The following is a 115,596-nucleotide window of genomic DNA, read 5'->3' on the forward strand; positions in this document are numbered from 1 at the left end:
TCAAGTATAAGGTTCAGGTGTCTCAAAGAGGCCACTATGTTCCATGCTGGTATGGGCGGGGAGCAGGTAAAAAGGCAGGGGAGGGCAGGCCCAGCAGGGATGCCAGGCTGCTGAGCTCCACCTCTTCTATCAAGAGACCCTTCCACATGCTGTCTGCCTGTCCCCCAGCCTGGCTCAGAAGACTTAGGGCCTCCTACTGCCCAACCCTCCTCCTAGTTGAACTTCCCATGCCTTTTTATGCCTCAAGAGGTTTTTAGGCTCCTAGAGGGCAGAGCTCTGGAATCACACAAAAAGATAATGCAGTCACTCTCCCCAGCCTAGTGCCCAGATCAAGTCTTTAGCCAACAACCGGTTTCCTGAAACCTCCAGGCTTTTGGGGCCTGGCTCCTGCATTCACTTCCTCAAGTCCTGCCCATCCACCCTCTGCAGGTCACCCTTCTCTTCTCAACTCTTTATTCCCACCCTCTTAAGGCCACGGAAGCAGTCACCAGATACCAGAGGCTTTTCCTGGGGATTACGTGGGATGACTTGTGCTGACTCGTGCATCTGTCGCGTTCTTGGGTGAGTGGCTGGGAAGCGAGACACAGGGCCCGGATTTTGGTTTTCCTGAACCCGTCAGCTGCTACAAGACTGATTTACATGGGGTTTTCATAAAACTAGTGGGTGCTTTTTCTTCAATAAGTTTTCTTTAAAAGTCCAGTTTCTGTTCTCAAGGACATAGCTTCTTTGTCCAGTCTCCTCCCCCTCCAGCCCTCACAACTCTTCAGATTTGGGGGTAATGTTATCAATCCAATTTATTAATTACGTCCACAGTGAGGTGCAGGAAGAAAGGCCATATCCTCCCACTGCAGACCCTCTGACCATCTTGACAGCTTCTGCCCTCTCTGGTCCCCTCGGCTCTGCCTTGGTTTCCCTACTGAGAGCGGGGATCTTCTGCTGTCCTATGTGCCCTGAAACTAACACCCAAGAGGAAGCTAGAAATTCTCAGAGTTTCTCAGCTCCTCCCAAGGCACGGTCAGGGACAGAGAGGTCATGAGGCTCAGGACAAGCAGGGTAAGCTGCAGCAGGGGTAAGACAGACCAAAGTCCTGTACCGCAGAGGAAGGAACCACACTGTGGAGGGAAAATAAATAGAGGAGCCCAGGGCAGTAGTCCAGGACCCCCAGGGGCACACTGGCTGTAGGAGTAGCAGGCAAGTGGGAGCCCCAGCACACTGGCTCCAGGCCCCTCGCCTGCCTCAGCCACTGAGGAAAAGACGCTTGTAGGCCTTGTTCATCTGCTCCAAGAAGATGAAGGTGAGGACGGTGTGGGGGCCCAAGCGGGCGTAGTACGGTGTAAAGCCCTTCCACAGGCTGAAGAAGCCTTCGTAGCGAACGACCTTCACCAGCACATCCTAGACAGGCAGGTGGGCAGGACATTGGGGCTAGGACCTGATCTCTGGAGCCCTGGGCCTCATACCCCACTACCCTCATTGTTTTCCCAGGACATCCAATCCTCCAGCCCAAGCACCCAGCCCTGCTTCCTCACCAGCCCGTTTTTGTATTCTGGCTTTCCGTCAATCATTCGCATGTTCTGGATCCTGAAGGAGAAGAGGGAGTGGTGTAAGAGACATAAAGGAGGCCCTCCCATCTTTCTCCAGGCCCAGGTATGAAAACTCACCGCGTCTTGACAATATCCACAGGCATGGAGGCAGCAGTAGTGACCAGGCCACTGATCATGCTGGCACAGAAGTGGCATAAGATGTTGTCAGAGAAATAGCCTGGGAGAAGCAGGACAGAGAGTGGCAGTCAGCTGGGAGCTGGCCGAGGCCATGCTGGGAGCTGAGGGTCCAGCTCTAGGTCTCACCTGAGTCCAGTAAGAACTGCTTGGATTGAGAGTAAGATGCGAGCTGGGCAGCATTGACGACAACCGCCCGAGCCATGGTAGGGATGCAGCCCTGGGTGGGAAGTAGGGGAGGAGTCAGAAATGCCTGAGACCTGGCCCTATGTCACCCAGGTCTCCAGCCCCTTCACTCACCCTCCATAGTGTGGGGACCCCTTCCTCCCGGGCAATTCGAATCAAAGCATTAAACACATTTTTGTAGCCGCGGCGCTGGTCAGCTGGAAGCCTGGTGAAAAGGCAGGGGGAGGCCAAGCTCAGGACAGACCATCCTGCCCCACAGAAACAAAGAAAGGGAGGCCAGAACAAATGAATGCTATGCTCTAGGTCTAAGATAAAAAACTTAGTCCTTAATTCTAGATTCCAAGGAATGGGGCTGGGAGCAGGCTCAGACCTGGAACTCACCGGCCATCAGCGGTCATGCGGATAAGAGCCACCTCAGCTGGTGTTCCCACAAAGGCACCAGTTGCACCTGCAGTCATGCCAATCAGGGCCTTCAACAGAAAGCCAGGGGGTGTACCATCAGCCCCAGTCAGGCGTTCAAATAGCACAGTATAGATGCCAAGACGAGTGGTGGTGTAAGTGGCCTGGCGTAGTAGGCCAGCTGACAGCCTGGAGAGTGAAGGGGTCAGTATCAGGCCAGCATCTGGAGCTGCCAACCCATACCCTAACCCCCATCCTGTGGCCCCAATACCCGGTATAAATGCCCCTCAGCCCTTCTGCCTTAAGGATGCTGGTGAGGGCATGGAAGCTGGTTTTGTACTCTCGTGTCTTGGCTCCTTCCCCGCTCAGCTGCATCCGGTTCTTCACCAGGTCCAGGGGTTGCACAAAAACTGTAGCTCCCATCCTGGGGGAAGACAGGAGTAGAGTCGAGGGCAAGGTGTTCCAGATCTACCAATGCCTAATGGAGCCTGGCAACAAGGGTCACAAGGGGCAAGGCCTGACATGCGATTGACTAAATACTCAGGAGGTTGGTAGGAATGTATGTAAGTCTCTCTGAGTATCAAGAACAATGGGTCTAAAAAGTCCCACAGTCCAGGAGCCATGAAATGAAAGTGCTCCATGCAGCTCCAAGGGGGTTGTCAAGCAGTGACCTGGGACTGCATGCAGCCCGACCCATTCATGACCAGCAGGAGCCATGCAATGACCTGGAACTCCATACAACCAGGCAGAGCCAAGCAATGGGTTGGGAATTTAGGTAACTGCCCCGCGGGAGCCGTACAACGATCTTGCATGCAACCTAGTAGGGGCCCTGCAATGGGTAAAAAGATGCTGGCAGCCCATCAAGAATCTCGAAATGCACTGAGGCCGGCGCTGACTCCGTGCCGGCTCGATATACTGCAACAGACACCAAGATGAACTGGGCCCCGCTCCTTGCACCCATCCCTTCCTCCTCTTTCCCATCCCTGGGGCCTGAGCTTACCCGGCCAGGCCCCCAAACAGGAACTTGACCGACTTAGGGGAGGTACGGGGTTTTCCGTCCATCCCGGCGGTCCCGGGACTCGCCGTCGCCGCCATCACTACTCGATGGCCCTAAACACACAGTCCCGTGCGCGCGCGGCCCCGCTCGCGCCCAAGGTGACACCTCGCGCGCAACAGGGGCGAGGGCGCGCGCGCACCCCCCCGTGACTCTCAGGTCTGTAGCCAGGAGAAACTGGCGCACGCGCAAACGCGCAGCGCAAAGGTGGCTGGGAGTAAGGCGGTGCTGAAGGAGGAGCTCTAGGATAAATACGCGAGGGGGTGTGGCAGATTTAGGAAGCCAGCCCATAGGCTCAGTTTTTACCTAATTGAAATCGCGGGAAAATGGGGTTGAAGATCTCGCGAGATCGAGTATGCTAGGCTAACCCAGAGTTAGGAGGCCTCTCGCGATAAATAATAGCAAGCTTTCCCCTGTGGAATTGTGGCGAGAACTCTCGCGAGACTTGATGGTACGGCGGCGGCGGCGGTGGCCGGAGGGAGGAGAGGTTTGTGAACTGGTGAGCTCCAGGGTCCGGGCTGTGAAAGGGAAACGACTAGGTAGTCTTCTGGCACTTCGGTGCTCCCTTAAGCTCCACAGACGCTCCCTCCACCTCTAACTTTTATTTTAAACGGCCTTTTAGGACCGGAAGTCTTTCATGTTGAGCGTCCAATGCTGGAAGCGGCCTGACTTTGTTTACCGGAAACCTTTTCCCAGGACCTAGGAAGACGGCCCACCTGGCCGGAAGTCCCACCTCCTTGAGCTCCCCAACCCTTCCAGAAGTTTTTCTGTCACCTGTGTTTACCTCCCTCCTCTTTCCCCGTTTATCCCTGTACCAAGGAAGGATACGTTTAGTGTCTTCCTCCCAGGTCTTCTAAACGGGTTTGGTGTCTCACTCCCCAAGCCGTGGTTCCTTTCCCACGTCCCCATGTAGTTGGAAAGTGGGACCTGGGGATGGTTGGACCCCTGGGATTCTGGAGAGGCGGAGAGGGCGCGGAACTCCGCTTCTGCTCCTGCTACCAGGACGCGGCCTCCTCAGCCTCTCCCCTCCCGCTGCCATGCACCCTGCGGCCTTCCCACTTCCTGTAGTTGTCGTGGCCTCTGTGCTGTGGGGAGCGGCCCCCATCCGGGGACTCATTCGAGCGGTGAGTCCTAGGGGCAGGTGGGGTAGGGAGCTGAAGGAAGATGTTGCGGATTGAAGGGAAACACGGAATCTTTTGTCCGCAGACCTCAGACCACAATACCAGCATGGATTTTGCAGACCTCCCAGCTCTCTTTGGGGCTGCCTTGAGCCAGGAGGGACTTCAGGTGATTTTATTTGCTTTTTCTGTTTCCCTAAATCTTCCCTCCTGGGTAGGAATGTATGTAAGCTTCAATGAGGAGCCATTTCCTTGGATGAAGCTAGAGGTAGAAGAGAGTTAAGTTAGGAAGTGTATTAGCACATCTAGTGTGGAATCCAGAATCTGGAGGGAGAAGACAAAGTCTACCCCTAGAACTGTGGACCCTGTGAGAGAGGCTGAAAGTGTACCAAGATAAAAGGCAGGGAGAAGTGGTCCTTATCAGTAGGGTCTTGGGTCAGTTACTGGTATATATGACCTTAGACAAGTTAAATTAGTTCTCTGAGCCTTAGTTTGTTTTACTGTAGCAAGGGTTATTGTGAGGATTAAATTAGGTAAGCAGTTTTCTAGTAATTCATCACAAAAACTGCCACACAGCAAAAACTGGGCCATAGATATCAGTGTAGTTGTTTGTAAGAGGGGTAATTGGAAAGTTAAAGGGAGGTGTTAAAAAACAAAATTCTACTAAGTAAATTTTAAAGATTGTATTGGTTTTATTTAATGATTTATGAATTGGGCAGTATCTCATGTAGCAGATAGAAAAGAACTCCAAAGAGCTGTACAAACTGAGACTTTTGTCGGCAGAAGGAAGCAGGACAAGGGAGTTATTCTAGCAAAGAGCTGGTTGATTTTGGCAATCACCATTCTTTAGGGAATGACAGGGGTCTATCAGGCAGGTCACCTCACCGGTGCTGACCAGGTAATTCCAGAATGACTTGTTTAAGATTCCATTCCTGGGAGAGGCGGAAACTGTAATTAAGTTAGGTGTTAGGTCCGTTTGGTGACATGGGGCTTAGCACAAGTGACTCCATTTTGGGCCTGTTGTTTCATTTTATTTAACAGAAGGGGGTATGTTCTATATGAGTTTGTAGTGGAGAAGGGAGTATGAAACAAAACTTAAGGAAAGTGACATGGATGAGTGGAGAATCTATGTACGATCATCAAGAAACTGGAAAGCAGAATTATGAATTAGCTTGGAGTATGGTGTTTAGCTTGGCTCATCTGGGACAGGGAGATGGAGAATGAGAAGGTCTGGTAAAGGGATGTTGTTTGGTGTAATTTCGTCTTTAGGAGGCTGAAAAGAGGTAGACTTCTGACTTGGGTGGGCTGCTCAAATCCCAGGAATGAGTAGGAAGTGAAGGATAGAGAACATGCAGTATACAGGGGCCAGTGTGCCTGGTGGGCTCTGGGGAGCAGAACCTAGGAAGGTGAAATCCAACTGCTTTTTACTTCTCTTCCCCAGGGCTTCCTTGTGGAGGCTCACCCAGCAAATGCCTGCAGCCCCATTGCCCCACCACCCCCAGCCCCGGTCAATGGGTCAGTCTTTATTGCACTGCTTCGAAGATTCGACTGCAACTTTGACCTCAAGGTTGCTGATTATGGAGTGGGAGCTGGGAAGTTGAGGGTAAAAAAAGGCACCGGGAATGAAGTGAGGTAAGGCCCATCATGGCTCCTTATTCCCTGCCTTGTCTTCCTAGGTCCTGAATGCTCAGAAGGCTGGGTATGGTGCAGCTGTAGTACACAATGTGAATTCCAATGAACTTCTGAGCATGGTGTGGAATAGTGGTAAGGTTGGGACATCTCTGAATAACTGGGTTTTCAGTAGAGCTCAGACTAAGGGATGGTGAGTGTGCTAAAGGCTTAGGGAAAAGAAGTCAGTCCTTTGGGTGGGATGGCATGAAAGAACCAAATGCCAGCATTACCAGAGGATTTGGGTATAGAGGGTTAAGTCCCCAGTGTAATGCCCTGATCCCTGCAGAGGAAATCCAGCAGCAGATCTGGATCCCGTCTGTGTTTATTGGGGAGAGGAGCTCCGAGTACCTGCGTGCCCTCTTTGTCTACGAGAAGGGGTAGGATATTTCCCTCCTTCCCAGTCTGTCTTCAGCACTTGCCATGCCGATCTGGAGCCCAAGCCTCAGGCCCTTCATACTCTGCCTCTTGACTTTCTTTCCACCCCCTTTTCCATCCCTGGGCCTTGTCCAGAGCCAGTTACTTTGTCACTTTGCTTTTCCTGCCTCTCTTGACACTGGTCTTCCTTTTCCTAGCGCTCGGGTTCTTCTGGTCCCGGACAACAGCTTCCCATTGGGTTATTACCTCATCCCTTTCACAGGGATTGTGGGACTGCTGGTTTTGGCCATGGGAGCAGTGATGGTGAGTAGTTCAGGGAGCATCATAGGAAGAGCTGAGGCCTTTCACACCAGAATGGATCTGGGTTTAGAGGTGGGAATGATTTATGCTGGATTGCCCAGTTTTGTTCCCTAAGGCTGATGTGATCCATCCACCCCTTTTCTCCAGGTAGTTCGTTGTATCCAGCACCGGAAACGGCTCCAGCGGAATCGACTGACCAAAGAGCAACTGAAACAGATTCCAACACATGACTATCAGAAGGGTGAGGGGCTAGAGGTGTGGAAAGCCTTTCCCATAGCATATATGGTTCTGAAGGAGTTTGAGCCCAGAAGATGAGGGGCAAAGAAAGATGGTAGGAAGATGTCAGCTTGAACCTTTCCTCTTTTATCCATACATACAATGAGGACAGGGCAGGAACAGCAGATGGGAAGGAAAAATGATTAAATGGAGTAGTTGAGGGGAAGGATGGAGGACCAACCTTACTTAAAAGGGAGATGAGAGAAAAAAAATTGAAGGAGTGGGGAGGATTTAGTCTGAGAAGAAACAGGTGAGGAGCCACTGCTAGGTCCTGAGGCCCTGAGTCTCCAGTGTCCATATAAGGCAATAGCAGAAGCCCTGCCCCCATTTCCGCTCCTCCCACTCTATCTCCACCCTCACACCTCCCCCCAAAAACCCACTTCCCTTCTTACCTCTGCTTTGTCCCTTCTAACCCCCAATTCATCATGTTCTACTTTAGCCTTACCTTGCAAGGCTCAGTCTTAGCTCTTCCACTGGCATTGTGGAACCAGGGAAAATAACTTTCAAAGTTTAGCTCCCCTTCCAGACTTCTCGTGGGCCCTGGTCCAAGATGGTTCAGTCAGACTCCCTTTTGCCCTCCCCTAGGAGACCAGTATGATGTCTGTGCCATCTGCCTGGATGAGTATGTGGATGGTGATAAGCTGAGGGTACTTCCCTGTGCTCATGGTGAGGCCCTCGGTTCCTGTGCCCATGTCCCTACTCCAACTGCAGGCACCAGGTATTTCACCTCATTCCTCTCGACAGCCTATCACAGCCGCTGTGTGGACCCCTGGCTCACTCAGACCCGGAAGACTTGCCCCATCTGCAAACAGCCTGTGCATCGAGGTCCTGGGGATGAGGAGCAGGAGGAAGAAACTCAGGGGCAAGATGGTGATGAGGAAGGGGAACCAAGGGACCATCCTGCCTCAGAGCGGACCCCACTTCTGGGCTCTAGCCCCACAGTTCCCACCTCTTTTGGTTCCCTGTCCCCAGCCCCCCTTGTTTTCCCTGGGTCTTCAACAGATCCCCCACTCTCTACTCCCTCTTCCACCACCATCCTGGTCTAATACTCCCCTAATCACCCCACCCCTGATGACCTATTTTGCACAGCCTTTCTTTCTTCCCCTTGTCTTCTATGTTGACAGATAGGGGACATTTTCCCCCTAGGTTTCTCCTTTACCCAACCCCATCCTTTTGAGGGGGTTGGCACAAAGGGACTGGATCTTCTTTTATTGTATTAATAAAATTGTTTTGTCAACTGAAGGGGACTATCATTCTCATACAGGCAAATCTCTTACTTATTTGGGGAATTGCCCCCCTCTTTTGCCATAAAGGGGCAAGGAACTACTAAGAGAGACTAACCTATGGTCATGAGGATAGCCCCAGCAGGCATTTGTTGTGAGTCAGAGATGGGGAGCTCCGCCCATAAGATGACTCAATTGGCCCTGCCTTGCCCACAGGTCTGGCGCATTCCCTGGTCTGGATAGCTCTATTCCATTTCCCACTAATTCTACTGGTGCACAGACCTAGGGCCAGAAAAGAAACAGCAGGCCACGTAGGCCTGAGGCAGGTGCTTAGGATATGGAGGCAAGATCCAATTCCTAGGCTTGTAGTGCTTCACCCTTCCTGCTCCTGATCCCAAGCAAGGATAAAGGAGACAATAACTGTCCTCCATCCTGACACCCAGGCTAAAACCACACAGCACCTTGTTAGTAGAATCTTTTTTTATTCAGAAAAAAAAAAAAAACCCAAAAAACAAAAAATTTTTCCAACCACACACAGGAGGGGTATGGGTAGGGGGAGGTGTCTGTCCAATCAGCCCTGGCCCCCAGCCCATGTGGTTTTGGCAGCAACAAGGGGTGTAGGGTAATGGCCCAAAAAATAAAAATGGTGTGTGTGTGTGTGTGTGTCTGTATGGGAAGGAGAGGGGTGCAAAAGCAGTGGGGAGTGGTGGGGGGAAGGGAAAGACGAGGTCAGTACTGGGAACGCCGCAGGTGGGAGGCCATTTCATAACATTTCTTGTTGATCATACCACCGTGGACACCTTCTTTGCCCATCAGCAGGACTAGCGCTGGAGGAGAGAGAAAGGAGGCTAGAACCCAGGTGTCACAATACCACCCCCTGCCAGCTGTTGAGCAGCTGTCCAGCCCTGGGGGCTGTAACCCAACCTCATCTCTCCCAACCCCCCCCCCCCCACACAGGCAGGCTGTCAGTCACCCTGAAACAATAGGGCTTTTCAAAAGGGAAAAATCAAGCTAAGGGACTGGAAGCAGAACACTAAAATTTAGGTGTTGGCTGGCGTTCAGGCTAGAAATGGGTAAGACAACAGCTAAGTGCTGACTACAATTAACAGTCTACCTCCTCCCAGAAAAGTTTTCTCATCTGGAAAGGTTCAAGGCAGAAAGAATCTTAAGTAATAGACAAGATGAGGAACTGAGACAACTTAAGGGACTATCCAACCCAATGTCCCAGTATTCACCAGGCTGGGAGTAGAAAGCTGGTCTGATCTTTCCTACTGGGGAACCACACAGAAAAAGATTCATAGACGCACGTTAGTGATCTTGGAGCTACATCAAGGGTAAGACTCAGAAACTCACTCTTGGCAGTCATGGTGACAGTGATGTTGAAGGTGGGGGCTCCGCCGGTGCTCTTGGTACGAAGATCCATGGTAAATTCCCCATCCTGCAGCAGTGAGTCCCGGATCACAGAACATTTCTGGCCCCCAAGTGTCAGCCCATTCACGAAAAAACTTGACCGGTCTTTGCCAACTAGGACAGCAACCTCAGCTGGCTGTAAAGGAAACCAAGCACCCATCAAGTTAGCACACCATGGTTCCCACCTTCTTCAACGACACACCTGCTTTTCCTGTCTCAGGGGAGCTAGAATCCCCCGGCGAGGAAAGGTGTTTTGTTAGGTGCTTTGTACATATCCATGAAACTAGAGAAACTCTTAAGACTTTTGGAAGTTAGTATACAAAAAGATCAGGATCCTCAAACCCAGAGAGTGGTAGTAAGAGAGGATATACTCCTTTGGAGACATCTCGTTTAAGAAGGAAAGCAAACCCAGGAAATAAAGGGGGTCAAAAGCCAGTAAGAGTGGAGTGGGGAGCTTTTGGATGCTCAGAACCCTCCTTCAGGAAAAGCAGAAGCTAAGAGGGGAAGGGAGGGGGCGGGCAAAGCGGAGAAGCAACTTTGCCCTTATTTGGTCAAAGGATCTGAAGGAGTTGTTAGGGGCCGGGACGCCTGGGTCTCCAAGTAACCTAGAGTTTAGGTCCAGGTATCTATGCCCCAAGAGAAGGAAGCAGATGCTTGAAGGCTTTCCGGGAAAGTTGGAAAACTTTTGAAAGAGGACCGCAGCTAGACCTAGCATGCCAACTCTCCGGTCTAGATACCCCAGGGAACCTTTCCACCCCTCCCCCTTACACCCCAAATCCCCACATCCGGTCCCCTCCCGCCCGGAAATCCCCTTCCCCCCTTTCGAACTTCCGCTCCCCCTCCCCACTTCCGGGCAGTGTGGACCCGGGAGGTAGTGATGGGGACAGCAGTAGTCACTCCTTATCCTTTTACTTATACTATCCGAGAACTTCTCACAAAGTTCCCCTGTTCCAGGCCCCGCAGAATGGCGGGAAGGGAGGGTGAGGGGACTTCCGGGGTTGGTCTCACAGGAATGTTGAGTCCACCGTGCAGACTTGGGGCGTGGGCGGGGGGGGGGGGGGCTGGCTGTGAAGAGTGAGGCGGCCTCCTTCTCCAACAGAGTTGGAAAAGGCTAGAGCCCACGCAGGACCGGCATGGAACCCCGGCCACCGTCCCTCCCGCATAAGGGGGAACAATGGTGGAAGGGGCACGAGCTGGCGGCCGGAAGTGGGGCTGGGGGTCCAGGGGTCCCCCAGTCCCTTCTCAATCACAATCTCTGGTTGAAACTGCAGCGCGTGCCCGCCCCGCCCTGGACGAGGCGGAAGTGGGCCGCCGCACCGGGCGGCGCGCCCCTCCCCGCCCTGTGCCCCGGATGTAACGCCCCGTCGCGGAAAGCGGCGCGGCAGGCTGGAAAGGAGCCTCCGCCTGGGGGGTAGGACTTAAGAGGCAACTGAGGGACCCTCTCACGTGCAGCCGCCATTCGCGCCACTCCCAGGGCAAGGGCCGGGTCACGGCCTTTCGCTGCCCTCCCCAGACCGCACCCGCCCCCACCCAAGTCCCTTCCTCAGGGTCCAAGTTCGGCCAGTCTCCCGGACCGCGACGGCCTTGCAGTACCGTGATGTTGACGAAGGTTTTCCCGGGGACAGCGGCCCAGACGGAGGGCGAGTCCTTATAGCCCACGATGGCCGCGTCCTGACAGGTCCCGTCCGCCATGAGGTTGTCGATGTAGGCGTTCCACCCGGCCATGGCGCTGCTACTGGGGCTGCTCTCGGCGCTGCTGCTGAGGCCGCGGGCTGGGCTCGGGCTGCCTCGGGCTGGCGGGCGGGGGGAGGCGGAGAGCTCGGGGCACGCGCTGCCGTCCGGACCGCGGCTCTGCTAGCTGTGCAGCAGCCCTCACACCGCCACTTCCTGCTCCTCCCCCCCTTCTAGATTTTTATTTGCAAAGGGCGGCAGGGGCGGGGCCTGCTCCCCATTCCCTCCCTACCGCCCCCCCTCGCCTGCCCAGATACCTAACTTTGCAAATGCAATTTTAAAAATCCTTCCCCCTATTACAAAATTTGCAGAGTTCAATGGAAAGCAATGTAAAAGGATGAAAAGGGGGGAGCAGGGAGAAGTTAGGGTTAGGGCTCGTTCCACTTTGCATTGAATATAAACCACAACTTGGTAGAAGGGAAGGAAGCCAGTGGAAGGAAAGTGAGAGGAGGAATTAACAAGCTGCAAATTTAGCAAATTAAAGAGGGTGCGGGGAACTCAGGGTTAAACGGAATGATTTCCCCCTTCCCCCACCTCCACTGGAGGGAAGGAACGGCGGGCGGCGGCGCGTGCGCCCGCGCCTGCGCCAGGGCCCGAAGGGAAAGCGCGTGGGGCGGTTAGGGCTGGCGGCCGGCTTCGCGAGAGCGCGCGGTGGCGCGCCAGACTGGACCGATTTGGAGCCCCTCTGAAGAGAGGCGGTCGGGGACGTGTCTCCAGCCGGGCGGAAGGGGCGGGGGCGAGAGCGAGGCGTGCGAGTTGCCGTTTCTCCATTCTTGATTTTATTTAAACAAGGTGTAAGGGAGCAAAAGGCAATCTGACAAAATACCCCGGCCGGTTTCAGAATTGAAGGCATCCACGAGGGACATTGCCGTCTGTCCCCCGTATGAATGGAGCCCACTCCCTCTCCAGGGAGTAATCTCTAGCTGGATCTGCTCCAGTACCAGGACTCACACCCGCGTCCCAGCACCGCCCGTTCGCCGGACAGCGGTTTGGGTCACCGCCTGTGCCCCCTGCCGCATCTGCAGAGGTCACTGAGCACTGTGCTAGACGGGCGGGCCTATTTTTCAAGGCGGAAGAATACTAAAAACTTTCAGGATCTTAGGGTGTCTAACTTTTTCAAGAAGGGGAAAATCCCTTCCACTTCGGCCCCCCCCCCCTTTTTCTTATGTTTCATTTAAAACTTATGCCAACAACTTGTGCGCGAGTGGATCGCCCGCCGCCAAGTGGAAGGGTGTGGGGCAGGACCTGGCAGCCGGCTTAGGTGAACTAGACGCACTCTAGCTGCTTGGGCTGCTGAGGAGCTGGGCCTCTTCCGGTCCCTCGCCGGAGGGTAGCCTCCCGGGAGGGAAAGGGCTTTCACCTTCCTTATCCTCCCAAGCTGGGCGCGGTTCCTCCGCGGCCACTCCACACACCACGGGTACTCGACGCCCCCCGAGTCCGTGTTCCTCGATAGTCGCCGGGGCTGAGTCACTGGTCCGCCGGGGCGGGGCAGCACTGGGGCACGTGGCGGCGCTCCCCGCCCGCCATCTCCTGACCTCTGGCCTGCCGCACCCCCTACCCCAGGGTGGAAAATTCCCGTGAGGGAGCGGCCTGAGATATGGGGAGGAGGGGCGAGACAGGGAGAGGAATCCTGGGCTGGGGGCTGGAAGACAGACCTAAATGGGCCGGCAGAGCCGAGAAGGGATTTGAGGAGAGGGCCGCGGGAGTGAGTCATCCGGCGCGCGCGCAGCTCCAGCACCGGCGGGAAGAGTCTCCGAGTCCGGGGCGAGGAGCCGAAGCGCTCCGTGACCCTTGTCCGCCGACCGTCGTGCCCGAGCCTCGGCGCACGTCCCTCTCCTGGCCCGGCTGCAGCAAAACTCGGGGCGGACCTCGCACTCCCCCCAGAGCCGACAAGGCGGAGAGTTACCAAGTGCAGAGACCCACCCCTCTGCAATGCTACTAGAGGACCACAGACTGGCCCTGAGCATTCAGACACTGTCCATTCATTTTTCACCCTGACTCAACATCATTCGCTGATGGGCTGGGACCGCGCCCTGAAACGCCCGCAGTCGGCGGGGAAAGGGGCTGCTGACTGACAGTCTCCACGCTGGGTGGTAAGTGCTGCCCCAGCGCTATCAGTAGGCAGCCGCACCCGCTCTGAGGGCCAGTCTAAATTGGTCTCCCTGCCCCCTCCCCCACACCGCTGCTTGCCCGGAGAGGGTAGGATGGGGTGGAGCCCGGAGACGCCGGTATGAGGACCCTAAGAGGTGAGACCCTCTCGCCTTCTCAAGAAGGGGTTCAATTTTGGATTTAAGAGCTTGCCCAGAACCCCCGGTGCCTTCCCCCACTGAGGGCAGAGACAGCCCCTGCCTGCCATTTGAGCTGAGCATGTGTGGATGTCAATCCAGCAGCCCCTCTTCCAGGCCCCCTCCCCAGCCCTGCAGGGCTCAAATTACTCCTGGCCTTTCCTAAATGGCACTAGTTCCTCTTTAACCTTTGCAAAAGGGGAATATAATCCAGGGGAGGGGAGAGACCCTCCCCCATTTTGAAGCCCCTCCCCTGCTCCTCCCCAGGGGTGGAATTAAAGTAGGAGCTTTTTATTGGGGGACAGAGAGAAAGGAGAGGCAGTCATTGACCTTTGGGAAGGGGGCTTTAGGCTGCAGTGGGCACTTGGCTGCCAGCCTGGTGTGGAGGGGGAGGGTAGAGAGAGAGGAGAGAGGCGGGGCTGGCTGGGGGACAGGGTGGCTGGGAATAAATGCCCAGCCTGAGAGGGGGTGAGCTGACACTCCCAGCTGCCACCTAGACTCCGAGCTCACCCAAAGCCCCCAGCCAAGGCATCCAGGTCTGGTGAATCTTCCAGCCCCAGGGGATGGGAGTGGGAAAGGGTGAGGGCGGTGGTGGCTTGGAGAAAATAAGGGAAAAGTCAGCTTTTTTTCGCCCCTCCTAGGACTGGAGGTGCTTAAGACTGCAGGAGCTGGAGCAAGCAGGATGGGATACCCAAGGATAGGGAAAGGAGGCTGTGATGAGAGGCAGGCAGAGATGGACAGAGAAGGGTGGTTGCAACTGAAGCCAGGTGGAAAATTTGGGGCCCCCAAGGATCTGAAGAAGACTGAGGAGCAGGAAAATGAAAAACAATTATGGCAGAAGATTTGAGAGCTAGGAAGCCATGTAGAACAGATTGCTTGACTAGAAGGGTGGAGAGAGAAGGCACAAATGCAACTTTTCGGGAGAAGTTCAGGGAGTGGTAGAATCACTGGAGCTATAAAGGAGAGGTCCCTGGATTCTTAGAATGGGATGGGGGGTGGAATAGGAGCTGTTTTGAGTGGGGGAGGGGGCTGAGCCTGCCTCTTTGGTCTGTGACCTTTCTGTGAGATATTTTTAGCTCCAGCACCTGCCTTCTTAGGGTGGGGAAGACTCTTAAAGGGCAAGGGATTTGGGGTGCCTTAAGGGATCAGCTGTCTACACTCACTCGGCCTCTTGCCCTGCAGCCATGGCCATGCAGAAGATCCTTGCCCGGGAAATCCTGGACTCCAGGGGCAATCCCACAGTGGAGGTGGACCTATACACAGCCAAGGGTAACAGAGGCCCATGGAACTGGTTCGCCTTGGAAGACCCCAATGCCATTTGGCCTTTGCCCTTCACCTGTCCCACAACCTCAACTTTCTCTTAGATCCCCTTCCCCAGAGCTCTTCCCAGGCCTTCTTCCTCCAACCTGGCTTCCCTGTTGGGAGATGCACTAGTCTGTCTGCACTGCTTCTGGCACTGGGTTCAGAGAGGAAAGCTTGGTCCTTTGGGGGTGGGTGGCTGGGGCTCTGTGACCTTCCAAATCCTCTCATTCCAGGCCGATTCCGAGCAGCTGTGCCCAGTGGAGCTTCTACAGGTATCTATGAAGCTCTGGAACTAAGAGATGGAGACAAATCTCGATACCTGGGCAAAGGTGAGGAAAGACCAACACTGGGAACCTGTGAGAGGTGGTTTCACGACGCGAGCCTACAGTGTCTGCTTGGAGTAGAGGACTGGAACCCAAAGCTCTTGAAGAGCTGGGGTCCACAGGAAGAGACCTAATTGAACAGGAGTTCTGAACCTCCTCCCCCGGCCTCTCTAGGTGTCCTGAAGGCTGTGGAACACATCAACAAGACCCTGGGTCCTGCTCTGCTGGAAAAGGCAAGTTGGAAGAGTCTGCCCCTCCTACCCCCACCTTACCTCCACCACCCCTGCCACCTCATCCCAAGAAGCGCATGCTTGGGAGAGGCTAACTGTCTATCTCTCCAAAATACCTGCGCTTCTTCCTCCTGCACATGCCCTGACTTTTGAGAAATCTGACTTTTGCTCTTCCCTACTTAAACTTGCTCTTCCAGAAACTAAGCGTTGTGGATCAAGAAAAAGTTGACAAATTTATGATTGAGCTGGATGGGACTGAGAATAAATGTGAGTGAAGGGCTAGGGACAGATGAAGGTATGGGATGCTGGGTAGATGGGGGAGAGAGCATGGGGCTGAGGTGTGGTTAGGGTTATTATTGTGTCCCACATTTTGGGGCACATTGTAGCTGGGTGGACTTTTATTCATTCCACAGGCATTTCCTGATGCCTGCCCTCTGCCAGGCCTGGACCGGCTATGGGCACAGATGTGAAGCTGACACATTTCCCTGGGGTAGGGACACCCTGAGCACCTCAGGTCACTGGGGAGAGAGATCTGTTAATAAACTCTTAATGGCCAGTGGTTTGGAGTTCTGGATTCTTCCTGGGGTGTCTAGAGGGGACTTTTTTTTTTCTTTTTTTGACAGAGAGAATGAAACAATGATTTGTTGTTCCACTTATCTATGCATTTCATTGGTTGATTCATGTATGTGCCCTGACCAGGGATTGAACCTGCAACTTTGGCTTGTTGGGACCACGCTCTAACTAACTGACTTACCTGGTCAGGGCCAGAGGAGGCATTTGAGGAGATGACCCCAAACCTTGGGGGAGAAGCTCTCACGCTTATTTGTGCTTGCTTCCTCCAGCCAAGTTTGGGGCCAATGCCATCCTGGGAGTGTCCCTCGCTGTGTGCAAGGCTGGAGCAGCTGAGAAGGGGGTTCCACTCTACCGACACATTGCAGATCTTGCTGGGAACCCAGACCTGGTCCTCCCAGTCCCTGTGAGTACAGATGCCCCACCAGATCCCACAGTGACAGAATTGCCCCATCCAGCAAGAAGTACATCACCAGCCCCTGGAAAGTTCACCAGCTCCAAAGATATGGTTTCCTGAAATGGAACCTCTTCTGCGACAGTTTTGTCCTTCCCTCTTTCCCACAATCTAAACCTTCCCTTAAGCCTCTCTGCTTCTTCCCCTTGACTTAACTCAGTTCCTTCACATTCCAGTCCTAGGCTCAATAACTCCAGCTTCTTTTTCTGCCTTCTACCCCAACCCCCAAATCAGTAGAGAGCCTAGTTCTTCATGGCAAGGATCTTGGCATTTCTTTGTATCTTCTTTAATCCTTATAAAACCAAATTTCCTCTTTTGGAAATCCTCTGCATTTAACACCAATGATAATGTTACAGACAAAGCCTGAACCTATGAACAGCTTAATATAATAATAGTCTATTTCTCAAAAAAAAATTATAATTTATTATTACTTACTAGGCAGATTGTATGAGAGCATGAGCTCTGGAGATTAGCTGCTGGGTTTGAATCCTGGCTTTGCCTGTGTGCAAATTGTGTGTGATCTTAGGCAAGTTATTTAACTGCTCTGCCTCAGTTTCCTCACTTGTAGAATGGGGGATACTAATAGCACATAGTTCCTAGGGTAGTTTTGAGAATGAAATGAGCTAACAGAATATGTGTAAAGCACTTAGAGCAGTGCTTGGCCTGTGGTACGCGCTGTGTCAGTCAGTATTAGCTATTGCGTAGCAGGCACATTGGAAGAGCTTTACATTCAATTTCTCTAATTTCCAGCATGAGAAGCTGCAGGGAAGCAGGTGGTATTCCCATTAGAAAAATGAGGAAAGAGACTCTGAGGAGCAAAATTATTCCTCCTAGATAACTCAGCTAGTAAGGAGGGAAGCCAAGATTCTACCTCGATCCCTCCCCAACTCCGACCTGCAGACCTTGGCTCAGGTCTGAACACCCGCTCCTCCTCTCAGGCCTTCAATGTGATCAATGGGGGCTCCCATGCTGGAAACAAGCTGGCCATGCAGGAGTTCATGATTCTGCCTGTGGGAGCCAGCTCTTTCAAGGAAGCCATGCGCATTGGCGCCGAGGTCTACCACCACCTCAAGGGGGTCATCAAGGCCAAGTATGGGAAGGACGCCACCAATGTGGGTGACGAGGGCGGCTTTGCACCCAACATCCTGGAGAACAATGAGGGTCAGTGTGAGCAGTCTGAGGGGCAGAACCCCTGGGTCCTCACAGAGGAGGGGGCTGTCGAGATAGGGTACACCAGAGCCTCAGGTCTCCTCTTGTCCTTCTCCCAGCCCTGGAGCTGCTGAAGACAGCCATCCAGGCAGCTGGCTACCCAGACAAAGTAGTGATTGGTATGGATGTGGCGGCGTCTGAGTTCTATCGCAATGGGAAGTATGATCTTGACTTCAAGTCACCCGATGACCCCTCACGGCACATCACTGGGGAGAAGCTGGGGGAGCTGTACAAGAGCTTCATTAAGAACTATCCTGGTAAGACCCCCCAACGTGTCCCAGTGCACCTGCCTGAGTACCTGGCAACTGCCCAACACACTAACTTCAGAGACTCTGTTGCCAACCTGCTCAGCCCTTCCAATCCTTAGCACCATTGCAATCTCCATCCAAACTCTTCTGACTTGTCACCCCTTCATGAAGTCCTCGGACCTTTAACCTGACTCTGCCCCATCCCTCACCAGTGGTCTCCATCGAAGACCCCTTTGACCAGGATGATTGGGCCACTTGGACCTCATTCCTCTCGGGGGTGAACATCCAGATCGTGGGAGATGACCTCACAGTCACCAACCCCAAGAGGATTGCCCAGGCCGTTGAGAAGAAGGCCTGCAACTGCTTGCTGCTGAAGGTCAACCAGATTGGCTCCGTGACTGAATCCATCCAGGCGTGAGTGCTTCCTGGCCCTGGGGTGCACCGAAGCTTCCCTCCACCCCGGTTCTGCCCACTCCAGCTGCAGCTCTGCCCTCAGACTCCAAGTGTACCTTTCCCCTGGCTCTTGACTCCCCGCTCTCCTGACCTCAAGCCTTTGGCTAACTCGGCTGGACCCCAAGAACGTTGCCATTGTGACCTGCCATTCGCGCTCCCACCCTGTACCATTCTTTTCTCCCAGGTTCTGCCCTGCTTTCCACCAGCATCTCAGGAACTCAAATTCAAGATCAGGAATCTCCCCTTCTCTTCTACTTTCCAAGAACTTTAGTCATCACCCTTCCCACAGCAGGCCCACTCCCCACCACAGAAAAGCCCCATCCAGCCCCTGGCTTTCTGAGGAGGTCCCGTTAGGCCTTATCAAGTGTCCTCTATTCCCAGCTGCAAACTGGCTCAGTCTAACGGCTGGGGAGTGATGGTGAGCCACCGCTCTGGGGAGACTGAGGACACATTCATTGCCGACCTCGTGGTGGGGCTCTGCACAGGACAGGTACTCACAGCTCCCGTGTTGTGTTAGAACAAATTTTCTTGGGACTCCTGGCCTCCTGCCCCTGAGTTTCATGACACCATAGGCTGCTTCCTCAGGGCCAGGCCCCATCTCTTCTCCCCAGCCTCATGCAACCCTTGGAATCCCTCTTCCCTCCTTAGATCAAGACTGGTGCCCCCTGCCGCTCAGAGCGTCTGGCCAAATACAACCAGCTCATGAGGTACAGCGGGTGCCGTGGACCTGGGTGTCGGGGAGCGGAGGGCGGTTGGGTTAGAAGGGCACAGCTCTGACTCGGTGTGCCTTCTAGGATTGAGGAGGCGCTCGGGGACAAGGCTGTCTTTGCTGGACGCAAGTTCCGTAACCCAAAGGCCAAGTGAGAAGCTGGAGGCTCCAGGATCCCACAGGACAGATGTAGGCCTTCAGGCCCTTCTCCCTGAAATAAACACTGGTGCCAACCAAGACGGCGGTGTGCGAGCTTGTTTATGGGATGGAGGGGATGCTGGTCTCCAGGCTGGGAAAGGCAGGATGTGGGGCAGGAAAGGCAGAATAGATGAACGACCTGTTGGGACAAAGAGGAAGCGAGGGACTGGTCACAGGGGAACTTCCAAAGTTCACATTTTGGAAGGAGGCTGGGGGAAGTAGGTGCCACGTGTGAAATGAAGCTGGAGGCACTGATGGAACATGGAACCAGAATAGAAGAGGGTAGGGAGGGCCTGACATCACCAGGAGGGAAACGCTGGGTCAGTAAGGATCTGCCGGTAAGTTGAAGTGCAGTCTGTAGGGTATGCTGCAGTGTCCACACCAAGTGCTTCGTGAGGATGACAGTGAAAACTGGAGCAGCTGCCACATCTATGGAGCTCCAAGATCTGGACCTGCTCTAAATATCTGACATACAGTGACCTGTGTAGTTTTTTAAAATAGTCCTATCACATAGTTACCATTATTATCCCCATTTTATGTGTGAGGAAACTGAGGCACAAGAAAGTCAAATACCCCACTCAAGGTAACAGATAGTAACTTACAGAGCCAGGATCCAAAACTAGGTCATTTGGCTCTTGCCATTGCGCTCTTAAAATACTATCTTTTATGAAAGTGCCAATATTTGGCTATCTTTGGCCTACACAAACAATAATTTTGTACTGCTCAAGCTAAAATCATTTCCTCTCCAGGACTCACCTTTTTCTCTGTCTAAAACAAACCAGGACATTGGGTCAAACAGTGTTTATTGAATGTAAAGTAACCCCATCCCCATAGGGAAGAAAGTTCAAAGGAGAACAGAGAATAATACAGATTAAATACCCACCTGTGCATTCACACTCTCTTGCACACACACAGACACACACCACATACATATCCAAGCTCTAATGGTGACAAGACAAACACCTGCTTCCTCCAGCCTAAGTAAGTGATGGCCGTTAGGAGGTGGTTCAGAGGCGGGGCTCCAGAATGTGTTCCAGTAGCAGCAGCCTTGTCCCTCTGCCCCCTGCCCTGCTCCCAGGGAGCCGGGGTGCCTAGGAGGTAGGTGGCAACTCTTCCCCACTCTGCCGCAGACGCTTCTTGGCTCGGATCTCATTCATGGCCTCTTCAATGGAACGCGTGTCCCTCTTGTTGGCCACGGGCACTGGGGGCAGAGGGAAGGCGGGGAGGGCCTGGAATCCCTGTGCCTTAGCCCTCCGTCCCCTGCCCATCTAGCCCTCCTCTCCCGTGCCCTCCCCAGCCCCCACTGTGGCCTCACCACAGCCATAGGTCTTGTTGGCCTGTAGCATGTGAGCCGCATCCTTGGCTGCCCCCTTGCCGATGAGGTGGCTGTACTTGTCTTTGTAGTCACTGGTGGGGCTCACCACCACAGGTCCTTGCTGAGCTTCCTCCTCCTCCTGCCGCTGGGCCAGCTCCTAGGGGTGCAAAGGAGGAGCACTGGTGCTAAGGGGCCTGACCCCAAACCCTCCCAGGTGGCAGGCTGCAAGGCTCCAGGCCTTGCCGGAAACTCACCTTCAGCTTCCGTTTCTCTTCAGCCTTCTGGGGGTCCCACTCCTCTCCACGACGATAGGAGTCCAGCTCTTCATCTGATGGTGCAAACTCCTGGGGAAGAGGGATGATCGGGTCAAAGGTCCACATACATGTTTCATCTCATTTCTGTCTGCCAGGTGGTTACAGGAGAGAGTGGGGAGCTCAGGCCTTTCACCTTTTTGAAGATCATGACGTAGCGACATTCATCGTCTTCCCCGAAGGAGAAGGATGTCAGGCCAGCCACTTCCACCACATCATGTCTGAGCAAGGAGAACAGAGGGGAAAGAGTATGTAGAGCCATGAGGAGGCCTTGTAGCCTCCTCTTGTGAATTTCCTCGCTGGACCTTTCATGCCACCCTGGCCACCCTTCTCCTGCCTCCCCAAGCCCAATACACTCACAGTATGCTCCTCTCTATCTTGTTCATCGGCTGAAACTTTTTCTTGATCTGCCCACTGTCTTGGATGAAATCTGACACCTCTTTCTCCATCTTGGGAGAGGGAAATGGGAAGAAGATATGAGATGATGGCTCTGCCCCAATATCCCTTTCCCCAACGGGCCTTCGCCTCCCCACACCTATCCCAGCCTCCATGCCATTGCCTTGCAGGCTTCATCTCTCTTGAGACATTTTCAAAGAAATACTGAGTTCTAATTCTAACTTATTGGATGTCCTTCCTGAGGCTCCCTTTGATCTCTTCAGTTGTTCTCACCCTTTTACGAAACTCCACTTTCTGCTGTTTCTCTTGCTCTTGTAGTTTCTTCAGGCGGGCAGCCTGCTCTGCAGGTGAGAAACGGCAGCGTGAGGCCAGGGGAAGAAGCATGGGCAGGGGGAGCTTGTAAGGCTTCAAAGGAGGTCTGGTGTCCACTGGGAGGTATCAGGCTGGGAAGGTAGGGTTACTGTTTATTCCTCAAGCATTTATCGATATTTAAACCTGGTGCTGTGTTAGGCCCCGGAACACCGAGATCATTAAGACATAGCTTTGCCCTTCAAGAGCTCAGTTTAGTGGGAGTAGCAAAGATTAGAATCATACTTAACCTCATTTCCCAGCCTCACTGGGGGAACCAATTTACAAACATTTATTTAATACCCACAGTGTACAAAGAACTATAAGGCACCTGGGGAGGTAAGGACTAAACCCTGGCTTTAAAGAGTTTATCACCTCATTGTCTACACAGGAAAGGGGAAATTATCTAACTTCCTATATTTTGTAACCTTCCCCCCCCCGCCCCCCCCCCCCCCCCCATACACACTACTCACTTCCACAGACAGGATGAAGCTGAAAGGGCTAATCTCACACCCTTCTCCTTCGGGAGTGTAGGTGTTCAAAGTCAACTGTAGAGGAACTTCCCACCCATGCACCTTAATGTTCCCTCTCCCTTCTTCTGCCATTTTGAATCCTTTGTATCCTTAAGGCCCACTTCCTCCACAGGATCTGAATACCTTCAGTTGCACTGACCTCCTCCTCTTTTCCTAATCACTCCATGCCTTTGCACATGTTGTTCCTTCTCCTTGAAATGCTTTTCCTCCTCTTGCAAACTCTGAGACCTACCCTGAGTCAGAGTTACTCACTTCTTCCTCTGGGGCCCACACACATTCAGACATCCACTTCTGCATGTGCTGAGAACTAATGTAATTTAATTGTTTGTCTCCCCTGGCAGACTATAAGCTCCTAGGAGGCAGGGACCCTCTTCATCTACTATCCAGTTATTCTCTGTGGCCCCAGAGCCTGATGGCTTAGGAGCTCTCATCTCTTTGATAGCAAGAGCTCTGACCATTGGTGCATCCCATCGTGGTTACTGAGTGTTCGCTAACTGGTTTGCGAGTCTTCTCTCTGTATCTGAGGAGGTGGCATAAGATTATAGTTAATTTTTTAAAAAAGATTATTTTTAGAGAGGGGAAGGGAGGGTGAAAGGGAGAAAAACATCAATGTATGGTTTCCTCTTGTGTGCCCTCTACTGGGGACCTGGCCTGCAACCCAGGCATGTGCCCAGACTGGGAATTGAACCCGCGGCCCTTTGGTTCAGAGGCCGGCACTCAATCCACTACGCTACCCAACCAGGGCTATAGTTAAGAATATAGGCTTAAAACTCACACCGGGGTTTAAAACCCTGCCACTTAATAAGTGACTAAACTCTGAACGTCAGCTTCCTAGTCTGTCAACTGCCACTGGTGGATCCCATCTAGACTGTCATGGTGAGCATGAAATAATTCCAGTTGCCAGTTCCCTTTATGCTCCCTCCTTCTTCAGAGCTTTCAAATACACATCTCTGCCTGCAACACTTTGCTCCCCTTCTCTTGACTGAATTATCTATTCTTCAGAGGTCAGCTCACTGTAGACTAGGTTAAGGACCCCTAGGTAGCCGCTTTCATAAATTATTTTTCTTTCGGAGCCCTTATCAAGTTGGTTATTAAACTTCAGTATCATCATTTCGTCAACGAGCGTTTCATCAATGCTCCATACTGTGGGCTCTTGAGAGTACCCCTGGCCCTTAGCAACCGTTCAGTAAATAATGGATATTTCGGTATTAAGCAGCACGTGTCCGGGAAAGGGCCTGTTCGTGGTCTCAAGGACCGCAGGGTTGGGGGCGGGGGTCTTCCCCAAGGCAGTCATTCTGTCAGACTCGGTCACACGCCACAGCAAGAGCCACCCAGGGGAAGCTTACACCTCCAGGCCGGCCGCACCCTACGCTAGCAACCCGAACTCTTAAGCCCGCCTGCAGGAAAGTTACTCAGAGAACACAGGGGGGGAGCCTATAGCCAATCGGACCGGGCAGAGGTGTTCTCATCTCTCCAATCAACACCACGAGCCGTCTGAGGAATTCAGGAATGTAAGGCTACAAATGAAAGATGAATTGGAAACAGGCAGAAGGGACTGGGTTAAATCAAGTAGTAGGAGTAAAAGGGCATGGAAAGAACCGAACAACCAATTGGAGGTGCTAGGGGTGGGTGCCCAGAGGACGGTCCTTAATAGGTAGACCTTTAAGTTAAGATGGCTAATAGAGGTGAAAGGATTGCAGAAGTGCGTGTTCTTGAGCCAATCAGAATGGGAATGGGCCGTGGGACACTCCGGACAGATGGGAGGGGCTGAGTGGCCGAACACGCCCTCCTGCGACCTGAAGGCGGGCCAAGGAACACTAAGGGGTTGGGGGGGGCCCCCCCAGATACAGCCTGCCAATCAGAGCACGCCACCAGCCGACAGGCGGGCCTATCGGCGAATGGAAAGCAATAACTGAGAAGCCAGAATAGGAAAAGTGGCAGGAAGCTGGCGCTAGGCTTTGCGTAGCCAATCACCGCCCGCTACCAACAGCGGGCGGGTCGACGGCAGCCCTTGTAGGGACTTTGGGGGGTCTCCTAAGAGGCCTGTGAGGGGTCTTTCAAGGTTGAAGAGGCGGCACCGTCTAAAAAGGGAAGAGTGCGGTCCTGAGAACTGGGTGAGGAAAGGCAGATGTTAATTTAGGATCCTCACCTCGGGCCTTGCGCCGACTCTCCTGGTCACCGAGGCTGGGTGGCTTTTCCATGGAGCTCAGGATGGAGCCCAGTAGGTCCGCCATCTTGGGAGTGACAGAGAGGGGGCGGTGCGTCTTAAAGGGAAGGGCGAAACGCCTTTAAGGCCGGAAACACGTCGGAGGTCGAAAACCTCAAACAGGTCCGCCCCGGCGCTGATCTGGCAGCCTCCCTCCTGCCGAGGCCCCGCCCTTGCCCAGCCTCACTCCCCTGCCCGCGCCCCGCCCCCCCCCAGACAGAAGTCGGAGGCTGGCTGGTGCAGTGATGTTTAATGGCAATTTGTAGAAACCAAGCCCATGCACAAGTAGAAAGTGCTCGTGGGGCCGGCAGGAGGCCCCCGCCGCGCTCGGGAACCACAAGCCCGGCCGTGCAGCCCTCCACGCGACGCCTTAAATAGATTCTTCTTAATTATACTCTGTATGTTACATATTTACAAGCCCCCTCCAATCGGGGCATGGGGTGGGACTCCGCAAAGCGTTCCTATATACAGCCCCCCCCCCCTTTGGCCCCGAGGTTGGTGGCCAAGGGTCGGAGTGACACGGGGTGGGGGGGGGAGGGTGGCGGGGGAGGGGGAGACAGGGCCACAAAGGGAGGAAACAGACGCAAACATGCGGAGTCAGGTAAAGGGCACGTTCAGCCCTGAAACACAAGGGGCGAGCGCGCAGCGAAGGCAGAGGTGGGACCAGGCTGATACATTCAGAGACGCCTCAATCAAATAAATAAGGCAAGTCAGGAAAGGGGTGAGGCGGGTGCAGGCAGGGAGGGAGCTGTGGAGAAGGGGCAGGCAGGGCTCCGGAGGTCACAGCTGAAGATGCAGGTATGTGGGGCGAGGGTCTTCTGGAGCCAGGGACCAAAAGAGAAGGGACGCGACCTGGAGAGAAGAGGAGCTGGGCTGTGGTGGAGGGAGTTCAGCACTTTGGAGGGGGAGGAGGGCAGAGACCTAGGGATCTCCAAAGTGACGGGGAAAGCTGCCGACAGGGGGCTCCTCCTCCCCCAGAGAGCCCTCTCCCTTAAGACTGCAAGAAGCGGCCTTCAGGGTGGGGAGAGGTCAGGTGGCCAGTCCAGGTTGGGGAAGCCCTTCCAGCTCCTGGTTCTGCTTCAGTTCCCTCATCCTGCAGAGAGAGACAGAAGAAGTCAGAGGAGACCAGCAGATCTGGGGAGGTAGAGTGATGGAGTTGGCAAAGCAAAATCCAGCAGGAGAAAGGATGAATACCTGTGTCGGCAGCGCCGCAGGAATCTCATGATTTTCCGGGCTGCCTGGTCCTGCTTCTTGGTGAGAAAGGAGCCTCTGGCAAAAAAAAAAAAAAAAAAAAAGAGAGAGACCTCACACAACACTCAGGCATCTCCTGTTCTCAGCCCCTTAGGGACCCTAGCAAGGAAGGGCAGGGGACAGGACAATTGGCTGGGTGTTGGGGGTTCCTGGGCAATGGGCATGGATGCACTGGGCAGGCACAAGGCTGGACCCGTACTTGTTTCGGGGGGGCAGGCTGCCCGTGGGCCGGCGGCGATAGGAGCGGTAGTGCTGCTGGATGAGCACAGCTGCCCGGCGGCTCTGCTGAAACCGCTTCTGCTCATAGTAGCTTCGGAACTTGCTCTGGATCAGGATGGCCGCCTGGGTCATCTTCTTGTAGAGTGCAAACTGTAGGGGTGGGGAGGAGGGGCGGGCTGAAGTGGAGGGACAGAAACCCAAACCCATGAGAGTCACCCCAAGTTCAGCTGATGCAGGTCTCTTTCTCTAATCCACACGCTCATGGAAAGGCTTGAATCACCACAGACAACCTCACACCCAGATCTCATGCCTAATACCTTAAGTGCAATCCAGGTCAGCTTGTGGAGAGAGAAGGGGAGTCAGGGTCCCAGCAGCATTCTGGATGCTCTGGGCTGGAATGTGTGGTTGTGGGTGTGGGTTGGTGTTATGCTTTAGAGAGAGAAGGGTCTCACCTGCTTGTACTTCCGGTAACAGCGCTGGATCACAGCTGCTGCTACCTCCTGCTGCTCCTTCAGCCACCGGCCCTAAGGGGAAGGAAGGACGTCTTAGCGCCAAAGCACCCACCTAATAGACTTGTGACCTGTTCTTCCCACTTGCCTGAGGTCCTCTGACCCTTCACCCCATCTGAGGCCTCTCTGGATGACTGTTCTACCTCCCGAAGTCCTGGGAACCCACAGTCCCCCCTGCCTCAAGATTGTATAATTCATGCCCTGAGACATCCCAGCCTCCTGACCTTGTACTTTCGGAAGGCTGTCTGGATGACTCGGGCTGCCTCATACAATTCGCGCTGTTCATGATCCGATAATGTCAGCAGGGCAAAATCACTCTCCATCTTGCCACTGGCAGATGCAGAGAGAAACTCTGCCCAAGAAGGTGCTGGAGGGACAGCCAGGCGACCCCGCTCCAAAGGCAGTTCACTGTAGGGTAGGAAGAAGGCAAGTCATAGGGCATGTGAAGTCCCTCTTCTGCCTAGGGGTTGCTGTAAAGGGAGACCCCCAGCAATAGAGCCTGTAGAGTGTGATTCCAGAGCTCATCAGCCAGTTCCAATACCCTTCTTAAAGGCCCTTGGGGTCTCTGCCAGAATGGAACTTTGACTATGGGGAAGCTGCCTTCCCCCTTCCTATCTTCCCCAGAGGAAGAATCTAGAGGCTTTGTCCTAAGCTGCTCACCTGGGAGGGGCAGAGCTGGGGAAGTGGTCCACATTCTCCAGGTAGCTGGCCAGCCAGGACATGGTCTCGCTGAGCCCCAGGGCCCCTGTCCGCTCCCGCATTGGGGCTCCAGCGTCGGGCAGCCCCACAAAGCCCTCTCGTTTAATCCGCTCTGGTGTGGCTTCGATGATCTGCTTGGCCAGTGAGATCATGTCCACCTGGATAGAGAAGCTGTGTGAGCCTTGAGGGGTCCCAATTGCCAGATGTTCCTGCCCTGACACAGCTGTAGCCTCAGTCCACTTCCTATGTTGTTCTTCCTCTCACCACCAGATGAGGCTTCAGGGACTGCTGTCCTTTCTAACTCCACCTTTTTGGCCATTGTTCCACATTCATTCATTAATACTTACTGGGCTTCCACCTATGTTGAGACATTGTAGAGAACATAGGATAGGAAGGACATACTCCAAATGGAGATTGAGGAGCTGAGCAAATCAAGGATTTAGCTTTCGAGGCTAACTGCCCACTGTCCCACCCAGTCCTGGCCCTGCACACTGACCAGCACATCCCACCCACAGGCTTGGCCTTCAGCTTACCCACCACATGACATCCTATGGAGCGGCTTCAGCCCTGCCTTTACTGCTGCTCTGAAGCCCACAGCACGTCCTGTTGGCCACATGTGACAGCCTACCTTGTGGAGGTCTCGATAAGGTTTTTGTACTTAAAATGCTACCCAATTCATTCACCTCTCTAAACCAGATATGTCCTCAGGCTCTTGCTGCTACACTTGAAGATTTACTCTCTCATTTACTTTTTCAACTTAGTCTTTACCTTGTGCAGGTCTCCTCCTCACCAAAGGTCATTGCCAGAAACCTCCGCCTTGCCAACCTCTCTTTTCCACAATCCTCCCAACTTCTCTCCATCATTCTGGTTCCCCAAGAAGCTTGTCTCTTCATGGATTAACAGGTAGCCCCGAAAATCCAGCTCTAATTGAAGATATTCCCCAGAATTTTTAACCTCTGATGCCTGATGACCTCTAAGTCAAGCTCTGATAGGAGCTAAGCAAAGGATTATCGTTTGTCAAAAAATGAGAGTAAATGGCCACTTCCCAAACTAAAGTTAAGGCTCAGTCTGTTTCATGGACTAGTTGGCCTCACCCCACCCCTGTACCCCATTCTTTCTAGCCCTCATATTCCATCAACATAAGTGGTACCGGGATTACGTCCACAGCTGCTGGGCTGTAAGCTTCCTCTGGAGCAGCCCCAGCGTCCGGAGCTGGTGGGAGAGGAGGCGGTGAGGGTGGGGGTCCTTTAGGGTTGGTGGCTTCATAGTCCATGAGGAGTAGGGGGGCCTCCGGGGCACCAGAGGAGAGTTGGCCTGGGACCATCTCCATAATAATCTCAGAGGCAGGCAGAGGAGCTGGGGGAGGACTCCCATCTGGGGCACTAGAATAGGCTGAAGTGACAGAGAAAGCGCCATCCGACAGCTCCGAGGGCGAGGAGACACTGCTCAGACCTATACGGGAAGGGAAGAGGGTGAGGGCAGCAGGAGCCACAGGCCAGCCCCTGAGTCACCGACCGGCCTCATCCCTGCTCTCAGTCTCCCATCCTTCCTCGTATGATCTTCCCGTCCGTGCCGCCTCTTCGGTCTCCCTACTCCTCTCACACTTCTGTCTCCCACTCTTCAGCTTCCCCCCTGGCCTATCCTTCCACCCACATCCTCTTCTTAAAAAGGTTAGGGGCAACCCTCACCAGTGTCTGGGCTGGAGGAAGGGGGCGACAGGGCAAGTGCGGGCTCAGCTGAAGCTTCCTGTCGCTGGAGTTCCTCAAGGCAGCGGGCAAGGCGCACGTGACCCCGGGAATGAGCCACAGACAGGGGGAGACGGCCCAGAGAGTCGGGAATGCTCAGCGCCTGTCGGTTCCAACGGAAAAGGAGCACAGCAGCTTCCAGGTGTCCTAGGGCACAAGCCCACATCTAAGGAGGGGCAGGGACAGGACGGAAAGTAGGGGGAGAGAGGAGGAGGTGAGGCCCAAGGCCTTCTCTCCTGATGGCCACATCTTCACTCCCTTGCCCTCCCGCATCCTCCTGCAGGAGATGTGCCCTTTGAAGCGCCCTTCCCATTTCCCACTGCCCCACGTGCACTCAGGAATCCAGCATCCTCACCAGAGGGGTGCAAGAGAAATGATCCACGTTGAGCGGGTCAACCTCTTGCTCTAAGTCCAAGCTTCCCGTCTCCACGCTTCTGGACGGTTTGGGAAAGGAACATGAGAGCCCAGTCAGGGGAAAAGTAGGCAAAGCAGGAATGTTGGAACTAAAGGGACAGGGAGACAAGCTATCTAGAAGTGATATAGTCAGAGGGATGAGGCAGGCAGAGATGAGTAAACTGTAAGGTCAAGAGTCAGTGTTGTAACTCGGGACGTTAAAATTCCCCCCACTACAAATCTTCCAGCCCCTCTTCCTTCCCAGTGACCCCAACTCCCTCTTGGAAGGGCGCTAGTCCCCCTCAGTCCCCTGGCACTTCTGTCCCAGTGGCTGCCCGGCCCCCTCCCTGCTGCCCCGCTCACCGCCACTGGCTCAGGGTCTCGATGAGGCGGGCGTAGCCCTGGGCAGCAGCCAGGTGCAGCAGGCTCATGCCCCGGAAGGGGCTTCCGTGGGCCAGACGTTCAGGACCCCTCCAGGTGGAGCGTGGGATCATGCTCTCTACCAAGACCACCACCCGTGCCTCGAACCCTGGCCCCTGGCCTTCATCCTGCAGTACACACACCCTTATGTAGAGAACTGAGCGTGTGGTCCTTTGGCTTCAGATGGCCTTGGCCATCCCATACCTGTCCTCTCAGCTTCTAATTCTGCCCCTCCCCCCACATTCCTCACTCCAGGTTTCCACCACCCAGACCCCCCATGGCCCATCAGTTCTCCCAGTTCCGGGGTGTCCCCCACTCCCACAGCCAGCTTCCTCCAGACCCTCTGGCAGCCAGCCAGACCTCACACCCTCGCCCAAGTTGTGCCTTCACATGGCTCAGATCAGTGCCATATCCACAGATGGCTTCTCCCCTTCAGAACCCAGAGTTCTCTCCCCGTCGTCTTCCTTCAGAGACCCAGAACCCACAGAGCACCAAGCCTCACCCCGCCTGGCCCTCCCCCACCCTCTCCTTCACCTCCACCCTTCTTCAGACCAGAAATAGTCTGAAGCCTGTCATGCCAAGAGGGTGCCCAGAATAGCCACTCTTGCCACAGGGCGGGGGTGGAGCAGGGTGACATCAGGGTTTAGGGAGGAGGGCTGGCTGAGGAGTTTGGGGACGGGAGAGTGAGAAGTTCACACACTAGCACCATTTTGTTTAGGAAGACCCTCCTGCTCACTGTAGACCTCCCTCACGGAAGTACCTGAATTGGAGGCACATTAGGACCCTGGCAGGGTGCCTGCCCAGCTGCCGCAATCTCTGCCATCCGCTTCTCCATCTGCTCCAGCCGCTCCAGGATGGACATCCGGAACTGGTTGTCTGAGGGGGAATGGGGATGGCAGCCTGAGGGGGCAGGGCCTGGGTGATGCCCTGAACGCCAGAGCTGGACCTACCCTGGCATCTTGACGTGAAGACACAGAATCATATTCTTTCTTCTTCCACAAAACAACAGCCCCTTTACCCACCCACCTTTGAGATACAGCCCACCAGAACTCAGTCCTTAAGCTAGGGCTCTTAACACTATTCACTGACCTAGGACCAGAATCCAGAGCCACGACTGTGTCCTTCAGGACGCAGAGAGAGTAGGAATTCCCACACAACATCCAGCCCTGAACTGCCCCAGGCCACACATAAACACGCATTTCCCCAGCCTCCTACGAGGTGAGTCGTTTTATCAGTTCTGCTTGCCCCAGACACTACCTTTGTCCCCCATGCTGGGACTGAAGGACTCCAGGGTCCCTGCTCTCTGTTAACCACTGCCCAAAAGAGCTCAGGGACTGCGATTTGAAAAGCACCGCCCCCTCCTCCTGGCCCCCCACAGCTGTCCACAAAGAGGATGGTGGGGAGGGAATGTGACAGAGATGGATAGCCATGTCCATTCCTCCTCCCCCCGCCCAAGCACAAATACACATGCACACACACACATCCCAAGCTATATCTGTCCCCTCTTGAGATCACGCAAGGACAAGGAGGCGAGGCAGGAGGGAATCAGAGCCATGGACAAACAAGCACAGAGAAACAGCGGAGGTCAGGGATGTTCCGAGATGCTAGGCAGAAGGGGATGAAGGCATAGAAGTGATGGCGGGGAGGAAGGTGGAGAGTGATGGGCAGAAGCCCAGGTATAACAGGAGAAAGCTGAAAGGATAAAAGGAAGAGAGGAGAGACAGGACAGAGGAAAGCTGGGGACTGTACCAAACAAGCAACAAGGAAGAGAAGAAGAGGGACAAGTTAAGACCCTGGTCCAAGGAGGAATGGAAAGAACAGTGAGGAAGGCAACCCACAGGAGAGATGGTATGACGCAGATCAGGCAGGGACAAGAAAGTAAGGTGAACAGTCACGGCAGGGCAGACAGAACAGGCCTGGGAGGCCTGGCAAGACTGCCAGGTCAGCTGCAGGGCAACCCACCCGCTTTGTGAAGGGACAGGAGGCTCTGAGAGCGAGGCAGGCCAAGGGCCGGCAGAACCAGGGAAAGAAGCAGGGATGGAGGGAGACATGCTCAACAGGGTGGCAGCAGAACTGAGAAACTAAGAGGCAACAACAGAGACACCCAGAGGAGAAGACAGAGAAGCGCAAACCTAGAGAGAGAAGCCAGAGCAGAGAGAAACAGTTCTCAAAGCCACAGGAGGGATAATCAGTAAGAGGAACAGATACAGTTCTAGATTTAAATAAACACACACACATACATGTGTGTGCATGCATCTCTGCGTGTTTGAATAAGGCAATACGTTTGTATGAGAACGTACACCATGATATTAAAGTAGTAGTTACTGAGTAGTACTATAGGCGGTTTTCATTTTCTACTTTGTAGTTTGTGCTTTTCTATAATTTCCAAATTTCCTATAATAAATCCTTATCTTTATAGAGGGGAAAACAATAAGAAAACTGAAACATGTATATATATATATATGTATAATATATACACACTCATCACATTCCATATATATTGCTCCAGACTCTGTCCCTGCCCAGCCTCTTGGCCTTGCTTGCCTAAATCCCATCCTTTGTGATGGAGACGACAGGGAAGAGCCGAGGCAAAGCTGGTTCCGAAGTTTACAGGGAAGAGGAGGTAGGGGAAGTTTGCTGCTGCATTTAGAAATGACCAGTGAAGCAGGCACTGAGGAAAGACTGGTAACGGTGGCTTAGGTGGCGGCCACCTGAGTGCTAAGGGGTCTAGGAGCCTGTCATGTTCAAAGGTTGTGGGGCCCGACACTTGGGGTCGGAGGGCTAGGTACTTACCATCTAGTGACAGCCAGTCAAGCTGAGTACTGGGCAGTGACAGGAATCGGCGGGCTCGATACTCAAAGAGCACAGAAGCAGAGAGGGGCCCCTCCCGCCCGGCCACCTGCAAAGACACCAGCCCCACCTCATGGGCTGGAGAGGGCAGGGTCAGTGAGAAGAGCTCTCTTTCCCAACCTCCTTCTCTGGCCCCGTGTTAGAGCCACAGAGAGAGGGTCACTTCACATTGCGTTCCCCAACTTCACTGCTGTGGGCCAAGAGGCCCCTGGCTTTGGTGGCCTTGGCACTAATTGGGAAGGGGTTCCATTCATTTAAGAACTTAACACCTGCTCTGGGCCAGAGACCCCTTGGACTCTAGACCCTGAGGTCAAGGATGTTTGTTATTCAGCACCAAGGCCTGAAAGCTGAGGGTCAAGAGACACCTATACTTATAAACAACTTGATGGTCAACAAACCCCGTGGTCTCCCAGGATCAGTGTCGAGAGGTCACGACCCTGTTACTAAGATGGGGGAGGAGGAGAGCTAGCTGCTCACCAGTGGTGTTTAGTGAGAGCTCTGTCTGAGGGTCTCAGTGTATACGGCCTTGAGAATGAAACCACCAGGCCCTGGTCCCAAGCCTAGGGGCCGAGGCTTATTCCCAAATGGCAGCTTCTCTGGTCTCATCCCTTTCCGTCCATGCACCACTGAACAGGGCTGCTGAGCTGGGGTGAGAACACACTCACTGACAACAAAGCTGTCAACCTGTTACTCTGGTGATCCTTGGGGATCCCACAGAGAGGCTGCCTGTTGAGTGCAGGGTAAGGGGCAAGGCTGGTGGCAAAAGGGCAGAGACAAGCCTTGGCAATGACGTCTAGACCAGTGCTGTCCCAGAAGCCTTTCCTCAATGATGGATGGAAATGTTTACCTGCCCTCTTCAGTAGGGGGGCACTAGCCACAGTCACCTCTGAGCACTCAAAATGTGGTTAGTGTGACTGAGAAACTGGATTTTACATTGAATTTTAATTAATTTCAGTAGGCGCATGTGCCTCATGGCTACCACATTAGCACAGGTCTAGAACCAATGTCCTTCAGTCCCAGGACTGGTTGGAGGAGACCAACATCTCTCTCTTCTCATTCTCCCAAGAGCCAAGGACTCTGACTTGAAGCCAGAGGCCTGAATGGACCTTAGAGACCACTTGGGCCAAATGCCTGACCTCACAGGAAGGGAGGCCCAGGACCTAAGAAAGGAGGAGACTCATCTAAGGTCACTAGTCAGGTAAGGAGTAGCTTTTCTTGGACCAGAACCTGGACCTTCTGACACTAAGCCCAGACTGATCTGCCTGCTGGGGGACCGTGGGACTCAGCCTCAAGGCTGGATGAGGTCTTTGTGCTCTCAGGAACAACTCAGCAGATTTGTTCCCAGTGCTTCCTGGAAGTCCTAAATGCCCATGTTATCCCCTCCCCCACTGTTCCCAATCCCCATACCAGGACAGTAGCAGCGTAAGACACCAGGCTGGACAAGTGACGCTGGCACTGCAATGTGATCAAAGACGCAGGAGTAATGCTCGGAGGCCTCTGTCCACGGACCTGTGATGAGCACCTTGACCCCACCCTGCAGACAGAAGTCAGAGGGCCCTGTGACCAGAGCTCTGTTTGGCATCCATCCACTCACTCACTCATTAATTCAGACCCTGAGAGAATAGCAACGCTGCGGCAGGCCCTGTGTGAGAGTGTGGTGGTACAGGGACTGGACAGGGTCCTCTGGGTAAGGTCAGCTCGTCAGTCCCTCCTCCCCAACCTCCCTGCTCTCCACCTAAGTCTGCTAGCCTCACCCAAGGCTAGGAACTCATGTGCTGATAGCTGTCATCAGGAGGAAGTCCTTTTCTTAGGCCCCCACTGTAGTTCCTCCTTTCCCTCTCTAGGGCAGCACATAGCAGAACTTCTCTAATGATGAAGACAGCCTTTTAGCTTCCCCAAATCTGCAGTCATATCCCAGCTGTATTTTTTCTTCTCCACAGTTGCCCATTCCCTCCCTGTGAAAGTCACCGAGGGAGTGAAGTCGCCTGGGCACTTGGGAGACTCACACAACCATGTGGAAGGGGAAGGAAGGGGGAAGGGTGAGTCAGAAGGACTATGCAAACAGGAAAGGAGCTGCACTCTGGAAAAATAGAGGTTGGGAGGAGAACTAAGCAGCCATGGCAACTAGACCACAGACCATGGGGTAAGAGGAGACTCACCTCTGGGTAGGACCACTCTGGGGAGAAGTCTGTGATGGTGCTAAGAGCAGGAGAGAGCTGGGGGGTTGGGGCAGGCATGCTTGGAGCTTCGTCACTGATGAGTTCTCCCATAAGGTCTGGGAATGATGAAAGACTGAACGGCTCCAGCTCGCTGGTCCCACCAGCTCCTCCAAACAAGGCGTCCCCTCTTCCTACCCTGCCTGATGGCTCCAAGGGTGCCGGTGAAGGTGGGGGTGAAGGAGGGGGTGAAGGTACAGGTGGGGCAGACCCCTGGGCCTTGAGATCCTCCCCACTGTCATCATCTTGAATAAAGAAGCAGTTCCCTCTTTTCCCACCTGCCACTGACTGTGGAGGGGAACCCCGAGCAGCCGCCTGGGGCTCCAGGGCAGCAGCAGGCTCTAGGGCAGGACAGGGGGTGTGGGCGGCCTCTGCCTCTGGGAAGTCTGGGCTTACCCCCTGCCCGCCTCCGTATGTCTGGCCCCTCTGGGGGCTGTTGAGAAAACGATCAGGGTCAAAGGCAGGGCTGGGAGGAGCTGGTGGAACAGAGGGCTCAGAGCCTACAACCACAGACAAGCTCATGGAAGGGTGAGCATCAGCCTGGGGAGCCAAGTGCCTGGTGGGTGTCAAGCCCCCGGTACGCTGCTCCAGGCCTGTCAGGAGGAGGATTGCGGTGCCTCCTCTTGATGTACCCCCTCTAGAGGTGGGAGGGCTGGGTCTGATCTCTAGGGGTTCTGCAAAGCCTGATGAGGAGGAAGAGGAGGAAGAAGAAGATGGGGAGGTATGTGCCTTGGGGAGCTCTGGGGGAAGTGGGGCTATCAGTGGAGGGGGCTCAGGGGGATGGGGATGGGGGATAGAGGTCAGGGTTAAAGCTCGGGGTTCCACTTTAGGAGAGATGATGCGGTGTTTCGTGCTGCTGCATTTGTGGGTAAGGCTTCCAGAACCTATAATGGAAAGAGGTGGGGAGAAGAGAAGGGATATGACATCTTTCTCCAGCCTTCCCTTACTGGAAGCCTTGTATTTCCTGGGACACGGCTATATAGTGAATATGAGGTGTGCTACTGAGTATAGCCACTGGGAGGCAGCAGAAATACTTATCCTCCCCCAAATTAAACAGGGCTGGAGGAGCATGGCAGGGGAGGACTGCGGGCTTGGAGGAAGAGCTGAGAAAAAAGCTAAAGGCATAAAAATGAGACAAAAGGACAGAACCAAGGGGGTAGCAATCAGGAATCAAGCTAAGGCTGGGTCTAAGTGGTAGTGCTGGGGTGGAAGGAGTTGCTAAGGGTAGAAGGAATATAAAGAGCCTGGGCTGCCAAGACTCAAGTAAAAAGAGCTGGGGCCAGTGCGCACCCAGATGGGAAGGCTTCTGCTCAATGGGCCCATCTTTCTGGGACATGCAAATCAGCATGCAAATCCCAGTAAGACAGATACCCCCCTGGCATGAGTAAGCGCAGTGTGACAAGAAGGAAAAAGAGCTCCAAGGTGGGGGTGAGGGGGTCACTAACCAAGGCCCCCACTGCAAAGGCAGGCATGGGTTCGGGGTGCAGGCTTGGTCGGGTGAGTGTCCAGGATCTGCTGCACCAGCTGCTCTACAGAGAACTCCTCTGTCCCGTTCCCACAGCTCCACTTGATGCCGTGAACTAGAGGAGAGTTGGGGGGGTGCTATGGGAGCCCCACAGAGCGCAGTCATGGCTCCTCCAAGCACCTGAGATGTTCTGAGACTTCTGGCCAGGTGCAAAGAGGCCAGCAGCTTCAAAACTGCTTGCATTTATAGTTCACAGCTGTCCCTTCTCCACATTCCAACACCTTAGGACTCACCAGGAAACCTAGAACCCCTTCAGGAAAGCACCCTCTTGGCTTGGAGGGAAATGGTCACCCCACAGGCTCCTGGCGCCTTTGGGAGGCCCCCATTTCCACTCTCCCCTGGGAGCGCTGTCCTAGCCCTGCTGCCTTACACATGGGCTTCAGCTGTCCCAGCAGCTCCTCCCGGGACCACTTCAGCCACTCTCGACGGTCACTGCTGATGGAACAAAAGATGGGGCTGCAGCCCTTTCCACAATCCTCCAGGGCTGGGACGTTCAGGTAGTGCACAAGGACGATGTCAGGGTTCTGAGGGCACAAGGGTACACACACAGAGCACCATGGGGTCCTGAGATCCAGGGGCTCAGCTTCCCAGTCTTCACTTTCTTCCTGGGCACCTCCCCAACCTCACCCCCCGTTTCTGGCTCTCTCTATCCCCACCTCCCTATCTCCCCAGGCTCCTTTTCCCACTCAGAACCTAGTCACTTTTCCCCTGCATCCGTTCAGACCCCATCTCCCTCAAAGAGCCAGGAGGAGTGTGACCCCCTGAGCTCTTCCATCCTTACCTGGAGCAGCCAGTAGCAGCGCCGGTGGAATGTGGGGACGATGGAAGAGTGAACGTAGCAGCCATAGAGACACTGCCAGGAGACAGGCTGGGGTGGGGGGAGGGCTAGTCTGCTCCCCAACTCTTCCTCTGTTCAGTCCCTTTGCAGGAATCCCAATCTTTCCACCAGTTCCTCTTCAACCCTTACCCACCTCCACCTACTCCCCACACCTTTAAAATCCCAGCACCCCAAATCATAGATGAGGGATAGGAGAAGGGAAGAGTGGGACCAGGGCCTTACAGTGAGGACCCCATTTGAGATATGGGCCTATGTAGAAAACAGGGGCAGGGCAAGAACACACCTGAGATGAAGAGCAATGATATGCAGAAAAGAAACCTATGCTTAGAGGTTCAGTACTTGGACCCCCGAGGGAAATGCAAGAGAGGGGAGGGGACTGTGCACCGGTGTCCTCCAGGGGCGGCATGGCCTAAGGCCCAGAGAGTTGGGACATGGAGGGAAATGGGATGTAGAGGGTGCGCTAAGCTGTCAGCCAGCTGATGCAGAGTGAGTGAGAAGGGAGGGCGGTGAGGGGAACGATGGATGGCACACGCCCTGGCAGCGGTGGAACCCAGCTAAGGGCGGAGAAGGATGGGCCTGGGCAGATGAGCCGGATGCCTTGCCTACCTCCATGCCCTGGACCTTCAGCTTCATGTGGTCCTCTCGGGTGGTCTTCCCATCCTTCCGCTTCTTCCAGAGGTAACCATCCTTCCGGTATTTCACCTTCTTGCGGTTGTAGAGGATAATGGAGCCATTCTGTGGCCTGAAGAGGGAAGTGTTGGCCTTGAGTTCTGTGAACAGAACCCAGGACCCCTGCCGCTCGCCATCTTCACAGACTTTCTCACCTTGTCTTTGGGGCACAGGATAGCCACTCATCATGCTTCTCAAAGGTGATCAAGTAGGATGCAATCTCCTGTGGGAGAGGAGGTACTCGGGTGGGTGTCCCCCTCATACCCTTTCCGCCTGGCCTCTGGGTCCCCCCCTCAGCCTCACTCTGCTGAGTTCTGGCAGTTAGTGGAGGACGCTGCCAGGTATCTGGACCCAGCAAGGCCCACTGCCTTCCTTAGAACCCCAGGTTCCAACACCAGCAAGTCTAACCTCTCCTTCCCTCCCTTCCAACTGGGGCTTTTATCTTGGGGTCAGGTCCAAGCTCCTCATCATTCTTTGCTCACACCGCATATTATTTTACTCTCTCCAAATTCCATTTTTGTGCCACTTCCTGACTCAGAAAACTTTAATAGCTTGACACTGCCAGGAATTCCCGATTCCTCAGCCTGACTCTGAGGTTCTCCCTGACCAGGGATCAAACCATCGTTCCTATGTTCACACTATTTACACATATTGCACCCACCATTCCTGCCAGGCTGGTCCATTGATTCTTCCCTGAACTTGCCCTGAGCAGTAACCTCCTCAATGTTGGTGCCCTACAAGCCTGAAGTGTCACGTACACACCTCTTCGAGTCTGGAAATCCTAGCCATCCTATAGACCGAATCCCTTCCCAGGTCTCCATGGAGCCCTGCTGACTCCCCCAGCCCTTCCTGCTTTTACAACTATCACACACACACAGACCTTTTTACTGACGTTGTCTTCTAATCAAATAATTAAACCAACAATGATCAACCACCAAGTACATACAAAGCACTGGGCGTGGGGAGTACAGAAGGTGTGTAACACAGGACCATGCCCTCCAGAAGGAGCTGGCGCCAGTGGTGGTTAGAAGCAGAGGCTCTGGGGTGAGTCAGATAAACTCGTCCATGGCACAGGGATAACAATGCTTGCTCTAAAGCGCTGTGAGGGAACTCACAATGAGATAAATGAGATAATATGGGTCAAGTGCTTAGCACAGCGCCCAGTTCGTAAGAAATACTTTAAAGGTGGTAACCATTATTTTTACTCAGGTGGACAGGCCAAAAAACAAGCTCCTATACGATGCAGGTCTTTATACCTCTCCTATGATCCCCAAAGAGCCCAGAACAGTACTCTGCACTTGAAAGTCTGGACAGGCATATGAAGACGGCCCCCCCCCACCCCCAATCCAACGCCCTCTAGCCCACCAGACCTTGCTAGGCCCTCATCCCCCATGCTCCCCAGTAAACCTCATTTGTATTCCAGCGTAGCCGCTCTGGAGGCAGCAGCGGACAGCGAGGAAGACACTCCAACAGCTTCTTGGGGAGAAAGATCTTCAGGTGGTGGCTGTTCTCTAGGGGGAATTAGATGGGAGGGCTTAGCATGCTAGCCCAGGGGCAAAGGGCTGAATCCAGAGCACTGGGGAAATTGAAACAAGGGGAGCAGGGAATCCAAGAATTACAGTCACCACAGGGCAAGGAGAAAGAATGGTTGTGCCCAAAACGGGAACCTGGATGGTGAACTTACCAGCAACCTCGGTGGTGTCCTTGGTACTCATGGTGAGGGCTCCAGGGGCAAGGTCACCCCGGGCCTGAGGGGCCGGGGGGAGGGGGAGTCTGTGCTGGGAAAAGAGAGAACGAGTCATGGCAGAAGCCCCCACACTTATCCAGAACGAGGAGGATGAGGAAGATGAGGTGGGAGAGGGAGTACAGAACTGGGTCATGGTATCTGGGAAAGATGAGGACGAGGAATAGGATCGGCTCTGACGTGAGAGTAGAGCCAAGGAATGGGGGAGAGGGAAAACCCAGACGTGGTGCCAGGAACGAACGTGAGTGGGGAAACACGACAGAAGAGAGTAATCAGGAAGAATGGGGTGGGGGAGGGGGGAGGCTGGCAGGGCTGGCGTCCTACAGCGTGGGCCCTTGAGGAGGCTGGGGCTTCAGTGGGGTCAGGTCCTGGGGACTGGGACTCAGGGCATCCGGTCCTTGGAGAATAGTTTGGCAAAGGAGAGACTGGATGCTGGGGATTGGGGGTTGGGCAGGAGATCTAAGTCCGAGTGGAGAGCTAGGCCTTAGGAGACACACCCTGAGTCCCTTCTCTATTTGATTTTTCTAAGAGGAAAGACAGATCTGATAACCGATCCTAGCCTCGCTCTCTGGTACAGGCTGGTCAAGGCCTAGTACAACCTGGGCTAGACACCCAGCACCCAGCTTCCTACCCTCAGGACAAACGCAGAGGCTGACAGCCCTCTCCACCCCTTACCCACCTCTCTCCCCACCCTTCCTAAACGCCTTTGCCTCCCCTGGCCTCCAGGCCTACCCTACACCATCTACCACTCTGGCTCCAGCCCGAGCCCCCACCCTCCTGGGGGAACAGATGGAAGCTGGAGGAGGCTCTCAGCGCGGGCTCCGCCAGGTGTCCGAGGATGACGAGAGGGGGAGGCCCCTCCGAGCTCGGCTGCGTGGGCTGGGGTAAGGACTCCGCCCCAGGGCGCAGGTGCGCAGTCCGGGCTAGGCCGCCTGCGAGGGTGCGGAGCCGGCCGGGGGCGGCCCCCCAAGGTGGGGCGGTGGTCCCAGGAAAAGATCGGAGGTGAGAGGGTGCTGCCTCCCGCCCGCAGAGAGGGATGTTCTGGAGAAACTGCGGAGCAGAGTGTGTAGGCGCGCGGCGGGCGAGGGGCAGCAGGGGTGCGGGGGTCCCCCAGGCAGTCCGTCGCGGCAGGTCCGCGGTGGGCCCCGACGCAGAGCGGCGCCCCCTGGCGCGGGGGAGGAGGACGGAAGCGGGACGTGGGGGCGATCCCGAGGAGGAGCGGTGGTCTCCCGAGCGGCGCACCAAGTCTGGGCCGGTGGAGTTGCGCCCCCTGGCGCGGAGGCAAAGAGGCGGGCAAGAGGTCCTGGCTCTTACCTCCCGGGGTCCCGCAGGTGACGGCGGCAGCGGCCATTCTACCCCACACCGACCCCCCCCAGCGCCGGCTGACAGCGGCGTCCCACGTCACTGCGCACGGGGCGGGGCCTTCCAATTAAGGGGAAGGGGGTCGGGAAGAGAACCTGTGCAGCACATGGGAAGACTCCGGGTGGGGCACTGGGGGAGGGACCGGTTGCTACGAAGTCTCTGAGGGCGCAGCGTTACGGAGGGGTAGGCTTCCGGGGCCCTAAGAGACGGAAGCCTGGCCGCCTGACACGACTCTCGAGCTGGGAGAGTGGGGCGCCGGCGGCCGTCCGGTACTGGACGAGGACCGCTGGACTGGTGGGCAGGACTCCTTGAATTTTGGGGACTCAGCCCGACTTCATTGTAGCCGGGTCCTCCCCATGAGCCTCTCCTATCATTGCTCCCGGAGAGAAAGACAACTCTGGGCTCAACGTGTTTGCTTTTTAATGATAGAACTGAGGAAAGAACACTGCCAGGGAGCGACGCCTGGGCGGCAACGGGCCTTGGGGAGTTCCTGTGAGGGGGGGGGGGGTTTGAGCTGGGAGGCCCAGGGGGTCTGTCAGTGCCTAGGGCAGTAGATGGGAGGGGAAGCTGGGGGAGGCCAAGGCAGGGGACGTGCCCTGATGCCAGAAGTAGGGTCAGTCCAGCGATGGGCAGGCGGCTTGGGTCCCTGAAGCAACGCCAGCATGTTGGACGACCGTGGACGGTTTCTCCTTACTCCTCAGACTGCAACTCCATCCCCCTGGGACTGGAAAGGGGGTTCCTACTGGCTGTGACAGTGCTGTAGGGGCGTACGGAACTCAGCTGTCTGGAGAGACAAGATCCCTCCTGGACCAGGGGACTCCAGGGGGACCAGAGCAACTGTAAATATGAGAGAAATTGAAAAAAGAATGAAAGACTAAAAAAGCATGTCTCTCTCCAGATTTCCTAGTGCCCAAACCCAGATACCCCCAAGCCTCTGATTCCCACCTCCTTTATTGTTGTCCCCCTCAAATCCAGCAATTCAACTTGGCCCTTGGCTTCTGCGGTCTCTCGTCGCAAGCCCAGACATTCACATTACCCTCGTCACCCCACCAAGTTCCTCTCCAGCCATACCTGGGCCCTGCCAGGAGGGAGAAAGCGGTCCTCATCCTGGGGATAGGCTGCCCTCCCCTCTTCCAGATCGGCGTGTTCAGTGGTGCTGGGGAACCTGCAGCCCGCTTGGCCAGACACCAGGGGCTCGGGCGCAGCCCCAGAGCTGCCCCACTGGGCCTTCTTTAGTCTGTGGAGGCTTTAGGCTTAGAAAAGAGGTGCCTGGAGGCCAGGCTTCCTGTCTCTTCATTCCTCACCGTTTTGCCCTAAAATACTTCCTGCTGAGACCCAGGGGTATTGTCATTTGACTTTTAACTGTCCACTCCCAACTTTCTACTCCCCTCAAACGGGACTATTTTCAGTTCAAGAACTGAGAGGTGATCTCTAGTTCCCCGCTATCCTCCAGTTCTATGGAGTGCTTTCCTGTCTTCAGTGATCCAGTTCCCACCTCTGCCAGCTCATGTGGCTCACCTCCATCCCTTAGCTCCTTCCTTTCCACATTATGGGAAGTTCTGCTCCAACACCCACTGAGTCCATGATTTCTTTCCAACCTCCCTCCAATTCCTTCAAAACTCTCCACCCCTTCTTCAGTTCAAACCATTCTGCCTCCAAACCCTGCTTGGCTCCCAGAGCCCAGATGTCTCTTCTTACTCATTGATGATTCTCTGTCTCCTCTTTAGGTCCTCTAGGTGGTCAGTGACAGCCCTTACCCGGGCTGGGATGCTCCCAGGCCCCTGATGCATTCCCGTCAAATATGGCTGCCTTCTCTTTCTTCTGCAAAGCATCTCAGGAGGTGGGAGGCCCTCAAGGGGGTACACGCCAGGCTGGGAACAACCAGTAGCTCTTTGTGAGAGAGAATGGGGGAAAGATGGCTACAGCAGGACTCTCAGGGAAACATGGATTGAAATAAGGAGCCAGGGGTCTTGGGAAGCCCAGATCACAAAAACAGCTGTGATCTGGAAAACATGCTAATTGATTCATAGAAAGGAAGTCCTGTTCAGTGCTTTGGTTGGGGGACAGTAGATGGAAGGGGTAATAAGGAGAGTTGGAGATAGGATGGCAGCGGGTGCGATTTTAACTAAGTGTTGAAGGGCAGAAAGTGTGTCATACCAGCAGGGGTGGGATGTACCGTTCTTCCATCCAGGTGGGGCTGTGAAGCACAAAAAGGGGGTTAAGTGTGGAGAGGACACTCCATCCATGTTGTTTCTCTAACGACCTCTCCCAACCACCTATCTATCTGGCATGAGGAGCTACAATGACCAGGAGCCAGTGGGGCAGCTATCCCCAGACCAGTGCATATTGCTATGAAGCTTTATGGTTGTTTAAAATTGTATAGCTTCACCCTCCCATCTCCACTCAGCCCCCATTTTCTCCATTTCTACCCACCTGGACCTTTGACAAAGGTTCTCCCAGAAGATGTCTCCGTAACGCTGGGGCATCAGTCTGAGGCTCTGGGGAGGCACACTGGGGGGTGGAGATCGGCTGACTACCCTGGAACACCTGAGGTGAAAACAAGGTAGGCCAGGGCCTGGCTGTCTCCTTACAGCATCTACTCACCCTAGAGATTCAGAGGCCTTGTCTTACCATGAGGCCATACATCTGCCCAGGCTCTTTCAGCCCATGTCCTCGATCCATTTTAGCTGAGGAAGGCGGTAAAGCGTCTGACTTGAAAGGATAGCGGAGCTGGGATGAGGGTGGAGACTGGCAACTGTGTGAGTCTCAGATCTCACTGAAATCTCAGGCTTCTACACCCCACAACCAGAAAACATATTTGGCAAGCAGGGCTGTTAAGGAGGAAGGCCCCAGCTGCTCAGGTGATGATAAACAAAAGGTTCCTCTTGGTTAATGCAAGGACCCAGGGGCACAGAACCTCAGTTTACTCCTGTTTTGTCTTCCCTGCCTCAGAAAGACTAACGTCCTTGTAGGCAGTGAGGGATGCGCAGAGCTGTGTGAGAACAGGGCTCATCAATCCCAAAGCCCACAAACTGGATGACGACTGCCCTCCTGCTCTCTAGAAGGGGAGTGTCCTAGGACTTAGGTAGGCCTCAGCCCTTAATCTTTTCCATCTCTCCTTAGGAGATCTCACCCAGGCCCACGACTTTGTTTTTCACCCCATAACTTTAAATACCACCAACGTGCTGATGACTCCGAAATCCATATTCCGAGCCCTGACTCCCCTCCTGGACTCCGACTGCCCGCTCATTATCTCCTCCTTAGCCTTCCCCGTCTCACTGAAAGGAACCCCAAATGCCCAGTTGCTAGAGCCAAAAACCTGGTATGCCTTACTTTCCCTCACCTCCCACATCCAATCTATCAGCAAGTTCTAACAATTCTACAGCTAAAAATATACCCAAGTTTGACCACTCCTCCTCATTTCCACTCCCACCACCATATTCCAGCTCACCTTCCCCTGCCTGGACTATTGCAGTGGCCTCCTCCTCCTCTCCCTGCTCTGTCTAAATCCCCTACAAACTATTCTTCACAGCAGTGTGAGTAATCTTTTAAAAATAATCATGTAAATTGATATACAGTTTGAGATTTACTTCTAAATAATCTGAGTAGTAGGAGGCTGGATGGGTGCACAGATAAAAAGGTTATCCATATAATGACAATTATTGAAGCTGACTGAAAAGGGTACACTAGGTTCATGATTACTACTTTCTCTATTGCTGTATTTATTTGAACTTTTCCATAATAAAAAGGCTGGAGGAATAAAAAAAAAAAGTCTGCTAATGCAATTCCCTGGCTTAAAAACTTACACTGATTTCTACTGTCCTTAGAATAAAAATCCAATCCTTTTCAATGGCCTATCAGGTCCTCTGCCTAATTGTCTGACTTTACACTCCATATTTCCCTTGATCTCTAAGTTTCAGCTACACTGGCCTGCTTCCTGGTTCTAGAAGATGCCAGGCCCGTTTCTTTCTTGAGGCATTTTAAAAACTAGTATTCCTTCTTCTCCCTCCTGGTTCTTATCAGACCAGTCCCTTCTCATTTTTCTGATCTCAATTCAAACTCACCTCCCTGGAACAGTCTTCCACAATCACCCTATCTAAACTTCTGTCTCTGTGACATTCCATTTTTCCATTATATTACACTCCTGAGTTAGTTTCCGCCCCCCCCCCATGGTACCTATCACTAGTTGAAATTATATTTATTTGCATATTCTGTCTCCTTCTTCTAGAATGTAAGCTCTTTGAGCAGGACCCTGTCTTTCTAATTGCTGAACCCCGGTGCCTAATACAGTGCTTAGAACAATGTAGTGTTCAAAAACTATTTGTTGACTAAATTAATGAGTCATCAATCCCCTGAGCCCAGGCATTGAGCTTCATGTTCCTTACTTCCGACTCTTTTCAGGAAAGAACCCAGGCATGCAATCTTCTCTCCATCCCGTCCCCATTCTCCCCACGAGGTGGGGACGACTCACTTGGCAAAGGGGATAAGGTTGTCTCCATCTTCATGTACCTGCATGAGTAGACTGGGCTGGGTGGCTGGACTGAGTCTCTTCATTGGTGCTAGGAGGATAATGAAAAAGAAATCATTCAATCATGTAATGGCTGTAGGGATGAGACCAATGTCATATCTAGAGATTGGAAGGAGAATATATGGGTCCTAAAAAAGGAAAGAGAGCTTCAAAGGTATTTCTAGTGCTGGATATTTTTCTCTTTTTTTAAAGGCGTTATTATTTATTTATTTTTGGAGAGAGGGGAAGGGAGGGAGACAGAGAGGGAGAGAAGCATGGATCTGTTGCACACGCCCCACCAGGGATCTGGCTCATAACCCAGGCATGTGCCCTGACTGGGAATTGAACCAGCGACCTTTCAGTTCGGAGGATGTTGCTCAATCCACTGAGTCACACCAGCCAGGGCTGGGCATTTCTATTAGCTGAATAGACTGGTTAAAGATGGAGAGGCCAGGAAATGTGGATGTGGTAAAAGATTAAGGGGGAAAATAAAATTTCTGAAGCCAAATGTATAGAGTAAATGGAATTTACAGATGGCACTTAGGTGACTGACTTGGCAATACGAGCTGATGAAATGAAAAAGGGTGACAGGTGGAAACTAGATATGACAGAGGTTTTTGTGGGTTGTGGTATACAATTGGCGATTGAGGCAGTTAGAGAACTGAGGGTTGGTAAAATAAAATCAGGTATGAGGGGTGAATGAAAGTTATGGGTGGACAGAGCAGCAGATTGGTGACAGGAAAGGAGGGGGCAGGTGAGAATGTCTATAGGTGAAGAAGGGGAGCAAAGTCAGTTGCACAGAGCCAGAATTAGGGGAAGCCAAACATAAGCTGAGAGCCAGCTGGGGTGGGCAGAAAAAGCAGCTAAGAATGCTAGTTGGGAGCATGCCTGTCGGAAGCATAAATAAGAGAAAAGGCCAGTTGGAAACTTTAAGAGCAACTCAGGATGGGCTGAGAAAAGAGGTGAGGTTAAAAAAAGGGAGGGGAGCACCTAGGGCTGAGGTTGGGATGAAACGACAGGAGGGGTCTAAATAGGACGTCCTGGGGCAGAGGGGCTGAGCTGAACTCAGGGGGCAGTTGGCACTTGAGGGGCATTCAGACCTCACGTAGTTGGGTCTAAATGGGTGACCTAGATCTCAGAGGAAGGATGGAGGTTAAGGAAGCTAGACCAACTACTCAGCAGTTGGCGGTAGCGGGTAGCCAAGCCTTAGGGGGCAATGGGAGTCTGACAGGGCAGATGAGGGGTCAGCCTGGGCTAGGGGTGGTGGGGCCGGGGCGGTAGCCCTGTCTGGAGGAAAGGGCCAGGCCTGAGTGTGTGGCTTCTCCTGAGCGGGGTAAGGGGACCCTTGACAGGTAGACTGGGCGCGTAGCCAGGCCTTGAGGAGCAGCCAAGCCGGAGGACAAAGCTGGGCGTCTGAGGAGGGAAGGTGGCCTGAGAGGATAGTCTGGGCCCTGTGGGGGCCAGGCTGGGTCGGGAGGGTGGGGCCTGGGCCTGAGGCGGAGGCCCGGGCCTGCCAGGACTGCCCAGCTTGAGGGCCTGGCAGGGACACAGCGCCCGGGTGGCTGAGCCGCCGCTGACCGCACTTGGCCACAGCACCTGAGGCAGCTGCGCCGCGAATTCTAGAACGCTAGGCCGGGCGGGGAAGAGAAGCAAGGCGGTGACTGGACCGAGGGAGGAGCCGACCGGCACAGCGCGCCAGGAGGCGGGGCCTGCGCGAGCCTCCTCCTCCTGGGCGGGTCAAGGCGAGCAGCTCCACCCCGTGAGCGCGCCTCCGACGGCGGCAACGTGCGCGGGTCCGCGGCCTGGGTGCCTCTACAAGGTCCTCCCCCACCTTTCCGCGCTCCTCAGGCGCCAATAACCCTTCCGAATCCCAGTGTACAGCTCGTCCTTCTGCGCTCGCCCCCTGGCTCCCCGTGCCCGCCCGGTGGGCCCTGCGGTTCCCAGGGCACTGCCCCTTTAACAGTCCAAGTCACTACGGGCTCGTCTCGGGATGGCGCGCGCGCGCGCGCGCTCCCGCGCCCATCTGTTCCCCGCCCCTCGCTCCCGCCCGAGCTCGCGCTGCCCGGGCGGGCGCCGGCCGCTGGCGCCGCTGCTGCAGCCGCCCGCGGGGCGTGAGTCCGCCGCCCGCCGCCCCGGGATCCGGCGAGGGGCGGGGGCACCCCCGAAACGGCCCCGGATTACCCTCGTTCTCGTCTCACGCTTCCCGGGAAGTTTGTCTCTTTGCACTGTGCCGAGTCGCTCCGGGAGCCCTGCCGCATCGAAGTGAGAGCTGGGGGAGGGGGGTGAGGGAGGGGACGCCCGCGGAGGAATGTGTCGGGCTAGGGGGCGGGGAGCCGGGGTCCTAGTTTGCACGGCTCCGCGGGGGCCGGCTGGCCGCGAGAACCCAGATCATGTGCTGTTTGTCCCGCGGAGGCGCAGAGAGGTGCCAGGCCCGGGACAGCCGTCGGTTGGCTGGACAGGAGGACAGGGTCCTCACGGCCTCCCAGGAAGGCCGGGACCCGGGCCTCTGTGAGAACTGCCAGTAGGCAAGGTCCAGGTGGCCCAAGGCCCCTGTTGGGGTGGGTCGGTCCCTCCCCAGCCGCGGCTTCTCCCGGTACCCCACTGCTCCATTACGCTGTGTCGGCCGACCCCTATTCCTATTCTCTAGTCCTTTACCCCGCTATCCCCAGCTGTGCCACCCCATTCCCTGCCCCATTAGCGTCACCGGCGTCACCATTGCGTGTCCCCACCAGTGTCCCTATGTCCTGTGGTCAGGGTCCGGGGGTCAGGGCTGTTCTTCCTGAGAAAGCCTCCAATTTCAGCTACTCCCTTCCTGTCCTAGGACAAACCAGACCTCTCACTCCGCGCCCCCACCCCCAAGGCCGGAGAGGTGAGACCCAACCAACATGACAGGAGTTTGGGATCCTTTAGAACTTAAGAAAGGGCCCCAGCATCCCCGATCTCTCTCCACAACTCTCCACCCTGTGCCCGTGGGCGTGGGCTGCTCAGCCTCTCCTCCCAGGGTGTGGGCACCCGATCACCCACATTCCTGGGCTCCAGCCTGGCACCTTCCCCAGAGCAGTGGACGCCGCCATAGCATTAGCCTCAGGCTGGGGCCGGGTACTGCCTGCTTCCTTTTCCCTTTTCCGGGAGACAGACCCTAAAGTTACTCTCCCTTCCCCACAAAGACAGGTATTCTGGCTTCCTCCCCCGAAGAGCCCTGGGGTTGAGGGATGCAGGATGAACCCCACCCTCCCCTGCCCATTGTCCTGGATCCTGCAGAGGAAGTGCTGGGGGCTGGGCCAGGGGTTTGGGGCCACAGGCAAATCCCAGTCCTAGTCTTTACCTCCAGCCCTTGGACTTTGCCCATCGGCAGTTCCTACCTCTGTGTGGAGGTTGTGGACCCTGGGTGGGAGCTGGTTGCTACTTCTCCCTGGTTGACCCTGTGGGGAAATTTTAGGGCAGGTTTTATGTTTGGGATCTCCTCGCCTCTTGTTTCTCTTCTGGGCTCCCAGTTTGTGCTTTTTGGAGATCTCACTGTCTGTTCTCCATTTCTGTGTTTGCTAGCCTTTCTGTGTCTCCTTCCTTTCTCTCCCTTTATTTCCTTCATAGCATGACCTCGATCTTGCCTTCTCTCTTGTGTCTCTTGTTTTGGTGTCTGACTTTCTGCCCCTCCTCTTCCCCCTTCCCGCCACCCTCAGTGTCTCTGTCCATGTGTCCCTTTCTCTGAATTGCCCTCTGTCCAGCCTCTCCTCTATCTGACGTTCAGTACACTTGTGAGTGACGAGGAATAAAAATATCACCATCTCTGCCCTTGGATTCACATTGCATTCGGCCACTCCAGAGGGAGAGCCATCCTTACTTTTTCTAACATTGCCCCCCACCCCATGTCCTCTAGTCATGCAACCCCAAACACACCTCTGGAGCCACAGGTGCCTCCTAACCACTCTTCCCCCACAACCAGGGTATCCCCCACAGCCCCAGCTGCCGTGGCCAGGCCCCAAGCATAGGATGGGGCTCTCTCTACGAGGGCCGGTGGCAGCCAGAACTGATACAGCCCTCCTGGTCTGGGGCCAGGACGACAGGTAACTCTGCGAGCTGGGATATGACTAGGCAGAGAGGCAGAAGCACCTTTGGGAGTCCCTGAGGAGAGTCACATTTGGGAGGAGGGCCAGGGAAGTAGGAACTGGGTTCTTGAGTGGTTGGGTAGCTGAGGAGGGGGGATGGAGAGACTGGTTTCTTGGAGAAGCTGGGAGGTAATGTCTGGGTCCCCCCCCCCCAGCTGTTCTAACCACCTCTTCTGTCTCTGTTCTTTAGCTGAGGAGGGTGGGAGTATCTGGAGCCATGACTGGTGCCTCCGTGAAAGTGGCAGTGAGGGTTCGGCCCTTCAATGCCCGTGAGACCAGCCAAGATGCCAAGTGTGTGGTCAGCATGCAGGGCAGCACCACCTGTGAGTGAGTCCCAGGAGCCTGTCTGGGCACAGGCGGGGTGGGCCAGGCCCACCACGCTGGCTAGTTCTGCTGGGTCGAACCAGGAGCAGGGCTCTGCCCAGCACAGAGCAGGTGCTGCTTGTGAGGGTGGGGGTTGGGGCAGCCTGGCCTTTCCATGCTCCCAGTCCCTGGGAGGGGGAATGTTGGCCTGGAGCCCTCCATTGCCCAATCCAAGGAGGCAGTCTGGTGGGGGCGGGCCCTCGGAAGCCAAAATTAGCTTTGGTGCGGGAGGGGTAGGGAGTATTAAAGGGGAGAGATGAACTAGGACAGAGGAGGGGAGTAGTAGGATACCTGGATTTTGGGGGCTTGTGGGGAGTGGGCAGAGGTGGGGAGTACCTGACCTTGACCTTCCCTTGCCCTTTTCCGCCCCCTCAGCCATCATCAATCCCAAACAGAGCAAGGATGGCCCCAAAAGCTTCACCTTCGACTACTCTTACTGGTCACACACTTCGGTGAGGTTGTTGGGCTGAGGAAGAGCTAAACTATGAGGGACGGGGATTTAGGTCCCAGGGAGGGGGCATTGCAGGGAAATAGCACCTCTGGGAGATCGGTTGGGATTGAGGTGGAGAGGACCCTTAGGTTGTGGCTGAGTCCAGGAGGAGGGAGGAAGAATCTCGTGGGATAATTAGGACCAGCAGGAGATTGGATAGGACCCTTAGGGATGATTCGGACTGTGATGGGGGTGGGTAAGCCCACAAGACCTTTGGGCTCTCATTAGCGATGGGGGCAAGGCTCCTGGGATCTAGACACTAAGGACAAAGTCATTTAGGGCTCTTGCTGTCTTTCTCTGTTCCCTTCTACCTAGGCTGAGGACCCCCAGTTTGCATCTCAGCAACAGGTATATCGGGACATTGGAGAAGAGATGCTGCTCCACGCCTTTGAAGGCTACAACGTGTGCATCTTTGCCTATGGGCAGACTGGGGCTGGGAAATCCTACACCATGATGGGGCGGCAGGAGCCAGGGCAGCAGGGCATTGTGCCCCAGGTACGTGTTGGGACCTGAGAAGGCAGCCAGGAGCATGTTCAGCTGCCCCTAGGGGGCCTAAGGATTACGGAGCAGAGAGCTGGCTCCCTTAGTGACAGGGAATGTGATGGGGACAGGGGTTGCCTGCAACCTGTACATCTAGGATCCCCACCAAAAGCAAAAAGGCTCAGCAAGGAGAGCCAAATCTGTGGCATTGGAGAGCCTTGCTTTGAACCCTGGCTCTCCTGCTTACTACTTACCTTGTCATGTAGTCACTTGTGAGTATAGTTCCCCTATAGGCTGGTGTACCGTAGCCAAGGTGGTAACTGTAGAAAAGCGAGGTGTGGGTAACTGAGAGTTGGCCGTAATTCTCCCTGGCTGTGTGGTGTAGTGACCTTGCACACAGGTTCTGGAGTTAGGGCACCTGGGTTTGCTTCCTGGCTCACCGAATACTAGCTTGTGACCTTGGGTGAGCGTGAACCTCTCTGAGATTGCTTTCTCATCTGTAAAACGGGAACAACCCCTCCCTCAGGGCTGAGTTAGGGCTCAACAGGGCCTGGGCTGGTGTTGGGTGCCGCAGGTGCACTGTGAACAGCAGCTTTCCTGTGTTCTCTCCAGCTCTGCGAGGACCTCTTTTCTCGTGTTAGTAAGAACCAGAGTGCTCAGCTCTCCTATTCTGTGGAGGTAAGCCCAGGGTATGTGGGCGGTGGGGAGGGGAAGAGGCGAGTGATTAAGACCAAGGGCAGCCTGGCTGGTGTGGCTCAGTGGCTTGAGTGCCAGCCTGTGAACCAAAGGTCGCGGGTTTGATCCCGTCAGGGCACATGCCTGGCTTGCAGGCCAGGTCGCTAGCTAGGGGCGTGAGAGAGACAACCAGTCAACGTTTCTCTCCCTCTCTTTCTTCTTCCCTTCTTTTCTCTCTGAAAATAAATAAAGTCTTTAAAAAAACCCCCAAAAACCCATAGGCAGTCTCTGAGTCAGACAGCCTGGGATTCCTTGCTCTGCCAGCTTTGAGCAACTGTTTCATCTCCCAGCTTCTGAATATGTTCATCTGTGAAATGCTAATAGTGGGGTCAGTGAGCACATGCAAAATGCTTAGCCCCATGCCTGGTGTCAGGTAAATGCTGAGTGAAATCACCTGTTTCATTCTCAGTGGCATGTAGGGTAAGTTTCTTAGTCAGTATTTTGTTCTTTGTTACTTTTTTTTTCTTTTTTGCTGAATTTATTGGGGTGACACTGGTAAATACAATTATGTAGGTTTCAGGGGTACATCATCTGCATATAGTATTGTGTGTCCACCACCCAAGTCAGGCCTCTTTCTATCACTATTTACTCCCCTTTACCCTCTTCTACCTGCCTCTACCCCCTTTCCCTCTGGTAATCACCATATTGTTGTAGCTTGTTCTTATTTGCTTCTCCCACTAAGGTGAGCTATATGGAGATCTATTGTGAGCGGGTACGAGACCTCCTGAACCCCAAGAGTCGGGGCGCTCTACGGGTCCGGGAGCACCCCATCCTGGGCCCCTACGTGCAGGACTTGTCTAAATTGGCCGTGACCTCCTACGCAGACATTGCCGACCTCATGGACTGTGGGAATAAGGCGAGGTGAGGTGGGCGGGTGGAGTGGAGGGAAAGGGAGCCAGACGTAGGAAGGTGAGAGGCAAGATCCAGTGACCACTGCCTTGCCCCCAGGACTGTGGCTGCCACCAACATGAATGAGACAAGCAGCCGTTCTCACGCCGTCTTCACCATTGTCTTCACACAGCGCTCCCATGACCAGCTCACTGGGCTGGACTCGGAGAAGGTGCGGCCCCCTCTGACCCTGCCTAGTAACGGGGACAGCGATGTTGTGACATGGCTTTGTGTTCTCTTCCCCGCCCATGCTGGGTTTGAGTGCCTTCTCCAGGCTTCTCCAGCCCCCTGTCCTTCCCCCGTCGGATCAGTGTGGTACAATCTCCTATTTACTTGGTTGTCGTTTTATTAAGACTCCTCAGGACAGGGCTTGGATCCCGCTATCCCTTGTTCCAGCACACAGTGGGCATGTAAATATCTGTAAATGAATAAATGAACCAATGGACTAGTAACCAGCTCCTCACTATTGTCTTCATAAATTTTATTTCTTCCTGTCCCCTCCTGCCTTTCTCCGTCGCCTGCCAACTGCCCAATTCCCTTGCTGAATGTTCCGCCTATTTCCCTGCCCAGCCCCACTGCCCCCAGCCACCTCCTACCTCTTTTCTCTGACTCAGGTTAGTAAGATCAGTTTGGTGGACCTTGCTGGGAGTGAGCGGGCTGACTCCTCAGGGGCCCGGGGCATGCGCCTGAAGGTGAGGAGGCCTAGGAGGGGCAGTGTTGGGGGGTGGGCAGTGTTGGGGGTAGGCAGTGTTGGGGGCTGTGTGCGGTGCTCTCTAATTCTAACCTGGGACTCTGGCCACAGGGAGGAAGAAGGGAAGGTGGATTGGAGTGGAGGAGGAGGGCCTCATTCCTCATATTCCTCATCTCTTTCCAGGAAGGTGCCAACATCAATAAGTCCCTGACTACTCTAGGGAAGGTGATCTCTGCGCTTGCGGATATGGTAAGACCTGGGGGTGTGAAGCGAAGGGACTCTGGGACAGAGGACACGGGGTGACCCACCCTGACCCCCTTCCCTCTTCCATCCCCCAGCAATCAAAGAAGCGGAAGTCGGATTTTATCCCTTACAGGGACTCTGTGCTCACCTGGCTGCTCAAGGAGAATTTGGGTGAGGGGCTCCTCTCTCTCTCTCTGCTGCCCCTGCCACCATCCTACTAACCCCCTTTGACACATCTGACAAATCCCCTCACCACCCAAGAATCTCATATCCTCCACTTGTCCCATTGACTCTCCCCTGGCCATCCTTTGAAGATGTCCTGTTGCTGAGATCAGGACCACACCCTGCCTGCCAGGCCAAGAGCCTCAGCCTCACTAACCTGGCCACCCACGACCCCTCTCGGATCCCTCACCCACCGCTGACCTCATCCCCCTCTCACTGACCTCTGACTGCCCCGCAGATGCCCGGTGTCTCCCTGACCTCGCCCCTGCTCCCTCTAACTACAAGATTTCACGGGTAGCTCCACAACTCCTAGCTTCACCCTGCCTTGGATAGTGCCCCTGTCAGACCCCCGCCTGGGCACTGAGGCCCCCCTGACCCAGGATGACTCTTCTTAGGACCCAGCCCAGCTTAAGCTTTCCCCTCCTGTCCACGCGTAGGTGGGAACTCCCGCACAGCAATGATTGCAGCCCTGAGCCCCGCAGACATCAATTACGAGGAGACTCTCAGCACCCTCAGGTGGGGCTCTGGTGGGGTGGGGCAGCATATGTGAAGTGCCAGGGGAGTGCAGAGGCTGGTAGCTCAGGACCCTGCTCATGAGACAGAGGTGACCCTCCACTGTGCCCCGATATTTTAAAACCTGGGAAGGAGAGAGGGAAATAGGCAGCAGACTAAGGTCACCTGGGTCTGGGCCTCACCAGTCCCAATGCTCCCTCTTCACCCAGGTATGCTGACCGCACCAAGCAGATCCGCTGCAATGCCATCATCAACGAGGACCCTAATGCCCGGCTGATCCGGGAGCTGCAGGAGGAGGTGGCTCGGCTGCGGGAGTTGCTGATGGCGCAGGGGCTCTCAGCCTCTGCTCTGGGAGGTAGGGCTCCAGGAGAGGGGCAGCTCAGGGATTCCCCTTGGCTCGCTCATCCCTCATCATCTGCCTTTGCCTGGTCCTGGGGCCAGGGAGGGACCGCTGACCACAAAGCCATTAACATCCTTGGTGACATGGATACTGATAGGGAGCGGGGATTTACCACATCTTGACGAAAGTTCTTGTGAAACATCAGGGGTTTAGTTGACCATAAGTTTAACAACAGTCAACAGTGGAATGTTTTTTAGAATTTAATGCTTAGCCTCACTGATGCACAACAGTGTTCATTTTAGAGAATGTAGAATCTGTTGACTGCATCCGGTGTGGATTTGGCATTCAGTCTTTGATCCATCCCATTTAGGATAGTCAGGGTGCTGCGGGGCACAGTGGGAGACATAAGGATGTCCATTCTTGGGAAGAGAGGGATAAGGTAGACACGATGTTCACCTTCCTATACTTGAAGGGTAGTCTTGCAAAAGAAAAAGCAGTATAGTCTCTCTTATCCCAGGGAGCAGACCTAGAAACAATGGGCACGTGTAATGGAGGCAGATTTTAGCTCAGCATTGCTAAGAACTTTCTGATAGTGCGTATCATCTAACAATGGAAGGAACTGACTGCCTTGTCTAGTAATGAACTCACCATCCCTAGAGTGGAGCAAGCAGAGGCTGGGTGCCCATTTGTTAGGGCTATAATAGGAGGGCTTCCTGCTTGGTGGAAGTTGACCAGATGTCTTCTGAAGTCCTTAGAGACTGGTTCTCTCTGAGGCCATCTCTATGTGTCCAGTGAGCTACATCTTTCCTTAGTCTCCTTCTTTGACATCTTTCTTCCTCCCAGGCCTGAAGGTGGACGAGGGGAGTCCTGGAGGTGCTCTGCCAGCTCTAGCGTCTCCGTCTGCCCCAGTTTCACCCTCCTCTCCCCCCACACACAATGGGGAGCTGGAGCCATCATTCTCCCCCAACGCTGAACCCCAGATTGGGCCTGAGGAGGCCATGGAGAGGCTGCAGGTGGGAAGCTGCAACGGGCCAGGGATGGGGACCTGGAGGCTGATGGGAGTGTAGTTCTCCAAAGCCAGGGTCAAAGAGGAAGAAGGAATCCCAGGAGTGGTGTGGCCCCCACTGGAGGTGCTTGTCCCAGATCGCCCTGATCCCCATCTGCCTCGTGCCTCCAGGAGACGGAGAAAATCATAGCTGAGCTGAATGAGACCTGGGAGGAGAAACTACGCAAGACTGAAGCCCTAAGGATGGAGAGGTGTGAGAGGCAGGGGGACAGCTGGGCCGCAGAAGGTGTGGGGCGGGAAGGCGGGGTGCAGGGGAGGAGTGCCGGGGTAGTCATGAGACGGCTAACCTTCGTCTCCTGGTCTGCAGAGAAGCGCTGCTGGCTGAGATGGGGGTGGCTGTCCGGGAGGACGGGGGCACCGTGGGCGTCTTCTCTCCAAAGAAGGTGAGTGAGTGGTTGGCTGAAGAGGCCTAGGGAGGCTTGGGAGACCCTCAACGCTTAGAGGAGAGGGTCGGGGTGGGAGGGGGATAAGTTTTAACCCTGATTTCTGAGGTCTCTTGAATTGTACCCACGTCATTTCTGTCCTCACTCTTGCCACCTTCTTTCTGTGTTCTCTGGCCACCCCTGCCTTCTCCCTCTCTCCATCTGACATTTAGCCATTCGGAGAGACAAGTGTCAGTAAGTGCCTACGGCCATGGACTCTAGGGACCACGGAAGGACTGACAGGGTCTGTTCCCTTAGGGGGATTTAAGAGCTGCTTAGAAACCAGATATTTACAAACATAACCTCACACACTTGTGTATGTGAGTTTGTGCGTAGAATTTATCTCTGGATCCTTAAACTGGTTACATTGGTTATCCCAGGAGAGAGGGAGAGGACCTGGGAGATTGGAGGTTGGTTGGATAGAGACTTACTCTGTACTTGTGTTATCTGCTAAAAAAATTGGTTAAAAAATACATTTTTAAAAGAATAACTTGGGAAAGTAAAACTGTAAAGGGAATAGAGGAGGAGGAAACATCAAACTGTAAAATGTTGATTGTAAATGCAGTGAGAGGTTTAAGATGGTAGCATTGGTATGACCTGGAGATGAGAGGAATTGGCTTTCTGGAGAAGGCAGTTTGGAAACGGAGCCTGGAAGATGGTCAGGAATTGGGGGTAGAGAGGAGCAGGGAGAACACTGGCCTGAGCAAGCACAGGGGAGCGTCAGTGAGCAGGGCACACCAGCGTCTGTGATGCGCTTGCTACGTAGTGGGTGCTCAGTACATCTTTGCTGAGAGGAAGGAAGGAAGGAAGCAGGGTGGGGGTGATGAGGCGCAGCTGGTGGCAGGGGTGGTATTCAGAGTCTTTAACAACTGGCAGGGCACAGGGAAGGACCAATCAGAACGGACAGCCAGCACAGCAGTATAGGCCATGCATGCCGATGAAGGGGTGACATGGAGGCGAGTTTGAGTAAACCAGGAATTTTCCGTTCCCCTGGAGACCTAGCCACATCTGTCTGGGCCACCTTAAAAAAGCAAGGTAGCATCAGGCCCTAATAAGTCAGATATACTAGTTGGGGCAGATAGAGTTACGGGGGCTCCCTAGAAGAGGTGGTGGGTTATTGGAAGGAGGACCCTCCTGCATTCGTAAGATCAGGGCCGTCTGGGATACAGATCAAGCAGGGATCATTGGACAGAGATCCGCAGAGGGGAGCAGGGGTTGCTTTGCATGGCGTCGGGCACAGTGGGGAGTGAGAGGGTGATGGAGGGTGGCTGGCTGGGCCAGGGGCCTGGGCCAGGATGGGTGCTCAGGGCTGTGGGGGTTTTCTGAGGTCTGCGTCTCGGGGAGGGGCTGTCGATGGTTCTCAACATGGCTTGTGGCCACCTTGAGGTTCTGTGTACCTGAGGAGCTTCCACCACGGTTGCAGGGTTGGAAGAAAGGCAGAAAGGGTGTGCCTTCCCTAGAGGGTTCCCGCTGCGTGGGGATGCCATCTACTGAAGCCCGGGGACCAATGGGGGGTGAATTTTGTGTGTGTGTGTGTGTGTGTGATTCCTGTAAAGGTGATATATACCAGAAAGAACCCTCACAAAGTGCTGAGAAGTGTGTACAGTGAAAAGGAAGTCTTCCTCCTTCCCCCGCTCAGGTTCCGCTCCCAGAGGCAAGCCCTATTTCCAGGTTCGGATGTGTTCTTCTGGAGGTAGCTTGTGCACACACTAGTGTGAGTTATGTACAGTTAGGCCCAGGCGGGTGGGTGCACAGGAGTGTGTGCGTGTGTACGTACGTGGCCTGTCTTGGAATAGTAGTGGTTGCGTACTTTATACTTTACGTTTTCATATAATGTAGGAATTCTGTCTATTCTTCGTGCTGTCAGAATATTCTGTCCTATTGATGTAGAATAATTTATTTAGCTGGCTTTCTAGTGGTGGTCATTTACATTGTTTTTCATTCTTTGATGCTATAAACAATGTTACAATGGGTGGCTTATAAATAGGTCTTTGATCTGTAGAAAAAATTCCTAGAAGTGGAGATTTGCGGTCAAATGTAAATTTAAAAAAAAATTATTTATTTTTAGAAAGGGGAAGGAAGGGAGAAAGAGAGGGAGAGAAGCATTGATGTGTGAGAGAAGCATTGATCAAGTGCCCCTCCCATGTCTCCAGATGGGGACCTGGCCTGCAACCTAGGCACGTGCCCTGACTGGGAATCGAATTGGTGACCTTTTGGTTCCCGGGCCGGTGCTTTATCCACTGAGCCACAGCAGCTCATGTAAAAATTTTTTATCTATTTGGAAAAAGAGCCCTCTGAAGATAATGACAATGTCACTTTATGCTCCCAAAAGCAACATACAAGAGTGGTCACGTTCCCTCACCCTCTTGTACTTTTTAATCTGTAAAATGGTGTTTTACTTTTTCATTTTCTCCAGGTGGTGAGGGTGAACATATTTTCATATGTTTAAAAGGCAGATATGTTTCAGGAGGGAGAGCTGATAGACTTACAAATGGGGAAATGGGTTGGGTGGCCCCAGCCGGGGAATGGTGGGGTGGGGAATTGGGTCCCAGGGGAAGAGCTGCAGTTCGTCTCGGAGAGAGCCAAGAGCCTTAGAGAGGGCCCCCTCTTTCTGGGACTCCCCCCACCACGCCTTCTTCAATAGCTGATTTTTAAACCTGGCTTGGTGCTTCCTTACTGTTCACGGGGGTGAGGGGAAGGGCAGGGCCAGGCTCTGGGTCCCCCACCCCCAGCCTCATCCCGAGTGCTCCCTGCTTATCGGTTTGACATATTAGACTTCTAGGTAAGGTTTCATTTGAACAAAGGGTTCCAGGGCTGAACAAAGATTGAAAAGCCCTGCCCTAAATCGTGTCCCCTCTCCCGAGGGAGAGATCACTTTCTGCTCCCAGAGCCCATCAGCGTTTGCCATTTCTGACACTGCAGCGTTGGGAGGGGTGTGAGAGTCCCTCGGGAGAAGAGGAAGGGTGACAGCAGTGCTCACCGGGGTGCCTGGGCGGCGGGGCAGACACCCGGATACATGTCATACCCGCCGTGGGCATAGCCTTGGGATCACCATTCAGAGGGTCCCCAAAGAAATGTGGGACCCCTCGGTCTACTGGCTGTCCCCGCTCTGTGTGGTTCGTGCCTCCGTGCTGCTCCGACTCCTGTACCTGGGACGCTTCTCCTCCTGCATGTCCATGTCTTCCTCGTCCTCAGAGGACAGACCCCGTGCTGCCTTTCCATGAGGTCCTCTTGAATCCCCTCTGAGCCCCCACAGTTTTTCACTTTAATTACCTTCGCATCTGACCCCCTCCCAGGATATGGAGGCGCTCAACTCCTGGGAACAAATGAGTGAGTGAATTAATGAGCTAAGTGAAGGCGTGAAAAGACCAGAAACTCGACTACGAGGCATCCATTTCCCACTTATAGTGTTGCCAAGTCTTATCGCCCCAAATTGACTCTGATTTCCTACTGACAGGACAGCAGCATCTGGGTTTGATTCATCTCTGTGTCCCACTAGCACCTCACAGGGTCTTTAGAAAGTAAATCCTTAGAGAAAGGAGGCAGAGGATCTCGTATTCAGGCAGAAGGCAGGGGAAAGCTTTGTGGAGGACCTGTCATTTCAGACAGACTGTGTGGGAAGGGAATGATTTTGATGGGTGGGGCTGGGGGTGGGGGCGGGAGGCAAGCAGGTGTTCCCAGGTGAGGGAACGTGGGGAGCATCTCCCAGGGGTGGTCAAGGATGAAGGAGGTGTCCTGGAGTGAGTGCTCAGCAGTCCGTGGGGTGGGAACACAGAAGGGGAGAGGGGCCCCAGAAAGGGGCTTGAATGGATGGGCCGGGGTCCTGATGTTGAGGAGGGGCAGGGACACCAGCATAAAAAGCAGGGGCAAGTTAGGTGGGCATGCGGTGCCAGCCGCAGAGGTCTGCATGGAGAAGCATGACACGGCCATGGTGTGAGCAGGAAAGCTGGGGGACCCCGGAGACGGCAGGAAGTCAGGCAGGCCTGCGGCAGGGTCGGCCGAGGCCGCAGAGAGTGCGGGGAGACTTCTCCAGGCTTGGCAGCAGTCGCGTCGGGGGGTGTAGGGGGAACAAAGCTTGTATACTTCCCAGAGTGCATGCCCGGGGAGGGTGGGGGGTGTCGCTAGAGAAACAGGTCAGGAAAAGGTGCTTTTGGGGGAAGGGAATGGGCTGAGTTTTCAGTGTGGAGCAGTATGATGATCAGCCAGTTAGACAGGTGGATTTGGGCAGGGAGGCCTTGCCATGGACAGTACCAGGCAGCTGCTGCCATGACCCCGGCCCCAGGTTGGAGCAGGGCTGGGGGCGGCGCTGGCTGGAAGAGTCTGCTGTGAAAAGTGGGTCTGTTTGTTTTATAGGCTTTTGAATTGAACTGACACTTTTTATTTTTAAATAATGATTATAAAAGTAGTCCATGCTCCTAAGAAATTAAAGCTGGAATAAAAGGTGGGAAGTACCAGTCCCTTAACCCAATCCCCTCTTACACTCCCCAGAAGTGGCAAGGTCCGTTTTGAAGGAAGAAGTGATGAGACCTGGGGACAGAGGGAGGGCAGGGAAGGCAGAGGCAGGGGCAGGTGGATCCTGCGGTTTCTGGTCGAGGCGATGGTGGGTCGAGGTGCCTCTGAAGAAATGGGGCCTTAGGGAAAGGGTTGCTGACCTGGGAAGGGGGATGGGTGGGACTATTTGTAGGCCCCTTGTGTGGGAGGAGAGGGTCGGTTAGGCTGTCCTGAAAGTGGTTGGGGTAGGTGGGAGTAAGGAGGGTGGGAGAGTTCTCCAATGAAGGGAGGGGGAGCCGCCCTCAGCGCTGGAACCTGGGCAGGTGTCTGCGGAAGCTTCTTCCCTCCCTCTTCGCGGCACCCCTCTGGCTGGCTCTCAGGAGCCCTCCCCCGATCACCACCCCCTTTCCTATAGACTCCCCACTTGGTGAACCTGAATGAAGATCCCCTGATGTCAGAGTGTCTGCTCTACCACATCAAAGATGGAATCACCAGGTAGGGTTCAGTCAGTGACCTGGGGGGCAGCCTCTCGTTTTGGTGTGTGACAGCAGAGGGATGACCACACCAGGGACTCTCTTCCCTGGTGACCTCCCTCGAAATACCCCAGATGTCAGGAGAGCTGATTCCACAGCCCTCCTCACTTTCTCGGCTTCCCGGGCAGTTGCCGAGCCTGGCTCCGAAGCGGCTCTCCTGCCTCCCCACCGCTTTGGTTGGGGTGGGATGCCTCCTGGGACCAAACCGACCCTGTGCATGTGGGGAGAGCTTCTGATTTCCTGAAGCACAGAGTGGGTGGGAAACTTAGACCACCATGTTCCTAGTCCTTAGCACCACTGCCTTGGCCTCCATTGATGAGGCCCTCCCGCCGGGTGGAGGGAATTGTGATCCCAGTCCCACGCGCTTTAGGGGCAGTGCCTGTGTGGCAGGCGGCTTCACTGGCTAATGCTAACGTATATCCCTGGGACTCGGTGGCTCTGATGTCACCCTCTGGAGTTAGAGGTGAGGATGGCCCTTTCTGTCCCACGACAGACACTTGCTATCTCTCCTTGGTAGAGAGTGAGCCCTTAGAGTGATCAGCTCTAAGAATGGACGAGGCCCACTGCAGAGGACACCCATCCTGCTCCAGGTTCCCTTTTGTCCTCTGCTGTGTCACTGTGACTGAGGACCAGGGCTTTGGAGTCAGGCAGATCTGGGTTCAAATTGCAGCCTCACCCCTGCTGGGCTACGTGACCTTGGGCAAGTCTCTTTCCCTTCTGAGCCTCAGCTTCCTCATCTGTGGAATAGAAATAATTACGCTTGGCTTATAGAGTTGGATGAACTTGTATTCAGAAGGGGTTTGGTGACTGTCTGGCGCATGCTTAGGAAATGTTGGCCGTTGCTTTCCCAGGGTTGGCCAGGTAGACGTGGACATCAAGCTGACCGGGAAGTTCATTCGGGAGCAACACTGTCTGTTCCGGAGCATCCCTCAGCCGGACGGGGAAGGTAATGGCTGAGGGAGTGAGATTGGAGTGGCCAGACAAGGAGAGAGACAGGCGTCATGTTTCACACCACACTCTGAACTGGGCACTGGGTGGGTGGCCGTGTAAGGGGAGATGCGTCCTCACCGTCACAGGGCCTTCAAGCGCGTGGTGAGCTGTGGGGGCCTGACGGGCCAGGCTGCCTGCGGCCGCCCTGAGAGAGCGGGCGGACTGCCGCAAGGGCAGCGAGTGGCGAGGGTCGCAAGGCAGAGGCAGAACGCTAGCATGCCAGAGGGTGGAATTCTGGCGAAGAGGAGGTCCGCCACCTGCCTGGATATTTTTTATCCTGAAATAGCACCCTGGTCATTTTTTATGAAAAATTGTATTTATTCCAGTGGGCTACCTGAATTTATCTCTGGAAAACCTACTTACTGATCAAACTATGATTGCAGTGGTTTCAGGGAGTTAATTGGCCCATGTGTCCCTCTGATTCTAAAACTTCCAGAGATTTTTTTAGCCTCTATAAGGCCTTAGCTGTAAAAGCTTTTAGGCATCACAGGTTCTACAGGTGAAGGTAGTAGCCTGTCTGATATCAACAAAATGATACTCGTGTGGTTCAGGGGTATTCTGAGATCACCATTCTGTTCTCAATCGTCATTTTTAAAAAAACAGAATGATTTGTGTTCAGTTGGGCCCAAGTGAACTGGAGCTCTAGCAAATGAGTGGGGGCGGGGGGCGCGTGTTACGCAGGAGCTCTTCCTCATCCTCATGTACTGTGTCCCACAAATCTGAAAGGAGTGCCTGCCTAGTTGGATGCTTTTGAGGGCACAGGGAAATGGGGCATGTATGGTCAGCACTTTTTTTTTTTAATTTTGTATTTAGTAATTTGAGAGAGAGAGAGACGCATCAACTTGCTCTTCCACTTATATATGCATTCAGCGGTTGCTTCTTGTATGTGCCCTGACTGGGGATCGAACCTGCAATCTCGGTGTATCGGGATGGCGCTGGAACCAACTTAGCTCCCTGGCCAGGGCAAACTCAGCGCATTTTTAAAAATAAGAAAAGACACTATCGTGTGGCTTAAAGCTCAGGTTTAGGACATGCCCATTGGGCTTCACTTGGCTCAGCCGAATAACGCGGTTGTTCTAGTCTGGTCCACGTCCCCAGTGGCAGCAAATGCTTCCGGCACTGTCGGCTAAAAGCTGTTGAATCCGTTCAGCCTAGTGACTTATTGCTGCGCTCCTGTTCTGTGGCAGTCATGTGCTGGGGCGATACCAAGATCATCCAAGGGCCCCGGAGCGAGCCCACCGTCAGGAGCGCAGCATGTGTTTCAGCAGATGGCGGACAGGCATGAAAAACCATTACATCAGTAAAAGCAGCTGATGAATCTGTGCCCCAAAGGTTGGGGGCCCTAAACGCTCAGTCCATTTGGGCCTCTGTTTTAACAGCAGATTTAAGACTTCACCAAAGACAGGCAGAGAGGAGGTGGGTGTGAACCTAGAATAGTTATCACTGATCATCTACTTCGTGCCTTCACTTTTTCTCATGCAGTTCAGGTAATGGAACGGAGGCTCTCGGGAGTTAGGGGATGGCCCAAGGCCAGTATAGATAGAAGATGGCAGGGCTGTGGTTTGAGCTCTGCTCTGGGCTCTCAGTCCAGATTGCTGTGGGTTCACGGACTTGGAGAAGGCTGCCCTGGCCAGCTCGAGTAAAATCCTCTCCTTGCCCGGCCCCATCTCCCTCCGTAACACCTGTCTTTTCCTGACATTAGAGCACCTCCTGATTTGCTTGTTTACTGTCTGTCTTACCAGCTGGAAGTAAGCTCTGTAAGAGCAGGAATTTTGGTCTTTATTTCTGCTGTATTTCTATGACTTAAAATATTGCCTGGCAGATGGTAGGGATGTGGTATATTTTTGGAATGGATGAATGAACTTTGGGCATGACAGGGAATAAGGGTAGGCATAGACCGGTACCCATTACAGGCACCCCATCCTCTCGGCTGTCTTTCATTGCTGTTCTGGGGCACACAGTGATGCCTTAGTGCGCTCTGTCTTTCTCTTCTCCATCATTCTTGCCCCTTGAACTTTGAGGCTCCCTTCAAGCATCTACTCAGAAATCACTGCCTTCCCATAATCACTTCTAGTCCTGTGTGTCAAGCTGAGTTCCTCTCTGCTTTCTCTGTGCTCCCATAGTGTCAATAGTCCCATCTCTGCCATATCTTGGAATTCACTCTGATTTCTTTATTACTTCTAGCATAAATAACTCACTTTTGCATACCATTTTATTTGAGCTTTCAACCAGCCTGAGCTAACTTCTGTGAGATTTTCCACTTCACAGAAGTTGGGTGATTTGTTCAGTGCCCTTCAGCTAAGGAGTCAGTCACAGAGCCTGGATTTTTGGGATGTGGGGCTCCCTCTATGACACCAAGGCTTGGCTCGGGGACAGGAATCTGAAGCTGTCTCATGCATCTTTGTGTCCCAGCAAGCAGTAGGCTTGGGGATTTGTTCAGAGGAGCACCTTGATAAATATTTGGGATGGGATGACTCTGTGGCTTGAGAAAATGAGTCCAGTGGCATTTTGCAAGATGAATCAGACAGAAGTGGGCTAGGACCCTGCTGGAGAAATCCGGGCCTAGCCAGGGATAATATTCGTTGGGAAGGAAGGAATGGGCAGCAACGCCGGGGCCTGGTGACCAGTTGGCTGTAAGAGAGAAAGCCCCCTGGGACTTACTGGTTTGCTAAGCCGCCGTGGGGAGGATGGAGGTGGGTGAGTACAGAGCCCCTGCAGAGGCTCCTGGACATTTTAGCTGGGGCTCTAACCCTCCTTCTGCTCTTCCTTTCCCTTGCTGCCTGCCACCAGAGGGGCCATGACACCCCTAACAGGTACTGGGGGGTGGGACTGGGGATGCATGTATTTTTGGTGGGTAATGCAAGATGGGAGTGTAACCATAATCCCTCTACCCTCAGGGTCTAAACACTTCCTTTCCTTTCTCTCTCTCCCTCAGTGGTAGTCACCCTGGAGCCTTGTGAAGGAGCCGAGACCTATGTCAATGGGAAACTTGTGACCGAGCCCCTGGTGCTGAAGTCAGGTAGAGGAGTGTTACGGAGTGGGGGTTTTGGACATGGCTGTGCACAGGAAGTCCTAGGGCAGAGCTCCCTTGGTGGATCTTAGGGAGGCCCCTGGAAATAAATAGGAAACAGCATGGGGTCTGCGGCCGTGCCACCCTGAACGCGCCTGATCTCATCTGATCTCAGAAGCTAAGCAGGGTCGGGCCTGGTTAGTACGTGGGTGGGAGGAGACAGCATGGGAACATGAAGAAGGAACTGGGAAGTGAGGATCAAGGAGGCAGGTTTTGGTTTCTCTGATGTTCCGGGGAAACAGGAAGAGGGTGCCAGGCTTCCCCAGTCCCTTTGGGTTGTCAAGGACGGGGTGGTTCCTGGTGTCAGCCGAAGGAGCCTTGGCTTCGACCACACTCAGGCATGGCATGGTGAGAGAACTGGTGTCAGGGCCCCGGGGACTTGTGGGCAAGACCCTGCACACTTTGGGCACGGGGGTGAGCTTGCTGCTGTGGGGGAGCAAGTCCACTTTCCCCTCCTCCGATCTCCAGGGAATAGGATTGTGATGGGCAAGAACCACGTTTTCCGCTTCAATCACCCGGAGCAGGCACGGCTGGAACGGGAGCGAGGGGTTCCCCCACCCCCAGGACCACCCTCTGAGCCCGTGGACTGGAACTTTGCCCAGAAGGAGCTGCTGGAGCAGCAAGGCATTGACATCAAGCTGGAGATGGAGAAGAGGTGAGAGGCGACAGCACTCCGTGCCCTGGGGCCCTCTAGGCTGTCCCTCGCGTCCCCGGCCTCCTGTTGTTGGAAGCCCCGCTGAGGTGACTCCAGAATCCCACACAGCTCTTTCTCCCTTCCCCCTACCCCCCAGGCTACAGGACCTAGAGAATCAGTACCGGAAAGAAAAGGAAGAGGCTGATCTTCTGCTGGAGCAGCAGCGACTGGTGAGGAGTCCTCTGGGGGGCGTGGCAGGGCATGCAGAGGGGGAGATGGTTTGGCGGGCGCAGGAACACCCAGCTGGCAGCATGGCAGTTGGACTCTGCTTTTGGTTCGCACTGTGAGCCAGAGCGGGGCATGGGCATGGGGCCGAGGGGAGACGTGGCGTCTGGGAGGAGACGGTCGTGAGAGAATCATGACCCGGGGAGGGCGCCGTGTGTGCAGGGAACTAGAGTTCCTCCCAGTTGACCAGGGCTTCCCAGACTCCAGTCGATCCCATGGCACCTTTATGGTTTTTACCATAGCCAAGCACTACCTATACTATTACTTATTTAAGAGTGATCTTCATGTGGACTGACTTTTAAATCTTTAAGCTCGTCCTCCGCAGTAACACACATGCAAGAAATCTAGACTTACTATAGCCGCAGCTTAAACTTATCAATTTCTCTGTGCCAGCCACTGTTCCCCACAGTTGGCATATGTTCACCCTCAAAACGCACCTGTGAGGAAGATAGTGTTGTCATTTTCATTGTGTGGACGAGCAGAGGTTGAGCACCCAAGGGCGTGCGGTTCCGATAGATGTTTGCAGTGGTGTTGGGATGTCCTTAGCCTTCTCTCTGCTTGCTCTCTCTGTGGCCCCAGTATGCAGACTCTGACAGCGGGGACGACTCTGACAAGCGCTCCTGTGAAGAGAGCTGGAGGCTCATCTCCTCTTTGCGGGAGCAGCTGCCCCCCACCACAGTCCAGACCATCGTCAAGCGCTGTGGCCTGCCCAGCAGCGGCAAGCGCAGAGCCCCACGCAGGGTGTATCAGATCCCCCAGCGTCGGCGGCTGCAGGGCAAAGACCCCCGCTGGGCCACCATGGCCGATCTGAAGATGCAGGCAGTAAAGGAGATCTGCTACGAGGTGGCCCTGGCGGACTTCCGCCATGGGCGGGCCGAGATTGAGGCCCTGGCCGCTCTCAAGATGCGGGAGCTGTGTCGTACCTATGGCAAGCCAGAGGGCCCCGGGGATGCCTGGAGGGCCGTGGCCCGGGATGTCTGGGACACAGTGGGCGAGGAGGAAAGCAGCGGAGGTGGGGGTGGCGGTGGCGAGGAGGGAGCCCGCGGGGCGGAGGTGGAGGACCTCCGGGCTCACATCGACAAGCTGACCGGGATTCTGCAGGAGGTGAAGCTACAGAATAGCAGCAAGGACCGAGAGCTGCAGGCCCTGAGGGACCGCATGCTCCGCATGGAGAGGGTCATCCCCCTGACCCAGGTACGAGGGGGCTTGGGCCTGGCTCGCTCCCTCCTCTCCTCTCAGGTGTTTCCGTTCGGAATCTGAACCTCCCTCCAACCCCCTTCCCCTTCTAGCTTTCAAAACTCTTACTGTCGTGTAGCAGCTTTTCTCAGTATAGTTTGCGAATTACGTGCCTCAGTCACCAGGGCATTAAACTGAAAATGCAGATTTCCTGGATTCTACCTCAGACCTACTGAATCAGCATCTTTGGGGATGAATCTGCATTTATAATAAGTACCGAGGTGCTTCTGAGGTACAATGAAGTTTGAAAACCACTGATATGAAGTGCACGCTTCTTAAGTTACTGCTTGATGAATGTGTGCATATGTGTACATTCCCATGACCTCCCCTCCCCGTGGATGACCATTTATTCCACGGTAGCCACTGTGCTGAGCACTTCCCCTGTGTCACCTCCTTTAATCTTCGCAACAGCCCTGTGAGGAGCAGTGTTATCACTGATCCCTGTTTTGCATGTATTCACTCAACAAATAAGTGTGTGAGTGCTTGCTGTGCACCAGCCACTGTGCTAGCGCTGGGCATGCAGCAGACAGAGTGGCCGCTCTGTTCCAGCCTGCCTTCTGCCGGAGGACAGCAGGCGTCCCCGCAGCAGCCCGCGGGTGTTGAAGGCTCCCTCCAAACGCAGCCCCTCCCCTCTCGCGCTCTCCACTGCTGCCACTCTGGCTTCCTTGCTGTTCCTTGAACTTTCTGGGCACACTTCTGCTTCAAGGCCCTTACACCTGCTGTTCCGTCTCCCCAGATGCCCCTCCCCGTGAAGTCTCACCGCTTGCTCCCTCACTTCCTTCAGGTGTTTCCTGCGAGGATAGGTTCTCAGTGAATCTCCTCCTGGTGATTCATGGCAGCCCCCCTGCCCTGGCCTCCCATCCCCCTTCCTTGTTCTGTTCTCCTCCATCTCAAAATGTATAATTTGTATGAAGTATGTTATGTAGTAAATATACTTACATATAATATAAATAATATATACTAACTTGTTTAAATGTGTAACCTTATATTTAACTTTTTACTGAAGTATAATGTATGTACCATACTATATATTTTTCTTAATCATTTGTCAGCTGTCTCACCGCACTAACATGATGGCGAGTATTTTGCTTCCCTTTTTGTTAACTTTCATATCCCCAGGACACATCATTTATTTATCAGTGTTTGCTGAGTGCCTGCTATGGGCCAGGCACTGTTCTAAAAACTTACATGGTTTAATTCATTTAATTCTTAGAACAGCCCTATGCAGTGGCTAGTATTGTTATTGACCTCATCTTACACAAGAAGAGACTGAGGCACAGAGAGGCTACAAGCTCAAGTTCCAGACCACGCAGCTGGGAAGGGGCAGACGAGGATTGAACTCAGACCCCTTGGTTCCCAGGCCTGTGCTCCTAAGCCACTCTTCTAGTTCTCTTATCTCCGAGCCCCTCTGGGGGACCCCTGACATCCAGCCACTCCAGGGCCTTCTGACATCTCTCAAATCCACTGTGCTCAGGAGACTCCACCTTTCTCACATTCCTTCTCCTTTTCTTTCACCCCCCTCCCTCCCAGGATCAGGATGATGAAAATGAAGAAGCTGATGAGGCCACCTGGGTCAAGCCCCCAGGGTCAGAGGTAGTAGAGGAAGAAGCCCCCAGTGATCACATGCCCTCAGCCCGGCCTACTTCGCCACCCCTGTCAAGCTGGGAGCGGGTGTCACGGCTGATGGAGGAGGACCCAGCATTTCGTCGTGGCCGCCTTCGATGGCTCAAGCAGGAGCAGTTGCGGCTGCAGGGACTGCAGGGCTCTGGGGGCCGGGGTGGGGGGCTGCGCAGGCCTCCAGCCCGCTTTGTGCCCCCTCACGACTGTAAGCTGCGCTTCCCCTTCAAGAGCAATCCCCAACACAGGGAGTCCTGGCCGGGGATGGGGGGTGGGGAGGCCCCAGCTCCACCTCAACCCCCTGAGGAGGTTACTCCCCCACCGGCCACCCCTGCCCGCAGGCCCCCAAGTCCCCGAAGGTCCCATCGTCCCCGCAGGAACTCCCTGGATGGAGGGGGCCGTTCCCGGGGAGGAGGTTCCACACAGCCTGAACCCCAGCACTTCCAGCCTAAAAAGCACAACTATTATCCCCAGCAGCCCCAACCATACCCAGCCCAACGGCCCCCAGGGCCTCGCTACCCCCCATACACTACTCCCCCTCGAATGAGACGGCAGCGCTCAGCCCCTGACCTCAAGGAAAGTGGGGCAGCCGTGTGAGTCCCATGCCCTGGGCACAGAGGGCCTGGTGGGCCCCTTGCTGGAGGGAGAGAAGATGCCTGAGATGCTGCTTCCCCAGAAGCCCTGGGGCAGGGAGGCCCTAGAGATGAGAGAAGGTTCGAGTAGGTGCTAGATGATGTGGGGGTGATGGGCCGGAGGCTAAAGGGAGGAAGAGGGCACGGAGTTGCCAGGAGTAAACCAAAGTGAGGGAAGAGCGATGGGAAGGCCGCCCCTTGCAGAGGGGTCCCACAAACGCTGCTATGGGTGGGGTGGGGCTGGGGTGCTGTGTAGCCAGTGTTTGACTTTTTTCTCAAGTGGGGGTAAAGGGGGAAGAACCTAGAGTGAGGAAAGTTCTCCTCCCTGGCCCTTGTCTTATCTGTCTGTGGTGGTTTCTGTTTCCAGGGAGGTGTGGCGGGATCATAAGTCATTGCCCTCCCCTTCCAGGCCTCCTGCTGTAAGTGGAGGACCTGTGTGGTTTCTGGTTTGGCTGGGCTCCCATGAGGATGTGGGACCCTTCAATAAAGGATAGCAAACAGACGGAGCTTTGGCTGGTGGTTTGGCTGTGGTGTCTAATGGAGGTGTAGGTTACGTAAGAAAGATGCACAGATCTTTAGTGAGCGGCTCTGGATTTTTACATAGGTACGGTCCCATGCAGTCATCCCCTGGGTCAAGATACAAGAAATGTCCACCTTTCGTTTCTTTTTTTAAAGGATTTTATTTATTTACTTTTAGAGAAAGGGGAAGGGAGGGAGAGAACATCGGTGTGCATGGGATCATTTGGCTCTCATGCCCCCAAGTGGGGACCTGGCCTGCAACCCAGGCATGTGCCCTGATGGAATCAAACCGGTGACCTTTTGGTGCCAGTGCTCAGTCCACTGAGCCACACCAGTCAGGGCTGACCAATTTCGTTTAATTTTCAACATCAGGTTTCCTCCCTTCCCTTCCCTGAAGTGTGTGACCCATTCTCTCCCTTTCATGTTTGCTTACCCAGTGTCTTCATCTCTGCCCCCAACTCTGATGTTGTCCAGGACAAAGGAAAGGGAGGGATGAGGGGAGGTAGAGGGAACACAGGTCTGTCAACACTTAGGTGACTTGTACCTAACAGGAAATGGAGGGGTAAGGAGAGGCTCTGTGTGATCACTTCACTGTTGGAAATCTCTCTGAAGTAGCCCCAGTTTCCCCAGATTCTGTTCTGTCTTGGTTGTGTTCGCCAGTAAATGTGTTGACCAGGCTGACTACACATACTGTTTTCATCCTGTTTCTGTTTCCTGCCTTTGGGCAGGGTCCATGCAGCATCCAAGTAGTATTTTGTCTTAAGATTTCAAAAAGGATGCTACCTGCTTATAATGTTCTGACTTGGAGAAACAAGCCCACAGCAACGCAATATTGTAAAGGTTTTGCAGGTTAGATTGTATTCCTACTCTGCCTTCGCCTTGGCAAACCCTGGAACCCCCATGTTTTTTCATCCTGTTCTCAGGAAAACACTTCCACACACTTGGAAAATTAAGCTGCTTCTCCATAGCGTCCTGGTGTCAGTCTTGAGGTGCAAGCAGCCAAACCACGGACATTATCCCAAGTGCAGCCAAACCACAGCCCTGGGCAAGGGTGCGATTAGGTTTACTCTTGGTTTCTGTACCCTAATTCTGGCTACCCTTATTTTGGCACCTTTGACTGTCATGTCTTCAGGGACCTGTTGACACTGATTCAAGACCTGGACTGTAATGGATAGGTGGGCGACAGTGTTTACTTGAGCAATTTATAATCTGGTCAGTGAAACTAAACGTGAGCAAGAAAATGATAGAATAGGAAGTTTTCTGTGGGTCAGGGCAAGCTAAGGGCAGTGGAGTTAAGATGGGAAAGACAGTTCAAGAATTTAAAATAGTTGGGTTATTTTTCTCTGAAGACTGTCTTACGTAAATGTGTTTTCTGCCATTTTTATCCATTTCTTGCTTCCAAATCAGTCTTTAAAAATGTGGTGAACTTTAGATTTTATTCAGAGAAGTGCCTACTAATCTCTTATATGTCCTACATGCTAGCTTATCATCCTTAAAACAGCCCTTTAAAATAGGTCTCTTTTGTCTCCATTTTCCAGATGAGAAGACTGAGGTTTGACTAGATTAATGAGTTTCTGAAGGTCATACAGTTCTTAAGAGGCAAAGTTAGGATTCCAACCCAAGGCAACATGATTGGAGCCCAGACTTTGTCACTTTTCCTTCTAGAAACCATGCTGCCTTCTCCTCATATTACGTTTTCTCAATTATTTCATGAGTCTGCTTCTAGTGTCTGGTCTCTCCCAAAGTTGCCCTGTGAAAGAGCAAGAACTTCTATTTGTGGGCCTTCTCCAGAACTGGACAAAGGTCACCCTGACAATCTGCCAGTTTTCTCACTTGACCAATTTGGACATTTCTAAAATTTCACTCTTGGTTTCCTCGGAAATTCCATTTGCTTCATTTTTCTCTCCGGAGGCTTCTTTCCTTTCGTTATTATTCATTTGGACTTTTCTTTCACCTGGAATTTGCATCTTGAGTACATTTGGAGATTCTCAAGCCTTTTTTTTTTTTTTAAACAGTCTTTTATGCCTTCCCTATATTCCTAGCTTCTAATTTGGTTTGGTATGAAATTGTTCGTTTTCCTTTTAAAGACTTAATAGCAGCTACTTGATGACATTTGGTTCCAGGTGGACTGTGGGTAGGTTGTACTTAACCATCCCCAAAGACCCACCACTCCTGCTGGCTCACAAACTCCGCTTGCATCATCACCTGATTCCTTCACATGGACTCTGAAACCCTGAGTGTCCCTGGGGTCCTGCTTCCTGTACCAGTAGAGTTGTAGAGAACGCTCCTCAAGGCAGGCTGGCTTTAAGGATCCCACTTGACCTAACTTGGCTCACAGCCTCCCCCTGGAGCCCTGGTATTGTGTGCTGCTTCATTATCATCTCTGGCTACCCACTAAGGTCGGCTTAGTGTTCACCTCTCTCCAGGTCAAAGGCCAGCAGCCTCTGCCTCATTACACAAGCTCTTACTCCTGCCATCCACTTCCGTGTCTCCTGAAATCAGGCAAGGGGGGACTGGCATCCTCTGGATACCTGTGTCATCTAAAGCTCTGGTCACCAGATGGGTGTGTAGAAACTCATCCCTGAACAATTTCACAGTTGCAGGAGCTGACATTAACCTGCAGAGTCCCTGGTAGCCGCAGCAATGAGGATTGTCCCTCAACTCCCCCGTGTTTCTTTCTTGTGCTCCCCTAACCCCCAATCCTGGAGGACTAGGTTTTCAGACACCTGGGAAGGCTTCGACTTGAGCTCTAGCTCCTGGGCTGTAGCTCACTGGGTTCCTGCCTCATACACCAGGTGGACTAGCCTGAAAAGTTTTCATGCCTAGTACGCGGAGCGTCTTTGGAAATGACCGTGGGAACAGTTCTGGGTGTTTTCGTAGAACCTTATCTGCTAGAGACAAAAAGCTCTCTTCCAAGTCCAGGGCCCTGTTCCCAACAGGTTAGGGCTGCAGTCAACCTTTGGGGCACACAGGCCTGGATTCCAACCTGGTCACTAATTAGCTGTGTTTCTCTGGGTAAGTCACTCTCTGGGGCTCAGTTTTCTTCTTTGTAAGTAGGACAAATAACCCCCTAAGGAAGATGTGAAGATTTGATGAGATAAAACATGTAAAGGGCCTAGTATGTATGAGGAGCTCAAGGTTGGTGCCTCGCTTCTTTCCTTGTTTTTGACTGGAAGTCTTGGGAAAGAAGGGAGGTGCCAGAAAATGAGGTCAGGTCCCCCAAAATGTCAAAACTCCCAGCTCAACCCTCCTCACCCACTACTGGCACCCACTACTCACCTCTTCTTCCGTAAATTCTGTTGTTCCACTGTTGTCCGCCAGGGGGAGAAAAGGCGCAGGTTCCCTCCCTGGCCGCTTTCCCTGGCCACGGTCACAGCTTAGAGAGAGGGCGGCCAGAGAGCCTGCGTGCCCCTGCGTTCCCGGGGTGGAGGGGGCGGGGGCGGGGGCGCCGGGCACAGAAGGCGGGGCCGGCCGCGGCCGCGGCCGCCGGCGGGGCGTGGGTGTGGCGCGGCGCCTGCGACCGGCTTCCCTTTCCCTCGCGGAGGTGAGCTGGCTATAGTTGAGCCTGCGAGCCAGAGGAGGGCAGCAAGGGGCGAAGGACCTATGGGCACTTCTGTGGAACCGGATTTTATCTTCGTTTTCCAGAAGGCCGACCTGACTCCCTTCAGAATTAGCATTTTTTCCCCATAGTGGTTGCTCTTGAATTACAAAAAAAGGGGAAGAGGAGGACATTCATTGAGTACTTTTTGCCATAGGGATTGTGCAAGGGAAGTGGACCAACCTTAGGGGCAGTGATGTCCCTATACGACAGGAGGTTTTGGGGTCAGCTTTTTTCCAAACTTAGCAAATACGGGAAAATAGAAGGAAGAAAATTAAAATAATCCACATTTCCTCACCCTCACAAGTATCCATTGATGTCTCCTGAAAATGTATTCTAAAATGTTTTTTCAACCCCAGATGGAGTGATTCAGTTGTTGGGAGCGTCTGGTAGGCAGAAAGGTCGTGGATTTGATTCCTGGTCTGGCCGTACCTAGGCTGCAGATTCCATCCCCCGCCGGCCGCCTGGGGGGAGGCAGTCAGTCAATGTTTCTTTCTCATACTGATGTTTCTCTCTCTCTCTCTCTCTCTCTTCCCCTCCCTCCCTCTCTCTGTCCAAAAGAGCAATGAAAAATGTCCTCAAGTCAGGGTTTAAAAAGAAAAAATGTTTGTTCAACAGGAATTTATTGAACACCTACCTATGCTATGTGCTTAGTACTGCTCTCTAGTGGGTGACTGCACAGGAAAGAGAATGATGATCAGGAAACAGGGTATTTAGAAAGTAGTATAGAAACTACTAAGTTTCAGAAAAGAAAACCCACAGAGGAGAGGAGCTGTAGATGTGATGAAGGCACTGCAATCTGCATTCAAATCTAATTGCACATTAGAGAATATATACAGTATATCGGGAAAATTATTTAGTCCAAATCTCTGATGTGATTTTTTTCTTATAAGGCTTTTTATTTGACTTAAAAACAAAATAATTTATATAATGTAAATTATATACAAAAGTGTAAACTCTATCAGAATTTTAATACTCATGAGGAAAATGAGGCCCAGAAAACCTAAGTGACTTGATTAGCATCCAGTAGGGAAGGACTGGGACTGGACCCTGGACCTCAGATTTCCAGGCTGGCACTGTTTCTGTTGTAGCTAATATGGCCCAGGCTTTAAATGAAATTCTGACTTTGAGTTTCAGAGAATTCATCTTGGAGGAAAAAGTCTATAAATTTAATCAGAACTGGCATTCTCAGACAATATTTATATCTTAGATAATTCTTACTGAGGAGATAGTCTATAGACATAATAAATAACCTGTAGTAGGTGGCAGAATTTGTACTGAAAAGTAGCTAAATATTTCATAAGTATGGTAAGAAGTCAGGTGGATTCTTCTTTGTTAAAATCCAGGGAGCTCACATTTGAATTAGCTCCTGTGAAAGTTGAGAAGTTCCACAGAACCAAATGGGTGCCTGTCACTCCCATGATTGGAGGAGCCACTCAGTTTGCTTTGTGCATGATTCAGAATTTCTTCATTCATTCTTCACTAATGAAATGTGGAATTGTGAAACCAGGACCCGGGTAGAAGCTCTTACTGCAGCCTATGTGGTAGGGGAAAGAGGCCTTTAAAAATATCTTTTTTTTAAAAAAAAGATTTTATTTATTTGTGGAGAGGGGGAGAGGGAGAGAAACTGTGTGGTTGCCTCTCACGCGCCCCCTACTGGGGACCTGGCCTGCAACCCAGGCATGTGCCCTGACTGGGAACTGAACTGCGACACTTTGGTTCACAGGCCGGCACTCAATCCACTGAGCCCCACCAGCCAGGGCAAAAAATTTCCTTTCAAGAAGATTGTAGACAGACAGAAGACCTGGGGTCAAACCTTTCAGGGGAAATGATTAGGATGCTATAAAGTAGAATTCTCAATTTGGCTGTGCCTCAGAATTACATGAGAAGCTTCTTAGAAATAAAACTTCCCAGGCCCAATCTCACAGCCTCTCTCCTATGTAAAAGCCTGTTCTCAAGTCACCTGGAATGAGAGCCAGTCTCCTTACCAAGGCCCACGAGGCCCGCAAGATCTCATTCCATCTGCAAGCTTCTAAGTACTTCCCTTCCCAAGTTTTGCATTACAATTTCATGTCATTTAGGTCTCAGCCTAAATGTCATCTTCTCAGAGAAACTTCTTCTTCCTCTTCCTTGACTTCCCCATCAATGTTACACATATTCTCTCTCTCTCTCTCTCTCTCTCTTTCTCTCACATATATCATCTTGTTTTTTTCCATCATAGTCCACTTCTCCATTTGAAATGATATTTTGTACTTGTTCATTTGTTTATTGTTTATCACAGGGGCAGCTCTGGCCTGCCACCTGTTTTTGTATGGCCTTTGGGCTAAGAATAGTTTTTACATTTTTAAATGGTTGAAAAAATGAGAAGAATCATACTTCATTATACGTGAAAATTACATAACATTCAAATTTCAGTGTCTGTAAATAAACTTCTATTGGAACATAGTCATGCCCATTCACTTACGTCTCTGGAGGCTTTCCTGCTCAAGGGCACATTGAAATGGTTGTGACAGGGACTTTATGGCCCCCAAAGCCTAAAATATTTACTGTCTGGTCATTTACAGGAAAAGTTTGCTGACCTCTGATCTATCTCCCTAACTAGGATGTAAGTTCATTGAGAGGAGTTACCTATTTCACCCTATTCTATTCTCAGTGATCATTTCATAGTAGGTGCTCAGATATTGTTGAATGAATGAACCAGTGGTACCCTAGAATTTGTACTTAAACAGAAACTAACTTTCTAGGTGATGTGTAACCACTTTGGCCTCACTGCTAAAAGGAAAGGCTAAACTAGACTGAAATGTGATCAAATTTAAGTCCTCATAGCAATACCAAGCACTGGTTTTTTGGGTTTTTTTTTTAATCCTTACTCAAGGATGTTTTATTGATTTTTTTTTTTTTTTAGAGAGAGAGGAAGGGTGGGGGAGAGAGAGAGAAACATCGATGTGATAGAAAAATATTAATCAGTTGCCTACTGCATGAGCCCCAACTGGGGACTGACCCCACAACCTAGGCATGTGCCCTGACCGGGAATTGAATCCTTAACCTTTTGGTGTATGGGACTATGCTCCCACCAACTGAGTTCCCAGCCAGGGCCCAAGCAATGGGGTTTTTTAATACTATGAGCGGTTTAGAATTAGAAAGACACTATCCAACACTTATAGTGCTGATTATGTGATAGGCACTGTTCTAAGTATTTTTAAAGTATTAACAAGTTTAATCCTCACACTATGCCAATGGAATGGTTACTATTATTATTATTCCATGTAAGCAAAAGGAAACTGAGGCACATAAAGCTTAAGTGGTTAGCCCAAGCTTCTGCTGCCAGGAGCAGAGCCAGGATTTGAACCGTGGTGATGGTGTGCCCTCAGACCTGTACTTCTAACTGAGGGTACCATTTCACCCCAAGGCAGAGGCTCTTGCCCAACTGCCTATTGTGAATCATGTATTGAAAATTTAGTTGTCTATGTGTTAAGGCTTTGCAGAGGCAAAAGAAACTACTTTAGAGTTGGAGCTCTGTAGCTGAAGAGAAGCAGGACTACAAAGGCCTCACCAAGAGAGGCAAGACCCACAAGAAGGGAGCAGGCTGTGAACAGTTATTGTTGGATGTAAGTGTGCCTGGGGTGCTTGTGACTGTAGGATTATAAAAGCGTCTTTTGTGTGGGGCCCAGTGAGGAGTGGATACTTGTAGTAGGAAGTGGAAGAACCTTATTTAATGAAGAACATCACTGGGCGCTGCCATGTCCCAAGGTCAAGCTTGTTCATGTCTGGGTGGCAAGGGCTGACACATCTGGGGAAGAAAGGTCACAGTAGGTCTCAGAGGAAAGTGCCTCAAACCTTGGGCTTCACCCGAATTTTCACAAAAAAGCATGGGAGTGAAGTGAACCTCCTGAGTGAAGCCTTCTTCATCTTCCTAACCAGATGTGAGGTGAGGGTTTCTCTTCCCTCCTCTGAGCCCCTGTAGACAGATTCATATACCTCTCTTAGAAAACTTAATCTTGTTGTGCATGACTGTTTACTTAGGCGCTGCGCTTGTTTCTCCTACTCAATTACCCTCATTAAATTCCCCCTCCTTGAGGCAAAGAACAAATTTACTTAGGTAGTTCCCTTATTTCCAAGTTATGGTAGATGCTGGAATATTTGTTCACTGAAAGAAGGACCCTCTTTCTCAGTAAGGTGTCGTGGCCAATGGTGTGGACTCTGTGTGACTTTGGGCAAGTTAAGCTTTCTGTGTGTACATCATTTGCCCCAACAGAAAGTGGGTATAATAGTACCTGCCTCAGGCGGTGTGTTGAGGAGTCCGTGGGCACTTAGCCCAGTGCCTGGCACGCCGTAATCGTTAGAGACTAGTCCCCTTCCTTCAGAATGTGTCAGAGCTGTTAAGTGCTTTCCTCAGTATTAAAACGCCGTTGAGCAATGAGACCTTTTTCCTCTCTGAATTAGTGTTCTTCTTCCTTGACCCCCAAACCTGCTGTGACCAAACCTTGGGTGAGTGGTGAAATCCTCCTGGAGAACTTTATATTGTCCTAGATATTTGTGTGGATTACTTGTTTCAGGTCTGCAGTTTGCGGATGGAAAAATTAAGATCCTCTATTTGCTTTCCAGTTAACCATATAGATTTACTTATTTTTCTTCTTCTCCTCCTCCTCCTCTTCCTCCTTCTTCTTCCCCTTCTTCCCCTTCTTCTTCCCCTTCTTCCCCTTCTTCTTCTTCTTCTTCTTCTTCTTCTTCTTCTTCTCCTTCTCCTTCTCCTTCTCCTTCTCTTTCTTCTCCTTTTTTTTTTTTGGCAACAAGGAATGCCTTCACATGGGTTCCTGAGAGCCCACAGGGGTTTTTATCTGGGCTGAGGTAGAGATACATCAGTGTTGTCCTCCAGGGTTAATAAAACCGGTCCCTGAGTCAAGTCAAAGGTCTTATGATAATTAACACAGTTTACAACATAAGTGAACAAAGACAGCTTTCTACATCCAACACTCAAACAAACATAGGTTCCTGTAACATTCATAGGCTCAAGGTTACAGATGAAAAATTCTTAGAATTATGAAAACAACTCTTCTAATATTAACAAAAGGCTCTTTCACACTTTTAAAAGAGGAAAAGAATCTGAAACCCAGTTTTAGCAGGACAGATACCGAATAAGTAAAGATTTAACTTTCATTTTATGGCTGCTCTAATATTTCCTTACCTTTTTTCTTATCCTCCTGAGAAACAAATGCTCGTGAATAGCCCAGGGCTTTGTGTTCTTTAAGCACTTCAGGCTGCATCAAGGGTATATGGTTTATAGGTTTTTAAATTCCACAGGGTGAGTTGGGTTTTCAGATCACAGGTGGAGAAGCTGAAGTGAGAAGAAAGGGGAACCGCGGAGCGAATGGGGCTGCCACCCAGTGGAGGGAACAGAAACAGGTTGCTCTGATTCGGATTCTGCTTCCCTGCTATGAATTGTGGCACAGCTGGCCCTCTGCCTGGTTTTGCTCCACAAATAATTTCTGTTTCAGGAGCTTTTCCTATTGTAAAGCCCTGAGAGGAAGCTGCACTTCTCTTCACAGTACCTACATCCGGCACCAGAGGGACGCTTGCAGGGACAGGGAGCCTTCCTGAGCCCTGCTTTCTTTCAAGGACGGGACAGACTACAGACACCCTTTTTGGGTGTTTTCCCAGGCGCAGGCTCCTTCACGCAGTACAGGCCGGAGTGGGGAAGGGAGGCGGTTTCCTGGGCAAGCATCGTCCTCCTCATGCTGTTTCTTGTCTCCTTTTAAGGGCATTTATTTAGTTTCTGTTCTCACAAACAAATAAGATGTTCTGTGGAGAACTGGACAATCAGAGGAGCTTCAAGGAAGGGGCATGTGCCTGCTTTCTGTATGGCTGTGCAAGGGGGAAGGGAAGGAAAAGATAGGTTTGGAAAACTTGAGCTGGTTTTATATTCCCCATAAACGAATAGTACAGTTAACCCTCTTCACACACAAGCGCTCCCTTACAGTTGAGACGGCATTCACGACAGTAACCATGGAGACTAAGTGAGGACTACATTGCACCCAAAGCAGCATTCGGTGTTGGAAGCTGAGCCCAGTTGTGAAGACAGACAAGCAGTGTGAGGAGTGTCGATGCCAGAAACCCCCAAACCTGTAGAGAATTTTTATGAGTTTATCCGAGCCAAATGGATAACATGCCAGGGAGCAAGATCACAAATGCTTCAGAGAATGACGGTTTTGTAGTTTTCTTTTTTATGCATTTGAAATTGAGAGAAAGTCAGGAAAATTGCAAGGGAGTGAGGGAAAGCAGAGTGGGGATCACAGGATAGTTGAGGTTGTGTGCTCTTGAGGGTGGTCAAGTATTAGAAGGAGGAGTCTGACAGGGGCATTTCAAAGGTGTGTTAACCTAGATGCATAGGAACAACCGACAGGGCTTGCTGAAGGCAAAGATAGGCCATTCACTAAAGAACTATCTGCCTGGGGTGTGACCACTCACCAAGATCTTGCCCAGTAAGGAATTTATGATCAGATCACTCTGTGAGATGACTCCATAGACCTCCTTTTTCGCCCACAGGAGGTCCAGTGGTTGGACTTTTTTGAGCTTTAGATATTTGACTAAATCATCGAAGCTCTGAGTATATGAGACACAAAAAGAAGCAACCCCAACATATTATATGGTCCCATGTATATGAAATATAATAGGCATATCTCTAGAGACAGAAAGTAGATGAGGGGTTGCCGAGTGCTGGAGTGGGGAGTATGGAGCAGAACTGCTAATGGGTATAAAGTTTCTTTCTAGGATGATGAAAAAGTTCTATAATTAGAATATGGTGATAAAGTCATTGAATTTGTCCATGTTAGGGGGTGAAAATTGTGGGATGTGAACTATATCTCAAGCTATTAAATAAAAGCTCTTTCTCCCTCCAATAAAGCAAATTCCAACTCAAAATACAGTTGAGGAAAACATCCCCATTGAGGATGGAGTTATAGATGAAATAAGATTGACTCTGAGTTGATGGTTGTTCAATTTGGGTGATGAGAACTTAGGGGTTCGTTAAATTGTTCTCTCAACTTTGGTATATGTTTGAAAATTTTCATAATAAAAAGTTAAACAAAATTTTAAAAATGAAAATGCACACAAACCACCTAAAAATTCTGTGAGAAATTCTAGCCAGGTAGCTCAATTAGTTGGAGCATCATCCTGATAGGCCAAGGTTGCAGGTTCAATCCCCAGTCAGGACACATACAAAAAGCAACTAATGAATGCATCAAATTTAAACAACAAATTGATGTCTCTCTCTCTTTCTCTCCCCATTCCTCGCTCTTTCTAAAAAGCAATTAAAAATTTAAAAAACATTTAAAAATTCTGCAAGAAAGGAAAGGATACAAAAGGGAGGATGATAAAAGCTGCAACTAACAGATACCTTCTTTAGGTAGAAGGGTTATCACAAGTGTCAGAGGAACGTGAAACGAGTAGGTCCTCTGTGGGCATTTGGTACTTGGCCAACCCACAGAGAGAAATTTAGAGTGCAGATAGTTGACAGTTTACACCCTCACTGATTTTTCTTTTCTTTATTCAATTATTATTTTTTAGAAACAAAAAATGGGCAGGAGAATGGAGGGGCAAAAATGCTCTCTGCTGCCCTGACTGATGTGGTTTGGTGAGATGGGTGTAGTACTGCAAACTGAAAGGTCGCTGGTTCGATTCCCAGTCAGGGCACATGCCTGGGGTGTGGGCCAGGTCCTTGGATGGGGACGTGGTTGGGGGGCATGTGAGAGGCAACCAATAGATGTTTCTCTGGCACATCGATGTTTCTCTGTCTCTCCCTTCCCTTCTCTCTAAAAATAAATAAATGAAATCTTTAAAAAATGATTTTTGCTATCTTTTTGAGATGAAACAGAGACTAAAACAATTCCAGCCATACCTCAGAGATAGTGTGGGTTCAGTTCCAGACCACTGCAATTAAGCAAATATCACAAAGTGAGTCACACTAAGTTTTTGGTTTCCCAGTGCATGTAAAAGTTATGTTTGTATTATACTGCAGCCTATTAAATGTGCAATAGCATTATGCCTAAAAAAATTACATGCTTTAATTTAAAAATACTTTATTGCTAAAAAAAGCTAACCATTGTCTGAACCTGTTCGAAAAAAGGCACCAATAGACTTGCTCAGAGCAGGGTTGCCAGAAACCATAAATTTATTTAAAAAAAAAAACACAATATCTGCAAAGGACAATAAAGGAAAGAGCAATAAAATGAGGTATGCCTGTACTCTGAACATAACATGGTTTAAAAAACTAACACTATATGAAAGGTTATGTACAATGAAAAGTGAGTCTCCCACCTATGGGGGACCCTAAGTTTTATTCCCTAGAGACAATCACTATCATTATCAGCTGTTCTTATAAATGAATGTAGACTGTGTGTATATGTACACACTTATCTTTATATATAATAATACATATATATATAAATATACTGTTTGCACCTTTTGAAAAAGATATTATTAACTTATTTTCAGAGAGAGGGGAAAGGAGGGAGGGAAACATTGATGTGTGAGAGAAACATCAGTTGGGTTGCCTCTTGCACACCTCCAACTGGGGAACCTGGCCCACAACTGAGGCTTTTGCCCTGACTGGGAATCGAACCACTGACCTTTACGTTCATAGACCAGAGCTCAAACCACTGAGCCACACCAGCCAGGGCTGTGCTTTGTTGTGTGTGTGTGTGTGTGTGTGTGTGTGTGTGTGTGTGTTTCCACTTAATTTATCTTAAAGGGAATTTAGTGATCACTCTTTAAATATCACTAAGATATCTCCTGCAACCCCCAAATCAGATGGTGATTTTCAGTGACCAAAGAGAAGTTTCAGTCCTAAATCAAAATAAGCCTCTCAGTCAGGCAAAAGACAGTTCTCCCTTTGCCTTTCATGAAAAAGCAAAAGGCCCACAGCAGGTCTGAGATCAAGTCCTAAGGCAGGGCTAGAAGAGAAGGACAGAAGGCAACAAGGAGTATGAGAAAGATTCAGTGTCAGACTATTCAAGCTTTGTTGCTCTCCCTGCATAGGTGTGTTCAAACTCACGGGAAAAAGACACAATCCATTTCAGAAGTTAGAAGCCTTATTTCTCTTCTATGTTACTGCAGGAGTTTCCAAACCACTTGCACACTGAGGTTTGCCCTGGACCCGGGGGAAATACACACATACCCCGGAATGTATGTGTGTGTGTGTGTACATGTGTGAGCAGGTTGTCTTTGTTGTGAAGACTTTTCCTTCATTCTGTTGGCAACAAACTCCCTCAGATTTTGTTTGTTTGAGAAAGCCTGTTTTTTTCCTTCACTTTTGAAAGGTAATTTTGAAAGGTACAGAATTCTGGGTTTGTGGGGATTTTTCTTGGCCCTTCAAATATTTCATCCCACTCTTTTCTTATACCTGAGAAGTTGGATGTAATTTTTATCTTTGCTCCTCTGTAGGTAAGGTGGTCCGCCTGCCCCCTGCCTGGCTTCTCCCTTTAGTTTTGATTTTCTATGGTTTGAAATTGACATGCCGAGGTGTAGGAGTTTTTTTTGGCGGGGGGTCTACATATGTCTTGCTTGATGTTCTTTTGACTTCCTGGATCTGTGGTTTGGTGTCTGACATTAATTTGGGGGAAATTCTTAGTCATTGTTGTTTCAAATATTTCTTGTGTTCCATTCCCTCTTTCTTCTCCTGATATTCCCACAACACCTATGTTTTACCTTTTGTAGTTGTTACACAGTTCTTGGATATCCTGTTCTTGTTTTTTTTTTTGTTTTTGTTTTTGTTTTTTGCCCTGGCTCTCTTTGATTTTTCAGTTTTGGAGTTTTCTATCTGAGAGATTCTTTTCTCAGCTGTGCCCAGTCTTCTAATAAACTCATCAAAGGCATTCTTCATTTATGTTACAGTGTTTTTGATCTCTAGCATTTCTTTTTGGTTATTTCTTAGAATTTTCATCTCTCTGCATACATTACCCATCTGTTCTTGCATGCTGTCTCACATACTAATTATGTGCCCTTCACATACTAATTATGGTTTTTTAAATTCCTGATCTGATTATTTCAGCATCTTTGCCATATCTGAGTCTGGGTCTGACGCCTGCCCTGTTTCCTCAAAATGTGTGTGTGTGTTGGGGGGTGCTTTTTTGCCTATTGGTATGCCTTGTTTTTTTGTTTGTTTGTTTGTTTTTTGTTTTGATAGCTGAGCATGATTGACTGTGCAAAAGGAACTGCTGTAAACAGGCCTTTACTAATGGGATGGTGAGGTGTGAGAGGGGAAGTGTTCTATCATCCTGTGACTAGGCCTCAGTCTGTTAGTGGGCCTGTGCCTCTGAACCTCACAAGTGTTTTTCAGTTCTGCCCCAACCCTTTTAGGTGAGACAGAAAGACTAGAGCTGGAGTTGGGTGTTTCCCTTCCTCTAGGGCAGTTAGGCTCTGATAAAATCCCAGCTGAACCTTATTTTTATTTTTAAGATAGTTCCACTTTGGTATATAAAGAGCTTCTTTATTTTTATTTTTATTTATTTATGAAAAGATTTTATTTATTTATTTTTAGAGAGAGAGAGAGGAAGGAAGAGAGAGAGGGAGCCAAACATCAATGTGAGAGAGAAACATTGATTGGTTGCCTCTTGCACCCATCCCAGCTGAGGACCTGGCCTGCAATGCAGGCATGTGCCCTGACCAGGAAGCAAACCAGTGACCTTTTGCTTTGCAGAATGATGCCCAACCAACTGAGCCACACCAGTCAGGGCTATTTTTATTTCATATTATTATCATTATTTACAAAAATTTATTCTTAAATATACAACAGGCTTCAACACTTCATTCTAGCTATAGGTGGCGTGTTATGACAGACAATCCAGGTATTAAAACAGGAATGGAATTAAGTATTATTATTGCCCCAGGCACAAGGCACAGCTCTCCTTTTCCCAGATTTCTTTTTTTTAAGATGTATGTATTTATTTATTTATTTTTAGAGAGAGGGGAAAGGAAGGAGAAAGAGAAGGAGAGAAACATCAATGTGTGGTTGCCTCTCACGTGCCCCCTACTGGGGAGCTGGCCAGAAACCCAGGCATGTGCCCTGACTGAGAATCCAATAACGGTGACCCTTTGGTTCACACGCTGGCACTCAATCCACTGAGCCACATCAGCCAGGGCTGCCAGAGTTCTTAATTCTACCTGTGGCCAGGGTGCCCTTTCCTACGGTTTTGGCTTTTAGCTCCTTGAATTTCTTCTCCTTTTTCTGCTTGTGCTTGAATGCTTTACCTGGGTTGGACACTGAGTAGCTGAGATCAGTCACAAAGGCATTCCATGCTCCCATGACTGACTCCGATAAAAGTTCTGAACTCCAGCACCTGGAGGAGCTTCCCAGGTTGGCAACACTTCGCACACGTGTCACACATCGTAGCTGGGAGAATGAAGCGCTGTCCGTGTGATTCCCCTGGCAACAGACAACAGGAAACTTGAGTCTAGTCTCTCCTGGACTCCACCCTATGTGCCTTTCCCTTTGTTGATTTTAATCTGTATACTTTCACTGTAATAATCATGACTGTAAGTATTTAGGTTGACTGTTTGGTCAGTCCTTCTAGAAAACCACCAAACCTGAGGATTGTCTTGGGGCTTCAACATAGTTACTCATGCAGGGGAACCCAGGAAAAGCCGAACAGGAAGACTTCAGATTGTTTTGCATCCAAGGTAGCTGAAAGGACCTCTTTTTCTCTTTAAATATAATTTTCAGTCACAGAACTTTATTTTTAAACCAACTGTAAGTACCCAAAGATAAAAGTTCAAAGTACAAAAAAAAAAAACAAAACAAAAAGAGGACACAAACAGCTGTAGTTGTCTATATGCTAATTCTAGTGACTCAAGGTTTTTTCATTTTTATTTTTATTTTTATTGATTTATAAAAAGTTTTTATTTATTTATTTTTAGAGAGAGGGGAAGGAAGGGAGAAAGAAAGAGAGGAAGCAAAACATAACTGTGAGAGAGAGACATTGACTGGTTGCTTCTTGCACCCATCCCAACTGGCTCAAAGGGATTTCACCAAATGTCAAACAAAGGATGTCTCTGGACTAAAGACAAGGCAGAGGCCCTCAGTGTGTGACGTTGGCTTTCTTGGAGGAACCCATCGGCGACTTTCCCATATCCCTGGGCTCAATGACAAAAGCATCCCTTTCCCAGAGGAAAAGACTAAGGCTAAACACTTAAGTATGGGGTCTTATCTAACATCCCTATCATCTCAGAAAGTCTCAGTAATTATAAAAGTAAAGTACTTATTGGAAAAAGTGCCTGTCAATGGTGACCCAATAAGATTTATTGGATGGCTGATACCTAAAACATCACCTCCACTTGTTACTCTTTCATCTCAGAACCCTATAACCTTGATTAAGCCCCATTGGTTACTAGTTTGGTGACCAGTTCAAACAGGGCTCGCAGGGGAGACCCGCTTGTTTCAATCGCAGGAGCTGAAGGTCTTCACCTTGCCCTCCCACTCTAGGCGTCCTGTCTCCTGTTCGGACAGCAGCGAAGGAAGACTCCAGTTAGCGACGCCTTTACCGTCGTATCGTCAACATTTCCCCTTCTTTTCTCCCTGTGATGCTACTTAGTCTTAAGAGTTTGAGAGCTGTCTTCCTATCCCTCTCCCCGTCTTCTTCACTTGCTCTTCCATTCTTTTCATCCATACTTTTTTTTTCTAAAAGTATTCTTTAAAAACGAAACTGGAGTTCTTATGCGGTGTATCAGCTGGATTGTGACTTAAAATGAGTAACAGAGACCCGAAATAACAGTGGCTTATGCATGATTTAAGTTTATTTTTCTCTTACATGAAAGTCCAAAGGTGGACAATGCCGGGTTGCTGTGGAACCCCTGTAGTCACCTGACTGAGGCTGTTCCTAGCTTCCCACCCTCTCATCCTAAGGTACAGCCTCAGCCTTCAGGTATAAGGTGGAGGGCCTGTCATCCAAGCCACGTTCCAGGCACAGAATGGAGGAAGGTACTTGCCACGTGTCTCTCAAGGAATTTCCCACAAGCGGGCACTGCCATTCCTGTCCCATCAGCCAAGGCCACGCCCAGCTCAAGGAAGACTGGGAATTTTACTCTTCACTACAAGTTACCTTGTGCCCAGCTTAACCTCTAGGGTGCTTAGAGGGGTGGGTATTATTGGGACAGACAACTACCAGTTTCTGGTGTTATTTACAGAAGCAGTTTCTGCTTCTGTATATGTGTTATTTTAAATACATATATAGAAGCAATTTACAGTCTTGACTTTGCTTAGCTAGATCCTTTACATAAAGGATTCTTAATTTTCCTCCTCCTCTTTAGCTGGTGTGAATAAATCATTGAGAAAATGTGTCACTTTAGTATGGCCTAGTATTATTTATGATTAATTTCAGTACTCTATGGTAAACAATATGAAGCTTAATTATTAAAAACCTATTTACCTGTCACAATGTACATGTTTTAACATGTCCCTTGATATAGAAATAATTAGGAAAAAACCCCAGAGGATCGAGCTATAATTTCAATTTTATGGCTACACAGAAATGTAAACACTGACTTGATACCCTATCTGTACAAAGTGGCAAGCGCTCCTCTCCTTCTGCCCTTTGCCTGCCACAGTTGGACTCTGATTTGCAGGCGCCTGGCGCCACCTAATGCCCAGGGAGGACACTGCCTTTTGTACATCCCGCGTTTTGCGCATTATCTTGTGTAATTCTCACCGGAACCCTATGTACTAATGTTATCACATTTTACATGGCAGGACACTAAGGCCCAAAGCTCAGGCCATCTTCCCATGTGGACAAAGCAATTAAGTGGTAGGACCCCCAGTGTAGTGCGGGGCTGTCTCCAAAGCTCATGTGCCAGTGGTTCTCAACCCTAGAAAGCTCTTTCAAAAAGTATCAATTTTTAATTTCATTGATGTGGGGGGTGGGGAGCATGGTATCACAGACTGAATGTTGTCTTACCCAAATTCATATGTTGAAATCCTTACCCCCGATGTGACTGCATTGGGAGACAGGGCCTTTATGGAAGTAATTAAGGTTAAATGAGGTCATAAGAGTGGGGGGCCAAAAGAAGAAATAAAAAGAGTGGGGGGCCAAATCCAATCTGACCGATGTCCTTTTAAGAACATGAAGAGCCCTGGCTGAGTAGCTCAGTTGGTTGGAGCCTTGTCCCTGATATTCCAAGGTTGGGGGTTCGATCAAGAATCAATCAATAAATACATGGATGGAGGGAGCAACAAATCAATGTTTCTTTCTCTCTCACTGTTCCTCCTTCTCTCGCCCCCTCTAAAAATCAATAAATTAAATTTTTTCTTTAAAAAGAAGAGATACTAGCAATACTCCTGCATAAAGAAAAGGCCATGTGAGGGCACGTTAAGGAGGCAGCCATCTACAAGGCAAGGAGAGAGGTCTAGGGAGATACGAGCCCCATTGACACCTTGATATTGGACCTCCCAGCTTCAGAACTATGAGAAAATAAATTTATGTTGTTGAAGCCCCTAGCCCATGATACTCTACTATGGTAGTCCCAGCAGACTCACACACATGGACCTCATTTTCTTTTTTTCGCTCCCCACGTAATTCTAGGGTGTATCCAGGTAAGAATACCTTTGGTGGTACACCTGAAAGGAAACCCTGAGAGAAAAGGCAGTCTTGGATTCTGGGGTAAAAATGGGCTAACCATCTTTAGAAGTCTTGAAAGAATTCCAATGGTTCTCTCAATGACTTTATCTGTGCCCACATTTTCTTTTATTCTTATTCTATTTACTCAACATTAGCACTTAAGATAAATAAAATATTCTTTCTTATCTGCTTTCCTTTTGTTTTATGACTAGTACTGCCACAGCATTCTTTTATGTTGCTCATTGCAAGGGTATGCTATTTCACTTGTGTTATCGAACAAGTAACATTTTTGTGGGTTGTTAGGAGACCTTACCCAACATTCATAACAATATTTCAAGAGTCACTAAATGCATTTCAGGTTTTTTTTAAAAAACATTTTATTTATTTATTTTTAGAGAGAGTGGAAGGGAAGGAGAAAGAGAAGGAGAAAAACGTCAATGTGTGGTTGCCTCTCGTGCGTCCCCTACAGGGAACCTGGCCTGCAACCCAGGCATATGTCCTAACTGGGTATCAAACTGGTGACCCTTTGGTTCACAGGCCAGCACTCAATCCACTGAGCCACACCAGCCAGGGTGTATTTCAGGTTTTAATAAACAAATTAAAAATGGGATTTGGTAGTGCCTCCTGAATGTAGATTTAAGGATGTCTGTATACCTATGTGTCTTGCCACGTTTACTGAAATATTCATTATTAATTCTATTGAGTGTGAATTTCAGCATCCAGGCTGGCTGTGTTAACCGGATACTGAATTTAAATTGTCAGTCTTGTTTCTCAGAGTTGAGGTGACATTTAGATTTAGTCTAGGGATTAAGATATAGATAGCTCTGCCCCAATCCTGGACCTTCTAGACCACAGTCTCCTGAGGTGGGTCCCGGGAATCTGGAATCTGTCTTCTGTTCACCAGGGGATCAACTTTATAATTGTGTGGTGTTACTGGACACATTTTATGTGCTGTTGAGTAATTTGAAAGCATATGGTATAAAATTCATTTTATATGCCAAATTTAAAATAAAGCCAATTCCCTCAAGTTAAAACAAAATTTCAAGAATCACAGTTTGAAAGCTTGTGAAGGAAATGCACATTGTTCACACTAATGTCTCCTTCACTGACAGACAAATGCCTACGTCTTTCATATCAAAAGAACTGAACAGTGGTTTTGATTTTCTTATGTACCTATCGTGGTCATGTTGTGCGTTGTCCTGTTATTTGAAAATATACCATATGTCACAGCCAAGAGGAGTCTGCAGAGACAGACTAGTAAACATGATGTGTACTCTGGATGGGATCCTGGAATTGGAAAAGGATATTAGGTAAAAACTAGAAATCTGAATAAGTTATGAAATTTAGTTAGTAACAGTGTATCAGTTGGTTCATTAATTATAACAAATGACCCTGGCTGGTGTGGCTCCGAGGGCTAAGTGCCGGCCTGTGAACCAAAAGGTCACCGGTTCAGTTCCCAGTCAGGGCTCATGCCTGGGGTGTGGGCCAGGTCCTCCCCAGTAGGGGGCGCGCTAGGGCGGCCAACCGCTGTTTCACACATCGATGTATCTCTCCGTCTTTCTCCCTCCCACCACCCTCTCTAAAAATAAATAAATAAAATCTTTTAAAAAATTTTTAAAAATTATAACAAATGTATCATACTCATGCAAGATGTGAATAGGGGAAACTGAATGTGGGGTATATGGTTCTGTACCACTCTTACAATTTTTCTATCAATCTAAAACTTTCTAAAATTAAAAGTTTACTGTTTTTTTCCAGTTTGTTTTTTTTTAGATATAATTGACATATAACGTATTGGTTTAAAATATACAACATATATTGTACAGCATAATGATTTGATATATTTATATGTTGTGAAAAATTTATTTAAAATAAAAAGAAAATACTACAAAGATGGCAAAATGTAGTTATACTATAACCCTTGCATTTGTTACATAATTGTGATAATGTCAGCACTGAAAAAATTCATGTAGAATCTTACTTTAAAGCGGAAGTAAGATGTAATTAGACTCCATGGGAAAGAAATTTTAACAACTGCCATGCTCCATGGTTCTACAAATTCAGGAAAGAGTACCCTGTGAAATCTCAGATATAATAAACACAGCCTTAACGCTAAATACATTCAGTGATTCTAGGTTTATTAGCCACATGATGACACCACTTCATTTTGTCTTTATTCCTATTGGGGAAATCATTTTAAATTATGTGGTGTCTCCAGAAATTCATTTCTTGCCTAAAACTGACAGCTCTGTCCTTAGTGGTCTTCACAAAAGGTGTAAATCATGGGCAGATGTGGCACACAGGATCGCTCTCATTTTCAGAAAGGGAAACCAAGAGGTGAAGCCACCTTATTAAGGTCCCAGAAATAGTAAATGTGTGGCACAGCCAGGACCAGATTCCAGGTCTTGTGATGTTGAATCTGCTCTGCAGCAGCAGGAACTCGCTCTTACTCTTTAAAGGGTATGGCAGCCTCTCTTCCTCCTTCCTATCGGAATGCTACTTTTGTTCAGGTGTCTACACCTGTCTGGAGCCCCTGAATTCCAGAAGGGATGACCACACTTCAGGTGGCTCCTCAGTAGTCTAACTGGGGTTCTCAACTTGTGGGCACGTTGGCATCATTCAGGGAGTTTCACTGGTGCTTCAGTTGCACTTCTAGAAATTCTGAGTTATTTGGTCTACAGAAGAAGCCTGGGATTACTTTTGTTCTTGCCCTAAAATTATAATATGTTGTTGTTTAATGTTGCTACCAAAGAACAGAAAAGGATCTGTCCATCAAATCTGCTTCAGGGAAGGCCATAGGAGTTTTGATTGGATGTCATTTCTGTTGATCATATCGGAACTCAGAACACTTTCCCCTCCGAAGCAGGTGTCTGGCTTTAGCCTACAGTCTTTGGGTCTTCTCCCCACAAGGTAGAAGTTCTACATCTCAGACTATGAAACAGAATTCATCCTGCTGGATGGTTCTAGGTTGAATGGTTAGTCACACAAGCTGAGGGCTAGAACAAACCTACTCATATATGAATGTGGCATGCTCTTGTTTTGAGTAACCTAGTCCAAAGAAGAAGAATAGTCCTGTGACTGGCCTGTCTTTTTTATTGACTATATTGGGGTAACATTGGTTAATAAACCTTTGACTGGTCTCTGAGGGGGCTGACATAGCCACTGCATGTGGTAATTTAACACTTAGACTTTGTGAAGATAAGGGAGTCCCTTGATTTTGACAAGGCCTGATATAATCATATATGTCCCTCTGCGTGATGGCTGGTCTCCTCCAGGTCCAGCCCCCTATCTGCCCTCATCCAAACAACCCACATCTCATATTAATCACTATTTATTAGAATGCTGGGAGGTATTACCTGCTTACCGAATTTGGAGATGCTTGTCCATCTCCTCCAGTGATGCTGTTTTTCCCTTTGTGGGCTCTGGTAACTTCCAGCAATTGCCCACTAGTGCTGGAAATGACCCCAGATTCTTCTAACATGTTGGTACCAAAGATACTGCCTAGATCAATATGTCCTCCCTTGGGTCCAGTACAGTAGGTTAAACTACATATTCAATAACAAGTAGGGAAGGGTCTAGTTAAGAGTGTGTAACTTTATAAAATTGATTGTTGCTTATCCAGAGGTGTTCCTGTCCAAAAATAAGTGCTGAAACATATAAAATAAAGAGATAAAAATGTGAGCACAGTGTGATAAGAAAGAGAAAAAGGAACAGAAACTAAAGATGTATTTGAAATATACACTCGCACACATCAGCCCCTCACACTGGCTGCTCACATACTTCATCCCAATTCTATTTGAGAATCCTCCCAGTTTTAAGCTTCCTACTATCAAAATCAACCAACGTCATTAACCAACCATCTGGTTGTTACAGTTTTTTTTCACTGACCCTCCAATATTACATAGAACTTGTTGACTGGTGTGTCAGCCAGCATTTCTTATTCAACCCTATGAAAAAGTAATCAACCCTGTGATAACTATTGATGTAATTGGACATAAAGGGCTCTGCAAAGCCAGTTGGCTATATTTGCTTTTTTTACCAGCTTTCCCTTCTGGCCCATATTCTTGACATTGCTCTTAAGACTTCTGGATTAAGGTACTGTTTCTTGCCACTGTTGAAATTCAAGTTAATCACAGACTTGTAGTCAACATGTACAGGCCGTCTTTGGTCAGTGCTCTGTTAGGGGTGCAGTACCTGAGGGCAGGTGGGGAGATGGGAAACATCCTTACAAAAGAACACAAGCTACAAGAGGTCAAATTAGCTCAAATGCGAAGAGTCAGAACAGTAGAGAAGTGATCAGAGTGAGAAGAGAGGAATCAGGGGAGGCTTTGCGTATTTGATCTGTGGAACCAGGTCTTGAAGTAGGGAAGCCAGAAAAGGCTTTGTGAACGATGTGAGGTATTTGTAAAGTTTGGATTTGTTATTGTTCCTTTAAACCATGCCTCAAATTCTCTATTTTGCTCATGTGGGTAAGACTTATACATGATTTCCTATATGGCATGAACACAGCGAGGTCAAGGAGGGTCATTTGAACGGCTCGTTACTGCAGGGGTAGAGTGAGTTTGATGGAGGGGGAAAGGCAATGAGCCCCGGATGAATCTAGAGAGAGAATCTGTGGGTGTTGGCAGCAGAATTAAGCCTCACGGGAGGGGCCCTGAGGTAGTGTCACAGTATGGATTTCAGTGGCAGTGGAACGAGGTGAGCATTGTGAGCAGGCTCACGGTATAAGTGAAAATACAGAATGAACAGTGGGTAAACAGAGTGTGGGAGATGGCAAATGGACCACATTCATGCGAGGAGGAGGGTTGAGCCCTAGAGAAGGGCTCTTACTGGGGGACTGAATAGTTCATCCCATATTTTTTGATGGGTCACACTTTCAACTGGGACAATGACGCCATGAGAATAGAATTAGGAGTCATTCTGGCAGTCTCACGTTCTCTAGTCACAATGGGAATTTATGTCCCTGTGATGGTGGGAAACACTGGGACTTGATTTTCCTCCCACGTTATTTTCTCTAAAAAGAGCCTCAGAAATATTCATGTAGGATATTTGCCCTACATGAATATGTAGGCTAGTTGAAAGAAGAGAAGGTAGGCAGGATCAAGAACGTAAGATCAAGGGCAAGTGATCTACAAAGTGGATGTGTGAAGGTGGGAAGAGGAGAGCAGTTCACAGGAAGAGAAAGCTCTCCAAGTCTGCTCTCGTGTTAAATCATATCCTGGCCCACAGTTATATAGTTAAGTCCTCACTTAACATTGTTAACAGGCTCTGTGACTTGAAGCGAAATGACATAAAACAAAACCAGTTTTACCATAGGCTAATTGATATAAACAATAGTTAAGTTCCTATGGCATCTCAACAATGTTACCACAAAGACATTGAAAAAAATGACATCATTTGAGGACCTGCTGTACACCTGTGAGAGAAGGGGTTTTGAAAAACCTGAAGATTTGCAAGGGGGTTGCTTATGGTCATTTCTTCCAGAATTCTAACAATGGCTTACATTTACATACTGTCTGGGATGACATTGAGTACTGTTGCTCATAGTTTGGTAATAGTTTGGAATGTGATCCATAGACAACTGAAAATATAATTACAATCAGCACCAGGCCCTAAACAGAATTGTAAAGTAATTAGAGAAATGACGTGATTTAAAGTATTAGAAATGAGTACAGCTGGTGCTGGTAGCCCTTCTTCCCACGTGTTCCACAGGTAGAAGAGAAGGGACAAGTGTGAACATGAACAGTATGTCTTTTATTTTTCATGTGCCTGTCCCTGTGTGAATTGAAGAGGGCAGGCAAGGTTCCTACCTGCCATTTTGTTTTTTAAGAGGAGCAAAACTACTCATACGTACCTATAAAAATCAATTCAATGAAAATCTTGAGCCTGTCAGGAGACCGTGAAATATTAGCCCCTACCTAGTCATCCATGTCCGCATGCACACTGGAAGTGGGAATGGTATTTGTGGATCATAAGCTTTGGTCTTCTTCCCTCCGCAGGTTCCCATTTCTCCACACGGCCCCTAAATGGTCTAGCGTAATGAAGCAGATGGGCAGGGGAGCAGCTGGGAGGATACAACTTATCCTTTCCTGCCTAACTCACATACGAGGGCTGATCATATGAAGCGCTGTCAATATCAGGGCCAGTCATACCCAAAATTTAGTGTGCATCAGAACCCCTGGAGGCCTTCTTAAACACACATTTTTGACCCCTAATGCCCAAGTTTCTGATTCAGAGGCCACTTTTGGAGAATCACTGAACTAGGCCTTTGGTTTTCAGCCTTGTTAGCTGCGTGTTAGGATCACTTGGAAAGCTAAAAACACAAACACAACCTCTTCTCTAAAAACAACAACAAAAAAGACTTTCCCAGACTATATCTGAGATAAGTTTCAACAGAATTTATATGGGTGGCACTGGACATCAATATTTTAAAGGTCCCCAGGGGATTCCAATGCACAGCCAAGTTTGAGAATCACTGATCTAGGCTCTTGGGGCAGATGCCCATTAATGCAGGTACACTAGGTAAAAGTATTTAGTAGAACCAAATGTCCCCCACCCTGAGTTCTGAGGCAAGAGATTTTTGTAGTCTGGGCTTCTTGGGATGAATGCAGCTGGCAATTAATTGTGATGGTAATAGAGTTCTCTTGGATCATGGCTTGAGCAGAATAGAGAAGATTGTGATAGCAATTGTGGAAAATGGTAGGCAAGCTGACTAGGGAAACAGAAAATGATTTCTGGGGAGTGGAAACCATACGTTTATCCTGGAGCTCACCTCCAAAATGTATAATTTTTCCCACTAGTTATTAACAGCCTGGACAAGGATAGTGGATATTTCAACTGATTTGGGGTTAACAAACTTCCTGGGCAGTTACAGAAAATAGGGCCAGAGTTAAGGATATTGGTGGGAGAGTGGCTAAAGTGATGGACCTTAGAGTTTAGAGCCTTACCCCAATGACAAACTCTAGAGAAAGTTTTCTTTTCTGCTAGGTTGTATACTGGATATATATACACAATATTCCTTTATGAGAATAGTCACCCTTCATGGTGAGGCCCACACAGAAGCCTGCCCCCCACAAGTGGGGTAGAAAGTGACCCAAATTTGGCTAATCCTACTATCCCTTTCCCCTGAATACAATGATTGGTCCAAGGGTGTGCACCAGACCCAAATAGGGGAATAGTCCCTCTCTGTCCTAATCGATATTTGGAAGGGGTAGTGTAGGTTAAGGCATAATTAAGTAGAGTGGAAGGCTTTTCCAACTAGTTACCTTTCAACTGAGACCTAAATAACAAGAACCTTGTGGAAAGAAAAGTAGAAGTAACAAGTACAAACGTTCTGAGGCGAGATGAGCCACACTTGTTCAAGAGGCGAAAAGGCTAGCGTAGAATGCTCTGCGCACTGTCTGCGCCGCTCTCCCCCTCACTCTTAACCTGAGTAATTCCCGTTCAACCTTCAGAATTTAGCCCAAACATCACTCCTCTCCTTTAGTAAGCCTTCCATGGCCTAAGAGCAGGTCTCCCTTCCTCCCCCAGCTTCTTCCTGAGATCCAGGGGTCTGTGTTTACCAGACTCATGGAGCTCATGGAAGGTAGTGGCGGGATAAAGGATGCAGGTTGGGAGTGTTAAGGGGGTCCCACAATCTCTGCCCAGAGAAGAAACGAAGCCCACTCCCCATTTCTCAAGCCTAGGTCAATGCTCGGGGAGCGACACCAGCGCGCAGAGCGGTCTGTCAAACGGCGGAAGTGCATCCTTGGAGCCGTTCTAGGAAACCCGGAGGACCCAGCTCGTGAGTGATCCTGGGGCTGAAGTGAGCCTTGGCCGATTCTCAGGGTCACTCCAGGGAGCAGCTTAGGCGGGCAGCGATGATATGGGCGCTCAGGTTACGGGGCGAACCCGTATAAAGAAACGCTGGAAAAGGGGAGGAGGTGTTGGCATGCGAACCACCTGTTCCTCCAGCGGACTGGGACGCGTGCTGATTGGCTGGAGCGCGGCCCGGGTACCGGAAGTAGCTGATGTCCGTCGCCAGTGAAACCAAGACAACAGCCGCGGGTTCTGAGCGAGCGGGCTGAGCAGCCCCGGGAGCCCGAGCGGAGCGATCGTGGGGCGGGAGCGGCCTGCGGTGAGACCTCATTCCGTTCTGGCGGGAGGGAGGAGGGCCCTAGGCTCCCGACTTCCCAGCTCCTAAGCCGAGTAGAAATCCAACGTTTAGGGCCGTTCCTGACCCGGGTTCGCCGTGTGACCTTGGACTTTATGGTCAGCTCGGGCCTTCATTTCCAACCTGCACACTGAGGTTGTGGGGCCTGGACCCTGCCAGGATCCATCCCCACTGCGGTTCCGTGCTTGTCAGCCGCGGGGGCGGAAGAAGGAGGGGCACTCCTTTCCTCGGTCTCGAGGTGGGGGCCGGTGGGAACTGTGGTTTTCTCACAGACCGTCTCCAAGTAAACAGCGAGGGCGAAATGGCGGGGCAGTGTAAAAAACCTAAGGTTCCCTTGGCATATTGTGCCTTGTGCCGGAAGACAGTATATTGGCATATGACGGTTAGTTTTGGAAAGGAGACTAGTAATAGAGCCTTCTTGATTGCGGGGACCAGGAGGACAGCGGAAAGGGTAATAGTGCTTTAAATTAAATATCATTCCGACTGGGAAAAGGAATTTATTTTTACAAATAGTTATTATGATCAGCTATGTGTCAGACATCGTTCTACGCTCTTTAGATACAAAATGAATGAAATATCCAGTTACTCCTTAAGGGTATCCCAGAATCGTTACGTAGATAGCACATCTACACAGTCATTTAACAAATATTCGCCAGGTACCTGAAATGTGCTCGGCACTGGGAATGCCAAGATGAAAAACATCATTCTTGCTCACGATATAAAGAAGAAAGCATACATGAAAATAGACTAATACAATGAGGTAACTGCTACAAAATGAAGGAGTTTTAAGGGCAGGGGCGAGGAACAAAACAGAAGGGACTCTATGCTGGAGCTGAGTCCTGTAGATGTTAAGTGTGCAAGGTGGGCAGGTGGTGGGAATAACCTGTTTGCAAAGGCAAAGAAGCTTTCTAGAATAGGCAGTGTTTCTTCTGCAGGACCCTGAGCATGACTACAGCTTTCAACAGTTATTGGAGAGCTTGGAACAGGAGGTGGAGAGGGAGAGAGAAGCCTGACCAGGAGGGCATTATGAGCCATGTTAAGTTTTTATTCTGTGGGTCTTGGGAAGCAATGAACAGGAAGAGACATGGTAACTATGGTACAAAGAAAGAGGTGAGTAAAATGCTGGTTCAGGAGACCAAGAGAGAACCTCCTTCCTGCAAGTGTTAGTGAAGGCTCTGGGGAGGAGATGATTCTTATACTAGGATATACTAATACCTGATCTTTCAGAAGTTAAGGGAGAGTATTTATATCATTTAAAATGTTTTTGTCTGCAAGTAAGACTACAACTCAAGCTGGCTTAATGTGAGCTATAAGCTCTCCTAATTGGAAAACAACAGGTAAAGGGGTTTCAGGACACTTACTCTTTTGGCCCTGGCTCCACTTCCTCTCAATTTTCTTAGCTCTACGTGCCTTCATCCATAACTTGGGAGTGAAATGGCAGCAGCAGTTGCAGGCAAGCATATATAGACGTCTCTTCCTGTGACATTCCTCAGGATGGTGGGAAACTGTTCTCAGAATTTCCCAGCAAACTTTCTCAGACTATCATTGAGCCAGAGGAAGGCACATGTCCAATTCTGAACCAATCCCTGCTGTTTTGAACAGTTACTTGCAAGGGGGGTGGTATTAATTTGACTGGGTTAACTCAGTTGGGGTTCACTTCTGGAGCTCTGAGAGCAAGGCCAGCTCATACTTTTTCCTCAAATACCACATAAAATGATTTAAAAAGCTTTGTATCCTCTTAAACTATTTGTAAGTTGATATCCTAAATGCTTCATCTTTTTTTTGTCATAAATTTGAATAGTTGCAGAGGATATTATTTTTGGCGTATTATAAATTTTGACATTTCAAAATTAAACCTCATGCCAGTTTCCTGAATACCTGCCCTTGGTTCTTTGTGCTCACCACATTCCTCACGTTCTCTATGACCTCCACCTATTAGCATCCTACTTCTCCTTCCTTCCCCCCACTTCATGTGCCTCGCTGTCTCAGTCATCTCAACTATGTCCTAGGTAATATCCTCAAGCTGCCCACTCCCTCACTCTTCCACCGTGCATATCCCCAGATTCCCATCCTGCTCTAGGGCTGTCAGAAGTGTTGCTGCAGAAAGACAGGAAAGTGTGCTGATGGGCTCCTCCTCACTCTGATGCTCCACCATACTTGCCTCATAAGGAGGCTGTGAGGGTTTAACAAGCTATTGTCTACAGAGTGCTCGCACACAGTACATAGAAAGGGCTCATCATTACTTTCCATGTTAAAATGTCAGTGCATCCTCACTTCTTCCTTATCTCCCTCAACTCTGCACATGCTACATTGAGGTTGGAATGTTCTTCCTATTCCTTTATTCCTCTTGTACTTCCTGGCCTCTGAGGCTTTGCCCAGTGTGCTGTTGTGCAATAGTCTTTGAATTGAAATACATGGAGGAGGTACACAAACCTTTTCTGTAATATCTATGGGCAAATGGATTATTGAATGGGGATCTAGATCCTTGACTTCTGTATTTATCCTCGCTTACCACTGATCTACTTGAAAATGGATCACCCTGAACTTTCTCTTTTCCTCCTCTACAAAGGAAAGGCATACCTCTCACTCATACCCTTCTAATTTTACTATGGTATATTATTACTCTGGGATAGAAAAATCTCTGGAGTATCACACAAAGGGAGAGTTTGCTGGGGAAGTAAATGATTCCTGGACCTTTTGTAATTTAAGTTCCGATATGTGCTTTTAACAAAATTTTCAAAAGACCAAATCAGACTGTAGGCTGACAGATTATTAAAAAAAATTTTTCTTTTTTTTACTGCAAATTACAATGTGATTTTTAGCAGATAAGTTCAAAGGATTAAGTGATACTGCTATCACAAGAGATTGCTGTAAACTCTGACATAGGCAATTTGGGCAAACTCAGGTCCAGTCGCAGTACCTAGCTAGGGTCAGTCTGATAAGCATAACAAGAATGTGATTTTTAACTCAGAAAAGGGAATCTAGCTAATTGTATTATATCTTCCCTGTCTGCCCTCAGAAGTTTAGGGAAGGGTAGGAGCGGTTAAGATGAAGGATAGGAAAAAAGTCAGAGCAAGAACTAGTCATATATCTACAATATAATACTGCTGCTTTACACACATGTTTGGCTACTTGGTGGACCAGACCTTGGGTAGGGATGGATGCACCAGACTGAGAGTGGGATAAATTCATTTGTTAATTAACACTGTGTAATACAGTGGTTTCCAAATCTTGTGGGACATCACAATCACTTGTGGTACTTCTTAAAAATAAATATCCCTTGGCCACCCCTGGCGATTCTGATTCTGAGAGTTCTGAGGTGGGAAATTAGTATTTTTTTAACAGATTTCCCAGTTGATTTTTAGGCACCTAGCCTAGTATCAAGCCAAGAATCATCATTTAAGAGCCGTTAACTTAAAAAAGAATCTTGCTAGATTGCAAGCTTATTAAACAATTTTCAGTGTTTTAGGTGGCTTCCCATTGCAAATTTTCATCTAGGCAGTATTGTCCTTTTAAAGTTTTATTTCTCATTGTTATAGGTGTGTGTCTGGTTTATGCATCAGTATTTTGTGAATGAGGCTTTCTGAGCCTGCTCTAGGGTGCATTGACAAAAACAAATCCAGGTTTGCAGAGATGAAGACCTTATGCTGAACCGTGGAGGCCCAGTAGAGGTCTGCTTCTCATCCCCCAGACTGAGGACCAAGAGTGGTCAACTTCCTCCTCTGGTGGCATCTCTATCTTATTTCTGACCAGAAAGAGTTAATTTCAATTTAGAAAAGTACTAAAGTGAGAAACAGAAAGATAGGAAATTATGTTTAGAAATGTAAATCTAGTCCTGGCTGGTTTGGCTCAGTGGATTGAGTGCCGGCCTGCAGACCAAAGCGTCACTGGTTCGATTCCCAGTCAGGGCACATGCCTGGGTTGCAGGCCAGGTCCCCAGTAGGGGGCGTGTGAGATGCAACCACACATTGATGTTTCTCTCCTTCTTTCTCCCTTCCCTTCTCTAAAAATAAATAAATAAAATCTTTAAAAGAATGTAAATCTAGGCTATGAGCAGTGGATTGTTTCCATATTAGGATGAGGTTTAATGTGTGGCTGTGCCTCTGGGAAAATCAACCAAATGGAGACTGGTTTTGATATGTATATGAGAAGGTACTTATATAAAGTGCTATTTAATAAATGACATTAATATTTTGTCACTGGTAGGATGCAAAGCAAAGGAATGGTCAGAGGGGGTCAACTTTAGTTAGGAAATACTTTTTGGATTTGAATTTCGAAACAGATTTTGAAGCTGGTGATAGGTACATATCTAACTTTCATATCTTTATCCTATTTTACTGTGGACAAGTGATTTTTTTCATATGGTGTGGTACAGATTTAGGTTCTATGATTGATGACTTTGTAAAGACCTAGATGATAGAAAACAAGTAACTACAGGAGAGATGGGGGTGAAAAGGAAAGGTGAAAGACGGGGCTGGAAGTAGATAGGGACTGAAATACTAGCCTCTGGAACTTTCTCTTGGCTGAGTATTAGAGAGAAATTTATGTAAGGCAGTACTTCCCAACTCAGATGGTACCATGGATGAAGAAAGTAGCTAAATTCTCTACAATGGATCCTTACGATTATATAGATACATGTTGTCTATAATTTTCAAAAATTTCAACAAAAAGGGGAAATCTAGCTTCTGGGTGCTCGCCCCTTACTACATGAAAAAACAAGAGAAAACGCTGAGACAGGGAAAATTGAAGAAGATTCCAGGTCATCTTGAGGGGTAGCACAAAGAGCTTCCAAGCCTTCAGGATTCCAGTAGGAGATCAAGTTCCTAACAGGTACCGTGGAGGGCATTACTAGGGCTGCACTGATGAGTGACTGGGAAGCCCCCGGGTAGGAAGGTGGTAGTAACTCCCATCCTGTGTATGACTGAGAGATGGGGCAGAGGAAAAAGGACAGTCCTAAGGTCACCCCAGAATCACCACTTTCCCCTTCCCTCACCACTTGACCCCAGTGTCTCCTGCCTCTTAGGGTGTTCATTTCTTCAGTAATCTCATCTTTTCCCTCTTAACCCCTCTTTCTCTACTGGCACCGTCACTTCTAATATAAACATGTTCAAATCTTTCCTGTCATAGAAAATTCTTCTCTGACCCTTCTTTGACCTTTAATGTTACTGCCCATCTTGGTCCTCTCCTTTTATCCAAATTTTTTAAAAAGAAGCAGCAGATTTACTAATCAGTCCATTGTCACTGGCTTCTGTTCTGTCATTCTACTGATTCTGTTCTCACAGGTCATCTGTAACTATCTAATTGTCCCAGTAGTTGCTTTCCAGTTCTTATTCTACTGGATGTCTCAACTGCATGTGACACTTAAATTTTCTCTGACACTGTATTCTGGTTCTTCTACTTCAGTAATCATTTTTTTCTCTTTTTGGAGGCTTCTCTTCCTCCACCCACCCTTTTATCATTAGGGTCTTAACAGGAAACAGATAATTGACTCAAATTAGGATAATTTGAAGAGGGTATATTTGCAAAGAGGTTAATTATAAATGATATATGTGTGGACAGGGTGTTGAGGCAACAGTGGAGTGGTCGTAAGAGACAAGAGGTAGGAGAGGTTACTGAGAACCCAGTTGTTTAGACATTTGGGTAGGATAGACTCCTTGTGAGGAGTAATGACCTTCAGTTGAGGGAAAACATCAGCCCAAGGTAATCTCATAGGAACTAGGGTAGTAAATATCCTGACCTTACTATCTTCCCTACTTCCAGTTTCCTGCTAGGCTTCCCCATTGATGGAACAAAACTAGAAGCCAGAGGGCCTGTCGATACATGCTGTATAGGTTAGCCTTCTGGGACAGAGAGCAGGGTGGAGAAAGGTAGAAAGATCTGGAGAGGAAGATGGGAGATAATTGGAATATCCTTAAATGTTAGCTTTGGCTTTTTAGGTTTCTGTCCTCAGTATATCTGACAGTTCTCATACTATGCTCATATCACTTATGCTAAGTACTCTCAATTCTGTATTTCTAGTTCTGACTGCTCTAAACTTTAGACTAGTATATTTTGATTGATTCCGTGGCACCTTTATGTGGATGTTCTGAGATTCATATAGTCCAAAACAGAGCCCATCTGTCGTCTTCCTTTCTAAACTAGCTGCTCCTCCAGTACTCCCAACCTCGGAGGTACCAGTGTCCATCTAATTACCATTCCTCAAATAAAGGAAGATTTGGAACCATCTTTGACTCATCCCTATTCCTCACATGCCAAATCTTACAGAATATGTCCTCTTAAATATTTCTCCAGTATGTGTCCTCTTCATTCACCACTATTGTTACCATGGTTAGATTTAGTGACCCTTTACCTTGATGACTGCATCAACCTTCTAACTGACCTCCCCATGTCTAGGCATACTACTTTCTAGTTCAGCCACTAGCTGGCCAGTAGTGTGCATCCACCTGAAATGCTAGTCTAACAATGGACTGTGTCACCCCTTGGTTTAAAAACCATTCCATAACACTGCATTTTCTAAAGAATAAAGTACCATAGCTACCCATCCCCACCTTGAGAACTACCTTCCACAGTTAACACTTTTACTGATGGAAGGATTATATTCCTCAGGTTTGCGATGGTACAAAAAATGCATTCACCTAGGCAAAGAGCCTCTTCAATATTAGCTCTAGGTTGCTTACAACCTGAACAGAGGCCAGGCTTATTTTCCCTTTATTTGGACTTCTGTGACTGGGACAGCTAAATTCCTGGGGCCATTGTACCAGTTTGGAATAGGTTTAGCTTCATAGAACAAAAAAACTAAAAGAAAAAACAAAATAACCAACCAACTCCCCCACCCCCCCCCCCCCCCCCCCAAAAAAACCCAACTAATGATTCAAGCAAGACAAAGCTTATTTCTTTCTTAAATAAAAGAACTCCAGAGGCAGGCATTCCAGGGCTGATATGGCAGCTCCATGGAGTCGTCAGGGACCCAGGTTCCTTCCAGGTCCTATCATAGGGTGTGCCAGTGTACTCATGGTTCAAGATGGCACTCCAACTACCAGCTCAAGCCCCAAGCACAGCATGGAAGAAGAGGGTGAAGAAATGCATCCCCTCACCCTGAAAGAGACTTCCCGTATGTCCTGTGTTCTTTCATTTGCATCTTACTGTCTTATTGGCCAGAAGTTGGTCACATGGCAATACCTAGCTGCAAAGAAGTCTGAGAATTTATTTCTTTAGCTAGGCTTATTGCTACACTAAATAAATTCATTATTCTGTTGCTGATGAGGTAGGGAAAAATAGATTTGGTATAGACAACTAAAAATCTTTGCCACAGCCTTTTAGAAGTTTAAAAAAGTATAGGCTGTAGATCTATAAAAATACTAAGAAACTTCTATAAAAGAGCTAGTTACAAAATTAATATGTAATCAATAACGTGTGTGTATGTGTGTGTGTGTATATCAGAAAATATACAAAAAATGTACTGAAAGAAAATTCGTAGAGAGACATGATGGATACAAAACATCAGGATGTTAAGAAATTTTGCAAAATTATACTGAAGTTATATAGAAAAATATGAAAATAGGAAATATGTGAAAAAAGACTAATGAAAGTGAACTTTAACATTACAAATTATACTAAAGCTGTAGTAAATTGAACAGTTTGGTATTAGAGAGGGAAAGGACAGATTAACAGAACTGAATGGAGCCTGGAAATTGATCCAGAAATTAACCCAAATATATAGTTATTTAGACTATGATATAGATGGCATTTCAAATCAGTAAAGAAAAGAAAGTAGTTATTTATACAATTTACTGTCTGGAGAAAATTAAGCTAGAACCTTTCTTCATCAAATATAAGAGAGCCAAGGATAGTTACTTCTGTGCTAGTTATAGCTAACTCATGTTAACTTTTGAATGGGTGTATATACATTTCCCTGTTCTGTAGAGCTGTTGAGCACCAGTGGACTGGGCTCAGGATAGTTCCTCTTTCTACTTATTTTTTTTAAATTACTTTTTCTATAAATCCAAAACTTGTTTGTATTAGTCATTTTTTTTTTGTCCCTTCTCCCAGCCTTTTCCATGTACTATGTATTAATATGGCCACCATTTTCCCTAAATGTTTTTCTTACCAAACCTCAGGTTCTGCCCCAATTCATTGTTAATATTATGGAACTTTTATCAACATCTACTTACTATCCATTTTTTGTTTCTCTCCTTAACTCTCTTCCTCTGATCATTTCTCTCACCCTTTTCAGTTAGCATTTGCTGTTTAGCATGTCCACCATAATTCCAAATATTTTTCTTCTCTTCAGCAGCATCCTCTCATTTCAGCAGATACCAAGACTGCTTTTGAGGGCTGTCATAGCCATGCCCAAGCTCCATACTCTTCTAGCATTAGCTTCATTTAGGTATGATATAGCCACTTCACATACTTACTCTCTCTCATTTCAGATTGTGAGATGGGGACTGAGAACAAGGAGATAATTCCCAAGGAAGAAATTTCTGAAGAATCTGAGCCACATGGGGCAATAGAAAAACTACCAAAGGTAGTTTACAAGGGTCATGAGTTCGGAGCTTCATATGAAGAAGACTTGTTGGAGGGACATTCAGGAGAGTCCACAGAAGAGATTATGGAGCAGATATCTTCTCAGGAGAGAGACTTTGCATCAGGGTTGATTATCTTTAAGAAATCACCCTCATGTGAGAAAGACCAGGAGAATGAGAGTGTGAGAGAGTACAATCCAAGCCCAGACCTGGTGACATGTCAGGGAGGTACTACAGCAGAGGCAGTTAGTACATTTGCTACCTCTGGCCAAAACATCATAGAGAATTTAGAACCTAACAAAACACAGAGAAGTTCTGTGGGAGAAAAACCTCATACGTGTAAAGAATGTGGGAAAGCCTTTAATCAGAATTCACATCTTATCCAGCATATGAGAGTTCATAGTGGAGAGAAACCCTTTGAGTGCAAAGAATGTGGAAAAACATTTGGAACTAACTCAAGTCTTCGCAGGCACCTGAGAATTCATGCGGGAGAGAAACCCTTTGCTTGCAATGAATGTGGAAAGGCCTTCATACAGAGTTCACATCTTATCCACCATCATAGAATTCATACTGGAGAGAGACCTTATAAATGTGAAGAATGTGGTAAAGCCTTCAGTCAGAATTCAGCCCTTATTCTACACCAGAGAATCCACACTGGAGAGAAACCATATGAATGTAATGAATGTGGAAAGACCTTCAGGGTTAGCTCACAGCTTATTCAGCATCAGAGAATTCATACTGAAGAAAGATATCATGAATGCAATGAGTGTGGCAAAGCCTTCAAGCATAGCTCAGGCCTTATCAGACACCAGAAAATTCATACTGGAGAAAAACCATATCTCTGTAACGAATGTGGGAAAGGCTTTGGTCAGAGTTCCGAGCTTATCCGGCATCAAAGAATTCATACAGGGGACAAACCATATGAATGCAATGAATGTGGGAAAACTTTTGGCCAGAACTCAGAGATTATTAGACATATTAGAATTCATACTGGTGAGAAGCCCTATGTATGTAAGGAATGTGGGAAGGCCTTTAGGGGGAACTCAGAACTTCTTAGACATGAAAGAATTCACACTGGAGAGAAACCCTATGAATGCTTTGAGTGTGGGAAGGCTTTTAGGCGGACCTCCCATCTTATTGTCCACCAGAGAATTCATACTGGAGAGAAACCTCATCAGTGTAATGAGTGTGCAAGAACCTTCTGGGATAACTCTGAGCTGCTTCTTCACCAAAAAATTCACATTGGCGAGAAACCTTATGAATGTAATGAGTGTGAGAAAACATTCAGTCAGCATTCTCAGCTTATCATACATCAGAGAATTCACACTGGAGAGAAGCCTTATGAGTGCCAAGAATGTCAGAAGACCTTCAGTCGGAGTTCTCACCTACTTCGACATCAAAGTGTTCATTGTATGGAGTAATTTACAAAATGGGAAAACTTTCTGTGGAAAAGCTGGTCAGGCATAAGCTACATCACAAGTTCTCAGATCAAATGAATGGACAGAACCTCTTCTGTCCTTCTACTGATTTTTATTTAAACGGTTGGTCAAGTAGGATGAGGCACTTTTATGAATTATTCATTGAGAAGTTTCAGTGTACTGAGTTAAATCATAAAAGCTGTTTCAGGCCTTAATTCTCCTCTGCCCTTTTTCCTTCCCTTCCTAATTCCTCCCCTAGTGGGTCACATACCATTAGGGGTCTACACACCAGCCATCTAGCCTAAATTGTTCCAACTTCAGGAAAAATGGAGGAATGTGATCCCATCCCCTCCTAAGAATGAGAATTGACTCATTGAGTGTTGTCCCTTGAAATCTTGGAAAGCGTTGGCCTAGAAGACAAAGCTTGTTATCTTGGCCAACATTTAGCATTGGAATAATACAGTAAAGTTTATTAGCTTCAAAAATCTTTCAAATGTGCTATCAAGTTCCCTTAGAAGATGGCTGCACTAATGAAGTGGAAATCTTTGGGTCATTTCATATCTCCTGCTAGAACAGGGTGCCACGATAAAGGAAACTGACAGGCAACTTACAGGATCATAAGTAAAGGCCCTCAGAGGGGCTGATGAACAAGGCCAGGGGATGATAAACATGTGAGGCCAGACTACTCGGCATGTGCAAAAACACAGCTGTTTAACAGCTATTTCACACTTTGGGCTGCTCAGACTGACTACTCACAAGAACTCTACTGCATTCACTTTTGGCACCAGCTCCTGCTGCTGCTGCTGCTGACAGATCGTATGTCAAAAAGTAGCAGACAGGACTGAGCAGCTTCACTGTCACCAGACACCTGGCCACAGTGATGAGCAGGTCACCTCACCGATCAGGGCCTCCTTGCCAAAGCACTTAACGCTCTCATGACCTGGACCCCACTGGACTGATAGGCCAGGATGTGATGGCTTCTTCACAGTTTGCCCTTGGCCTTGGAATTCTCATTCTTCATTTCTACATGAGTTTTCTGTGTTCTATGTGTTTTTCTTCTTTGAGGAAACACATCCTCAATTTTTTATGTGTTCATATTTCCGAGGCAGTGGGTGGGAGTGGGAATTGCACTAATGGGGATCCAGCAGGCTTAGGGTCTGGTTTCAGAGCTAGGCCTTGAATTAAGGCACTTCACCTGCTGGTCCCTAATATTCTCATCTGTAAAATGAAGGGAGTTGAACTAAATGGTCTCTGAAATTTCATCCAACCCAATAGTTCTTTGATTCTTTTAAAAATCTAACTTTATATATCTTCAGTGTTCTTTAATCCCTTCTTTATTACACTAATACTAATCACTAATATTTATAAGTGTTTACTATGTGCCAGGCACAGTGCCAAACAGTTTACATCTTTATTTTTACAGCATGTCTTTGATCTAGGTACTGTTTTTAAAAACAGCTTTACTGAGTATACTTTACACACCATAAAATTCACCTATTTCAAATGTTGGGTTGAATGCTTTTTAGTTGATTTCAGTTGCACAACTATTAGTGATTAAAAGATGAGGAGTGCCAGAAGGGATATTAAGTAACTTACTCATGATCACACAACTGGTAAGTGCTAGAGCCCAAACTACAACCCTGGTCTGCTCTTAACCACTGTGCTGTGCTGTGGCTAGGTGGATTCATTACTGCCTTATTTGAAATCATTTGCACATTTTCTATTATTAATTGCTACATGGATTTGAATATAAATGGATTTACATCATGTGCTTGGGAAAAAACGTCACAGCCAAAACCCACCAAGTGGGTTTATTCTGTATCCCAGTATATGATCTCCCAGGTTTACACCTTGGCTTGAGAAACGGACTGTGCAAATAAACAGTTGATTATACAGCTTCCACATCCTTTCAGGTACTTCTGCTTCTAGCAGCCAAGCTCTTAGCAGACACTCTTTGACTTACCTCTTTCTGTAGGGTAATTATGAGTACAGTGTAATCTCAACTTGAATTATACCCAGATCATATCCTCCTCACATAAAACTTGGATGTCACCTATTCCTTTACTTCTGATTTCTGTGTTCACATAATTTCCACATTTACCCCTTACCAGCCCTTGATATAGATCCCAGTACCACCTCAAGCTCCCACCAAAGAATCTCACACAAACACATCCATGAGTAACATGGACTTCGCTGAAGATGCTGTTGTGTAAGAGGGGGAGAAGTGGATTCACGTCCTATCATTTTGTTCTCAGAAGTCTCTTGGCAAACTGCCAATGAAGTTCTTTCTCTTTGTCATCCCTCTCAGGGCTCGCTCACCCCAGCTCTTTTTTTTTGTCAGATAGCCAGTTCCTGTTCCCCTGTCCCTTGCTCCCTCCCCACCCCCACTGCCTCCCACTCTTCAGTAAAAGAAAAGGTCACTCAGTTAATTCACTTCTTGGGACATCCATTGTAAGACAATTTAGTGACCAAATTGTACCTGAGCATATTCATAAGGGGGCTAGGTCTCACATTTTATTTTAAGAAGAATCTTCCGACAAGGAATTCTGGTGAATGAAATTATTTTCATCTTATTCCCTGCCTTTGCCCACCTCACCCAGTTACCTCGGGAAGATTTCTCTCCTTGTTTGCCTCCTTCCCTCTCAATTTACTTGGGAGTCAAAACCTGATCATAGTTTTGACAGGTAATCATAATTTTGTGCAAGTAGAATTCTATCAAGAGAAAAAATAATTTCCTTAATTTTATACCCATTAGAAAAGAAAGTCTCAAAATCTCGACCTGCCTAAATACCCAGAAATACCCTTCAGAATTTTTGCAGCTATGTCCATGTATGTCTTTACCCTCTAACTAAGGAGTTTCACTAGTATACTAACTTTGGAGAAGTAAAGTATTTCTTTACAATTTTACTAATTTGATACCTTTCCAATGTTTACTATTCCAAAGTGCATTGTTTCTGGTCTTAATATGATGTTGTGTACTGTCCTGTTAAGTCCCCATCCTGTAAATTTCACCCTTACCTTCCCGAGATGTTGTGCTCTGTTAGCGGCTGGCTTTGCACAAGCCGCTTGCTCTTTCCTTGATCTGCTCTGCTTGGTGAGATCTTTCATAACAGGACAAGTGTTACCTATCTGTGTAGTTTTTCATAATTAACAACTTAATGTAAGATATTCTGATTGTTTGGATGGGCCAGTTTTAAAAATATCACCTTATTGCTGAGATTTCTGGGCTGGTGTTTATTATTGTTATTGGCTAAGACACTTTCAAAAACAAGTTTTCCAAGTGACTCCTGGTCTAAGGCAGGCCCCTAAGGTTGTGGGGTCAGGGATCTTTGAAACCCAAGAAGCTCTGCCTAGAAAAATGTGCATGTGGTTTCAGGGACCATCTGAAACCCGTCCTTTGACCCCATAGTCCTTCACGAGTTCCTAAAAGCACACTTTTACCTTAAGAAAAAAATACCAAGTAACCAATAACCTTTCCCTCACCTCATCCCCTCAGCTTTGGAATAAAACTATGTGAAAACGACCTGGCTGGGTGAACCCCTGAAAAGGGACGGGAGCTGGGGCCTCAGTAAAATCCAGTGGGTAGGGGCGAGGACAATTCTGGTAATAACCCGAGGAGGAGAGCCTCAGTAACGCGGGGGTGAGGGGTGCACATTCATCAGCGCCTGGTGGAGCACCTGCGACGCAATAGGACTTGCTCTGGGCGCGGGGCTCAGCGCTGAGAGGACTCGAACAATTTAGCGGCGGCGCTGAGGAGCAGGAGAGGCTTGGGTTCTCCCAAGAAGCAGGGGGGCGTCTGTGCCTGCCAGAGGGGGGAAGGGTGCACAGGAAGGAAGGAGAGAAGCAGCTTGAGAGCTTGGGAGCCCTCCAGAAGCCCCAGGACCTGGGTTCACTCCTTCCCACCCTCTTGGCCGTCCCTCCCTTGTCCCCTCCCAGCGGGGACCCGGCTGCAACTCCATTGCCTCCGGCGGTACCCCGGTTGATTTTTTTTTTTTTAATTGATTGTAACACGCTTTGCAGGCAGTGTTTTCACCTGGTGGACTCAACTTTGCCAGGACCCGCCAAATCTCCAAGGAGCCACCAGACGCGCTCGGCCTCCACTCAGCCTCCGGTACGAAGAGGTAGGAGCCCCACCAGGAGACAGGGGCCGACCCCTGACTGTGGTTGCTGCAGGAAGCCGGCCTCCCCCTCACCCCGCTCTTCGGTGCGCAATCTCTGCTGGCCCCGGGGCGGGACTTGGCCTGGAGGCGGCCTCCCGCTAGCCAATTAGTTGAGATCCCGCGGTGCCTTTTACTAGTGACCAATGAGGTCAGGATGTTAAAGACTCTGGGACCCCGGAGTGGGCAGGTTGTTTGCCACTAGTGAGCGCGAGCTGTATCCTACCTCCGAGTTCCGGGTGTGATGGCCCAGGACCTGGGCCTTTGTCTCAGCCCTAAGTGATTTGTAGTTTGTGAAGACGTTTCATGCCCCAAGGTGGGATTCAATAAGTAAACCTGCAGACACTTGAGGGATCCTCGGTTCTTTCAGACTTCCAACCAGGTCTATTAAAATACTCTGTTAATAACTATTTTTTAAGATTTAATTTAGTTGCAGTCTGAAAGAATAAACTCGGTATGGAAGGCAGGGTTGGCTTCAGAAAGAGGGAAGAAGGCACTGTCCTCTGGGATGGCGGGAGGGACTCAAAAGATAGCTGTGAAGGTGATGGGGACTAGGGCCAGCAGAGTTGGTCACTTGAGGCCTTTTGCTAAGAAAGGCGGTTGTGTGCTGGAATGGCAGAGGTCTGGGACAGCTCCTGGGCAGATCACCCACAAAATTCATCAAGAACAGAACAGAATGCCTCTATGCCCTTGGTTTGCTGGTTATGTCCAGCATTCTCTAAACTGGGCTGTGCGTGGGGAAGGTGAGGAACCATTCGCTACAGCAGGATGATAATCCACATTCTGCTCCATTGACTTCGAAGTGGAGGGACGGGGCATTCCAGGAATGCCCTGACTGTGGGAAAGAGCTGGGAAGGCTTCAAGACTCCTCTGGTGGAGCAGTCTTCAGGTGGAGTTCAGAGATTCTCTGCATCAGTGTTCACACTGGTGAGCGACCCTACTATTGTAATGGGTTCCACCTTAAGATAGAATTTGCACCTTGGAGTTCACAGAAAATTCACATGGGGGGGCCCTTTGAATATCAATGTGGACAGCTTCAGCATGCGAGCATCCACAGTGTGCACCAATCTGGGATTTACTGACTGTAGGACACCTTCATTCTGACGTGAAACTTTCTCCGACTTTTCCTCTTCTCTCCCGGGGTCAGTAGACTGGAAATGCCCTTTGTGTCAGCTAATTTTGTCCTGCTTCTTGAGGACCGGGCTGATCACAAGGAAGAGTAAACCACATTCAGCCCAGGGTTGCCACTCAAAAATTAATGAATGAATTCAACAAATAAGAGGTTGTAAATGATGACTTGGGTATTACAAACTTAATTCACTGAAGGGGTAGCATCATGATGTCTTTGCCGTTGTTTATTTTGCTATGCAAATCCTTTATCCCCCAAAATGATGGTGATGGCACTAAAGCCCTATATCACCCATCTAATCTAAATAGTATCCCTTTATGTGACATGGGCACAGATAAAATATCAAAAGGATGAACCAAAACTCTTCTTTAGCTGAGGGAATTGACACACTATTCCATTTACTCAAATATGAGATATCCACAGGCTGCATGCATGCACGCATTTCTTTAACATTCTTTGTTGCTCCAGGCAACAGAAGGGAAACTTCATTGAGGCCCCAGGGCCATGGGGTTCAGACAGGAGGTCAGCTGCCCTGCTGAGGCAGAAGAGGGGCTTTATTTGGTCTTTTTTGGGGGTGCAGGTCGTTGGTGTAACACTTGTGGTAGGTCGCCGTGTCACCCAGCACTTCCTCTGGGGCTGCAGCCATTGTCCAGCCCGGGTGGGAGGCAGGCTGCAGTGAAAGCGGACAGCCAGGCCCTCCCACCCCTGTAGCCTCCCTGGTTAACGCGTGGAATCACCACCAGTGGAGTCCTCCCCTCTTCCAGACCAGCCTGGAGCAGGGCCACCCTTCTGCCTGCCTGAGCCATCGTCTCTCCTGCTGTCTGAGGCGTGGCTCCTTCCACCTGGAGTCACTGAACCTGCAAAGACCAGAAAGACCCAGTCCCTTCCCGGTGGAGCTCTGTCTAGTGGAGTGACAAGAATACCATGATGACTGACTATGATGGCCATGGCCTAAGGGGGCACAGTGGAAGCACTTAACCCTCACTGGGTGAACATCAGGGAAGGTGACCAGAGTAAGTGAGGCCAATGTGAAGGAACTGGGAGACAACACTGCAGTGCCGAAGGAAGTGGGCTTTGGAGTCAGGGAGGCCTGGATTTAAATTCCAGTTTCTTCATTTACAGGTTTTGACTCTGGGCAAATTATTTTGCCTTCCTGACCTTACTTTCCTGTTTAGAAAACAGTAGTATTCATCAATTAATATGGAGGCAAAGAATGCAAGAGAAAATTGGTGTTAAGTCCTTATCACAGTACTCAACACATAGGAAATACTAAAACAAAACAAAACAAAACAAAACAAAACAAAACAAAAAGGAGTTAGGTGAGGGGGGAGGGAGCATTCCTGGCAGAGGAAACAGCTTGTGGAAAGGCCATAGGGGAAGAGGGTAGCGCCTAGGTCCTTGGGGAGCTACAGATAGTTCAGAGGTAAATGTTGGATTTAGAAAGGTAAGCACCTCGCAGAAAACCTTCCCCAGCAAGGTCTAACTCCCCACTGCACCGTCATGCCTTTCCTTTGTGGCACTTACCATGGCTGTAATTTTAGGTATGATTCTAATTAAACTCTCCTCTGCTCCACCGGGCAGAGACTGTTGTCTACTTCTGCTCACCCCTCTTCGTATCCCTACCCTGTACCTGACACATATTAGAAGCTCAGTATTTACTAAGTGAGTGGATGCATGGGGCCTGATCAGAACACTGTAAGGGCTGGGCTTCAGGCTCAGGCTAGTGGGAAGGCACTACAGAAGTTTGGAGATGGGTGGCTCTTCAGATCTGTTCTAAAGAAAGGATATTCAGGCTGCTCTGTAGAGAAGTGGAAGGAGGAGGCATGTTAGGAGTCTGTGGTAATAATACAAGCAAGAGATGATGATGGTGGTCTCATTTTAAGGGCATCAAAAACTGAGAAAAATGGACCAAATTGGAAGATTATTGGGTAACACTGCCTTCCTCTACTATACTCATAAGCTCTTTCCCCAAGGTGGTAGTAACAATCTTGTTTCCTATGAAATATTTATATAATGGGATGTCTTTTAATCCACATTCCAATCACACCTGTTCCTCAAAAAGACTTGGAGTTTACGTCTTTAGCTATTTAAGGTCCCTTTCAATACCCTGCACATCCTTATAAACATCACTCTCAATGTATAAGGTAAAGGGCATGGAGATGGGTTTGTTAGAATAAATTCCTAATTCCTTTTGCTTAAAAAAAAAAAAAGAATAAAATGTCTCAGTTAGCTAAAGGTTTTGATTAGTTAAAATCTGGAATCGCTCAAAAATGTTAAGTATCTTTAATTTTTAATCCAGGTGTATCATTGATAATAGCTATTTTGAAATCTTTTTGCTTCCTAAATATATTTAAAGATACTCTGAGGGAAAAAGAATATTAGTTTAATGATATTATTAAATAGTTTTAACATTTGAGGCAGCGATGGGAGTAGGCAGGCTTTCTGCCACCATCCATGGGCAGCCAGCTTTCAGGGATGGTGTGGATGGGCTTCTCCACTCCAAGACATACCACTACTATTTAGGGTGCCCCTCTGGGGACGCCACAGTCCCCCAGTGCCTTGAACTTTAACAGATTCATATTCTGTATACCAGTCACAAGACAGCACTGTATCTTATACATCTTACGTTTTGCTCGTAAATACTTCATCTTGTTTTAAAATGATTACAGCTCCAGATGGCATTCTGTGTGTCAACAGTAAATTTCAGTTTTCTCATTTAAACCTTACAATTACTCCATGAGGTAGATTATTTTATCACCATTTTATTAGTAAGAAAAATAAAGATCAGAGGGGTTGTATAATTTGCTCCAGTCCTGAAACCAATATATCATACTGGGATTCAAACCTATGTCTGTGCTCCTTCCACACCAGACTGCCTCCTAAAACAGTTAATCGAATGAAAGCTTTCTATCAGTCCCCCAGGACGCACTGCCACTGCCCACATCACACTGCAATGCTCGCGTAAGTGGCCCCAGGCGGCTGGTGTCCTAAAGATCCATGGGCAGGGTTCCTCAAGCACGGCACTACTGACACTTGGGGCCAGGTAATTCTTTGTTTGGGAGGGGGGTAGGGCTGTGTATTTTAAGATATTAGCAATATCCCTGACTTTAGATGTCAATATTTTCAAGTTGTGACACCTAAAATGTCTCTGGACACTGCCAAATGTCCCCTGGAGGCAAAACCATCTCATTTCAAACCACTGACCCCTTCCACGCATCTCACAAACTACGCTGAGGAAAAACAGGTTGAAATTCTCCTCACCTTGCATTGTCCCTCTCAGTAGCTTTCTTATTTGATGACTCATGGAAATCCAGATACAATCTACCAGTAGTCCAGGGTACTAGAACTATTTGAGGACTAGGTTTGCACAGATCGGCAGGACCTAATTACCAAATCAGTTGGCAGCTTAAATGATGACCTGTCTTCAGAGTTCTGTTTTGACTCCCCAATTCTCAACTAAGCTGGGCCCCCTTACAAAGTCCTGGTTCAAGAGAAAACCACTCTCCTTACCACCTCCTGACCTTTCACAGCAGATGCTTTCTTCTCATTCCCACCAACCCATGTCACCTAAGTGCTCAGTCCCAGCGCTTGGCCTTATCCTAGTCCCAAAACCTACTGTTCTCCTGTCCCTGCCTTGTTCATTTCCTGATGCTACCAGTGGTCACAGCTGTGCCTCTGGGGAAACGCCTCACCTGGCTCTTGTGTCCTCCTGGCCTTCAGTTATCTTGTCACGTCGCTTCTATTATTTTTGGTTTCCTCTCAATTAGCGATTCCTTCTAATTAGCATTGTCACATATGCATGAGAAGATTTTTATAAAGATGGGAAAAAAGAGAATATGTGCTAAAACACCTACCTAAGGGGAAGAATTCATTCCAGAGAAAGATTTAAGCACACTAAAGTACTTAAGATTTATACTGGTTACTAGACTAGGCAGTCAAGATATAAAGGGCTCCTT

The 115,596-nt window shown here is 49.9% G+C and overlaps 9 protein-coding genes across 18 annotated transcripts; 4 read left to right on the plus strand and 5 right to left on the minus strand.

The window, feature by feature from the left end:
- Positions 1-776: 776 nt before the first annotated feature.
- SLC25A11 (solute carrier family 25 member 11) lies at positions 777-3,540 on the minus strand. The gene is made up of 8 exons (XM_054575817.1): positions 3,301-3,540; positions 2,572-2,724; positions 2,283-2,489; positions 2,016-2,106; positions 1,845-1,935; positions 1,659-1,758; positions 1,527-1,578; positions 777-1,392 (listed from the first exon to the last, which is right to left on the minus strand). Exons 1-8 carry the CDS (start codon positions 3,393-3,395, stop codon positions 1,237-1,239), a joined length of 945 nt encoding a protein of 314 aa, XP_054431792.1. The 5' UTR covers positions 3,396-3,540; the 3' UTR covers positions 777-1,236.
- A 252-nt stretch (positions 3,541-3,792) lies between these two features.
- On the plus strand, positions 3,793-8,329 carry RNF167 (ring finger protein 167). Of its 2 annotated transcripts, none has more exons than XM_054575819.1 (10): positions 3,793-3,853; positions 3,977-4,478; positions 4,561-4,641; positions 5,914-6,039; positions 6,149-6,236; positions 6,430-6,520; positions 6,716-6,821; positions 6,966-7,059; positions 7,680-7,760; positions 7,839-8,329. In XM_054575819.1, exons 2-10 carry the CDS (start codon positions 4,392-4,394, stop codon positions 8,138-8,140), a joined length of 1,056 nt encoding a protein of 351 aa, XP_054431794.1. In that variant the 5' UTR covers positions 3,793-3,853; positions 3,977-4,391; the 3' UTR covers positions 8,141-8,329. The 2 variants fall into 2 exon arrangements, with proteins under 2 accessions (XP_054431794.1, XP_054431793.1); XM_054575818.1 differs by having other exon boundaries at positions 3,795-3,841.
- Positions 8,330-8,798: 469 nt separating this feature from the next.
- Positions 8,799-11,606, minus strand: PFN1 (profilin 1). The gene is made up of 3 exons (XM_054575632.1): positions 11,321-11,606; positions 9,671-9,863; positions 8,799-9,144 (listed from the first exon to the last, which is right to left on the minus strand). The coding sequence occupies exons 1-3, from the start codon at positions 11,450-11,452 to the stop codon at positions 9,047-9,049; spliced, it is 423 nt and encodes a 140-aa protein (XP_054431607.1). The 5' UTR covers positions 11,453-11,606; the 3' UTR covers positions 8,799-9,046.
- Positions 11,607-13,628: 2,022 nt separating this feature from the next.
- ENO3 (enolase 3) lies at positions 13,629-19,478 on the plus strand. Of its 2 annotated transcripts, none has more exons than XM_054575831.1 (12): positions 13,629-13,704; positions 14,926-15,012; positions 15,279-15,374; positions 15,543-15,601; positions 15,796-15,865; positions 16,441-16,574; positions 17,561-17,783; positions 17,891-18,088; positions 18,292-18,493; positions 18,914-19,022; positions 19,181-19,239; positions 19,327-19,478. In XM_054575831.1, the coding sequence occupies exons 1-12, from the start codon at positions 13,689-13,691 to the stop codon at positions 19,394-19,396; spliced, it is 1,323 nt and encodes a 440-aa protein (XP_054431806.1). In that variant the 5' UTR covers positions 13,629-13,688; the 3' UTR covers positions 19,397-19,478. The 2 variants fall into 2 exon arrangements, with proteins under 2 accessions (XP_054431806.1, XP_054431807.1); XM_054575832.1 differs by lacking the exon at positions 13,629-13,704 and adding an exon at positions 14,194-14,279.
- A 747-nt stretch (positions 19,479-20,225) lies between these two features.
- SPAG7 (sperm associated antigen 7) lies at positions 20,226-24,625 on the minus strand. The gene is made up of 7 exons (XM_054575834.1): positions 24,492-24,625; positions 21,735-21,802; positions 21,426-21,514; positions 21,202-21,286; positions 21,009-21,098; positions 20,755-20,911; positions 20,226-20,640 (listed from the first exon to the last, which is right to left on the minus strand). Exons 1-7 carry the CDS (start codon positions 24,574-24,576, stop codon positions 20,531-20,533), a joined length of 684 nt encoding a protein of 227 aa, XP_054431809.1. The 5' UTR covers positions 24,577-24,625; the 3' UTR covers positions 20,226-20,530.
- A 457-nt stretch (positions 24,626-25,082) lies between these two features.
- Positions 25,083-41,023, minus strand: CAMTA2 (calmodulin binding transcription activator 2). Of its 8 annotated transcripts, none has more exons than XM_054575826.1 (23): positions 40,941-41,023; positions 39,567-39,660; positions 39,290-39,393; positions 38,038-38,105; positions 37,820-37,955; positions 37,157-37,243; positions 36,746-36,899; positions 36,296-36,430; positions 34,794-35,734; positions 34,042-34,168; positions 32,578-32,712; positions 30,545-30,660; positions 29,728-29,912; positions 29,327-29,405; positions 28,915-29,137; positions 28,377-28,678; positions 27,188-27,384; positions 26,752-26,935; positions 26,471-26,542; positions 26,336-26,356; positions 25,999-26,168; positions 25,743-25,817; positions 25,083-25,641 (listed from the first exon to the last, which is right to left on the minus strand). In XM_054575826.1, exons 2-23 carry the CDS (start codon positions 39,595-39,597, stop codon positions 25,578-25,580), a joined length of 3,606 nt encoding a protein of 1,201 aa, XP_054431801.1. In that variant the 5' UTR covers positions 39,598-39,660; positions 40,941-41,023; the 3' UTR covers positions 25,083-25,577. The 8 variants fall into 8 exon arrangements, with proteins under 8 accessions (XP_054431801.1, XP_054431798.1, XP_054431797.1 ...); XM_054575823.1 differs by having other exon boundaries at positions 29,327-29,402; positions 40,941-41,011; XM_054575822.1 differs by having other exon boundaries at positions 39,567-39,655; positions 40,941-40,985.
- Positions 41,024-41,495: 472 nt separating this feature from the next.
- INCA1 (inhibitor of CDK, cyclin A1 interacting protein 1) lies at positions 41,496-47,808 on the minus strand. Its single transcript, XM_054575833.1, has 7 exons — positions 47,677-47,808; positions 45,460-45,547; positions 43,422-43,535; positions 43,146-43,185; positions 42,687-42,859; positions 42,060-42,225; positions 41,496-41,825 (listed from the first exon to the last, which is right to left on the minus strand). Exons 2-7 carry the CDS (start codon positions 45,540-45,542, stop codon positions 41,679-41,681), a joined length of 723 nt encoding a protein of 240 aa, XP_054431808.1. The 5' UTR covers positions 45,543-45,547; positions 47,677-47,808; the 3' UTR covers positions 41,496-41,678.
- On the plus strand, positions 47,514-70,068 carry KIF1C (kinesin family member 1C). Its single transcript, XM_054575828.1, has 23 exons — positions 47,514-47,757; positions 49,439-49,559; positions 49,792-49,924; positions 50,340-50,416; positions 50,770-50,949; positions 51,547-51,612; positions 52,352-52,530; positions 52,618-52,729; positions 53,172-53,249; positions 53,432-53,497; positions 53,587-53,662; positions 54,151-54,229; positions 54,436-54,581; positions 55,410-55,579; positions 55,744-55,823; positions 55,940-56,015; positions 60,961-61,040; positions 61,930-62,024; positions 65,004-65,087; positions 65,607-65,793; positions 65,930-66,002; positions 66,637-67,251; positions 68,824-70,068. Exons 3-23 carry the CDS (start codon positions 49,819-49,821, stop codon positions 69,505-69,507), a joined length of 3,309 nt encoding a protein of 1,102 aa, XP_054431803.1. The 5' UTR covers positions 47,514-47,757; positions 49,439-49,559; positions 49,792-49,818; the 3' UTR covers positions 69,508-70,068.
- A 26,205-nt stretch (positions 70,069-96,273) lies between these two features.
- ZFP3 (ZFP3 zinc finger protein) lies at positions 96,274-106,799 on the plus strand. The gene is made up of 2 exons (XM_054575829.1): positions 96,274-96,378; positions 104,844-106,799. The coding sequence occupies exon 2, from the start codon at positions 104,852-104,854 to the stop codon at positions 106,355-106,357; it is 1,506 nt and encodes a 501-aa protein (XP_054431804.1). The 5' UTR covers positions 96,274-96,378; positions 104,844-104,851; the 3' UTR covers positions 106,358-106,799.
- Positions 106,800-115,596: the final 8,797 nt, after the last annotated feature.

This window comes from Pteronotus mesoamericanus, unplaced genomic scaffold (genome assembly GCF_021234165.1).
Source record: "Pteronotus mesoamericanus isolate MK-2021 breed Mesoamerican mustached bat unplaced genomic scaffold, CSHL_Meso_final contig_317, whole genome shotgun sequence".
Lineage (NCBI taxonomy): Eukaryota > Metazoa > Chordata > Mammalia > Chiroptera > Mormoopidae > Pteronotus > Pteronotus mesoamericanus.

What these genes read in the sequence shown, in the direction of transcription:
- SLC25A11 (XM_054575817.1), bottom strand. Translation starts at nt 3,395, where the DNA reads ATGGCGGCGACGGCGAGTCCCGGGACCGCCGGGATGGACGGAAAACCC. An exon ending in CTGTTTGGGGGCCTGGCCGG is followed by an intron (nt 2,725 to 3,300) that starts GTAAGCTCAGGC and finishes GTCTTCCCCCAG; the next exon opens with GATGGGAGCTACAGTTTTTG. An exon ending in CTGAGGGGCATTTATACCGG is followed by an intron (nt 2,490 to 2,571) that starts GTATTGGGGCCA and finishes TTCACTCTCCAG; the next exon opens with GCTGTCAGCTGGCCTACTAC.
- RNF167 (XM_054575819.1), top strand. Translation starts at nt 4,392, where the DNA reads ATGCACCCTGCGGCCTTCCCACTTCCTGTAGTTGTCGTGGCCTCTGTG. An exon ending in CTCTTTGTCTACGAGAAGGG is followed by an intron (nt 6,521 to 6,715) that starts GTAGGATATTTC and finishes TCCTTTTCCTAG; the next exon opens with CGCTCGGGTTCTTCTGGTCC. An exon ending in AACACATGACTATCAGAAGG is followed by an intron (nt 7,060 to 7,679) that starts GTGAGGGGCTAG and finishes GCCCTCCCCTAG; the next exon opens with GAGACCAGTATGATGTCTGT.
- PFN1 (XM_054575632.1), bottom strand. Translation starts at nt 11,452, where the DNA reads ATGGCCGGGTGGAACGCCTACATCGACAACCTCATGGCGGACGGGACC. An exon ending in AAACCTTCGTCAACATCACG is followed by an intron (nt 9,864 to 11,320) that starts GTACTGCAAGGC and finishes TTTCCTTTACAG; the next exon opens with CCAGCTGAGGTTGCTGTCCT. An exon ending in TGTCACCATGACTGCCAAGA is followed by an intron (nt 9,145 to 9,670) that starts GTGAGTTTCTGA and finishes TCTCTCCTCCAG; the next exon opens with CGCTAGTCCTGCTGATGGGC.
- ENO3 (XM_054575831.1), top strand. An exon ending in ATCTCGATACCTGGGCAAAG is followed by an intron (nt 15,375 to 15,542) that starts GTGAGGAAAGAC and finishes CGGCCTCTCTAG; the next exon opens with GTGTCCTGAAGGCTGTGGAA. An exon ending in AAATACAACCAGCTCATGAG is followed by an intron (nt 19,240 to 19,326) that starts GTACAGCGGGTG and finishes TGTGCCTTCTAG; the next exon opens with GATTGAGGAGGCGCTCGGGG.
- SPAG7 (XM_054575834.1), bottom strand. Translation starts at nt 24,576, where the DNA reads ATGGCGGACCTACTGGGCTCCATCCTGAGCTCCATGGAAAAGCCACCC. An exon ending in GAGTCGGCGCAAGGCCCGAG is followed by an intron (nt 21,803 to 24,491) that starts GTGAGGATCCTA and finishes TCTCACCTGCAG; the next exon opens with AGCAGGCTGCCCGCCTGAAG. An exon ending in CAACAAGACCTATGGCTGTG is followed by an intron (nt 20,641 to 20,754) that starts GTGAGGCCACAG and finishes CTCTGCCCCCAG; the next exon opens with TGCCCGTGGCCAACAAGAGG.
- CAMTA2 (XM_054575826.1), bottom strand. Translation starts at nt 39,597, where the DNA reads ATGAGTACCAAGGACACCACCGAGGTTGCTG. An exon ending in TGACTGGCTGTCACTAGATG is followed by an intron (nt 30,661 to 32,577) that starts GTAAGTACCTAG and finishes ATTCCCCCTCAG; the next exon opens with ACAACCAGTTCCGGATGTCC. An exon ending in GTTACCGGAAGTACAAGCAG is followed by an intron (nt 26,357 to 26,470) that starts GTGAGACCCTTC and finishes TCTCTCCACAAG; the next exon opens with CTGACCTGGATTGCACTTAA.
- INCA1 (XM_054575833.1), bottom strand. Translation starts at nt 45,542, where the DNA reads ATGAAGAGACTCAGTCCAGCCACCCAGCCCAGTCTACTCATGCAGGTA. An exon ending in AACCTTATCCCCTTTGCCAA is followed by an intron (nt 43,536 to 45,459) that starts GTGAGTCGTCCC and finishes TTTTCACCTCAG; the next exon opens with GTGTTCCAGGGTAGTCAGCC. An exon ending in GGTACATCCCACCCCTGCTG is followed by an intron (nt 42,860 to 43,145) that starts GTATGACACACT and finishes GGTTGTTCCCAG; the next exon opens with CCTGGCGTGTACCCCCTTGA.
- KIF1C (XM_054575828.1), top strand. Translation starts at nt 49,819, where the DNA reads ATGACTGGTGCCTCCGTGAAAGTGGCAGTGAGGGTTCGGCCCTTCAAT. An exon ending in CTTACTGGTCACACACTTCG is followed by an intron (nt 50,417 to 50,769) that starts GTGAGGTTGTTG and finishes CCTTCTACCTAG; the next exon opens with GCTGAGGACCCCCAGTTTGC. An exon ending in CTCAGCCTCTGCTCTGGGAG is followed by an intron (nt 54,582 to 55,409) that starts GTAGGGCTCCAG and finishes TCTTCCTCCCAG; the next exon opens with GCCTGAAGGTGGACGAGGGG.
- ZFP3 (XM_054575829.1), top strand. Translation starts at nt 104,852, where the DNA reads ATGGGGACTGAGAACAAGGAGATAATTCCCAAGGAAGAAATTTCTGAA.